The sequence below is a fragment of the Vanessa cardui genome, chromosome 30, assembly GCF_905220365.1.
Source record: "Vanessa cardui chromosome 30, ilVanCard2.1, whole genome shotgun sequence".
Classification (NCBI taxonomy): domain Eukaryota; kingdom Metazoa; phylum Arthropoda; class Insecta; order Lepidoptera; family Nymphalidae; genus Vanessa; species Vanessa cardui.
In genome coordinates this window covers 4,616,768-4,760,946 of record NC_061152.1, presented here as the reverse complement: position 1 = coordinate 4,760,946, position 144,179 = coordinate 4,616,768, and the positions used below count along the sequence as shown (strand labels likewise).

The following is a 144,179-nucleotide window of genomic DNA, read 5'->3' as shown; positions in this document are numbered from 1 at the left end:
GCAAAAACGTATAAAAATAAAATTGCTATTTTTTATTATTCAATATGTTTTAAATTGAATTATAATGAATAGAACACTACAAATTAAAGAAATCCTATAACACAATAGTTTTATTCGTGGAAAAATTAAATAATAAACTGATTCAGGCAATGGCGTCATAGTCAATAGAGTGATAATAAATCACAATGGCCAACATAGGGAAGGTTCTGGCCACTATTAAGGCTGTCATCACCCGTCTCGTGTTCGCGTGTCATGGGATCATTGCGATCTGGCAAGTGACCGTATTCAAAGACAGTTTGGAGTATTGGTATTTGGCTTCGCCGATTTTGCTTTTAATATTCGAAGGTGTCTTCACATTGACGATTAAAGAGAACCAGGAGTGGAAATGGTGAGTGTGAACTGACCCTTATGTGTTTTTTTTAAATAATAAGAAAAAATTAAATGTTAAATTTTGATTGGTTGCAAATTTTTCAATGTTAGAAGTATCATGTTTCTGATGCGTCTGAGTTTAAATGTTTGTCACGCCAATGCATGATTTTGTTTAAATATTTACATACCGCATTATTATTTATTTCATTACTTACGAATTAAAAACTAATAATGATAATAATTAAAATGCCTATTTTTTAACAATTTATTTTAACACCCAAAAACAAAATGTGCTTTTTTGGGGTGTTGAATATGAAACATTTGTATAAATTCAATTTAATAACAATTAAAAAGTGTATTAAGAATTTGAGTTAATCGTTTATTTTTTTACAGGTAGTATGTAAATAATACGAAACGCAAAATATTTTAATAATCCGTTACTGTAAGGTACACAGCACAAGATTTTTTAATATTTTTCATATGTATATAAAAAATAACATACGGAAAAATAAATAGTTTCAATATATTATGAAAGAAGACTGCATTTTCCCTTTTCCTGCTTAATATACTTTAATATTCATTAAAAAGTCAATAATTTATAAATTCGTAAATTATATTTGTCATTGTGATCACATAAAAAAGGACGCCATTTTTATTTCCCCCGAATGTGCCTTTATGTAAAAACCCGCCAAAATACATATCCTTTTTTCACAGAAAATAATAAAATATAAATAAAAACAATACAAGTTAATTTATAATTACTATGTCTAAAATATAATATTAATACGTATTTACATTTATAATTATCAAGAACTTATCAATTTAAACATAATATGACTTATTTTGAATGTGAACATTAAATGAACAATTATCACAATATATAGTCAACACTTAATAGTCTGATTTAAAGACAACAAAAAGAAAAACCGACTTCAAACAAAATACTATTTTAAAACAAATAAATATGCACTAACTAGTAATAAAGTAATAACGTATTCAACATATTTTTAGTCCTCCTAAGTAAAACGAAATGAAAAAAAATAGACTACTTAAAAGTCGATTTACGATTATATAATGTATAATAGTTATAATTATTGCTATATTTGGAGTCGGTGTCAGCCACGGGCATCATCATGGTACCATGTCAGGAGTATCTTCTTTCTAACTAAAAAAAAAATCATCAAAATCGGTTCATAAATGGCGAAGTAATTGGCGAACAAACATAGAAAAAATTATACGGTCAAATTGAGAACACTCCTTTTTTTGAAGTCGGTTAATAAAACTTTGAAGTGACGGTACTTTTTTAATAATTGCATACACTAAAACTTTCTTCGAAACGCGTTGCGTATACATTTATGTAGGTCGTATATTGGTTTAACAGATTATCTTTATTTTTTATTATAATAAGTGTGATTTTCTTCCAAGTTCTACGCTAACCTACATTCGGCGGGTCAGTAGTTTTTACAAGGAACGATTGTCATTCGACCCTTCACAACCATTCTAGGGCGTATCATAAACATATCATAAGGGATCCGTAAAAAAATATTATTTCAATACCGACGATTATAAAATATTTTCATTTTTTTTACATTACATTTAGTAAAATATTGTTTGATTTTCTGAGACAAAAATAGTTCTATATATTTTATTATTTTATGGTAAATACGTAAAAGTATCAATTGGTATATATTTGTGAGTATTATAACCGATTACACAGATTTTTATTTTAAAGTTTCGTTTTTCGATTAAATTTATTAGTGCTATTTTTGTAAAGTTTAAATATAGTATTTAAAATGGAGTTTTCTTATTTAAATAAAGCATTTACGTCTACATAGTTATTTCGTTATAAATTGAAAGATGATTTACCTAAAAAATATGATCATTGAACGAATTTATATTTCAAAGACAATTTAATAAAACCAATACGTTGTCTGTGGTATGTCTCATTAACAATAAGCATAAATATAAACTTTAAAATGAGTTTAATATTCAATCGGGTATGCCTTATTTATCACAACTTATCATAAAGTTTAAAATATCTGCGGAATATTGTTCTAGAAAAAAAAACCTCAGGAAAGATTTAAATTAATTTAAAATATGATTTATTTCAAAATGGCGACTTAAGTAATTTTCAACATGACAGTTAAAATAACTATCATTTTCAATTAATAAGATTTATGTATTTCATGAGATTTTTTAATAACTCAGCTAGATTTTGCACTAATATCAGTTCTTGATTAATATATCTTTACTTATAATACAACATTATTACACTTAACTATATACTTATATACCAATGATATTCTAATAAACAGATATGTTATATCCATACTAAACAACAGAAAAAAGTGTGCCGCGCCGGGGACCGTATATTTTAGTTTATTTTTAAATTTCGTTAAAAGTAAAAAGGATAGCTTGTTAAAAACAATAAGTAAAAGGGATAACTAGATGTTTTAATTACGCAAAACGTATTACTACGTAATTATGATGTATTATAACGTATGTAAAACAACTAAAGGCAAGCGTCCCAATTAGAACGTTTTCTAGTCTTCACTTTTTGCGCGTTAATGACATATCTGTTTACTACAACATCATTGTTATATACACTTTAATTTAACCTCCAAAGCTAGTGTAACGGCTTCTTTGACGTTCAAAAAGCCTATTATCGAAAATCCACAATGAATACCACAGATTAATATGAATAGTATGCAAAGTATGAATAGTAAGTAATATTTTAGGCCATACCAATATGTAAAGCCGATGATTTCGGGTTCAAACCCAGACAAGCACCACTATATGTGCTTATTTGTGTTTATAATTCATCTCGTGCTCGGCGGTGAAGGAAAACATCGTGAGGAAGCCTGCATGTGTCTAATTTCATCGAAATTCTGCCACATGTGCATTCCACCAGCATTGGAACATATGTTCCAAAACCCTCTGCTCAATAGGAGAGGAGGCCTTAGCCCAGCAGTGGGATATTTACGGGCTGTTTCTTTACTTTTTACTACATAAAGCATCCTACTCATTATCGTAGTATTGATAACATTTGCAGACTGCCTTTACGTGTGGAATTTAAAAAAAAAACAACTCAATCATCCCCTAATAATCCTTGTATCGCTAATGTTCGTCGGCGTTCTAATGGTTCTTCCGGCCGTCATGTAAACACACCCTTAATTAGGAATCATCCCTTAGAAAACGTTCTAGGGTGAGTCACACCTAACTACACTAATATATACATCGGCGGCAGCGATGGCTGAGCGGTAGAATTGTCCTTTTCTGTGTTCGGTGGTACGGGGTGCATCACGATGAATTAAAATAACACGCGGCATAGCGACAGAAGTTTTATTACGGATTTACAACTTGGTTCTTAAGTATCTAAACCGACAGCTTCGCCTTGGGGGTGTGGGCTGGTCAGTTACTCAAACGCAAGTGTCGTTATCCAGTCCCCTTACTCTCCAACACGACTCCATCCTCGTGACTTTAACATTCCGTGACGTCACCGCGTTCACCCACTACTGTAATAATCATATAAGCTTCTTTTAATGAAAATAGCTTTCAACGACATATATAGTCCATGCTTACAAGAGGAAAAAAGTTAAATAAACATTTGACAGCGATTTGACGCGATTTCATTGGTCGACAGTTTGATTAATCTGTGATATTCACTGCGGATTTGCGAGAAGTAACGCTTTGAAACGAACGAAACTGTCATCGGAATTTTGGTAAAATTAAAGTGCAAATAAGCGGATGATTTACCGCTTACAATTCAATGCATTATTATTCGATAGTTTATAATCTATGGAAGTTGGCGGACGAGCATATGGGCCACCCGATGGTAAGTGGTCTCCATCACCCATAGCCAATGACGCTGTAAGAAATATTAACTATTCCTTACATCGTCAATGCGCCACCAACCTTGGGAACTAAGATGTTACGTCCCTTGTGCCTGCAGTTACACTGGTTCACTCACTCTTCAAACCGGAACGCAACAGTACTGTTAGGCGGTAGAATAACCGATGAGTGGGTGGTACCTACCCAGACGGGCTTGCACATAGCCCTACCACCAAGTAAACTAAACGAAATATTATGAGCTATCGTATTTATATACGCTTCAATGTAAGTTGAACAAACGTCCATAATCTTCCGACAATTCACAATCTCGAGAGATAGATTATAATCTAACGATGTCTATAATTTTACAATGATTTAATTTGATTGATTAAATTTTCAATATATCTCTATTAATATTATATGTGTGAAAGTAACTCTGTCAGTCTGTCATACTTTCACAACCAAACCGCTGAACCGAATTTCATGAAATTTGTTATGAAGCAAACATGAACTCCACGATAGGACTTGGCCTTCTATTTGCCAAACAAATTACAACCAACACCCTAAAACTCGAGCAAACCAGCAGGCTACTACTAGTATTCTATAATTCATAAAGTAATCTTGAAAATTTCCCACCGCTGCTAAGATCTCTCCATTTTGCGGAGATTATTTCGAGCTTATTTTGCAAGCACATTGAAATTCATTGGTACCTGGCTTTGAAGCCGCAATCATTATACGCGATCACGTATAAATTACTGGTCGATCTCTACTTTTTACATCATTACATAGTATAAAGCAAAGTCGCTTACCGCCGCAATACTGTCCCTACATATGCATCTTTAAAATTACAGAACAGATTATCATGCGGTTTTTTTAATAGATAGATTGATTCAAGAGAAAGGTTGAATGTAAATAATACATGCACAATATAGTAGATACCGATTATTTTATAGGTTTCAAAAGTCATGTCGTAAATAAAAAAATTTTCGCATTTAAGTTGAAAAACAAAAGAAGATCAATGCGAATCCTGTGCGGGTTGCTAGTATATATACATGTACAACAACAACAGCCTGTAAATTTCCAATAGCTTGGCTATGGCCTCCTCTCCCTTGTGAGGAGAGGGTTTGGAACATAATTCACTATGCTGTTTCAATGCGTGTTGGTGGAATATACACATGTGTTAGAATATTTATGAAATTTTACACATGTAGGTTTCCTCATGATGTTTTACTTCACAGCCGAGAACGAAATGAATTATAAACACAAATTAAGCACACGAATATTCAGTGATGCTTGCCTGGGTTTGAATCTGAAATCATCGGTTAATTTGCACACGTTTTAACCATGTCGACTTTATATATATATAACATATATATCTTATCAACTTTTGTAAATGCCGTACGTTTCGTTGATAAAGATATACAGACATTTATTCCCCTTTAGTTTCGTAATAAAATCCGTGGTGTTAATGACCTCCAAACATTGGAGGTCGGCCAGGGTTGACATTTGTATCTTTTGTGAAAGCTCGCTCGACTAGAACGAGCCATGATAGCTTAGGGTTAAATTAAACTACACTGAGTACCTAAAGTACCTATTCGTTTTGTAAATAAAACGAAATAAATTGATTTTAATTAAAAAAATAAGGTTTTAATTTTCCTTTTTTTTAAATGTGGCAATCAATGATGTTCTAGTAAACAGATATGTCACTAACGCGCAAAAAGTGAAGACTAGAAAACGTCCTAATTGTGACGTTTGCCTTTAGTCGTTTTACGTAGTAATACGTTATAATACATCATAATTACGTAGTAATACGTTTTGCGTAATTAAAACATCTAGTTATCCCTTTTACTTATTGTTTTTATCAAGCTATCCTTTTTACTTGCAACGAAATATAAAATAAACGGTCCCCGGAGCGGCACACTTTTTTCTGTTGTTTAGTATGGGTATAACATATCTGTTTATTAGAATATCATTGGTGGCAATGATTGAAATTTAAATCTTATCGAAAAAAATCGTGAAAAAAGGCGTATGAGTAAGACATTTTCAACCGACTTCAAAAAGGAGGAGGTTATCAATTCGTCTGTTTTTTTTTTTTTATGTTTGTTACCTCATAACTTTTTACTGGGTGGACCGATTTTGATAATTTTTTTTTTGTTTGAAAGGTAGTGCTTCCCGTGGGGTCCCATTTTTTTTTTATTTTTTTCCGATGATGGTATCCGTATGAAAACGACATAAGTCTTAAATTTGCATTATGTATATGCGCGACAAATAGGTGAATAACTCAAAATCACGTTAACCAATTTTGATGATTCTTTTTTTATTATAAAGGATATACTTTAAGGGTAGTTTGGTCAGGTTCTGAGCACAGGATCAATGACAAATTAAGGGAACGGGAGGGAACGGAACAATTCCGAGGAGCACGTTAGCAATACTCGGTCGAATCTTTTATTTATGGGTTACTTGGATATTTGAATCACCTTCCGGAACGTGGTTATGTTCATATAATTGTCATAATCGAATATTATAATCAACTAGCGACCCGCCCCGACTTCTCACGGGTGCAATACTGATACTAAATGTACTAAAGAATTTGTTTATTTACGACATCACATTGCAAACTTCTAAAATTGTCAGTGATTCTTTACTATATTCTTCATTTATTATATACACAAACCTTCCCCTTGAATTACACTATCTATTAAAAAAACCGCATCAAAATCCGTTGCGTAGTTTTAAAGATATAGAGACAGAGAAAGCGACTTTGTTATATACTATGTATTGACGGAACTCCTAAACGGCTTACAGTTAGGGTGCGATTTGGGGCAAAATTTCTTTCTGTCTTTAATCAAATTTTATGTATATGATGTACGACATAGCATACGAATAGCTCTTTTGCAAAGTTTTTTTACTGAGGTCGATTACAGCTCATTCGAGGGTGGTACCTTGTAGTTTATGCCGCATGACGTATTAAAGCTGCATTTTCGAAAGTCTATTTTTGCTTTATTCGAAAGTTTCTTTTGAAATTGTCCCTGAAGTAGTTTCTGATTTATATAAACGGCACGCTTAATCTATCCATATTAAGAAAAAAATGTTAGTCTACATCAGCTTCACTTAAAATCAAAAAATAAATAATATTTTAACAAAAAGAAAAACCGACTTATAACAAAACAAATTAAAATGCACTAAAAAGTAATAAAAATAATTGCATATTTAACATATTTTTGAGAGTCCTCCTAGGTAAAATGAAATGAAAAATATTAGACTACTTAAAAGTCGATTTACGATTATATAATGTAGTTATAATTATTGCTATATTTGGAGTCGGTGTCAGCCAACCCTATACTATACCTATCAAAAAACAATACGAGAATACTTTAAGAAATGTTTCTTACAAATTACCTTTTATACGATATTATACTGGGTCAATCAAGAGGCTCGTATCGCTTCTTTCTTTTGATTGTTGAAGCGAGTGCCTGTGGCTGACACCGGCTCCAAATATAACAATAACTATAACTACGTTATATAATCGTAAATCGACTTTTAAGTAGTCTAATATTTTTCATTTCATTTTACCTAGGAGGACTCTCAAAAATATGTTAAATATGCAATTAATTTTATTACTTTTTAGTGCATTTTAATTTGTTTTAAAATACTGTTTTGTTTGAAGTCGGTTTTTCTTTTTGTTAAAATATTATTTATTAATTTTGCTGTTTGATAAATTCAAATCATTTGTAAAAAATACATCAGTAAAGAATGTGTGTTATTAAATACAAGATTATGCAGACGATAAGAAAGCGTGGAATTAATACTTCATGACTTCCAGGCAGGATATGTTACATGCATATATAATTGTGATTAACTAACATGGCTGTATTTTTAAATGTTCACAAAGAGTAACTGTTGAACCGACGGTAGCTTTACTTGATATAGTTGTTAAATGACTATTTATGATTGATTCCAAAGTGCATGTAAAGCCTACTTGAATAAAGTATATTTTGATTTTGATTGATTATAAAATTGTGGCGTTTATATTTGTTGATTATAATAAATAATAATTTAATTGTAAGCAAATTTTTATAAACAATATTTCTATACTATTATTTTAAATGCGAAATTAACCCTGTCTTTTGATAACTACGACAGAATTTTATAAAATTTGACCTGAAGCATGTTTAAACACCAAAAAATAAATCATTACCACCTAACAACAAGCGTAATATATCATAATTAGTAAAACAGATAATAAATTTAACTTTACATAACCCTTTGTATCTAATATCCACCATCATTAAAGAAACAATAAAACCTTTTTTTAATATAAAGGCCGAATACAGTAATACCTTGTTCAAAATTATCGAAATTATGATTTTCTATGTAATAAAAAAAAATTGTCCCCAGGTTTTGTCCGTCGGTATTTATCTATCTCGGATTGGTGGTGCCTGCGATATGGCTGCTGGAACTACACAAGGTCGACCTCCGTTTGCAGAAGAAGACGAATATTACCTACATAGAGGTAAGAATCAGGCGTTTGATGAATCCCATTAAAAACGTAACCGTAAAATGAGAGCCAAGTTCAATATTATAATATAGTCCTTGGTAGTTGACTTCAACGACAAAAGGGAGATCTAAATGGGTGCCAAGTTCATTGGTCAGTCCTGAAATTTATTTATAAATACATAGGTATAGTACGACACAACTTAGATGTAGCATTGGAAAATGCAATGGAATGAAAATAAGACCGATCACTGCCGATTTACACAACCAATAGAAACAGCTCCCTATCGCGCCATTCGACGCTATTCGTCGCTATAGATTCCCGCGTCAGTTCAACCCGAAACAGCGAGTGCTTGTAAATCGACGTGTCAAAATGACGAATATATTCGGTCATATGATATTACAAGTTGTTACGTTTGTGTAAAGATCATATTCACATGAGAAATAAATATTGATAATTTGGGATAGCGTACTCAATTCGGATGTGATCGGTTTTACGAATTTTGCCAATGTGACGTCTAAGTTGTGTCGTATACCTGCAGCCGGACACAAACCTACGGTAACCCTTTCACTGTAAAAACCGTCGAATTCTGGAATGCACTACCCAGTGATATACGGCAGTCTAAATCCTTGGCAATATTTAAGCGTTTCAGAACCTATTACCTATCCATATCGAAATAATGTATGCAAGTATGTTATAATTTCTAGTTTATAATTAGTGCATTTAAAATTGATTGGATTATGAGAGCCTCGAAATAGACTGGCACTTTGTGTATATGATACATATGTAGAACACCTACATATGTGTGCCCTATATATTTTTTTTTATGGTACATGTTGGTAGACGTCCATATGGGCCACCTGATAGTAAGTGGTCTCCATCACACATAGACAATGACGCTGTAAGAAATATTAACTATTCCTTACATCATCAATGTGCGACCAAGCTTGGGAACTAAGATGTTACGTCCCTTGTGCCTGTAGTTACACTGTCTCCCTCACCCTTCAAACCGGAACACAACAATACTGGGTACTGTTTTTGGCGGTAGAATAACTGATGAGTGAGTGGTACCAACCTAGACGGGCTTGCACAAAGCCCTACCACCAAGAGTAGTCATAATATGTCATGCCTTTTGTCATTATCACGAAGATTACTTTATTCTTTTTGTGTAAAAGTTTTTTATTAACATAAGAATTAACAACATTAAATGCTTAAGTATATACAAATATGAACTAAAACTAGTTCTAAATCTTGACCGCGTGGAATGGTGGCAAGAATGCTAGCAGCGTTTCCCCGTTGAATCGCAATTCCGATACTCTGGGCGAACGAACCAGAACTGTCGCCAGTGGAGGCAATGAGGCGAGGTGTTATACTTTTGATGATGCTTTTTGCACCACTACTCCAAGGGGCAAGCGTCCATTTGAGTCATTAAGTTGAATATTTTAGACGGAGATTCCCATCCCTGGCGCAACGAAGATCCCGACGGATATGTGGGTGACCTTGATAGAGCAGTTCCTGATGCTGACCCTCATCGTGGGCAGATGGTTACTACCCAAGGGTGACCTAACCAGAGACCAGCTTAGTCAGTTACTTCTGGTATATATTGGTAAGTTTTGATATATTAATATAGTATGCTAAAATATTTTGAGATACTTGCTGCGCTGCTGCTTAATACAGGTCGTTCAAGTTTTCTCCGTAGAAAATATCATCAAAATCGGTTAAGTGTTTCAATATTACAGTGTAGCAGATGAAAATTCTTTCGCATTTATATCATTATAGATATTACCTATGGCGACGGCCTCCTTGGTCGAGTGGTATGTACTTGCTTTCATGGGTATGCCACTCCGAAGTCCCGGGTTCGATTCCCGGCCGAGTCGATGAAGAAATTTTTTTTTCTAAGTTGTCTTGGGTCTGGGTTTTTGTGGTACCGTCGTTACATCTGATTTTCCTCAACACAAGTGCTTTAGCTACCTACATTGGGATCAGAGTAATGTTGTATATTTATTTATTATTTACTCTGTGGTCGTCTGTGCATATGTTTTGATATTGGAATGTTTAAATAGAATTTAATTACAGGTACGGCAGCAGATATAATCGAGTTCTTCGATTCGTTCAAAGACGAAAAAGTTGCCACGGAAAAGGTCCTAGTGTTGCTAACACTGGCGATCTGGTCGTGGTCTCTCGTGCAGTTCACGGTCGTCCTGACGGCCACGAAGTCCAGGAAGACCCGCGGGACAGCCAATAGGTCTGACATGTACGTATGTAGAGCACGCATGCAACATGCACGAAACACCGCATGCGGATGAAGGGGAGACATCTTTGTGGAATTGTTGATTTTTCGAATTAATGTCACTGTCATTTTGACATTTTCGTTTTTTTTTTCTTTGACGTTTTGTGATTAGAAGGAACATTGCATACAGCCTAAAAATGCATATTGATAAAATTTGTAATAAAATTGTTAATATATTGTTTTATAAATTAATCTATTAAAAAAATAAATAACAGATTATGTTCATTATTTTTTTTTTATTAAATTTGGTCACATAATTTCTTATCAACAATATAATGTCTCTGCTACAACCGGTTTCAAACATACATATATACATACCATTATATACGAATAAACATATAGATTTAAGTTGTACATATATTAAAGAAAGATTCGTGACAAAAGTGTATATGTAACTTGTTAGCATGGAATCAACATTTACAACTGATTTTAAGGCAGTTCCACACATCCGATTGTACTGAAATTTCACACAAATTGTTTTCTAATGATAATACAATCGCATAGCATTTTTTCTTCAATACAATGTTAATTAATGACACTCACACTACAATCGACAACAATACTAAGTATTGGTGTATGGATGAACCGGGACATTTACTCGGTGTACATTAATTTCATCTTCGGTTAAATTGTGATAACATTTCTGCTTCCAATATTCTATTATTTTCTTCAGAAATTAGGTACTAGATTTCCTCGGTAAAGTCTATAAAAATAAACAAATATAAATATACTATTATAAATATACTTTTCTTGGTTTGGGCTTTGTGTAAGCCCGCCTGGGTAGATACAACCATTATCATCATTAGATATTCTACCTCTAAACAACAGTACGCAGTATAGTTGTGTTCCGGTTTGAAGGGTGAGTGAACCGGTGTAACTACAGGCACAAGGGACATAGCATCTTAGTTCCCAAGGTTGGAGGCGCAGTGACGATGTAAGGAATAGTTAATATTTCTTACAGCGTCATTGTCTATTCAACCTATTCCATAGAAAAAAAAATACTAACTACCGTAGCATTGAACGAAATTGTTATTTCGAAAACACTTCATGAACGCACCCATAAATGTCAAACATGGCCGCCCGTTGAACTTATCATTGATTTTCATTATTTAATATTTAAATATCTCCATTATATGAATGTTACGGAGATATAGTATCGACTAAAATAGTATTATTTTTAACGATGAATAATCGTGGATAGGTTTCGATCGGGTCTATCTTAGATATATTTTTTTGTCACGGATCTTAACACATTCACCATCACATAAAAGCCACGCTTTCACAGCCTTAAATGTATGTTATATATTAATATTACATAGTACATATCTCACTTGATGTCTAACACTATTAACGAACTTTTTATAAATCTTAACTTACTAATATTATTATTAATAAATCGTATCGGTAGGTACCACCCACTCATCAGATATTCTACCGCCAAATAAAAGTGCTCAGTATAGTGTTCCGGTTTGAAGGGTGAGTGAGCCAGTGTATCTACAGGCACAAGGGACATAACAAATTAGTTCCCAAGGTTGGTGGCGCATTGACGATGTAAGAATTAGTTAATATTTCTTACAGCGTCATTGTCTATGGGTGATGGTGATAACTTACCATCAGGTGGCCCATATATTTGTCCGCCAAATTATACCATAAAAAAAAGAAAAGTCAACACGCCTATTCTTGTACATATTCAATATTTCTTTATTAACATAAGAATTAATATCATCAAGTGCTTAAATATGTACAAATAAAAAAAATGTTACTGTAGCTGATTGCCGAATGGAGCCCAGATATTATCCGATGGTTGCGGGTTCAAAACCTGGCAGGCACCACTGAATCTTCAAATACTTAATTTGTGTTTGTGATTCATCTTGTGATCGGCGGTGAAGGAAATCATCGTGAGTAAGCCTGCGTGTCTAATTTCAAAGAAATCCTTCCACGTGTGTATTCCACCAACCGCATTGGAACAGCGAACCTTCTACTTAAAAAGGGAGAGAAGGCCTTAGCCCAGCAATGGGAAATTAACAGACTGTTGTTGTTGTTGTTGTTGTTTGTTACTGTATAAATCTTGACCGCGTGGAATGGTGCAGCATTTCCCCGTTGAATCGCATCGTATTAAAATAGGCCATTTTTACTCAATTCATATGTATGTATACATGGTACATATACCAAAATAATTTTTTTTTAGAATTTTTGTCTGTCTGTCTGTTTGTCCCGGCTAAACTCTGGAACGGCAGGACCGATTTTGACGGGACTTTCACTGGCAGATAGCTGGTATAATAGGGAGTGACTTAGGCTACGATATTTTTTTTGTTATATTCAAAGGCGTACAAGGTTGCAGCACAGCTAGGGTATCAATAATTTCTAGACATGGGCTTTATTCTTTAATGATTACGTGTGTCCACAGGAACACAAGTAGGGCGTGCTGTTGCTCCATTGAAGTCTGCGCTATTATTATGAACATAGCTTTACAAGACGCGCCGTTCTTAGCTTTCCGCCTCCTCATCATCGCCCATTACAAGATCATCAACTACATGAACATATTCTTCACATGCAAGAATACGTTGGTGAGTATTTTGATGTTTTCGTGCATGTATGTCTCAATTCAGGGTACAGGAATCCAAGAACCAGGAAGCTGATTATGGTCATAGTGATGGTTCGATAACGTCTTATGGGAGGGAAGGCCGCTTTGTTACGTAACGCGTTACGGAAGGCTTACCTTTTGTTTTACGACATACATGCACCCGACCACAAAATAAATGATAAATAAATATGAGACAACAACACATACACTACTCTGATCCCAATGTGAGTAGCTAAAGCACTTGTGTTGTGGAAAATCAGACGTAACGACGGTACTAACACTCAGACCCAAGACAATATAGAGAACTAATGATAATCTACATCGACTCCGCCGGTAATAGAACCCGGGACCAAGTAGCGTATCCATGAAAACCGGTGTACACACAGCCACGAAATTCAGAGATCAGTTTTTTGGGTGTATGCACCCAGTTCTATTTACCCGACTGTATTTTTTTTTCATAAAAAAGTTAATTCCCCATTTCAGTTCAACATAACATATGACGATAGTAAATACCCAATATATATTTTTTAATATGTCGTATTTATATATCTGTATATCTTCAGGTGATATTGCTACAGATATACCGACTGTATGTCTTACATCTGGAGAGAGTCGATGAAGTGAACAGCGGATCCGTTTATAAAAAGAAACGGAAACATAAGTCTAACGATAGGAAAGAAAGAGATAAAAAACACAGGTGAGTGTGTTTTGTTTTTTCAAAAATATCTACAAATGTCATATATGTGCTTGACTAGCAGTCGCCCGTGGCTTTGCTCGCGTTTTAGGTTGTTGATTGTCATGTGTCAGGCTAAAACGTACCCTATGTCCTTCTTTGAAGTTCTAGTTTGCTTCACACGAGATTTCATCAAATTCGGTTCTTTGGTATGGTCGTGAATGAGCATCAGACAGACAGAGTTACTTTCACATTTATAATATTAATAAAGATTAGTTAAAGATAGTTACTGAATAAATATTGACCGCGTGCAATGGTAGCAAGAATGCTAGCAGGATTTCTCTGGGCGAAAAACGAACCAGCTCTAACACCAGTGGAGGCAATGAGGCGAGGTGTTATACTTTTGATGGAGCTTTTTGCACTACTACTCCAAGGGGCAAGCGTTTCGACAGCAAATGGAACAAGGCTAGGTTTCCCTTGCTTTATAGATGTTGCTCGATACTTGTAAAAGCTGAGCGTATGTCCTTCATTAGTTCCAGTTTTATTCAGAACAAATTTTATCAAATCTCTTCAGGAATTAGAGAGTAAATTCTTTAACACTTATAATATTGGTATAGATTCCAAATACAGGTTGAGTAGGACAATTAAATAACATTTGACCTTGAAACCACGAAATCTCATTGGTCGAGAGCTTGTATAATCTATGATATTCATTATGGATTCGCGAATAAATGGCGTCCTAATGTCAACGAAGCTGTTATCGAAACTTGAAGTAAAATCAAAGTGTATATAAGTAGTTAAGTGTTAGTGTTGTATTATAAATTACTAGCGATCCGCCCCGGCTTCTCACGAGTGCAATGCTGATACTAAATATACTACAGAATCTCTTACAACGTTCACAGCTTTTCAGTCGTTAGGCAATACAAACCGCTATGTCCTTAAATCTATAATATCTTCGAAAATATGAATTTAAAATTTTAACAAAAAGAAAAACCGACTTCAATCAAAACATTATTTAAAAAAATAGAATTTGCACTAAAAGTAATAAAAAGAATTGCATATTTAACATATTTTTTAAAGTAAAATGAAATGAAAAATATTAGACTACTTAAAAGTCGATTTACGATTATATAATGTAGCTATAGTTGTTGTTATATTTGGAGCCGTTGTCAAACAAAACAAATATCAAAATTGGTCCACCCAGTTAAAAGTTATGAGGTAACAAACATAAAAAAATACAGACGAATTGATAACCTCCTCCTTTTTGAAATCGGTTGAAAAGCCATTGTTTCTCGTAAAAAATAAAGGATAAAAATGGTTATTGTGTGTACAACATAAGGTGTACAATTCTGTAGTAAATTATTTTGATCTGTCTAGTAGGGTTCAGCGTTTCTAATGTAAGCGCGAAAAAAATTTACGACATCACATTAGAAACCTCTTAAATTTTATGTGCGTTTCTGTACTATATTGTTCATGTATTAAACACATAAACCTACCTCATGAATCAATCTATTTATTAAAACAAAACGCATTATAATCCGTTCCGTAATTTAAAAAATCTAAGCATAGGGACAGATAGCGGTAAGCGGCTTTGTTTTGTACTGTGTAGTGATGAAAACACAACGGCAATTCGAATGAGCGCTCTTAACATTATGACAACTTAGTAATTGACGCCTCGATAAAACCGCGTTCGGAAACCAGTATTATTATATGTATATATTCGTATAACTATATCGAGAGCTGAGATGGCCCAGTGGTTAGAACGCGTGCATCTTAACCGACGATTTCGGGTTCAAACCCAGGCAGGCACCACTATGTATAAGTGCCTAATTTGTGTTTATAATTTATCTCGTGCTCAGCGGTGAAGGAAAACATCGTGAGGAAACCTGCATTGTCTAATTTCAACAAAATTCTGCCACATGTGCATTCCACCAAACCGCACTGGAACAGCGTGGTGTATATGTTCCAATCCCTCTCCTTAATGGTAGAGGAGGCCTTAGCCTTAGCAGTGGGGAAATTGGCAGGCTGTCACTTACTTACTTTTATAACAATATCAATTTAGTAACTTTTTTCCAGAGATAACAAATCGAAGAAGAATAAAAGGAGGCACGAAGTTGGTGAAACATCGATTTCCGTGATAAGCGACCCGAGGAGACAAGATCGGGTTGAGAGCGGTCGTATTCGGTAAGTACTGTAACAATAACATATACTGACATATATATAACGGAGCAGCATGTCCGACATGACGTCAGCACTGCTGCCGTCACGAGTGTCAGGGTTTCGATCTTTACCCATCCTCGGAGGTTTGAAATTAAACTCAGGAAGTAATCCTCTCTGATTTATTCAAATATGAGACGGTCCGATCACTCCGACGGCTCGACCAAGTCTGTCGATACCGGCGGGCGCTTGATCTTTTATAACAAAAATAGGTGGGTAGACTTATTCACTCAACATAACAGCTGTTTAACTGACTAATTTAACATTTCAAAATTCACTAAAAATTATTAATTTAACAATCAAACAGTTTTAAATTATTATTATAATTATTAAAATAATCATTCCTGAACACGAGTTTTTCTTAAATTCGTGGTTTCGCGCCGACATACATATTATTAACAAAACAAAATTACTTTTATAACAAATTTATTGCAAGGATATAAAATAACAACCATTAACAACAAAATACTTTAATGAATTTCTGGTTTTCTAATATTATTACAAAAACAGTAAAACATGATACGCCGGACCGTATTTCGCGCCTCCCGCCAAAAAGAGGATGAATTTCAAAAGCCATCTGTCAGCTTGACACATTACGTTCGGAAAGTCACACTAATTCTCCTTATAATATAATATACTTTTAGAATTAGAAGTAGGAAGTAGGTTAACTTCTAAAACAATTATCTTTAATTTAAAATAACAATCAATCTACCACAATAGAAAAACATTTAGTCTACAACACAAATAACCATCAACAATCACATTACACCGTAATTATAATCGCGATCTCAATGTGTCAACCACGAATCTCCCGCCTTTTTTTTAAAGGGAAGTTATGTGACTTGACGCAGATGTTGCTTGTTTATTCCAACAGTACTATATTCCAAGTATGACAGGAGAAAAGCCAATTAAAACTTTGATAGCAAATTGACGCGATGTCATTGGTCAAGAGCTTGATTAGTCTGTGATATTCTCTATGGATTAATAAGAAAACGTTTTGAAACGGTTATCGTAACTTTGGAGGTTAAATTAAAGTGTATATAAATAGTTAAGTGTAATTGTGTTGTATTATAAATAAAGATATATTCATCACTAACTGTTTTTAGTATACAATATAGCTGAGTTATAACACTCGCATGAAATACGTAAATGTATAGTTTGTGTATAGTTTTTCCTACTTCCTAGGCTATACATATTACATATATATACGTATGTATAATAATTTGGAGTGTCTGTTTGTCTGTTTCTTCCGACTCACCTCTGGATCGGCTGCACCGATTTTTATTGGTCTTGCACTGGCAGATAATTGATGTAATAAGGAATAATGTTGGCTACAATTATATGGTTTTTGTTAAATTACAACGCGCACGAAAGCACAGTTAGTTATTATTAAAACTATGTCACCTCATCTTGTTGCCTCCATTGAGGACAAGGCTGGTTTATTATTCCCCAAGGGATAGGATGCTAGAATTCCACGTGTCATAATTGTTCAGTAATTACTTTTAATACTTAGCTGTGAATTTGAGGCCTTGATATTATTAATTTAAAAAAAAAGTTAAGATATTTCTGAAAAAAAAAAAACGAGTTTGCGTCTCGGTTTGTGCCTTACGGAAGTGGTAACTAAAACCAATATAAGTTGAACTATATATTGTTTAACTTGAGAAAAGCTTAGGTTATTATAGTACGACACAACTTAGATGTCACATCGACAAAATTCGTAAAACCGATCACATCCGAATTGAGTTCGCTGTCCCGGACTATCAATATTTATTTCTTATGTGTTCTTTACACAAACGTAATAACTTGTAATATCATATGTCCTAATATATTCGTCAATTCGAGCGTCGATTTACACGCACTCGCTGTCTCGGGTTGAACTGACGCGGGAATCTATAGCGACTAATAGCGTCGAATGGTGCGATAGGGAGCTGTTTCTGTTGGTTGTGTGAATCGGCAGTAATCGGTTTTATTGAATTTGCTGATGCTAAATCTAAGTTGCGTCGTACTTACTTAAGTTTTATGACTATCAATATGATAATGTAAGTAATAGTTATTTATTAGTAAAATACCGCTTCAAAATTCGTTGAGTAATTTTACATAGCGACAAGCGACTTTGTTGTATATGGAGCAGGTCGCTAGTATATTATAATAGACTAGCTGCCCCCGCGACTTTGTATATTTGTGTAGCCTAAGTTACTCCTTATTATATCAGGTATCTGCCAGTGAAAGTCCCGTCAAAATTGGTCCAGCCGTTCCAGAGATTAGCCGGAACAGACAGACAGACAAAAATTGTAAAAAATGCTATTTTGGTTTATTACCGTGTATACAAATGCAATGAGTATAAAAAGGCTATTTTAATATTACAAACAGACACTCCAATTTTATTATATGTATTGATACTGGTCCATTTACTAAAAAATATAACCAAAAATTGACCGAAGCTTGTTATTACGTTTTAGTTATGTACAATAAAAATATTATGATATTTATTAAGAACGCAACTGACAGTTCAATTTTTTTTGGAGACGCTCCTTTCTTTCACTTCATCACACCGGTGACGTCACTTCCTTGACTACGTCACTCAAATTTCGTCCAACGATAATATGTTTAAACTACTGAAGATTTTATACGATATTTACTACGAATTTATCACGTTATTTCCATAACTATAGGTCCATAAATATAAAGTCCTGTACAAAGCAAAATAATTGTATACAAAAATTAAATTCGACTTTACTTTTCATTTGTTATCTCCTAAATTTTGACTGGGTGAAGAGATTTTTAAATTTTTTTTCTTTATTTGAAAGCTAGTGCTTCCCGTTCGGTTTTACGTTTTACTAGATATTTTGCAAGGTATTTTTGGCTGACGACTGACGTTACATTATATTATCGTAAATCGACTTTATGTAGTCTAATATTTTCCATTACATTTTACATAGGAGGACTCTAAAAATGCTTTGAAAACGCTGTTATTTTTATTACTTTTTAGTGCATATTAATTTGTTTTGAAATATTATATTGTGTAATGTCAGTACTTTGGGATGCCTGAAATATTATTATACTTCAATCTCTCTATCCTTTGTTAGAATGCCACGCTATCGTCCAATTGTTTTCTATTGACAGCTCAATCATATTTAAAATAAGAAATAGTGTTACATGCCAGTATTCAATGCTATGCTATATAAAATAATAATAATTACAGTTTTACAAATTATTGATCAATTAATTACGATAATAATTGTTTATAATAAAGTAAATTCAACAGCCCCTGCTATATTCATAATATGCAATAATAATGTGACATAAATTATGATATAGAATCAAATGTCATAACACCATATTGAAGGCTAAGGTTACTCTCGTAACAATTGCTTGAGGTATTTTTGTTATTTTTTTCGTTTTTCGTATGCTTAATTTGTATTTATAATTCATCTCGTGTTCGGTGAAGGAAAAAACCGTGAGGCAACCTGGGAATCTTAGTGATCATTGGCAAATTTTGTTTAGATTTTGCAAAGTCTTTCAACGCGATTCTCTGCTTTCTATATAATGCAAGTTTGGGCCATTACTGTGTAGTCGTGTATAGCCGGGGCTATAACTCAGGTCACTCCGAGCTGTTAAAGTCGTTAGGCGCGCCCTTTGCTAGGGTTGGGTTAATGTCGACATATCGATACTATTTAAAGTTTATTAATTTATTCGTTTTAATAATTACTTGAATATTCATGTGCTTATTTTGTGTTTATAATTCATCTCGTGCTCGGCGGTGGAGGAAAACATCGTGAGGAAACCTGCATGTGATTAATTTCAATGAAATTTTTCCACATGTGTATTCAGTATTCCCCCATAAGACCCATAAGGGTGTGAAATAGGGGTTGAAAGTTTGTATGGAAGTCTATCATTTTTTAAGTTAGAAACATGAAACATTATTTTTGGGTTACTGAATAAAAAATACTCAACTGTATACTACTAGTACATATCAACTTTATGTATTTAAGCGTTTTTGGATATCCTTCGCCCAGAAATACACACCGATGTGTTTTATAAAGAGGCATTTATATTAAAAAAATATATATATACAAATATTGGACAACAACACATACATTACTCTGACCCCAATGTAAGTAGCCAAAGCACTTGTGTTATGGAAAATCAGAAGTAATGACTGTACAAACACCCAGACCCAATACAACAGAATTTCTTCGACATCGACTTGGCCGGGAATCAAAGGACCTCGGAAAGACGTACCCATGAAAACCAATGTACACACAACTCGACCACGGAGCTCGTCAAATTAACGTAATATTGAATTTGTTAATAACCAAAAGTATAACACCTCGCCTCATTGCCTCAACTGGTGACAGGAGGGCTGGTTCGTTCGCCCAGAGGATCGGAATTGCGATTCAACGGGGAAATGCTGATAGCATTTTTGCCACCATTCCACGCGGTCGATATACAGTTTTTAGTTCATATTTGTATATATTTAAGCATTTAATGTTGTCAATTCTTATGTTAATAAATGTTATCTATTTGTAGATATATTTTTACGCGGGCAACACTATATTTATTAGGGATTCGCGGTGTCAAGGTGACTCGGCCCGCCCGCTTGTATTGTAGGCAATTTATAAATAAAATTATTATACCGACCGGCTATAGCGACCCTCGCTTTCGAAATGAAGAAACGAATGCATTTCGATGTCTCTTTAAAAGTATTTCTAAATTCTTGGTGGTAGGGCTTTGGGCAAGCCCGTCTGGATAGGTACCACCCACTCATCAGTTATTGTACACACAGTACTCAGTATTGTTGTGTTCCGGTTTGAAGGGTTAGTGAACCAGTGTAACTACAGGCACAAGGGAAATAACATCTTAGGTTGGTGGCATATTGACGATGTAAGGAATAGTTAATAATTCTTACAGCGTCATTGTCTATGGGTTATGGTGATCACTTACCATCAGGTACAATAAAAAAAATGCTTACAAGTGTTTACACTTTCTTATTGATGGTCGAAAATCTACCACCGGTTTGGAATATAATACCTCAGACCTGAGAAGAACCGGCGAAAGAAACTCAGCGGGATCTGACTGACCTGTGACCAATTAATTATATTATTAATTTATAAATCTTTGCCGGACCTTAGCTACATGCATTTTGAGCATACATCGACTCGGCCGGGAATCGAACCCGGACCTATGGAATGGCGTACCTATAAAAACTGGTGTACACGCTACTCGATCACAGAAGTCATCTTTGTGACTAGATTATCAAAGTTGAGAACGCTTCGATAAAAAATGGCGCCCAAAAGTGGTCCAATCATAAACGCGCACTATTTAAATAGTATGACGTTTGACAAAGTTTAGTCACACAAATACACTCTGTAAATTTCCCACTGCTGGGTAAAGCTTCCTCTTACTTTGAGGAGAAGGTTAGGAACAATGCGTGCTGGTGGAATACACATGTGACACAATTTCTATGAAATAAGATAAATGCAACCTGCTTTCAAATATTTTTTATCAAAACTGGTTCATTCAATCAAAAGTTACAACAACAACAAAACATGCAGGTTTCCTCACGATGTTTCCCTTCACCGCCGAGCACGAGAATTATAAACACAAATTAAGCACATGAATATTCAGTGCTTGAACCCGCAATCATCGGTTGAAATGCTCGCGTTCTAACAACTGAGCCATCTCGGCTCGCAAATAATCAAAGGGGCTTTCAATTAAGCTGTTTGTACTGCGATATGTATATTAGATTACTATGAACAACACACATCGTTAAAGTGCTGACATCAGTTCTAATTAGTTTGTTTAAAATTCCACGTAAAAATGTTTTTTCTTTTTTTTTTAATTAAACGACAGTGTTTCTACTTAATTACAACATATCACTCTGTTAGATTAATTAAAACTTAATTAAAGCTTTGTTTTAAATACTACTAGCGACCCGACCTGGATTCTCACGGGTGTAATGCTGAAATATAGTAGAGACAGTGGCGGATTTACAAATTTGCAGCTAGTAGGCAAGTAGGCTATTCAATTTTTGCCGCCCCTACTGACTCTTGAAATTCAATACGTTAGTTTAGTTCACAATCATATTGATTACATTTATTCTGAAATTGAAACTCTATGATTTGTGTTCTATCCGTTTTTCCCGTTATTAGTATGACTATAAACTAGGTGATATTTCTGTCAGTTACTAGATTATTTTTCCAACCCGCTATGTAGTGACGAGTATACGGATCACGGATGTAATGTGTATACATATAATTATAAGCTTTTTTAAAATTTCTGTTAGACAAATTTGGGCTAAATTTGCCGTCCCTCTAAATCTGCCGTCCTAGGTTCCAGCCTAGTAGAGAATGACTAAGTTATCAGTGTTTCTTTACTATATTGTCGACCTTTCTTTGAAAACCTTCCTCTCGAATCACTCTATCTATTAAAAAAACGCATCAAAATCCGTTGCGTATCAAAGATCTAAGCATATATAGGGACAGACAGCGGTATGCGACTTTGTTTTATACCGTGTAAAGATGATGTCACAGAGTTTAGGAAATATAATAATAATATAACCTTAGCTGTTCTAAATTTATGGCAGATTGCGATTCTACTAAGTAAAGAAAAATGTAACGATATTGAGATTAACTTTAAGGCTGTTTTTAGAGTGCGTTAAACAAGTTTTTTGTAGTTTTTTTATGGTATAGGTTGGCGGACGAGCATATGGGCCACCTGGTGGGAAGTCGTCACCATCACCAATAGACAATGACTCTGTAAGAAACATTAACTATTCCTTACATCGTCAATGTGCCACCAACCTTGGGAACTAAGATGCTATGTCACTTGTGCCTGTAGTTACACTGGCTCACTCACCCTTCAAACCGGATCACAACAATACTGAGTACTGTTATTTGGCGGTATAATAAATGATGAGTGGGTGGTACCTAACCAGACGGGCTTGCACAAAGCCCCACCACCAAGTAAAGAAGTTATTAAACGTTGGTGTGATGATATAATGATTCCCGGCCGACACTTTTCTATGTTGTCTTGGGTCTGGGTGTTTGTGGTGCCGTCGTTACTTCTGATTTCCCACAACACAAGTGCCTTAGCTACTTACATTGGGATCAGAGTAATGTATGTGATGTCCAATATTTATTTATTATCATAATATATAGCAACATTATATAGTACAGGCGTCTCACGAGACAGCATAGAGTGAAGAAACGTGACAGTATAAGAGAGTGCCGTGACGTTTGCCGGCGTGACGCAAGAATCACTGTTCCAAATTCAAATTTTTTTTTTTCATTTCAGGGCCATAATCCTAACAAATACGGACGAAATAAAAGAACTAGAATTATCGAAATTCTTTAAAGATCAAGTTATTGTCGAAAATGAAAAGAAAAAGTGAGTATCTATTGAATGTTAAAGATTCTTATCCAACAATCACATCTCCCTGTTGAGATTAAGTGAATCTTCTTGGTTCTCAAGTATGGAATCGAAAAGGTAAGGAGAAGCATCTTTGTGTAAAAAAAGTGTCCCTAAAAATGTTTGACATTTAGATATGTTAGTTATGATTTTTTTTGGTTCTATATGTCATTCATTGCCTTAATTTATCATTGATATTTATATTATATTCTAATAAACAAAATTTGACAGTAAATTGACGCGTCATCTTTAGTCGAGAGCTTGATTAATCTATGATATTTATTCCGAATTTGCTAAATAAACGCGTTTTGAAACTGTTATCGGATTTTTGAAAATGTAAATAAATTGTAATAGTGTTGTATTATAAATAAAGATAAATTAATAATAGACTCTTAGTAGTGAAAAACATAGCTGAGTTATTATAGTTATTAGCAAATTGCATGAAAAAGGTGATTTTATGGTTTGTTTATCGTTTTTCCTACTTCCATTAGAATCGGTGAAAATGTCACAAAAAAGTTGTTATGAGGCAGAGTGATTAGAGATAAACATTAATTTACCTATATTATGTAAAATTATCAATTTGTCTATTTTATACATTTAGAATGCCAAATTAATGTTCGTTCACGTATCATGTTAATTGGAATTTGCGTGTATTAGCTAAAGTTATTTTTGTTAATTAATTTTTGAAAGATAACTCTTGATAGTAATTAATAACGTTCTTCTATATTAAGCAAATAATATATAAAGATATACAGTAACGAAACTTAAAGTTATCACAATGTTCCCGGGTCCAGAGTATTCTGTTGAGCGAGTTTTAAATTCCCGCCATTTTTTTTTTTTATTATAATGTTACCCACTTCAAAAACCGTAGCGACTACAAGTGTTTAAGTTTTATTACATTTAATCTGTTCGGAGCCATTATAACTTTCTTCTTTTTTTTAATTTTTTGTGCCAAGAGGCCAATGTTACGTACGACGGAGATTGAACAGAAATTACAGACTTAATTTAATTTTAAAGGTATAATGGTAATAGACTCTCTGTTTACCCATAACCTAAGACACAATAGTGTCAAATTAAGTAGAGTATAGATAATTAACATTTTTTTTATATTCTTCCAGACCAAAGAGAAAACAGAAGTCGGAGACATCGGAAGAATCGTTGAACAACATTCACCATACAACTGATGACTCGGGTATTTGACATCACCGGGTCCGGCGCGAGAGCCCCAAGCGGAGCCCTAAGCATCGAGACAAGAAAAGGGACAAAAAGAAAAAAAAACGGGACACAAGTGACAGTTCAGATTCGTCTAGTTGAAACGTTTAAAAATATATCGAGGGTTTTAATTAATTATTGACAAACCAAACGGGCCATATTTTGACACATTTCGTAATTGAATTTGTCAAAAGGTCAAAAAACTCATCTGTCAAGATGAAGCGTCTCTGTCATCGACTTAAGTGTTGCTATAAAACAATTGAATAATTAAAAATGCAATTGTTTTAAAAAAAATATCTTCTATAGTATAAATTAATTAATGTGCTTTTAATGTTAAGGAATTAAATATATTTATTGTATAAATAGATTAAGAAGAATACGAAATCTTATTAAATTGAATTCATAATTTATGGCAGTTAGTGTTACAGATAATTTATATCTTTGCTGTCATTTTGACATATAAAATTATTATAACAAAAAGTTTCTCATGATGAGATTTTGTATAAATATAAATTACTGTAAGGGATTGTGACATAGACACTACTCACACGTAGCCTTCTTACGAACTAATCGGGAAAGGAATGATGATAAACATACATAATAGCTGAGTTATATTGTACACTACAAACAGTTCTTGATTAATATGTCTCTATTTATAATACAACACTATTACACTTAACTACTTATATACACTTTAATTTTACTTCCAAAGATTCTATAGCAGTTTCGTCTGTATTAAAAACGCCATTAATTTGCGAATTGATAGTGAATATCATAGACTATTCAAGCTCTCGACCAATAATATCGCGTCAATGCGATGAGTCTATCTTTATTTATTTCACTTTTTTCCTCTTGTGGTTGGAATAGATTATAAATAGTAATAATGAACATAGACAATTACTTATTTTTAAACTAGTTAAAAAATTCCGAAAATTTTAAGGTTTTGTAATAAAAATAAATTGACGTTAAATATATTATTGGCTCTGATGATGTATATATAGCAACGCTTATATTAATTATCAATTGTTATTGTAGTACGTGTGGTAGTCAATGCAATTATTATGCTACTGCCTGACCTACGCGTTATTTAAAATCTGCTTAAATATCTTTGATATCGGTCCCAATCAAATCAACCCTTCAAATCAAAACTCGACAATACTGAGTATTGTTTTTTGGTGGTACATCTGATGGGTCGGTACTTACTCGGACGGTCAGTCAGCCCTACCACAAAATAGGATTTATTTATGAAGTTGAAATGTTTATTATAATTCGGAAATAGATGTAGATGTCAATTTTGTACGCTGTAGTCTTTGTTTAATGGATGTTCACGAGCTTAGACCAGCGATCGGTAACAAGCGCCAGGCGGCCCGTAAACGGTCCCGTATGGTCCATGAATGTTTTGTAAATATATTATATTCAATGTTGTGCCTACATAAGCAAGCTGTAAGCGAATTTAATTACAAGTGCCTTTAAAAATACGAAAAGAAGATATCTTTATATATAGTCATATTAAAAAAATATTTTCTGTAGAGAACTCCAGTCAATGATGTATCATTTTACTAGCATAAGGCTTCCTTATAGGCAGACTACTGCCCAATACTTGATATAAATAATAACTTGTTACACAAACTTGTGAAAAAAGATGAAAAGAAATACTTCTAAAACACATAAGAAGTTTATAAGGCATATTTTATTTTCCAAAACGGGCGTTCGGATAATCGTCTATAAAAATATTATTTTGACATTGGCGTTAAAAAATTATCGAAATCCGAAATCTAAAATGGCGTCAATTCTTGAAACAAACTGTCATTTTATTGCAATCGAATCTAAACGTCATTTTTTAGGAGTTTTTATATTCAGTTGCGATTATAGTCTGTTCGCGTTAAGAATGCAGTGAGTTGTCATTGTTTGACCAATCATATATTTTTAAAAGAAGGGTAAAGGTGTATGTACATTTGTGTTAAAATTCCAACAAATTATATTTGTTTTAAAGACTAAGTGTAATGAATTTAAAAAGTACACATTAACGTAAAAAATCGAAATTAAGTCATTAATATTTTAATCACTATTACTTACACTATTGCTGTCGTCGTTAGTGTTTATAATAAAATAATTTTCTTAATAATTTTATTATTTATATGACATTATCTAAATCCCACATAGCAATTTCTTCTTGTAAGACGTGGTCGCAGCATTTCTCGCACTTTTATTTTTACAAGGTGGTGTGGTATTAATTTTTTTTAATATCAGTTAATAATAAGAAAAATTTAATTTAAATTATAAAAATATCAGTTAATAATAAATTAAATCCACAACCATCACGTTCGAACTTATGTCTTTACCTGTTCAATGTGAACTTGACTTTGTAATTTGAAAAGATTTGATTGGTCAAAGGTGTCGGTGAACAATGACAACTCACTGCATTCTTAACGCGAACAGACTATAGTTAGAAGTTAGTTCGAAATACAACCTGTAATTGTAACGTTATAGTTATAAGTATAATTTGAGTTATTTGACAATATATCACGTCGATCGTCAGTACGATCGTCAGACATTATAGGGGCGTATTAATAGGGTTATCGAGCAAAGAGGAAACCGCGAATACAGGAACACGTTTATTCTACGTTTAAATTACTTAATACAATAATTCAGTATCTATTTAAAAAAATCACATTAAAATCCGTTATGTTAATTTAAGATCTGAGCATACATAGGGAAAAACATCGGTAAGCGACAAAAACTCAAAACTCAAAACTCAAATATCTTTATTCAATATAGAAGCATTACACTTTCTTATTGATGGTCAATTGAAACACTACCACCGGTTCGGAAAGAAAATACCCTGACCTGAGAAGAACCGGCGAAAGAAACTCAGCGGGTTTTTTTTTTTGTTTGTCTTATGTATTATATAAATAAACAATTTAATATGAGATGAAATAGCCAGGAGGCGATCGTATCATTCCCAAGGTGTGCTATCGATCATAAACTCATTAATTGTATAATAACCTTTTGCACACAAGCGTTCTTTTTTTTATACTATGTAATAAAAATAAATAATAAAAAGTCTTATTTAATAATAAATTGCACAGGTTAGTGTACGGTATAATAATTTTTGTCGCGTCTGTAAATATTGTTAGTGAATCTGTAACCTCTGAGCGACTTCGGATTACATTCACAAAACATTTTTTCGTTGAGACGATCGTTAGAAACTTATCGATGGCGCTGCAGTCGAATTAAAGGAAAAATCGTTACAGACGAAAAAGGTTTTTATTTACAGTATTATTATGTTAATATAGAGCTAATAAAGAATTTCCAAATATCCTTACTATAGAAAAATACTGTAATTCGTTTTTCTTTATTTTTGAACGCATTTTGTGAAAACTCGTGAAATAAAATGAATGCAATTAATGAAATTTGACATTTCTCCTATAAAAAAGTATAGTACAACAAAACTTACAGATTACTGCCGACTGCCGATTCACACAACCGAAAGAAACAGTTCGCATTCGACGCTATTCGTCGAATTCTTTTTCGAATTCGAATCGATTCTCGCGTCAGTTCAACCCGAGAAAGCGAGTGCATGTAAATCGACGCGTCAAATTGAATATTTTAGGTCATATGTTATTACAAGTTATTACGTTTGTGTAAAGATCATATTCACATAAGAAATAAACATTGATAATTCGGGATAGCGTACTCAATTCAGATGCGATCGGTTTCACGAATTTGGCCGATATGACATCTAAGTGGGGTCGTATTATAGTATTCACTTATTCATTATCAGTAATGGTACCATAGCAAATGTAAAACAAGTAGAGATTACAAAAAATAGCTTATGTATTTAGTTTTAAGATGGCGGGAGGTCAGTTTTGATACATTCATTTTACGAATTATCGATCATATAAATTAATCAGTTTGCAATAATTATAAATCGATTTAGACTGTAGTTATATAAATAAAAATGTTAAGAAAAGAAAAACCGACTTCAAACAAAACACTATTTTAAAACAAATGAATATGCACTAAAAAGTAATGAAAATAATTGCGTACTCAACATATTTTTAGAGTCCTCCTAAATAAAATGAAATGATAAATATTAGACTACTTAAAATTCGATTCACGATTATATAACGTAGTTATAGTTATTGTTATATTTGGAGCCGGGGTAAAAAAAATAATCAAAAAACAAAATACAGACGAATTGATAACCTCCTCCTTTTTGAAGTCAGTTGAAAATATATTATTTACGCCATGTGCATTCCAGTGCTTTATTAAATATTGTTGTTGTATTTTATAGTGAATTAAGTAATATAATACAGATTTGTATTTTAAATATGAACAAATGTTGATGTATCTAATTAAAAATTTTATGATAAGAAAATATGAATTGTTACATGTACTTATTGTATTATTATAATAAGTGTTTTATAATAATATAGATTTTTAATTAAATATTGTTGTATTTTTTTGGGAGGATTTTGTTCTTTTTTTAACACTTGAGATAATTTTAAATTGCAATTGGCTAATTTAATTCGATTTTCGATCGCCTCCTTGCGATCATTAAAGTTTTTTTAGGGTATTATCTTTTCCGAACTGGTGGTACTGTTTAATTTGACTAGTAAGTGTAACGCTTTTATCTTGATTAATGGAATTTAAGTTCGACTTTTTTTGTTCTTTTAAAAGGTATTGCAACATATGGCTCGATTGAAACATAATCATTAAAAATATCGTCTAACATCTCACAAGAGATACTCCCCAGAATCGTTTTAGTCTCGATAAAGAATATATTCAATAGCGCGAGAAAACTAAATAAGTGTCATAATAAAAAAAAAAACAATATTAATTAATACATGTTTATTTTTTTCAAAAACTTATATAAATCAGAACTAAAAACTTATTAATAAAAATAAATTATTTAAAACTAAACAATAATATCGACATATCATTATTTATCTTTGGGAATATCGGCGCCATATTTGTAATAGAAATGGCGCCAAAAGTACGCGCGCTCCGGTGTTAACGGCGCCACGTACTGAGGTTCTAAATTGATGGACAAATGGTAGTGTGGTAACCACTCACCGTTGCTGGGATCTGGTGTTGGTGAACTGTGAAAAAAAAGTTTTTAAAGCATGAATTCAACTGTATACAGCTTTACTTACAAGTAATGTAACCTATCATAAGTTTCTAACCCTATCATTCGTGACATGGGAAATTGTGAGCCCATGAATGTTATAAATTATATTAAAAAAAGAACGTTTCCTGTTAATCACGACGAGGGGCCTCCACGTTTTATTATTGACAAATAATATTATTTGTATATTTTTTTCTTACAATAGTTATCACACTAAGACAAATCTCGTAAACCGAGAATATTTAAAAAAAATACATAATTATCGTAAGAAATTTAGGTTCCTTCGTGAGCGCGCAAATCTATTATTTATAGATATAAAATGCCGTCTTTTTCTTTCGAATGTCACATCCATGATGATAGAGAGAGAGAGAGAGAGAGAGAGAGAGAGTGAGAGAGTTACTGTCAAGTAAGTAAGTGAAAAGTCGCTTAACACTATTTATAATTTTTTTTTATTTATTTATATAACACACTACAAATTTCTTTTACGGTGTTACAAAATCCCTGTCGGGTTTATCCGTACACCGGCATTCATGGAGAGTACTCGGAACTTTTAGTACATAAATATCCTGCCTATAACACTATAACTACATAAGATTTTGAGTAACTGATGTTTGTTTAATTATAGATAGAGTGATAGTGTTCAATTCCTATATCGTATCATAATGAATCAGCTAAGACCACGAGACTCCGTTTGAAGAGCTAACTATCACGTTGCTCCAACACAAATTTGGGGTACTAAACATGGCCCAGTGGTTAGAACGCGTGCATCTTAACCGATAATTGCGGGTTCAAAACCAGGCATGCATCACTCTATATATATCGCCGTCCCCGGGGAACAAAATGATAACTTCCATTATCATCGTTTTAGTGTTTTGTCATTTTTGAGATCTTTGGATACTAATACACCTGCTCAATTTTTTTCATAAATATTGTAGTGATACTTACGAAGTTACAAAATATTACACTACTATTCTACGATTATACTCATGCCTGATATTTCAAGAACAAAAATATATTGTACTATTATCTAAAAGTTTTTATATCTTACTGTAGGACAAATAACCTAACAATTATTTTCTCGTAAAAACTTCTCGAATAGCTTGTAATAAAAGCAGATATCATTTTTTTCTTGTGCAAAACAGTCTATGCGTTTCGTATAAAGTGTGTTTGTAATACTACTTTTGATGAAGTAGTTATAACTCATACCATGTTATATGTTAAAAAAGCCGAAAAGAAGGAATTTATTACGAGGAAAATGATATAGCTGAAGATATCTCGGCGGAAGAATCAGAGTATTAGTCGAGTCTACATAGAACATCAAAAATATTGCAACTCAATTGTCTGTCAAGTAATGGAGGCAATTCTGATTACATAGGAGCAGCAACTAAAAAATTGTAAACAATATCCAAAATTTCTTTTTTTTTTTAACACAAGAAATATCATAGCATCGCTATGAGTTATATACGAAGCTCATGAAATTTCAGATAATCCTAAAACAAAAACAGAATGTGTTCTTGACTTGATTCCAATTAATATTTATAAAAAAAAATTATCAAGGAATTTAAAAAAAATTTCAACGAGGTGCCAATGAATGGTTTCAAAATTAAAATGAACCATCAAAAGGAAGGATTGGAATTAATGAACATGGCATACGAGACCAACGAGATTTTGAATGTATTCATCATCAACAGCGCATGTTCGTCCACTGTCGGACATACCTAGCCCAATTGCACGCATTGTGATTGTTCTTCGGCTACTCACATCCAGTTCCTGCCAGCCGTCTTGCGTAAATCGTCACTCCACCGCGCCCGAGAACGTCCTACACTACGATTGCCGAAACGCGGTCTCTACTCTAGAACACTTTTTCCCCAACGGTTATCGGTTCTGTGATGATGTTTGTTCTGATGTGATTCCGCAGAGAAACGCTGAGCTGGTTTAAAGTCTTAAACTGGTGGACCAGCTTTGTCGTGAGTGACTACGTTTTGGCTCCGTATGTCATGACGGGTAGGAGGCACCGGTTGAAGACTTTCGTCGTCTAAGGCACTGTAGGATCGACGATGTAAAGATTCGACGTAACTTCCGAAACGCTGCCAAACCTAGCTGGATTCTTCTGTTCACCTGTCCACATATTTTGATATATATTTGACTCACAAAAGCTTGTATTTAATACAACGGACAGATGTTTTGAGATCGGCCACGACCAAAGTGTGAGAGATTCGATGCATTTCAATATTGAGGGATAACTGAAACATAGAATAGAATACACTCCCGATTAAATTTACTCAATTGTTAGGAACACATGTGTTAATGGCGACAGATATAACGTCAAGGAAATGGTGAAATCAGAGTTTTACAACCTAAGGGGCAGCCTAAAAACCTGGTAAGATGGTGAGAGAATATTGTGGACTCTAATTATGGAAGAGTGTTACCCATGCACAGAAATCAGTATTAAAATACAGATATGATTTAAACATAGAACCTGTGAAGAATCAGTATGTAACGAGATTCCCGACAGATAGTGAGTCCAAACCCCAACGATGTGGCGGAGTTGCCAGTGCTATACATACATATGTGTACTGAACATTTTCCAGTAAGCAAGGCTATATATGATGGTTTTATGTGCGTTTCCAAGTCAGGACATATCTCAAGCATTATCACGCTCTTAACAGGTTTCTAACTCATCAGGGTAACTCTGGAAGCAATTCTAATGACGAGGGAGAAGATCATCATTAATATTTCAGTTGTTGATTAAAACTGATTTATTTGATTAGGTAGTTGAGTATTGCAGTTGAGTATTAAGTTTTTTAATTAATAATATGGAACTATGGATTACTTATTTACTCGATTTAAAGAAGGATTAAAATAAAACAGATTAACAGATGAAAAATATTGGACGTTTTGTTGTATTTCCTAGTTTTAATTTTGTTTTATTAAAAAGGTATCACGAAAAAAGCAAAATAAAGGTGATAACCATATCAAAATTTTACAAGAAAAATCGATTACAGTCATTGAACATAAAATGGTAAATGAATATTTACGAGAACAAAATGATATTATTGTATTATCATTTGCATTTGGACTCTGAAATCCTAAGAATAAAATGATATAGCTGTTGTACAATATTTGACTTTGGATAGGAAATACTGTGAATAAAATGATAACGGGCGTTAGGCAACACAGGTGATGATTGATTTTGGCTAACTTCTTATTTTTTAAATATCTCCGTTTCAACATAGGTTACAGGTTCTTCTCGTTATTAACTTAAAGCTTTTAAAAATCTAATTTTCTAAAAACTTTAAATCACGCTTCTATGTCCAGTATTTAAAAAGTTATTGACGAAAACATGTTTTTTAATTCTCCTGAAAATTTACGTTTTGTTAGTTATCTTTTTATTCCCCGGGGACGGCGATATGTGCTAAATTTGTGTTTATAATTCATCTCGTGATCGGCGGTGAAGGAAAACATCGTTAGGAAACCTGCATGTGTCTAATTTCATCGAAATTCTGCCACATGTGCATTCCACCAAACCGCATTGGAACAGCGTGGTGGAATATGTTCCAAACCCTCTCCTTAATGGTGAGGAGGCCTTATCCCAGCAGTGGGAAATTTACAGGCTGTCGCTTTACTTTTATTTTAAACATGGAATTTTTTACGATGCATATAGATTTTATTTCATAGTAAATCGACTGAAGGTCATGAATGTAATGTAGTATAAAATATTTGACTATGTTGGCTTGTATACCTCATATTTTACTTTAAGTATAATCAATGTATAGTTTTATAACGCGATCGGCATAAAAAGAGAAGTAACAATATTATACAAATAGTAACACACTGTGGCGGATACACCGGGAAGTTTCTAAAGGATTCATTTCCGTCCCAAAAGCATTTCAAGGCAAGCATTTCGTGACAAATCTTAAGGTAGTGGATAATAATTAATCTAATTAAAATCTTGAGCAAGAATTACATTATTTAAAGGAAAAATAATGAGCGATTTTTGCTGATCTAATGCAGTCAATCTATGGATGAAGTATAAGTATATGTCACTTACCCAAACTTCGCGAAGTTCGTCCACATCATAGTCATGAACGTGACAATCCTCGCATCATTTTCGTCCATCGGTAACGGCATCCGTTCCAGCTCGAATATATAAAACAGTTCATCCCTATTAGCTGTTGCAGCCAAACTGCTGTTCGTCAACAATCTGCCCAGATTTCTGTTACCTATGTAACTGAATATGTATTGGTATACTGGCATGCCAGAACTATTGGTATACAGGTCAGAGAATAGTGATATCGGACCGACGTACGAGAAATCGGTGTTCAGATTTATAATACCCCCAACTAACGCTTCGTCTGATGTTGTGTTTGCGAAGAAGGTATCTTTGATGGTATTCCGGAATTCCTCTCTATCCTCAAAAGGTACGATCAAACTTCTCTGGTCAAGAGCTGAATAATCCTCGTTCTTTATCCTGTCCATTTGGCTCGTTATCGTGTAGTAATCCAGTGTACTCGTCAATCCTTCAACCGTGTTTATACCAATGATAATTGGCACGGGATTGAAGCACTTGTGCTTCTTGCCAGTCGCGAGGATATTGTACGGTGTATCAGTCAGGAATGCCTCCTCGTCGTCAAATATCTTCTCAACAGATGGTAGGAATACTGACTTAGCGTTCATTTGTTTCCCAATAGCTTCCTCGACTTCTGTGATTGGGGTGTCAGAGTATATTTTCAGGAGTTCCTTCGGATTTTTAGTCTTAAGTCCCAGTGATTTAGCGACTTGTCTCGCGGTCGCCAATGGTTGGGCGTCGAACGACTGAGGCGCGAAGGGCGTACCGCTCTCCGATATAATTCTGTGGAAGAGACCCTTTGTGGTGTCCGTCATGGTGAGGTATATAGCTGCCATACCTCCACTTCCTTGACCAAAAACTGTCACATTATCTGGGTCACCATTAAAGTTGGCGATATTCTCTTTGATCCACCTCAAAGCCGCTCGGATGTCCTTCAACCCAGCGTTGCCTGGTGCTTCTGGTAAGTCCAAGTTGAGGAACCCGTACGCATTCAACCTGTAGTTCAAGGTGACGACGATGACACTGTGGCTAACCAAATAGTCTACCCCGTAAAATGCGGCAGAACCAGAACCGACTCCGAAGTCTCCGCCGTGGATGAACACCATGACCGGGAAGGTTGCGTTGATAAATGATGGAGTGTAGATGTTCAAAACGAGGCAGTCCTCAGTGTCACTGGGAGCAGCTAGGGGATCGTGAGTTGGGAATTGGGGACAGATGACGTTAGGATTATTCGCTTTGTATATACCTGAGAATTTTGGTGGTGGGGAGGGGGCCTGAAAACAAAAGAAAATCACCATTACAAGTATAAGAACTTTTATCTATGTACGCTCAATAAGACTATTGTTTAATGCTTGATTACTCTTATTTATACACGTGAATTGAATAACTTACCAAAAAAACTCTAACCAATATCTCTATTCCATAATAATAAAAAAAAAATAAGAGGCTGCCTTAGCTAGAAACACTTCGTTTTGCGATTTAAAAACAAATATATAGTACTAAAAATAGGGTAAAGATTTATATTTTATTATTTAAAACAGACTAAAAGCGAACAAAACATATTTTTATTAAATAATTAAGAAAAATAAAAATAGTAATAATTTATATAGAAAAATGTCCCTCAAACTTAAGATATGCAACCTTATATTGAGTCAGATCAATATTGGAAAAAAATCTACTTACTCGAAACTTATTTGGGACGCCATATCTAATACCAAGATATTCATAATAGAATCCATTATCTGTTAAATATCCTTCAACTTTTCCTTCTTTTGTACTTACAACTTTTGTATTTTCGAACGAAAGGGTTACGCCGATAATGGCGGCAAAAGTAATAAATGTGCTTATTGTACCCATCCCTTGAGTATAACTTAAAAATATGAATGAATTAAAAATAAAGAACGCTTTTATAATGAAATGTAACCAATTTTTCAATTACAGTCGATAAAAAGTTTATGATTTTATTATCAACTTTATTGCTATGATTTTAAGAATTATACTTTTTTTCTTGCCATTGATTCGTTTTAAACCTATTATGTAAAGAAAGTACGTGATGTTTACCTTATCTGATGGCTAAAGATCTTTGATTATTTTTAAACAAAAGAATATTAAGTAATTGATTTATGCAATATATTAGTCAATTGTTAGTGATACAAATGGCTTGTTATTAATTATTTTATCATTTCCAATTAATTTTTACAAAATTTGCATTATATCGGAAGTTCGGAAATTTTACATTATTTTTTAAATATTAGATATTGTTTACAAATAATTAAATAAAATACACAGTTTTGTGAAAATACATACATTTTAATTAATAAATTTTATATTATTGTAATTAATAATCCTTTGTGTACTAGAAAACTAGAATAGTTCACCCAATATATTACGGAATAAATGCAAAAATACTCTTTGTGGAACAAGTATGTATACCGTACTTGTGATGACACTTTACGTATTTTTTAATAATTGTATTTATTTATATCATTATGTAAATACTAATAAACTTAGAACATTTGAAACAAAAGTGAAAGTAGACTAATTTCTGAACGCACTTTGCCAAACTTAAATTTTTTGACGTTTCTCAAATAATTTCTCTAAGTTGTTTTATTTTTAATAAGATATAATAACCACTTATGTTTTTTATTAACAATCGATATTAGAAAATAGAAACAACGATACATATGAATTACGAATTAAGTTTGTAAGTCGATTTATAACTTGCCTACGTGTTTACAATCAGCAACAATAAACACGAACGCATAAGGTTTTTAATATTACCATCAGAATAGTAAAAAGGCTCAGTGATGAATAAAAAACCAGTCAGAACCGGTCCGAGGATTCGGATAACGAGACCAGCTAATAGAAAGAAGGAAGAACCACAGAAACAGGACGATAGGAGTTTCATTTACAGCTGTCAATATTGTCGTTTAAGATTCACACAGAACAGTCACTTCTGTCGCCACATGACGTCCAATCACCAAGCTCAGCAGCGAGAGGCCACCTTCGAGTGTAACGACTGTCAGATCGTCTTCAACAGGAAGAGTAACTTGGATCTTCATTGCCAGATTCAGCACAAGCGAAAAAGTAAGTCAAAGTGCGAATCGTGCGCTATTACATTCAAGTCGCGCTACTGTTTACGTCGACACATGAAACTGAAGCAGATTTTAGCCGAGAACTCGTGTTTGAAGTGTCAAAAGAAGTATACGAGCAAGGATGATCTGTTAAAACACATAAGCAACAAGCACATGAATAAAAATGCAACATTCGAGTGTGATCACTGCTCTCTAAAGTTTAAAGCAAAACAGTCACTCTTGACTCATCTAAACCGCATACATAAGAGATTATGATTATTAAAGTAATTTTTTTTGCTATTTATGATTAGAATTTAATGTTTTATTTATACTTTAACACATTAGGGTATTTGTTCGTATTGTTTTATTTTCATTCATAATACCATTGTATGTATAACTCTTGTCCATTTAATATGAATTAAAAAAAAAAAAACAATAATCCAAAGAGTAAAAATGCATAGTAACTATCAAGAACTATAACTGTTATTAAAAACATCAATTAATTTGTATCGAGGGTCTCTTAGAGAATCTTCATAATTGGATATTTCATTCAAATTGTCATTCTTCAGGGTACAAACTCTAACAAAAGTTGCATATTATCGTTAAACTGCTAATTGTCCTTGCTTCACATGGGTACAATCAGAATCTATATACAACTATTAGATTGTAGAACAAACATAAAATGAAAAACTCTTGTTTTTCAATTTAAAAGGTGAAATTTTCACTATAATAGTATAATACTTTTTTTCACTATAAGAATAGTGAAAAAAAGTATGAACCATAGTATTATAGTGAAAATTTATTTATTTATTTATTTATTTATTAGTTGATAATTTAAAATATATTCTAGAATTTGTTAATCTATTCTGATATAACAATGATAATTAACAGAATCTTGTCATGCTACGAATTATAACCAAAATTTTTACTAAACTGGTTGGGTTTTCCATTTTGAATATTGACAAAATTGGTATCAAAATGAAGTAAAATCTAATTGTATGTAAGTAGTTATTATATATGAAATAGTGTTGTATTATAAATAAAGATTTAATAATCAGGAACTCAGAGTGGTGCACATAATAGCTGAGCTGTGTACATCGATCGGAATAAATAAAGTTTATTTATTTTCATTTCTTCAATCGGAATATACTACATGTTAAACTTGTAGTCCAACATGCAGTGTTTCATTTTATGATAAAACTAGCTTCAATCATAGTTTCCTTGCAATAAATTAATTCCAGTGTCACTGGAACGAGCTTAAAGTTTAGCTTTTTATAAGTTGGTCTATTGACGATGAGATGTAAATCAAAATATATAAAAATACAATTCAAATAGTATGGTAACAGATCTTTATACAAGCTGATGAATGTACCAGGGCATCAGAAATTTAGAGAAACTCTTTGGATATTGTTTTTTTTTTTTTAACTTATAAAACACTTTCTTGATCTGTTCTGAGATTGTAATACATGTCAAATACCCTTTGAAATTAATTTATAACTATGTGCTATGTGAAATATTCTCAAATTAACAATAACTTATTAATTACATAAGCAATGTCGAATAATATAGTTTTTCTATAAAATTATTGTTAGGGAAATATCAGTATTTAAAATTCTTTACTAAACGAAGTCAAATCATCACACAACTTATAATCACAATTATGTATAATGAGATTTCATTTTCTAGTGACACTCGCTTGATTACCGAGATTGGTGTCATCTGCATTCTGTGACACATTATTGCTTATGACATCCTGGTACTTGAAACATACTATATAAGATTTGTGTCAATTGCTTTTATAAGACCTTGCTGTTTATGAGCTCCTGGTATACTAATGTCTATCTATTTTATCTTTAAATTAATTTTCTTGGTATCCTAGTGGTCCTATATGACTGAAGCTTTTGTAGTTCTGGTTTCAAAGCCCAAGTCACAATAATAAAAATAAAAAAATTAGTGGCTTGTCTCAAAATAAGTACAGTCCATACTCCAGTGCTTCGTAAAACTGCTCCTGTAACTTAATTCTAAGTGTCTGACTCCCAACTGGTTATAAGAGAAATGAGGCAGACTCTGGTTAACTAAATAAAAGTAAAAAAAAAACTAAAACTAACTACCGCAGCTGAAATTGAGTAATAGAACATTTTCAATGCGCTAAATAATAAAATTATATTTATTTAAATATGATTAGCTATAAGTGCACCTTATGTAAGGCAAAATAAATATTGACATCCCTTTCTTGTGCATTGTGTGTTAAGTGATAGCAATAAGGAGAATTTCACTCATTACTGTTCGCTGTTTAAGTGTTAAAAGTTCAATTTAAAGACTGTTTTAAAACATTGAGATTATATTTAGTTCAGGGGGGTCAAGGCAGGAGGGCTAGAGTCTAATATGGATTAAATATGGGAGGTCAAATATTTATGGACATCTCTGGATGAAACTAACTCAACTGAAATCAACCAAGTTTTGGTGAGTTAACCAATAGACGAAATACATTAACGAAATTAATTCAATTTAATAAATTCATAGTTAATTTATTTTTGTATATTAGAGAAGGTTTTGAATTTGAATGACCATTTTTAAAATCGTTTGCATTTAGAACAAAAATGCAATTATAAAAATGGTTTCTGTCACATTGACTTTTATGTCAGGATTTCTTTGTTTGATTCATTTCTCTATAAAATTGGTTAACAAAGAGTCTACTTCTATTAAGCCTTCAAAATTAAATTAAGCCTTTAAACCGTTCAATCTCCATCATACGTAACATTCTCGATATAATCTGTGCCCTCTTAGCACAATTAAAAACTAAAAAAAATATCAAAAAGACAGGTGTCAAACTACAAAATGGCGGGCGATTAATTTTGAAGTAATTCAAATGTTTCAACGTATTTATTAACATTTTAACTTAATTAATGCTTAAATTTTACTTAATTTTAAAGTTGTACTTATTGTTAATTAAGCAATCCAATTTTTTCTCTAGACAAGGGACACTCGGTCACACGTAAGATGTAACGGTTGATGTATACCTGTCTCTTTCTGACAACAATGATTCTCTTAATGGAAGGTTTTCTCTTTCACGTCCGAGTCAACAGCGTCTAGAGAAGAAATGTGTGCCTTATCTACTTGTCGAAGTGAAACTTCTCCGACGTTACAATCTGTCGAAAGAAGTTTTGCTTCTTCAACAAGATTTTTTTATTACTTAATTAATTTAGTTTTTAATTGTGAATATTAGTATTATTTTGGTGTATCTCGAATGTATTCTAAAAGTAATAATTATGTTGAGTGAGCCAGTGTAATGTAGTGTGTATAGCACAGAAGAACATGGTGCTACTATATGTCGGGTACGCATTAAAAAATTTGATATCAAAAGTATCAGCCTGTGCTAATGAAGAATTGTAATTTGTATGTAATCGTAATCAGCAATAATTCCTTAACCAGATTATAGAACGAAAGCCGGCTGGAGTGCTCGGAACATGAGAGTGAGGCAAAAAAAGCGAATACAAAATAAAAAGCGAATTCCCGTGAGTGTGTGTATTAACTATTTGTAATTTGGTTATCCGTCATTACATAATAATTATAGTAACAGTATGTACAGCGTATTAATATAAAGGAACGCGGCGCTTCGTATTGATTTTTATTCGCTTTTGTTGCGACATTATAATGTTGTGAGCGCTGCATTTGGCTTTTATTTTATAATCAAAGTCGTAACCACTCGTAGTTCTTACTCACGAGTCACGGTGATAGTTTGTTTTGACTCCTGTATCCTTCATATATAATTATTATTATATTCAATTTAAAAAAGTTCTTATCTGACTGTATTTTCTGGTTTATAATTTAATATCAGGTAATGTAAAAACTATATTCATATGTAATAAATCGAAAAAGGAATAATTTTTTTTTAAATAAATTAATTTTAGAATTTTTCCAATTAAGAATTGTGTTAGTAACAGGATATCTTGTATGCGTTAAGCGTTGAGAAGTTATAGTAAGACACAAATTAGATGTAGCATCAAATAAAAAATAAAATCGATTACTGCCGATTTACTCAACCAATACAAACAGCTCCCTATCGCGCCGTTCGACGCTATTCGTCGCTATAGATTCCCGCGTCAGTTCGTGTCAAAATGACGAATATATTAAGTCATATGATATTATAAGTTATTACGTTTGTGTAAAGATCATATTATTCACAAAAGAAACAAATATTGATAATTTGGGATAGCGTACTCAATTCGGATGTGATAGGTTTTACTAATTTTGCCGATGTAACATCTAAGTTGTGTCGTACTATACTTGTTTGGAGAAAATATTGGATGTCGACACTAATTACATACGCTTACATTAAATAAAATGAATGATAAAGGGAAGTGCTTCTAATTGATTTACTTATAACAATAATTGCAAGTTGAAATAAACGTTTCTTTTAAAATAGCATTTCAAAAGTCGCTCTGTTTTTTTTCATATTTTTCGACTGCTGTGCCGTTTTCATCTTTATTTCAATATATGGAAATTTCGTATGGATATCGTATAGCTACATTTGTAAACTGTAGGCGTAATGACAAAACTGTTTTTATAGTTCGTGCGTATTGAAATAACATTTAAAAATCAATCATGGGATTTTACAAGAAGTTTTGAAAGCCACCACCGGTTCGAAAAGTAGATTCTAACGAGAAGGAACGGCAAGAAAATCAGTAGTTACTCTTTTTCAACATTTAAAAAATACAAAGTCATGTTAGTTAATACAATTATTTAAATTAATATATCCTGCGTGGAAGTCAACAGGTATTAATTCCACGTTTTTTTTATCATCTACAAAATCTTGTATCGAATAATACGCCTTTTCTAAAAATTTATTTTTTATAAACGATTTGAATTTACGAAATGGCAAAGTTAAAAATGTCTGCGGTGTTTTATTGTAACGGTGTAACAATCGAAAAAAAAAAACAGTGACTTGCAGGAGCAACGACAATTTGTGATTTTGACAACTTTAAGATCTGTCAAATCATTTTGACAGGATCAAGAAAAATATTATTGAGCTAAAACAAAAAGTCTGGTCTGTTAAAATAAAAATAAAATCAAAATATACTTTATTCAAGTAGGCTTTTACAAGCACACTTGAATTATTTAACAAACTTTTTTTACATTAAGTAAAGCTACCACCGTTTCGGAAAGTAGATTCTACCGAGAAGAACCGGCAAGAAACTCAGTCGACAAGTATAGTAAATGTAATTGTGAACGGCGACTCTTTAAGCGATAAATAATAATATTAAGTGATTATGAATTTAGTTTTATTTGTTATTTAATTAACTTAATTTATTTGTATATTTTCAAATAAAATTATTAGAAATGTGTTGATGTTTTATTTGCGATTTAGCTTGCCATGAAATTTGGGTGATTTTTCTACCATGTAGGTTTCTAGCTCAAAAAAAACAAACAAAAATAATCCATTGTTTAAATTACTGTATAATCACGGGATGGATATCTAATCTATAATAGATATACGAATAAGAAAGTAAGACTACCTGTTGCTCTTTCATGACCAAACCACTGAACCGATTTTAATGAAACTTACGATATAGGTGTATGCCCAGAGCCGAGATGGCCCAGTGGTTAGAAGGCGTGCATCTCAACCGATGACTGCGGGTTCAAACCCAGGCAAGCACCACTATATGTGCTTAATTTGTGTTTAAAATTTATCTCGTGCTCGGCGGTGAAGGAACACATCATGAGGAAACCTGCATGTGTATAATTTTATAGAATTTCTGCCACATGTGTATTTCACCAACCCGCGTTGAATCAGCGAGGTGGAATAATTATGTTCCGAACCTTCTCAATGGGAGAAAAAACCTTAGCCAGGCAGTGGGAAATTTACAGGCTGTTGTTGTTGGTGTATGCCTAACACCTGATGGCTAACTCCTCATACGGAGCAGAGGGGTCGATAACTCGTAATAAATAAATGATTATTTTTTCTAATATATTATTTTTTCTAAAATTCTATGTAAGGGGGCGCAAATTACATCTTAGCGCCCCAAGCCAACCTCACCTGCCCGTGGTGCATCCTGCCAACTAGCAAACGAGGCTCTGGCGACCGAGTGATGGCGGTATAACCATCAAAATAAACGTAGCTAAATACCACAGGCCGATGACGGGCAGCAGCGTCACCGGTGCGAGTAGCTACGTTCTGCGATCGCCAACACGCCTGCCCAGCGTGGCGATTATGGGCAATATCCTCTATATGCAGCACTCACACAAGCCACGGCCCCCAGTTCCCGGCAGCCCCGCTATTCCTCGTCATGGTGGCGATGATGGTAACGGCGGGACGGGGGGTGCTAAGAATCACCGGGCTACGGGAGGCCACCACAACCGACTGACCCTTGCGACGTACAACGGACGCACGCTACGGCTTGACTCGCATCTGGCGCAACTTGAGGTAGAACTTGGGAAAATTAGGTGGCACATATTAGGGTTATGTGAAGTCCGGAGAGAGGGAGAGGACACCGTAACCCTCGATTCGGGCCACCTAATGTACTTCCGAGAGGGAGACCAACAATCCCAAGGTGGCGTTGGGTTTCTGGTAAATAAGTCCCTAGCTGACAACGTTGTGGAAATCTCCAGTGTGTCGAACAGGGTTGCGTACCTCGTAATAAAGCTCACCGAGAGGTACAGCCTCAAGGTAGTGCAAGCGTACGCACCGACCTCGACACACTCTGACGATGAAGTGGAAGAATTGTTCGATGATATATCGAGGGCCCTCCACTTCACCACGAAAACCCACTACAACGTTGTCATGGGGGACTTTAACGCTAAAGTGGGAGTACAGAATTGCAGCGAATCGGTAGTAGGACCCCATGGATTTGGAAGTAGGAATCATAGGGGGCAAATGCTTGTCAACTTCCTCGAACGGGAGGGGCTCTTCTTGATGAACTCCTTCTTCAAGAAACAGCCCCAAAGGAAGTGGACGTGGCAAAGCCCCGACACTATGACCAAAAATGAGATAGACTTCATCATGACAGACAAGAGGCACATATTCAGAGACGTCTCTGTGATCAACAGGTTCAATACCGGTAGTGATCACCGACTTGTCCGAGGCTCTCTGAATATCGATTTTAGGGCCGAGCGCGTCCGTCTGATGAAGTCCACGCTCCGACCAAAGCTGCTCCAACCCATTGCGGGATCTGAAACGTTCCAGTCAAACCTGGAGAACCGATTCGCTGCCGTGAAAACCACAACAGACGTAAACCAGACCCTAGAAAATGTAGTTCGAATTCTCAGGGAAGAAGGTACAAGATTTTGTGGCATGCAGCGTAAGGGCAGGAAGTCCAAACTTTCAGAAGAGACCTTAGGGCTGATGAAGAAACGACGTGAAAACCCAGCTGTCACTTCGTCAGAGAAGCGGCAACTAAACCGAGAGATCAGCAAGCGCGTACGACACGACCTCCGGTGCTCCAATACTCTTACGATTGAAAGAGCAATCGAGCAGAATCGGGGGTCTAAGGTGTTCGTACAATCTCTTGGAAGGAGCCACCTAACGAAGTTGACCACATCAAGTGGAGAAGTCGTTTCTTCCAAGACGGCAATTCTTTCGGAAGTAGAGGACTTCTACGGCCAATTATACGCATCGCATGCACCTCGACCTGATCCCGAAAATGAGGATTCTAGAGCTACATTAACACGCCATTTCTCAGAAGACCTGCCTGAAGTCAGTGTTGGCGAAATCGAGATTGCTCTTAAACAGCTTAAAAATGGAAAAGCCCCTGGAGAGAACGGTATTACTATAGAGTTATTAAAAGCAGGAGGTAATCCGGTACTCAAGGAACTCCAAAAGCTTTTTAACTCTGTCCTCTTCGAAGGGAGAACTCCGGAGGCGTGGAGCAGGAGTGTGGTCGTCCTGTTCTTCAAAAAGGGAGACAAAACCCTGCTGAAGAACTATCGTCCCATATCCCTACTGAGTCACGTCTATAAGCTGTTTTCAAGAGTGATCACGAACCGTCTTGCGCGAAGATTCGACGAATTCCAACCCACAGAACAGGCTGGGTTTCGGACCGGATACGCCACCATAGACCACATCCACACAGTGCGGCAGATTATACAGAAGTCCCAAGAGTATAATCGGCCCCTGTGTCTTGCATTCGTGGACTATGAGAAGGCCTTTGACTCGGTTGAAATCTGGGCTGTTCTGGAGTCCCTGCAGCGTTGCCAAGTTGATTGGCGATATATCCAAGTGATGAGATGTCTCTACGAAGCCGCCACCATGTCCGTCCGAGTACAGAATCAGCAAACAAATCCCATACCATTGCATCGAGGAGTGAGACAAGGGGACGTTATTTCCCCCAAATTGTTCACTAATGCAATGGAGGATATGTTCAAGACGCTGAACTGGAAAGGACGTGGCATCAACATCAATGGCGAATACATCTCTCACTTGAGATTCGCGGACGACATCGTCATCGTGGCAGAAACGCTGCAGGACCTACAACAAATGCTGAACGATCTGGCTGATTCTTCTATGCGTATCGGCCTACGGATGAACTTGGATAAAACCAAGGTCATGTTCAATGAACATGTTCTACCGGAACCGATTGCGATACACGGTACCGTCCTCGAAGTTGTTCAAAAATATGTCTACCTTGGGCAGACTCTGCGATTTGGTAGAAACAACCTTGAGGACGAGGTGAATAGAAGAATTCAGCTAGGTTGGGCAGCGTTTGGAAAATTACGTCGAATCTTTACATCGTCGATCCCACAGTGCCTTAAGACGAAAGTCTTCAACCAGTGCGTCCTACCCGTCATGACATACGGAGCCGAAACGTGGACACTCACGGCAAGGCTGGTCCACCAGCTTAAAGTCGCTCAGCGTGCTATGGAAAGGGCTATGCTCGGCGTTTCTCTGCGGGATCGCATCAGAAATGAGGCGATCCGCCAGAGAACCAAAGTCATCGACATAGCCCACCGGATTAGTAAGCTGAAGTGGCAGTGGGCTGGCCATATTTGCCAATTATTAGTTGGGGGAAACGTGTTCTAGAGTGGAGACCGCGTCTCGGCAAACGTAGTGTAGGACGTCCTCGGGCACGGTGGAGTGACGACTTACGCAAGACGGCTGGAAGGAGCTGGATGCGAGTAGCCCAAGAACGATCTCAGTGGCGTGCAATTGGAGAGGCCTATGTCCAGCAGTGGACGGAAATGGGCTGATGGATTGGATTGGATTGGATATTTTTTCATAAATTTCATTCAAAGTAAATGAATTGTACATGAGAAGTGTGAACTTATATTAGGTTTCAAATAGTTCAATGAAAATGTCAAAAAAAATCGACTATAAATAACTGATTTTAAAGGAAGGTGACAAATGTAGGGCTTGGGCCTCCACAATAAGGTAAAAACATAAAAATATAAAGTACTATTTCTAGTCATTTTCTAATTTCTCATGGCGTAGGGAACTTTTTTCTTCATTGTTCGATCAAAATGTCTTTTGTTTATTTTTATATTGTAACAATAATAATTTAATATTGAATTAGGTAAGTGATAGAATACCATAAATTATTTTTAATCGAATAATTTTTAAGGAACGCACCGGCTCTTAACATTGTTTCTCGGATATGAGACGGGGCCAGCGTGTCAACGCATGTAGCGTCCTATACAAGGGTCCTTGTTCCCAGGGAACCAATGTCAGTCCGACAATCAGTCATACCTTACCTTACCATCATCATGACTAATTCCACAAGGATTTGTGATTTTGAGAGGAGATGGCCCAGTGGTTCGAACGCATGGATCTTAACCGATGATTGCGGGTTCAAACCCAGGCAGGCACCGCTGATTCATGTGCTTAATTTGTTTTTATAATTCATCTCGTGCTCAGCGGTGAAGGAAAACATCGTGAGGAAACCTGCATGTGTCTAATTTCATATAAATTCTGCCACATGTGTATTCCATCAACCCTTATTTGAATATATTCTTGCTCTGACTGTACATTAATTTTGGAATAAAAAGGCAATGCTTTAAAATAGATGCTATATGAGAATATAAAATGCGCCATATGTCGATATTGACTATTGACCGAAAATACTTTAATATTATAAAAACACGATAATAATTTGCAATAGGTACTTTATTTTCCACAATAATTTCAAAGGTGCTTGAATAAGATAATTATCTCATTTTTATTATACAATTATCATTACAATTATTATACAAATGTACATTATTTATTTTAATTACAATATTTACAGAAGCTAGCGAAAACTATACTTATAGGTCTAAAAGTATTGTGCGAATCAACATAATTTAAACATTTTTAGTTTTTCCACAGCTGATATTTGAAGCGGACGAAAGGCTTTTTATCCATTGCTTTTATTAACAAACACTCGATTTAGAAAAAAAAAGTGGTTCACAATTTGATCGATTTTTATTTGTTACAAATTTATAAGCCAGTTTGGAAAAATCTTTAAAAACTATTTTTATTTTTTTATCAAAACCCAGTTTGTATAGTGGGTTTAAGGTGGGTTTATTAGAGATTTTGATATTTACATACCATCATTTGATAATTTTTTTTTTTATTCTAACTTTGTTCTATAGACAAAGGCATTGTCATTAAAAACTTTTTCGATGATTTCTAATCAGGTTTATTCAGCCAATTAAACTGAAACTTTGCACACTGTTGGTGTAACACTCCCATATAAACTATACATCTTGCTTTCTGTCAATTTATTTATATTTATTATTTATCTTTAATAATAAATAACCGTTCGGATCATAGGCACTGCAAATCAAATTATACTCACATGATAAATAGTTACCAACATTTTTTTAATTACAATAATTTAATCAAAATGGAATATCGATTTTTTTAAATAAAATTGAGTATCATGGCATGTATATAATTGCCGGGCAAAGACTTCTATTTTGCCACACTGCCACACAGTGGCGGATTTACCAATAGGGGATTTACCAATAGGCTAAGTAGGCTGGAGCCTAGGGCGGCAGATTTAGAGGGGCGGCAAATTTAGCCCATTTTTTTAACTTACAGAAAGAAAAAATATATATAATTATATGTATACACAGTACTTCCGTAATCCGTATACTCGTCACTACATAGCGGGTTGCAAATAATCTATGAACTAACAGAAATATCACCTATACAGTTCATATTCATACTAGTAATGGGAAAAGGTCGATGTAATGAGAACCATAAAACACAAATCATAAAGTTGCAATTTCAGAATAAATGTAATTAATATGATTGTGAACTAAATTAACGTATTGAATTTAAAAAGTCAGGGGCAGAAAATATTTAATAGCCTAATAGTGGCAAATTGGTAAATCTGCCACTGGTGCCACGAATCGTTAAGGAATAAATTTAGAGAAATCAAGATATTGACTGTTGCTTCTCAATATATATTCTGCAATGTTATGTATGTACGAAAAAATATTAATGATTTCATGAGAAAATGTGATACTCATAGCATTGGTACAAGGAACAAACACAAACTTGTTACTCCTGTTACTCGACTACATAGAGTCAGTAACTCCTTTGTGGGGCAATGTATACGGTTTTACAACAGGATCCCAGAAAGCGTTCAAAATGCCTCTGTTGCCAAATTTAAGAAAATTATTAAGGAACGCTTGTGTGCAAAAGGTTACTATACAATTAATGAGTTTATGATCGATAGCACACCTTGGGAATGAAACGATCGCCTCCTGGCTATTTCATCTCATATTAAATTGTTTAAATAATATATGAGACAAATAAAAAAAAAAAAACCCGCTGAGTTTCTTTCGCCGGTTCTTCTCAGGTCAGGGTATTTTCTTTTCCGAACCGGTGGTAGTGTTTCAATTGACCATCAATAAGAAAGTGTAATGCTTCCATATTGAATAAAGTTATTTGAATTTGACATACAAAGATAATAACAATTACCAATTATTCCTCTTATCAATCTGCCACCAACCTTAGCGACTATGTTATGTCTATTCATCTTCCTGCTCCACTTTTATTCAGGTTTGGTGCAGCATGTCTTCTTCCATACTTCTCTGTCGCACTTTATCTCATAAGATCATAAAATTTAGATATTGTGCCTGATTTTTTTTAACTGAGAACAAAAACTTAAGTATTACTGTTTGAGGGAACAATATCCAATGAGTTGGAGGTTTGACAGTGGATTAATAGTTAGATGGGCTTGTACAAAGTTCTATCAACAATAAATATTCCATTGAAGATAAATGGTATTGTGCCAAATATATTAAATACATTGTCCTCTGAGAGCATCTTGCCCTTCATTATAAACAAATATTCAATTGTTTAGAATGTATAAAGATTTTTAATTATTTTATTAATCATAACTTGATTTTTCCAGTAAAATGAAATTCATACATTTTAAAGTTGGTACATAATTAATTTTGCCAAATTTATTAAATACTTTCTTGGTAAACAAATATTCAATTGTTGAAGGTTGTATAAAGATTTTCAATTATTTTTTTTAATCATAACTAGATTTTTGCAGCATAATGAAATTAATACATTTTAAAGTTGGTACATAATTATTATACAATTATACAATCTTGATATCACACAGAAATGTGTAAGACAATAAAAAATAATTAAAGCTAAGGAATAAATAGTGCAAAAAAGTTTTATACCAAATTGGAACTGTCAATATTTTAAGACTGAAATAAAAAAAAACTATATATATTTACGTCTATATAGTTTATTGCACAGTCCAATTAGGAAGGAACTCTGGACATAAAAGGCAAAATCGAATAGGTGGTGATGAGGTTCTAGCTTTTATTAAAAAATTAAAATAAACCTCATTTGTATTTTTACAATTATCAACAGTCATGATTTAATGTCTGTGTTGGATGAATGTATATTACCTTTTTTTACAGATTATATTAAAATAGAGAGACATCTTGTCAGACAATAAAAAAAACTAATATTTTTTTTACTGTAGTTTAACAATTTTCCCATTTTGAAATTCGATCCTGTGTTTTTCACGACAATGTCTAACGACATGGTCCTTTCTCTTGAACTGTTGACTGCATACCGGACAGACCGTGTACTGATTGAGATGCAGCGTTTTTATATGACGGAGCATGTGATCCCGTCGTTTGAACGGCTTCTTACAATACGAACATATGTGAGTCTCTTGCAAGAGATGAGCGCTGTCGTGAGATTCGAATTCCTCAATCGTTTCGCACTGGTACGAACATTCTCGACATTGAAAACACTTTTCATCTGAATGTTTTCTTTTAACGTGCTTAAATAAGGTATCACGTCGCTTAAAATCTTCTTCACATATGGGACATTTTAAACATTTGCTGCCTGTAGAATGTAAACTATTGATGTGCCTCTTCAAGTGATCTTGACGGCGAAAGCTGGATTCGCAGTAAACACACGGGTATTTCTTCAGCCCGTGTATTTCAGCGTTGTGTTGTTCGTATTCACTAGCGTCGTAGAAGTTTACGTGACACAGAGCACAGTATACGAGGTTGATTTTTTTCTTCTTCCGCGTTATCAACGGCTCCGATATTGATTCATCAGTATAATGTTCCACGGATGCCACAGGCACTAAAAGGGAATTATCGACCATGCTGGAGATAATGTAGCATGTACTTTTTTCACAATTGTTAAAGAAACATCGTTTATTATGAATATTGACTAGGGTGTAGCGTTTAGGCGAATTTTATTTGTTTTTGAACGTTTTTTGTATAGGATTAGGTTTGATTTGATTTAAAATTAGTAATGGTTTTTATTTTAAATTAGATTTCATTATTATATAAATATTCAAACCAATAAAAACATACAACGATTTCGAATTCAGCTACTTCGAAATTATCGGATTCGAAATGTCAATGTTATGTTAGCATTTTTAAATACTGTGTTGCCACAGTGTTTTTATAAAATATCTACTAAATTAAATAAAATCTATATAACATACATAAAATAACACTGATTATTAAGATATATAAATAGGATGATGTATAATAACATTATCTCAGTTTTTGTTAAATAGAGTTCACGGTGAAATTCAATCGACCTTCATAAAATATCGACATATAGGCGTTAATATATTGCTCCAACTACATATTATCTACTCATCCATTATTGATATATTTTATCAGATATTCACAATATGGGAGTTAAAAGTATATATCATCCATCCCTTTTTTATGTTTTATTTTTCTTGACAGCTTGAATGAAATTAAAACTTAGAACATTTAAAAAATCATCCTTCGTAATAACGAAAACAGATACGAAATATTTCCTACAGGGTCAGCATTACAAATATTATATTCACCGTCGATGTTAACTGGTATGGAGTTGAAGATGTTAACATCGCTGTTATGTATTGCGCCTACTGGAAGAAGCGACTGAACATCTGGAGTTAACTATTATCAGTAAGTGTGTCTGCGACATCGTGTGAGTTATAATTTAACAAAAAAAAATTGTTCAGTTTATAGCTTTTATATAACTTCTTAATTATGTATTAGGCAGCGTTTGTGATAATAAGTCCTTGGTAGTAAGCACCTAATGTGACGGCGCAGTGTTGCCATACGCGAGGGATGCGCGCGGTACTTGCCAGTATTTTGGCATCGCAGCGTGACTTTATTATCATTTTGTACATAATTCTAAAATATAAGCCCAAGTTACGTATTATTGTATCAGCTATATGCCAGTGAAAGTTCCGTCAAAATCGGTTCAGCCGTTCCAGAGATTAGCTGGAACAAACAGAGAGATAGACAGAAATTGTATGTAAATCTACTAGCGTACAGTGCTGCCAACTTGGATTGACCGTGATAGAGAAACTGAGAGTGTCTGATACTGACAATAGTACTGTTATCATAATATTATGTTGTGGAACTAATGCCAAGTAGTTACTGTTATATGAAGAAATAGATAAATAAAGGGGGTAGCCCCAGTGGCGTAGCTAGGTGAGGAAGGGCCCTGGTGCGGTGCATAGAAAAAGACTTTGGCCCTCTTCCCCACTTTCCCATCCCTCTTCAACTAATAATTACCCTTCAAAATTATAGATACCAAATAAGATTTTTTTTGCGCAGGGTCATGATTTTCTATCTTCATGACTAAGGTTTAGTTTAGAGGGCCCCCCGAACTCCAGGGCCCTGGTGCACTGCACCACCTAGCCCTATGATAGCTACGCCACTGGGTAGCCCCTGATCTAAATTACTAATTATTCTAAACCAAGCTTAGCGAGAAATTGTCAGTAGCATTAATTTCTTTGAGAATTAGCAAAAGGTAAAATTGGCAGTTGACGCCTCCCTTTCAATTGGCAGCTTTTTATGTATATATAAATATATACTCGTATATTTTTGTTTTCATTAATTTATCAAATAATAATTCGTCCAAACATCACAATATATATTATTCCCACTTTATATATGACACTTGCATGAGGTAGATTATAATCTAACGGTATTCATATTTTCACGGTGATATATTATATACCACACAGTATAGATCTTAGCTTAGATCTTTAAAACTACGCACGCTTTTGATGCGGTTTTTTTAAAAGATAGAGAAATACGAGAGGTTTTTATATATAATGCACGGAAATAATAAAATACAGTGAAGAAACGCTGACAACTTTAGAAGTTCTTAATGTGATGTCATTAATAAACAAATTCTGTAGTATATTTAGTATCATCATTGCACCCGTGCATAGCTGGGGCGGGTCGCTAGTATACTTTAAATGAACTAATATTTGTATCCTATAATATATTCTTTTATATTTTTTATAATAAATATAATTACTTATATAATAAATGGGTTATAAAATAAAACAAAGATATAAAGATTTAATATTGGACTAATATTTAGTAAAATACCATATTATAATAATAAAATTCATATAAAAATCCAAGTGTTTCAGTTTTAAATAATATCTACGGCTCGATGGAGATAAATTGATGAAATCGCCCGACTTGACAAATCTTACATTTAAAAAACACAAAGAAAATCAATTTATATCATTATGGAATTCAATTATTAGTATATTCGTAAATTTTTTCCTTACTTCTAGCTGTCATTACATGCATTATTCGTGATTTTAGTTCAAATCAATAAATAAAATGGCTCTAAAATTTAGTACCATGGATAGTTAAAAAAAAAAAATGTCAGCACAAGGCATATCACTCAAAGTCTCTCCATCCAGCCAATCATACATCTAAAATACTATTTAATCAAACAACAACGAAAAAAAAATAAAAAAAATACACTCTTAAGAAAAAAAAACAAACTACAGTGCTACTGCAATCATTTAAGATTCCACATAAATATAAATATATAAAAAACGGTATTGCATTCTCACTTTACATAGAAATTTTCAAATTATACAATAAATTTCAAGTAAAGCTCCGATAGAAATTCAAAATCTACGTTTCTTTAAATTTATTGACAAAAAACCTCGTTATTTTTACAATTTTCACTATTATATTACAATACATATGTTCCTTAAGCTGCGTCCCCACATTCGCAACATTGACAATTTCTGTGGTAGCAACACTTGTGACAAACATTCCTAGAATTGCCATAAAATTTGTGACCAACAACAATTGTTGGTAACAGTTGCAGCCAAAAAAATCGTCAACGATTTCGGTGGGAACGCACCATTTAACAGCCAATGTGCAATTTTATCGGCAAAAGCTTATACTAGTAGCGTTTTAAAAATACTTTATTAAAACTATGAAATACTGAAAAAAATATTAAGGCTAAATAACAACACTATACTATGCGACATATAATCGATTTTTATAAAAATTATACAAAAAAAAATATAGTAAAAAAGAAATAAATAGGTAAACGTCAAAAATACATCCAAACAAGCGGGAAAATCTACTTCTAAAAGCCATTTTCACCGGATATAGGAATTGCAGGGACCGACCCTGCTGTCTTTTTGGTAAAATCTTCTTTGGTCAAAGAAAAAAAAACACAAAGCAATTGGATGTACTCAAATAACAGTGACAACACAATGCTCATGGACGATTAACAAATTCATTTAATGATAACTAAATTTTGACTAAATTCCATCAAAGCAGTTTCGGGTGTTTTGAAGGTATCTCTCTCTGACAGTAATGATTTGTCATTTGATAGAAAAAGATAGCATTAACTAGTCACGCCATAGAGCCACGTTCTACATTTCATAGCCTGGACGTGTCTTTTTGCATTAGTAACAAACATTGTACTGATACCAATTTAAAATGATACAAAAAGTTCTATTTATTCGTAGTTCTGCCAATTGAACGCTATACACATCTACATCGTCTGAACATAGCCCGACATTGGAATTTAGTGAACATTTAGCCATTAAACCAAGTGTCACGTGACGCGTGTAAAGTAACAGTCGATTGCACTATCCCACAAAGCAAACTACAAGATGAAAACTCAGGAAGAAAGTTTCAAATTCATTTTAATATTTTCACAATAGTCTAAAATCAAATCGCATGTCAAACAAACGGGTCGTTCATTTACAAAAAGCTCAACTATCTCGCGTCAAAAATATCAAAGACAAAACAAAATAAACGTCATACAAACACGTGGAGATAAGAATGATAACGGGGAAACCGATCGGCCCTTTCATTTCGCGTTCCAAACTAAGCTTCGAAAAATAGTCAACAGCTGCAAAGTGAGAGGGCCGCGACCTCTTGAACAAAATTCATTAATCGTAGCAAAACAATTTTTCACCTAGACTGATACATTTTAAAATTATTTATCTAAGCTTCAACTGTGACTTTCCGTGCAACACACGAGATGATTTGCATTACGCAACGGTCACATCTCCGAACGTAACGACGGATGTGCGACCGTCGCGTAACTTCATAAAATTTTCTTCGAGGAAACGAGTTCATTTTCACTAATGGAGACGAAAAGCCACTCACAGCGTGACATCATCAACAAAATTGATTGTAGGTATATAACAATAGAAATAACGGTCTATAAAAATATATAAGTCTAATTTGAAATTATAGTGAGCCGACTCCCGATACAAAGCACTTTGAAACCTAACTACAGTAACGCTTCGATGTTACACGATACGCTGTGCCGACTTTCAGATTACTCATGTAGTAATGTCGGCCACACACAGGCGACGCAGCCCAAGTGGGTGCGCTGTAAGGCAACTCACTGGTCTGGGTACAACTTAATATTAACCAGTTGAAACTCATTCTCCATCGAAGCGAAGAATAATTATTGAAGTGAGTTGTGTAAAACCGCGGCGTCACTGTATACAATTTATTACATTCCACTAAAATTTTTAATATATTTATGAATATAAAATTAGGCTGAAAATTAGCATAAAATTTGTCTATGATTCACGTTTTAAGGAGTCGGTTTATTTATAAAAATTTATTAAAAAAATATCATTTTATGCACCATCCCGGCCTGTAATGAACATCTTGATAAAAACCGTGACTAAATACAAAAAATACATCGAGACGCAAACGGCGCGACAGTGCGGGTTGCGTCGTCGAGCGACGCCGGCCTGCAACGCGAAGGGAGTAGGTACTAAATCTGTCATTATAATATTAATCAACTAGAAGTTAATAATGAATTGCTCTACTGTAATTCATCTATCACACGATATTGTTTTATAATTTCACTAAAATATCTAATATTACGACGAAATTTACAAGGTACGTCCTCGGGCGTACGTTGACAAAAAAATTTACTAACCTCGGTCCGGTACCGACGGCATAAAACATCATTTATCATCAAGGGACATTGTCGACCGCGCCCGCCGTGACCACCGCCGTGACCACCGCCGTGACCACCGCCGCTCGGCTACGTCACACGGACGTCAACGTCAACGGGACGAGGGGGACGAAACGTCGATTTGTCAACAACAACAATTATACAAAGTTAGCTAAGATCTCAAAATAGTGTCAAAAATGTAAGACAAAACACCTCGATGCCCCCCGTACGGCGAACCTCATATGTGATATGCAATAAAATTACTATCTAAAAAACGGAAAAATTAGCATTCAAATAGCTACTATCAATAGAAAAACAGACAACATACAACAAGAACAAACGGCCCAATCGACCATAAACAAGAAATCAAGTTAAACAACCTACAAACTAACGAACTGAAAACTCTCTTAAAACTCAAAACGGCCCGCGCCATCAAACTACATATACTCCAAACTAAAACTAAGCAAATCCAAGTGTACAAATTAAACGACGATCAAAACGAGCGCGGGCCGATCCGCAAACAAAATAAAATTATATTCAAGCAAAAACCATCAACAATAAGTTCCATCGAAAAGTCTGGTAGAAATCGAAACTTCTTCCAACTGTCAAATCCTTCTAAAACCTTCTCTACACGCGATCTAAGCTACGTTCAGACGCCACGACTTTCTAGCGATCAATTAATATAAACGCACAACATCGGCCTCACAGCGCAAGCTCTGCTTCGAATCTCGCCGGCATCATAACGTAGAAAGGCCCTAAGATAATGGCGACTGCGCCATATTCGACAAGCTTTTAGGTATAGTGCAAAAAACAACCATTCGCAACAGACCACATATCCCAGACAACACAAAACCAATGGGTTTATTTTTTCTAACACCAATTATTTTAGCAACCAGGCACAGCCCACCGGCGCCCGGGTCGAGGCACCACACCCTCAGAGGTCACATAGGCCACCTGGTCAACTATCTACGTTGCGCGTAAAGTAAAAAACACTTTCGAATTTCACATTAATAGTCGTTTTTTATAAAAATACAAAAATACAAAATGGGACAGTGCGACCACACAACAACCACGCTTCCGTACCAATCTTCACTAAGGAGGGCTAGGGGGCACGTTTAAACAACTTTATACTTTTCATTAAAAAATATTGAGCAATCTCATACAAAAGGAACCAACCTAACAATCGAAAATGCACACACATCGAGCCAACGGCGAACCCAAACGAAAGTGTTGTCACGAAACAAACGAAACGGAAAACTGACAAAATGCAACCGGAACGGCTAATTGTAAGTATACAAGCATGAGAGGGATAGCAGATATCGAGTGCCGTGAGAGAGAGAGAGAGATAGAGATAGATAGATAGAGATAGTGAGAAGAAACATCTCGGGGCGTACATAGCGTGTATCAAAAATCACCTAATTCTTCTAAGTATATATTAAAGAGGAAACCGCGATACGCTATTCTGAAACTATTTTTATTTATTTATCATTACACTAAGAGCTTTCGCACGTGTGTGCATTTTTAAACTCTGAAAACGCATCGCGACACTCACCGGAACCCACTTTTCATATATATTATATATCACTAAGAAAAAATATATATATTATAATTCGTCTACGTAATAGTGTTATATAGTTGAATGTCATATTAATAATAATCATATGCAGTGGAACAAGTAGTGTCACGACGCTCGTCTATGGCAAATAATTTCCACTAAAATGCTCTATTAATTACAATTCGTCTACTTAATTACAAAGTTCAGACCGTCCGTCGTAACGGGCGAACGGCGAAGCGGTTTAAAAAATATACTTCGATTAATCGGGGACATTGAAAACGCACACGATACCAAAACTATAACGAATCAAAAACAAACCGAGTCAAGGATCGGTCGAAAATATATTATACGATCGATCGATCCATCGTTCGATCGAAAATACGATCGCAATTATAATTAAGCTATCAAATCAAGCACGGGAGGGGTACGTTCAACCATGCGCCGCACGAAGGCACTTCGCCTCAACATCTACCGAAAAATACACGACACGAAAAAACGTCTACAAAAATCATGAATAAACTCATCAAAAAATTCGCGCTAGTCTTTTAGCTACAGTCTCAGAGTCCGTGGTCGGTCGGGATACGACGTCTGTATCCGAAGGAAAAATTAAGTACACACCCAAGCCTCGTCGTTATGTCTCTCCGAACATCGAATGACTCAGCGTCGAATCTTACGCAACTTCAACCATTCCAAAACCGATCAAACTTTGACACAATCGGGTCCGGTACATACGATACTAATCGAGACGACAATCTGATGTTACATCATAAATTGGAACAATTATTTACACTAGACTTTTGGTTATATATAATCTTATAGGTAACTACTCTAACAACTATTGCACTACCCCGGCGGATCCAAAAAATATATATATTATATTTTTAATACTAAAAAAATATAAGAATCAACTCGCGAGGAGCCTACAGCCAAGATTGGTAACGTATTTTTTTTTTTCAACTTTGTACTAAAAAACCCAGTCTATACCGCCTCCCGGGAAAGTCGTCACTAGTGCAGGAACAAAACCATCTTCAAATTAATCTGCAACAAAGCTACAATAAAATCCTCTCCAAACTCGCTCAACACGATTCGAACGATTCAATAATCGATATCCAACGATCGTTGCATAATCGTTCGAAAACAAAATCGATAATCGAACGATCGATGACTCTAAATCAGTAATAAACGACGTGATAAATCAATCGAATATTCTATATATCGCAACAATATCCAAGTTAAATAATAAAAAACAAAAAAGGGGGGAAAACGGGAAATTCACTCTAGCTACACAGGTACAATTATGGTTTTTTTTTTTTTCGAAAAAATGTGAATCCACTTAAGTCTTACATTAATATCTTACGATAAATGAGCGTCCGCGCCCGCGACAAAACCGCGCGACAGCGACGCGACATTTTTGTCGGGACGCGCCACCAAGACGTTACAGAGCTTATCCACAAACGACAAACTGACAACTAGCTAAGTTATTTTTTTTTTTTTCGAATACACATTTTACTTAAATCGAAGTCCTTATCAAATTTCTCATCACACGAAACCTACCATTATGGTAGATTTTCAGAAACTGCCAACACAGTTACAAATTTCAACGCGTCCAACAAGAAATCCAACAAGCAAATTGTACTTGAATTCTATATATTTCGCTTAACATTAATTGGATAATGTTGCCTTTTATTATTATTATTATTTATTATTATTTTTTTATTTATTCATTTTCCAACAATCGATATTATTACGTCACATCCGGAGGCGATACAGCGACGGCGACATTTCGCGACACTTTCACGCAGGTACTAAAAGCCGTGGATTTTTATTTTTATTATTCTAGAAAGTGAACTGTCAAAATACCGATTTAAAAAAGACAAAAACGCCGCAAAACGCCGCGCGCCGTCAACATAGACGCACCAAGTATTGTATTCCAAGTGTCTCGACGAGAACGCTAACATTTTTCCTACATCTCGCATCCAAAGCCAGTGTTGCTAGATCCGAATCGAATTTTCCTCAAAAATTCAATTCTTCTTTTAGGGGAGATGGTCTATTTCTTCTATCGAGTTTCGCGTCCAGTGCCGGGGGGTATCCGTTCCAAGTATCCTCGCCGCCGCTCCCCATCCCCTAACTTAAGCTGTGATGTATAATTTCCTACTCACCAACAAACACTACCCACTATTTCTATTCAATTCAAACTAATTCCTATTTAATTCCCAATATTGCTTAATTCTTCACATCAATATCGAAAAACATCTTGGAGCCGCATCGCAAGTCTTCCTTTAAATCGTTTCAGATCATTCCTCGCCCTCCCCCGGCACTCCCCGCCCCCCCACCTCCCCTCTACCTCGCGAGCTAACACCAGCGGAAGGGCACGGCCCGCGGGCGGTCAGCTCCCTCCTTCACCAGAGGCTTGTGGAACTCACGGCCCGGCCTGGAGTGTATGGTGGCCCAGCAGTGCTCGCAGTAGTACTGGAAAATAAGCAATAGATACATTAACAAAACAAATCACTTAAACATTTAAGACAATTCTAAAGCAAATGAACCACTTTAGAGGTAGAAGTTAGTAGTCTCGGTCAAATTGACGGTTTTCCGATTTTGTCCCATACTTGTGTTATTGCCTCTTGTCAAACATAATTCTAGGTCAACGGGAAATATTTTGTAGGTTTGATTCCATTTGAAAACGAGAAAGAGAGATGCGATAGAATAGTCTAGGTATTTGGTATTCATTTCAACTTTATACCACGAATAAGGCTCTTGACAAACCGACAGAAGGTAAATGAAGCGATCTTATATGGAACCCTAAGAGAGCAATTATTTTTGATATTTTCTTCGCCATCATTTTTTCTTCTCGTTATAATATTATAAATAAATAAATAAATATGAGACAACATCACATACATCACTCTAATCCCAATGTAAGTAGCTAACACTTGTGTTATGGAAAATCAGAAGTAACGACGGTACCACAAACACCCAGACCCGGGACAACATAGAAAACTAATGGTAATCTACATCGACTCGGCCGGACGAACCCGGGACCTCAGATTGGCGTACCCATGAAAACCGGTGTACCACTTGAGCATGGAGGTCGTCAATATTGGGACGAAGGTTTCTTTTGGATTTTTCCATATTCCTCTCCTGCACGAGGTCGGCTAACCCTGTGTACGAGGTGTACTGTGTGTGGCACTCACCTGCAGGCAGGTGACGTTGGCGCAGAAGAAGGGCGCGAACTTGGAGCCGCAGCGCGCGCCCGCGCACTCGTCGCACATCTGGTCGTCCAGCACGTACGGCTTCACCTGCACACACAAGCCTACGTTACTCTCGCTCCGCTAAATATAAAGGTATTACCTACGGAACACACAAAGCCAACATTACTCTCGCTCAGCTAAATATACAAGTAAAGGTATTAACTACGGGACATTTACCATGTTCTTTATTTTTATCCGTTTTCGACTCCGATCAAGACTCCGTTGCGTATTATGCCAAAAAAATCACCATATTTAAAATTTTGGCTTGTGTAGATACGTTTTCATAATAATTAATTATTTAAAGAAGAAAAAGTATTGAAATAAAACAAGCTATAACGGATTTAAATCGCGTGTATTAATTATTTTTAACATCCCGACGTTTCGAGCACTTTACAGCGTTGAGTCCTTGTATCGAATCAGTAGGTGTTTGCTTTAATTGATCGAGTAGTTGAGTTTTGTGTTTCAATAATGCTATGAATATCGAGCCATTGTGTCGGAATTAGCAAGTATTTGCTGTAATTGTTTGAGCAGACGAGCTCGATATTTCGACATTATCTACGAATGTCTTGTTCACGTTCAAGTTAGCGGGTAGATGTCGATAAAGTTAGAAGTGTCCATATCGGACTACCTCCTTTCTCGTACGTTTGCTGTCAACACCAGTTACCACTACTATTGTCACTATTATTTTTATTTATATTTATTTTATGTACACTCGACACTCGATCCCGTGTAAAAACATGGTAAATATCCCAAAATTAACTTTAGTAATAAAAACACCCATGTTGATTTAAAATCTTATATAAATATACAACATTTGACAGAAAATTGACGCGCTACTATTGGTCGAGAACGTGAGTAATCTGTGATCAAAATCAAAATATACTTTATTCATGTAGACTTTTACAGGCACTTTTGAATCGTCATTTAACAACTACAATAAGTGAAGCTACCGTCATTTCGAATGTAGATTCTACCGATAAGAACCGGAAACTCAGTAGTCACTCTTTTACAGCATTTAAAAAAATCAAAATCATATATGTATGCAGTAAATCCAATTGAATGGAATAAAATGCCTTCTTTTCCGCGGCATTTATAAAAATAATTGATTTTATGAAACGGCAAAGTTAAAATGTCTGATATTCATTATGGCTTTTGGAAAGACTCCAACTAGAAGAAACGGAAGAAACTCGCTTAATTGCTCTTTAAAATTATATTTAATTAATCATATTATATTTACACTTATTGTATAATCAGTCCTATGATGTAACCCAATCCAACCCCGAACCCAAATTCAGGACGGTTTCCAAAAAGTAATCTTCTAATTCATAAGATGTGTGTGTGTGTGTGTGTGTGTGTTTTGCACAGTATCTCCAAAGCCAAACCCTCACCTCGACCCGCTTGTCGATGTCCCCGTGCTGCAGCTGGACGAAGCGAGCAGAGATGGCCGCTATGTACGACTGCTGGTTGGAGAACGCCACGCGACCCGCCCCCTGGAATCGACGGCAAACTTTTGTCTTTGACGGCATTTTTTGTGGACAATGTATACATTACAGAGAATATTTGGTGGTCGGATTCTATTAAATTCTGAGACGGTACCACACACTTCAGATATATTCTACCACCAAACAGCAATATTTAGTATTGTTGTGTTCTAGTTTGACTAGTGAGGGAGCGTAACTACAGGCACAATAATATAATAATGGGATAACTTTCCCATCCACCCCTACCCACCTATATCATTAAAAAGAAATAACTGCATATTGGAGTAAAGCTGAAGATAGAAAGCGGTCTTTAAGACCTCGTATGAAAACTACTATAATATCAGTACGGGGCTTATTACGTAACGTTTATGAAACTGAAACTTGATTTTTTTGTGACTACCATTCGGTCGAATTTTATATCTTCAGTGCGGCACGTGGTCAAAGAGACCCCTTAATAAGTAGGTACAGCATAGCACTCTGTTTTCAATAAGCATCATATAAATATATTTATCACTTTCCTACAATACATCAAACAGACGTTACGGCCTCTACACGATAGAAAACTTAACCCTTAACCCACAAGGACGACGAGGTGTATCAGACCTCGCTCCGTATTGAATGTGTTAACAGATGTAGCGCATAAAGTGGCGACCTCACCTTCGGATACTTCAGCTCAGGATCTGTATCGATGCCGGCATAGCACACGCCGCCGTACAGCCGGTCCATGATCATAGCGAGCTCCACTGAAATGATCAAAATTATCTCTGAAGTCAGCACCAAAACAACCAAATCTATAGGCATGTTATATCTGTAAAGGTAATTGATGATTCCTTGGAGATATTTTGGACTTTTAACTACTATTCGCCTAAAATTCCGTCCATATTTTAAAGGCGGTATAGATGTAAGGTATTAAAAGGTCCAGGGGTATTCTTTAGGTTAAATTCGATCAAATTCAGTGCATCGAATTATTTTTTTATCCATGAAACTTTACGGTCAGACTATGTTACTTCCTCATTTATAATATTATTATAGAAGAGTAAATATTTCTTATTCAGATACACAACAGGTCAACAGCTGTTACTGACACTATGCGGGAAACCATACTATACAAAGCCATAACGGGTATGTAGTCTCAATGAAAAGTTTTCAATTAATTTGTATAAGATTATATAAAGCAATCTTCACAGTTTAGAACACAGATTCTGACGAGGAAAACCGGTAACAGACTCAGTAACTACTCCTTTGTTCATAAAATAACAGCCTGTAAATGTCTCACAGCTTAGCTAGGGCCTCCTTCAAGATTCTACCAAGGTGCTCCAAAGAGGGTTATTGGGTGAAAATATGGTAGAATTTAGTTTTTAATTTAGACATGACCTACACGTTTCTGTGTTAAATTCTTCCTCATAGTGTTTTTCTTTACCACCTAGCACATTATAAACACATTAAGAACATTGATTTTAGTGTTGTCTGGGGTTAGAACATGCATCGTCAGCTGAGGCGTATTGAGTTCTATACCACTGGGCCAGTGCGTTTTTTTTGTACCTGTGTAAATAATGGTAATTTCAAAAGAGTTGGATGTATCAAACTCACCAGCCTTCAACGGACGAGGAACACCACCGACGAAGACGGTCTTCCTCGGGTCCAGGGGCATGCTCGCGTCCAGTACGAAGTCAGCGTCGGCCAGCCTCCAGGGCCTGATCTGCACCGGCTTGTCCCGGATCGTTGGCGACGACACGCACAGGTACAGCTTGTCGTCGTCTGTGATGCAGGCCTCCATGAGCGCCGCTACTGAACTCTCGTCCTGAAAGCACATACGTACACATTCAAAATTTATACGACTATCTGCTATTTTTTATATGTAGAGTAAGAAGTTCTATATACATCTTTAAATAGTTTTTGTCGAGAAAAAAAGGACACTATTGCAATGCCCAAGTGAAATAAATTCTAAACCATTATACGTAAAACTTATACTTAAATTATGCAGCGCGATTCAGAGATGATCATGTGATGTACCTTTTAATTTAACCTTTTATTAATTACGTGTACATCAGTCTTTTTCAGTCAAAGAAGGAATAAACCTTCCATTTACGAATTCCAAACCGCTTGATAATAGCTCAGCTATATTGTGGACTACTAACAGTTCTTGACTTATATTACCATATTCCAGTTTAATATTCATTCACATAACAATGGATATAACAATCGTCGTACAATACATACGTCATTTATTTTGCAAATCCATTTTGAATATCAGCTTATTCGAACTATCAACGTCTTCCTATTGGCTTTTGGCCTTTTGCGGTTGGAGTAGACTAGAGGCAGTTGACTTAAATCTTATAACTAAACAAATGGAAAAATGAAAGCAAAGTCAACGTTCAAACAATTGGCACTCACTTGGAACAGCAGAAACGCGTATCCCTTGGGCGGAAAATAACTCTTGCTCTCGGCTTTGTGGGGCCAGTCGACGACCAGCGGCCCGAAACGTCGGAACGATGACGTGATTTCATCTGGAAAGAAAATAAGACACAATTAGAACGGAAAGGCATCGAAGCAGCTTAGACGACGTTCATCCGACGCAATGGCACAGAAACCCGTCTCAGAGATCTTCTACACTACAAGTATATTTACTGCTGTTTGGTGCAGCACCTTATCCTAAGCACTACGAGCGCCCGGGTGCGAGCAGTGTTCTGTTGATTTTCCCTTCTCCGAAAAAAGGTGTTTAAGACACTTTCTGGGGCGGCTCACAGATGGTCCACGACCATTACCGCTGAGCCGCCCCTAGTGCACCATTGCTCAGGTATTTTTCACCCTCTGCAGCCTGGATTAAGGCGGGCTGGCGTTGCGACTTTCTCTGTTGGTAGGGGTGTCACAAAGTATTAGTTCAGTGTAAATTTCTCTTTTACATTTACTATTTGTTCAAACTACAAATAAATTACTCGACCGACTAGTGATTCAAGCAACAGAGCGTTCTGATTCAATTCCTCGAAATCGACTCGACATAGAAAAACTCCATAAAAGTACTAAATTACAAAATCAATCTTCGTGCAAGCCGGCGTCCACTTCCTCGCCATTTATTTCTGAACATTAGCGCATATTGTTGTGTCGTTATTCACACAATGGTCTAAAACAACTGTTCTGGCAATTATCATGAAATGAATTTTTAATAGTTGGTGATTTTAATGTTCCTAGTGCTATTTGGTCTCCTTCGTCCACATCCGCTGAGCTCTGTGAGAATATTGGAAACTCAATGGTCAATGCAATGTCTTCCTTCATGTCCTTAAATAACTTTTCCCAATATAACTCAGTCTCAAACATCAATAATCGCCAATTAGACCTTGTCTTCAGTAACTCAAATTGTAGGGTTATGCGCTGTGAAACACCTTTAGTAAAGGAAGATGTACACCATCCCACGTTGGATATTATGTTAATGGATATTAACATTAGTAGCTTTCCTAGCCCTCCTCGTATTGTTAAACTTTTTCATAAAGCTGATTATAAAATAATTAATGAATTATTGGCTGATATTGATTGGTCGGTTATTTTTGATTACTATGATATTGACACATCCGTTGAGAAATTCTATTACATAATCAATGATATAATTATAAAGAATATTCCTTCTAAAGTGGTTGTTGATCTTAGTAAGTATCCAGCGTGGTATTCTCCTGCACTTATTAAAATTATTAAAGAAAAACTAAAATATCACAAAAAATGGAAAATGTATGATAATTACAGTGATTACAGTACTTTTAAATTACTTCGTGATAGACAAAAAAGGGTTGAAAAGACATGCTATGATAACTATCTTGATTTTGCGGAAAATAATATTTTGAGAAACTCTAAGTGTTTTTGGACATTTGTCAAGACCAAACAGTACACAAATGACATACCCGAGCGGCTATATTATAACGATATCTCAACAAGTGACGGTCGGCAAATAAGCAATCTATTTAATGAATATTTCTATACATCCTTTGAACATAGTACACATCTTAACAATTTTTCCTGTAACAGTCAAAATAATAGTGGATATGCTAATACAATTAATTTGTCATCTGTCGATATTTCACTTGCTGATGTTCGTAAGTATTTGAAAACCTTAAATATTAAAAAAGGTAGCGGACCCGACGGTATACCACCTCTTTTTCTAAGTAAATGCTATATGACTATATCTGTTCCTTTACATTTATTGTTTTGTATTTCCCTTCATACATGTACTATGCCTTCAATTTGGAAACAGTCTTATATTGTGCCTATTTTTAAAAATGGAGATAGACATGATATCAAAAATTATAGACCTATTTCGAAATTAAGTTCAATTCCAAAACTTTTTGAACGTATAATTTATGACAAAATTTTTCCAAGCATACGTCCCATAATTATCGACCAGCAGCATGGATTTATTAACAAGAAATCAACTGAAACTAATTTGTGTGAATTCACTGACTATGTTTTGACTGCAATGGACAAAGGATATCAGGTGGACGTTGTGTACACCGATTACTCCAAAGCGTTTGACAAAATCTCTCATTCTATCTTAATAGCAAAAATGGAGTTCATCGGTGTACATGGTGACCTCCTTAGATGGATCAAGTCATATTTATTGAATAGAAGTCAAGCCGTGACTGTGAAAGGGTATTGCTCATCTTTTCTACCCGTTCCATCTGGAGTCCCTCAAGGCTCACATCTTGGACCACTGTTTTTTAATATATATATAAATGATGTTGTTTCGGTATTTGCATCATCTAAATTTCTGTTATATGCTGATGATACAAAAATTTATAAAATTATTAAGAGTGCTGATGATTGTATTAGTCTGCAAAAAGATTTGAACTTACTTAGCGATTATTGTACTACCAATTCGCTGTTTTTGAATATAAAGAAATGTAATTGTATAACATATACCAGAAAAAGAAAAGTGATCATTTACAACTACCGATTAAAGGAAGATGATATAAAACGTGTATCAGTGGTCAAAGATCTTGGAATAACACTCGATTCTAAACTTCTTTTCGTTGAACACATAAATTCCATAACTTCTAAAGCGTTTCGTATGCTAGGATTTGTGCTGAGGATTTCCAGAGAGTTTAAGCGTGTTTCAACTTTTGCTCTTTTATATAAATCATTTGTGAGACCTATTCTAGAATACGCTTGCACTGTCTGGAATCCACAGTATAGTAAATATATAGAATTAATCGAAAATATTCAGGAAAAGTTTTTAAAATATTTAAAATTTTCGTCTATAAATAATTTGAATCAAATAGAAAAGATACCGACAACTGAACAGAGACGACTTGAACGTGATATGGTGTTTTTATATAAATTGATCCACAACATATTTGATTCCCCTTATCTCCTTTCTAAAATAAATATCAAGTGTCCTCGCCCTGGCAGTCGGAACAAATCTATTTTTGATTTTCCATTGACAAAAACTAAATATGCAGCAAATGCATTTGTTAATAGATCATCTAAACAGTATAATAAAACATTTACTGAATGTGATATTTTTCATCTCTCCCTTAAAAAATTCAAACTACAAGTAAAAGAAATATTATACTCTGAAGAGCCTTAATTTACTCATGCTTTTTTAATTAATTAATTATAATTTGATTATTTATTATTAAAATATGTTTTCTTGATTTAAAAATTAAATTTTATATTAAATTAAATTATGTAAATGAATTATATAATTTCATGCACCTATTAAATATAAAAAATGTCTTGTTTTGTACTTACTTATGATTAATTTATAAATGGAAACTGTTTTGGTTTAAGAATTGTCTTATATTTTCTTTATTCTATTGTAATTATTTCACTGTTTGTTTCCTGTACACTAAATAAATAAATAAATGAAAAGTTGTATCAGTTGATATGGTATAAAACAAAGTCGCTTACCGCTCCCTATGTACCTGCTTAGATCTTTAAAGCTACGCAACGGATTTCGATGAGGGTTTTTAATAGATAGACTCACTCGAAAGGAAGGTTTTTTCAATATAATTACATGGACAATATAGTAAAGAAACACTATACGAAGAAGTTGCTAATAAACAAATTCCGTAGTATATTTCATATCAGTATTTTACCTGTGCGAAGACAGGGCGGGTCGCTAGTTAGTTCATAAACAAGGATAATCTTCTAATAGATATTAGCTTTACTATCCGTAAGTACTAGGACAATTTTGACTATTCGATTATAATTCTAATATTAATTCTATTGAAACCATGCCTTTGATGTCGGACGGCACAATTTGATAACATCGGCCTGGGAAATGTCTAATGATTGGAATATATTATATATTAATACCAGTGACCCCGCCAAGGTTCCGCTCGGGTGCAATGTTGATACTAAATATACTATAGAATTTATTGTATATAATGTTCACAGCGTTTTTGTCATTAGACAATACGAACCGCTATGTCCCTGCGTTAAACCTGTAATATCTTCGAAAACATTCATTTAAAACTATAGGTAACCATATTGATCTATATTAAATTCACAATGTATTTAAGGTACCTAATTGGATAAGTATTAATGCTGTATTGCTTAAAATCGTTTCGAAAATGAGCCATTATTTATCGTAAAAACTAAAGGATATAAATGGACATTGTGGGTTATCCCAAAGACACACCGTTTGGGACTTTTTTGTATGTCTCTTCAAGCTGTACAATACTGTATTTAGTATACTGTACATTACTTTGATCTATCTCGTAGAGATCAACCAGCGTTTGCAAAGTAAGCCTGCAAAAATTCATATCACTTTGTAAATCTGTAAAACTATCAGTGTTTCTCTACTATACGCATAGTCTATATTACGCATGTGTATTACATATAAACCTGTTAAATAACAACTTCTAAGCACACAGAGGAGATATAAATAGTGTGAAGACCTTGTTTTTAACTATATAGTGATTATAAATGCGAAAGTAACTATCTTATCTCTTCACGCTCAAAACGATTTACGCGTCATAAGGTATGCAGATCGTTCAGAGTCCCGAAGGACATAGGCCACTTACACGTATATAAAGATACAGCCGCAGTATATTATATTTTACAATGAACAATATAATAAACGATATTATTATTCAAAGTCGTAAGACAATTCCTAGAGACAATCAAAGCTCGCTCGGAGCGTAACTGGGGCGCCTCATTGTGCTCGGTAATATATCTGCGAGTCTGTATTATGTATTGTTGCTCGACCTAGAATCGTCGCTGAAGGCTGGACGGAGGTTTGCGTATAAAACGTGTTGTTTAATCGTTATGGAGGAATCTCTATTACTTATCTGTGCTAATTACTAACCTTCTATGGGTTCTACTTGAAAATAATATAATTTGATTTCAAATGTGGTCGCCGGTAAACTAACGATCCAATTGTAAAAATTCTTTTTGATATTGAATATTCGTAAATAATCACAAATTGACAAAAAAATCCGCTGAGATTCTTTAGCCTGGTCTTCTCGGGAAGGATTATATTCTCTTACGAACCGGAGGCAGTGTTTAATTTGTAAATTTGTAAGTGTAATTGGTTTGGTAGAAAGCTACTTTATTTCTGAGTGCTACAGGGTACAAATTTTGTGTATATCATATCCATTTATTCGGCTTCGTACGGGTGCAATGTTATTACATCACATTAGAAACTTCTAAAATGACCAGTGTTTCTTTACTAAGTTGTCCATGTATTATATACAAAACATTCTATATATTAAAAAAACCTCATCAAAATCCGTTGCGAAATTTTAAAGATCTAATCATAGGGACAGACAGCAGTAAGCGACTTTGTTTTATACTATGTAATAATGTAAATAAATAATGTAATTGTATTATATTAATTGAAGCACATTTAAATCATAATTTTACCAAGACAAAGGATTATATAAACAGCAAATACTGATTCGCAATAGAGATTCTACTTGAGTTAGTTCTCCCTTCTCACCTCGCGAGCACTTAGTTTAAATTCCCTTGACATTCAATTTACAAGATTAAATAAAAAAAAAACCACCACTACGTACAGTCTGTCGTAACTTCTTCATCTTCGTCGTATGCTATTTATTTATCGTCAGAAATAATGTCAGGGCCTTTATATGCGAAGATCGTTTGGTAATATATAGACTCGTCTATTAAATGCAAACATACATCCAGATCAAGACAAACAATCGTTTATAGTACGACACAACTTAGATGTAGCTTCGGCAAAATTTGTAAAAGCGATCATCGCCGAATTAAGAATTTTTATTTCTTATGAGAATGTGATCTTTACACAAACGTAACTTGCAATATCACATGACCAAATATATTAGTCAATTCGACGCGTCGCTTTACACGCACTCGCTGTCTCGGGTTGAACTGTCGCGGGAATCTATAGCGACGAATAGCGTTGAACGGCGCGATAGGGAAGCTATTTCTATTGGTTGAGTAAATCGGCAGTGATCGGTTTTATTGAATTTGCCGATGCTACATCTAAGTTGTGTCGTACTATACGTTTATCTCTGCACGGTATAAGACAAAGTCGCTTCTCGTGGTTTGTACGCTTGGATCTTTCAAAGTACTCGACGCATTTTAATGCGGTTTGCATCAAAATACATTGCATATTACAATAGAGAAATGTCAAGAATTTCATCTTTCCTTGCCGGAAAATCTATTTATGTTTGTTTTTCAATATAAAAGTTGTATAAGAGCGCGTGAAGCCGGGTCGGGTAGCTAGTAAGTCTATATATAATGATAGCCGTGACCACTAAGGCTTCGTGTACATGACGCAGCTACACCGACGCACGACCGACAATATTGATCGTATACGTCAAAAACCATTCCCCATCAGTGGATGCGTTTTTTACATAGCCGCACCGTTTTGTCGAAGCCCATTTGGGTACACCCACTAATAATATATTCTAGCGATAAGCATCAATACGTAGCATTGTTATGTTATAATATGAAGGGTGAGTTAGGCAGTGTAGTCCATGTTTTTGGCGTATTGGGATAATTTCTTATAGCTGATAAACCGGTGGTGATAACCTTAACAAATGACCACTGACGGATTTACAAATTTGCCGCTAGTAGGCTAGTAGGCTATTCAATTTCTGCCGCCCCTACTATTTTTTTACAACATTTATCATCTGCGTTCTATCGTCCTCATTACATCGGCTTTTTCCCGTTATTAGTATGATTAAAAACTAGGTGATATTTCTGTCAGTTGCTAGATTATATTTCCAACTCGCTATGTAGTGACGAGTATACGGATTACAGACGTAATGTGTATGACATATAATTATAAGTTCTTTTTTCTAATTTGGGCTAAATTTGCCGCCCCTCCAAATCTGCCGCCCTAGGCTCCAGCCTACTTAGCCTATTGGTAAATCTGCCACTGCAAATGACATTGCAAGCATCTAGTTATCGAGCGATACATTCATTCATTTGTTTCGGTATCTTGTTTTAAACTGAAGCCGGCTACACAACGACGTACAATGAAATATGTTGCAAAGCGTGACGCAAGCGACACTCGTACGGCCTTGCGCCGAGTTTTCATTATTACAATACAAAGCCTCAAACGAGTCTACTTTAACGTCTTTGCCGACGAAGCTACTTTTCTGTATAGAAACCAGTCTTACATTTCTGTATAGAAATCAGTTTTATCCCAGAAAGCGTTCAAAATGCCTCCTTTGCCAAATTAAAAAAATATATATTAAGGAACACTTGTGTGCAAAAGGTTATTACACTATTAATGAGTTTATGATCGATAGCACACCTTGGGAATGAAACGATCGCCCCCTGGCTATTTCTTTTCATATTAAATTGTGTACATAATATAGGACACAAAAAAAAGAAAAAAACCTGCTGAGTTTCTGTCGCCCATTCTTCTCAGGTCAGGGCGTTTTCTTTTCCGAACCAGTTGCACTCTATCATTTGACCATCAATAAGAAAAGTGTAATTGCTTCTACATTGAATAAAGTAATTTGAGATAGAGTCTCCACAAACGAAGTCAGTTTTGTGAACAATGCCTAATTAATCTTCAAAGCCCTCAACGCCGGCTCCCGATCAAGCTGACTCAAAAACCTTGATAACTACGACTAGACTCACCCTCGTCAATGTCGGGCGGGAGACCACCGACAAACACCTTCCGGCTGAACCTCTCCCCGTGCTCGGAGCCAGCAGACACTGGAGACGAGCGCGCCGGCGAGCCGAGCGCGCTGACACACATTGATAATCCTGGAAACAATCACCAAACATTATATCACCAAACAATTCAAATATACGAGCACGTGCAAAAATTACACGTGGTTGATTTACCGAGTGTATGCAAGTGTAATGAGGAGGAGACCTGCCTATTTGTGACATTACCAGACTTTTTTCAATAATCTCAAACTGACCAAAATCTACTATATAATTTATATTAAAGAATAATTATTCGTAACGTGGTAAATGAGCAACAGCCTCATTGTATTTATACCTTATGTTATTCACTAAGACGCGCCCTACACGTAAACTACATATAAAACGTAAAAATTAAGGTAATCATATTTGTTAAACGTGCATAAGTCACTCATACTAACGCACGCCTTCGTGACGTAAGTACAACGTTAAATAAAATAATATTGGACAACATTACATACGTTACTCTGATCCCAATGTAAGTAGCACTTTTGTTATGGACTAAATAAATTTTTAAAAAAGATTACCGAATTCAAACAAAACAATATGCACTAAAAAGTAATAAAAATAATTGCGTATTCAATATATTTTTTAGAGTCCTCCTACGTAAAATGAAATGAAAAACATTAGACTACTTAAAAGTCGATTTACGATTATATAACGTAGTTATAGTTATTGTTATATTTGAATCCGGCGTCAGCAACGGGCACGCGCCTCAACAATCAAGAGAAAGAAGAGATACGAGTCCCTTGATTGACACAGTATACTATCGTATATAACCAAGTCCGTCAAGAGCTGAAAGATGCATCGCGCACGTGTCCAAGTAAGCACGTACACCTATATAGCTCTTGTCACATGTATCCCTTTCCGGGTGCGTCATATTGCCTTCCTTTCTATAGTAATATTAGTAAGCTAAAAGTTCGTTTGTCTTGTTAAAACCATATTTCACTGTTAGATAGCATTCTATCGAGAAAGGCTATTGGCTTTTTACCACACTACGACCAATACAAGCATAAGCATGTATCTGCAATAGAGTCGAGCATAGTCAGGACGTGCAACTAATTAAATTATAACAGAGAATACTTATACACTATATAACGATGATTGCGGGTTCAAACCCAGGCAAGCACCGCTGATTCAAGTGCTTAATTTGTCTTTATAATTCATCTCGTTCTCAGCGGTGAAGGAAAACATCGCGAGGAAACCTGCATGTGACAAATTTCATCGAAATTCTGCCACATGTGTATTCCACCAACCCGCATTGGAACAGCGTGGTGGAATATGTTCCAAACCTTCTCCTCTAAGGGAGAGGAGGCCATTAGCCCAGCAGTGGGAATTTACAGGCTGTTGTTGTATACAACGTGATTGCCTAGTCTTATATAAGTAAGGCCGCTCTGGCTAAATTCCATCTGGACAAGGAATACACTCTCAGCTTGATCTTATGGTGATATGAAACTTACCCGCAGCACTGAGCCTCGACACCACGTCCTGGGTCTGGTCCGCGGGTCCAGAGGGCGATCCAGCGCCGGCCCCGCTCGCAACACCACCTTCTTCCACCCCGGGGAAGAAAGGAGACTTGACTGCAAAGACGGAAACAAAAATAAGCAAAAACATTTTTTTAATAAATTTATTAAACTGAGTGAAATTTAATATACACGTAGATTGGGGTACAGTATAGGTTACCCAACAACGGGGCACATGTTCAAAATTATAGATCAATAAGGTACTACTCGATAAAACATTGTATAAATGAAGTGTAGAGGTTATAATAAATTGATCTTTGTACAGAATAAATATTATGAGTGATCTCACAATTGCTAATTGGGATACATCCTATACAACATAGATAATATTATACTATAACATATATATATTTTAAATGTTATTGTTTAACGTGCTGTAACATCGAATTGGGATAACGTCCAGTAATTAATATGTATAATATGTATACAGTTTTGCATTATAAATAAATAAAATTACATTTAAATTCCGCAGACATTTTTAACTTTGCCGTTTCGTAAATTCAAATCGTTTGTAAAAAATACATCGGTAAAAAAAGCATATTATTCGATACAAGGTTTTGTAGATGATAAAAAAGCGTGGAGTTAATACCTGTTGACTTCCAAGCAAGATATATTAAATTAAATAATTGTATTTAACTAACATGACTTTGTATTTTTTAAATGTTGAAAAAGAGTAGCTACTGACTACTAAGTTAAACTACTGAGTTTCTTGCCGGTTCTTCTCGGTAGAATCTATTTTCCGAACCGGTGGTAGCATCACCTAATTGTAAAATGACGATTCAAAAGTGCTTGTAAAAGCCTACTTGAATAAAGTTGATTTTGATTTTGGACTATTAATTAAACTATAAACGCAAATCGGTGAAATAGAACCTACTTAGTTTCTCATCGGTTTCTCTAGATAGAATCCACTCAGAACCGGTGATAGCATCATATTTAATTCACAACCTATGCCTGTATATTTTCATACCAATATTAAAATATTGGAAAAGATTAACAACACATTCTCCGGACCTGTTCTAGCCTCACGTTTAATACAGTTGCACAAACGATTCAAAAGAAAAGCCCAATCATTCGCCTAGGATTTTCAGCCTCTTGTACAGATATCACGAATTATCACAGATTCGTGTTAAGAGGTCGTGTGTGTAACAATTATCGTGGAAGCCAAAAGTCAACGACATCCCGTCTTGGAAGTGAGCCAACCAGCAGAGATGTACCAAATGAGACGCTCCCACAAACGCGTATTCTCTCGATTCGGAATTAGATAATTCGGTATAATATTTATAAATAACTATTATAATACTTGTTTAGTTTAATCTATATTTAAAGGGACCAAAATGGATGCATACTGCAAAATAGAATATTTTGAGATTAGAATTTAGCTCGTTTGGGTAGGTACCACCCACTCATCAGTTTTTCTACCGCCACCGTTGGCGGACGTGCATATGGGCCACCTGATGAAAAGTGGTCATCCTCACTCATAGACAATGACTCTGTAAGAAATATTAACTATTCCTTACATCGTCAATGCGCCACCAACCTTAGGGAACTAAGATGTTATGTCCCTTGTGCCTGTAGTTACACTGGCTCACTCTTCAAACCGGAACACAACAATATAGTTCTGTTGTTTGTTGGTAGAATATCTGATGAGTGGGTGGTACCTGCTCAGACGAGCTTGCACAAAGCCCTACCACCAAGTAAATAATAATCTCAAAGTGACCAAAATCTACGCTATATAATTTATATTAGAGTAATCCTTACACTCATTGGTAGTAGTAGTACTACCCCCCCCCCTCCACCACAATACCTACCAAATAAATTCCGCCCAAGCTGTAAAATCTGAATTCCAATCTAGCTCAAGTCTAACGAACCCCAGTCAGAGGTTAGACGAGTTCACGGGTGAACAAAATTATTACACTCGAAACGTGTATTCATTTTAAAACGCTTGCTTTATTATTTCAACAGCGAATCGGCGACGCGGCTACCGTGCACGGGGTTCGATGCCCGATCGTGACAAATATTAGTTTAGGTTATGCTAATCGACACCAACTCGATTGCAATGTATAAATTAAATACATTATTTATTTAATCCATCCATCCAACTAAGCGACATTATTTTACAGCATATGACATAGAAAGACTTAAAATGGCCGACTTATTAAGTGATCATTACATTTGTACATTTACATTAACAGCCTCTAAATTTCCCACTGCTGGGCTAAGGCTTCCTTTGAGAATAAGGTTTGGATCATATTCCAACACGCCGCTCCAATCCGGGTCAATGGATACACATGGGGCAGAATTTCGTTGAAATTAGACACATGCGAGTTTCCTCACGATGTTTTCCTTCACCGCTGACCACGAGATGAATTATAAACACAAATAAAGCACATGAACATTCAGTGGTGGTTGCTTAGGTCTGTACCCGTAATCATCGGTTAAGATGCACGCGTTCTAACCACTGGGCCGCCTCGGCTCTTCTATATAACATATATATTATAATTCAAATATTGTCGAATGATACTTCATTATAATTTAAATAATATAGATATAATATTTTCGTTTAATTATATTCAAAGTGCACTCTCTCCGTGACCAACTCGACTCGGTTCAACGACCCTCGTCCTTTCTACTGTTAAAAGCAAAACTTTAAAATAAAAACATACTTCACTAAACATTTACATACCATATGTATCATTTTATTATAGAGAATTCAAATGAAAGAAAACGTAGGCTTTTTTCTATCATTTAATTTAGAGCTAGCTATTCGCCCCAGCTTCGCACGGCTGCAGTTTATCATTTAAGAAAATCTAATGATATATAAATATATGTTTAATACCACTATAGTATCCAGGAAAATGTAGCTTTCTGATTGTGATTTATTTAGAATTATATAAATAATTTCAGAGATTAATGCCTACATATATACAAATTTAAAATATTAGTATAAATATATAGACTAGGTAGAAAACGCTCGGGTAAAAAAAGGTTCTACATATAACTGTTATAAAATGTTTATACAAATATTGGACAATATCACATACTGATTCCAATCTAAGTAGCTAAAGCATGTGTTATGGAAAATCAGAAGTAACGACAGTACTATAAACACCCAGACCCAAGACAGCATAGAAAACTAAACAACCTTTTACATCGACTCGGTCGTAAATCGAACCCGGGACCTCTGAGTATCGTCGTACCCATGAAAACCAATGCACACACTGCTACTTAAAAATATTTATTACGAATAAAATATTTACATTTTCCCATCCAAAAAAAATCCCGAATAAAAAATACAAAATAGCTAAATATTAAAATTAAAAATTAAATACGAATATTGAAGCACCGCTCGTTCGGCGAGTTAATTTTCAGTTAAAACCGTTTCAAATTAACGTTTTGCGTCTAGCTGGACATAACTGGGTCAAAAATCAAAGAATATATTTAACAAATTAATAAATACGCGACCTTAGCCAGCCCAGTGGTTCAAATACGAAAGCCTTAACCGGATTTCATGGAATTTTCACGTGCTAAGTTGTTTAAGTCGCCTCGTTCGTCAATCTTCGTGAAACTTCGTGAAAAGTTGGATGAAAGGAGACTACTCGTTTTATCATTAAACTAGCAGTGCCCGCTATCTTGTACGCGTTTGAATTTTACAAAAAAAAAAAATGATTGATGAATTTAACAAAATAAATTGATTGTGAAAGTCCCTTCAAAATCGGCTCAGCCGTTATAGAGATTAGCCAGAACAAACATACAGACAGACAAAAATCGTAAAAAATATTATTCTGGTATATGTACCGTATGCATTAGGTAAGTAAAAAGGGCTATTTTAATATTACAATCAGACGCTCCAATTTTATTATAATTATGTATAGATGAAGCGATAGTTAATAAAAAGATGCACGTTTAAATAAAATACTAATATTCCTATTCACCCCTTTAAGCTTTAAGCTCGTGCTAGGAGTGGGGATGACAATAGCTAAAAGGATCAGGATCGAATCTGCGACTTCACATCGCTAGGCGTAAACTACTGCGCTATAGAAGCTTTGTTTTAAGATCATTGCTTCATTTTCGACATATTTCATAATGACTGGCTGACCCACAGACGTTCTTCCATTTGACTAAATTATTAGAAAACCAATGCAAACTAATAGGGCATAAAGTTTTTTGAAAATAGTCAAATTCATACGCTGTCGTTTTCAATTTTTCTACATAATACAGAGTGTTAAAAAAACAGGAATTAACACTGCTAAGTCATTTTCAATTTATGTCGTGACCAAAAGTAATTGGCAATGTAATTTAACGAAACATGGAACTAACTTATTAATACAAATGTAGAATACACTACATAAAACGAAAAGCAAAATGCCGCCGATCGCGATTTTCGTATAGCAAGGAATATTTATGAAAACCTTCCCACAAAATGTACGAAAGCTAGAGGGAGAAAGAAAAGCTGAATTAGAAAGAGCTAGAGAACATTAAAGTGACGTCATTTCCAAATTTCGTTTATAAAACCCAATTAGAAACCATAAACGTTGATATCAAGGGTTAAGCGACATTCGTTCACTTTATGAAATCCTAGTACAATTTCATCGACGCTTTCTTGCATTAAGAGCCTTAAAATCGCAGGGTCCATGATTATTAGTAATCAATGTTTAATCTGTGTCCGAATTACGATTATGGTCACACGGTTAGTGAACTACGGATATCCGTCAATCTATTTAAACAGCGCTCCTCTGATGTTATGGGATCCTGGTACCGGTTTCGATTCCTTACCTAATATTTATGGACTATATACGTAAGAATAGTTATCAGTAATATCTAGTATTTTTTTATATTTATATTGAAAATATTTTTCGTTGTAATCTGTTTTTCTTTTTTAAATATAATCATCAGAAAATATACCGCAACTTTTCATTTTAAATTATAAATAAAAAAACTTATTTTACAATTGAAATCTCATTTAAATTATTATTATAAATTATTACTTTTTTATAACAAATAGCAAATTGTACTCACTCTTTCTGTACGGATACTTCGGGCCTCTGATGAAGGGTGTTATCAAGGGTATAGTATGAACAGACATTTTAGTAAAACAATACACAAATTTTTCGTAACTATTAAATAATTATATTTTATCCACACACGCGAGCGCTCTACGCTTCACGGACACCGCGATTGAAAAAAATGACTAGCGCATTCGATTTACGATTTTTTTTTTTCGAAATCTAAACACGACCAGCCCTTAATAACGAATAAAGTCCGTTATTTTTTAATATTATTTATCGTTATTTTAAATAACGTTATTAGGAAAAATAAAATAGAATTATTTATTTTTTTATGAAATTATTTTTAAATTCAATGAAAGTTTTGAAACACTGTAATATTGTCAACGCAACGCGTCTGAAACTAGTGAAAAGCTGAACTTGTTTACGAAAATAACGATTGTCTTCTATTTAAAAACACATGGATAGTTTTATTTATGTCTTTCAAAGTATTTTTTTTTACCTTTGTCAGTCCAGTCTTTCAACGACGGGGTAGTCATCAACGCGTGATGGGATTTTAATCGTTGTAAATAACGAAAGAGATTGTAATCTTTTTTTTAATAACTGTTTCGTGTAAATTATAGTAACGAAAATTTTATTGAAATAAAAGTATTATTTTGAAATTATTAAATTAGTTTTTTTTTAATTTTAGAATATTAGTTGTTATGCATTGGCATTTTATTTATCACAATCGGCTTATGTTGATTTCATAATTTAAATTAAATGTAGTATCATATATTAAAAATCATTAATATAAATTCTTTTGACCAAATAATATGACATATTAAAAAAATTGATGTATTGATATGTAGATAAAAAACAAACTATAAAAACGTAAATGTTTAGTTCAGAATTCATTAAGCAGTGTTAGTACGAGTCATTAATGTCAATTTTATTGATATAATCTGTGTATTTTTAATGTCTATCTGTATGAATAAATAAGACTTTTTCTTCGTAATACATATTAAAAATCGACCAACTAATATACGTAAAACTTATACCAGAAAAACGTTTCGGAGAAATTTTAGTATATAATATTATTAATTAAGTAGCTGCACTTTGCAGTTTCATCCTCTTAGAAAATATTGTTACGAGGGCGAATTCCTCATTGTTGTATTTATATAACTAATTATAGAACGCGACTATGCTTGCAATTAAGGGTTCAAGTAATACTAAATGTCATGACATTCGATTCACTGTTCCGACCGTGAAATAAAACAGACACATATGTACATAATTACTCACATTTGATGGCACAGATTATAAATAATAATTGTTCAAATCATGGCCGCGATGATTATGACATAAATAAAAGTATTTCCCCGTTGAATATACTCCAATTGTAATAAACTGTACAGTACCGTCTTTACACTACAGCTGATGGTAGGTCATCTATAACGAGCCACTTCCTCTCTGAACCCGCTCGCGTTAAACCTAGTGCAGTATCTAGGCACTGAGATAAACATGAAAGAGTTTTTATGCAAAGAGTATCTATATATAAATATTATATTATTCAGCATTGTCATAATAACTCAGTACCTTTGCCTCTGTTTATCAACTACTAACTTGAGTTATCTGTTAAAAAAGTTACCTGTCATATTGGGCGGGAAATCTAATACGAATTTGTCAATTGCATGAAAATAATTATTTACAATAAAACAATAATAATGCAAAAAAATAAATATTGTTTATTTGGTTTTTTCTTACTGTTATGATTGGAATAGAATATGCAGCATACAAAACCTATGACCTTCTCTGGGACTTAAATTATATAAACAAATTTCATCAAAATCGATTCAATGGTTTAAACTTGAATGAGTAACAGACAGCTTCATTTGCATCTTCTATATACATATAATAAAATTGGAGTGTCTGTTTGTAAAATAGCCCTTTTCACTCAATGCATATGTATGTATACGCGGTGCATATATCAAAATAACATTTTTTACGATTTTTGTCTGTTTGTTCCGGCTAATCTGTAAATTTCCGACTGCTGGGCTAATTGGCCTCCTCTTCCATTAAGGAGAGGGCTTGAAACATATTCCACCACGCTGTTCCAATGCGGTTTGGTGGAATGCACATGTTGCAGAATTTCAACGAAATTAGACACATGCAGGTTTCCTCACGATGTTTTCCTTCACCGCCGAGCACGAGATGAATTATAAACACAAATTAAGCACATATATATAGTGGTGCTTGCCTGGGTTTGAACCCGAAATCATCGGTTAAGATACACGTGTTCGGACCACTGGGCCATCTCGACCCACTCAATAAAACAACATGAAAATCTGAACATTTCGCGAATTACTTCAATTTGAAACCAAGATCAGCATCTTGCTCTCGATATTTTTCAAACGCTAAACCCTAATATTCAGGCAATATAGACGTCTTCACGACCTGCGAATCTTAGGGACATCATACGTCTATTCCTATACGATGCATCGTTTATAGTGTACAGAAGTTGATTTTTAAACGATTTTTTTTTCAGCAAAGAGTTTTTATATGTTCCAAAAAAAAAGAGTTTTCATATGTTCTGTTCTTAGAGGGATAGAATTTTTGGGTTTGGTGTCAAGTTTTAGATTTATAAATACAAATTTTAACAAAAAGGTAACCGACTTCAAACAAAACTATTTAAAAACAAATTAATATGCACTAAAAAGTAATAAAAATAATTGCGTATTCAACATATTTTTTAGAGTCCTCCTAAGTAAAATGAAGTGAAAAATATTAGACTACTTAAAAGTCGATTTACGATTATATAACGTAGTTATAGTTATTGTTATATTTGCAGGAAAGGGACGTGAAGTACTACCTTTCAAACAAAAAAAAAATATCAAAATCGGTCCACCCAGTAAAAAGTTATGAGGTAACAAACATAAAAAAAAATGAAAATAAAATACAGACGAATTGATAACCTCCTCCTTTTTGAAGTCGGTTGAAAACATAGATTATATGCTCCCTTGATACCAAGCTCGCTTGATAATAAATTTCATCAAAATCGATCCAGTAATTTAGTAGTGAAAGACCCACAGACAGTTACTTACTAGTACTAATAGTATATATGTATTAGCTGTCTTCACGCCCTCGTTTACATTTAGTAAAAAGCAGTTATTTTAATATTAGTAACAGACACTCCAATTTTATTATGTATATAGATGTTTGTGCATAAAATAAACCTTTTTTGTAGAACCTTCTACTCGTGCGAAGCCGGGTTTAATAGCCAGTTTGTAATATAATGTGTTAATCTCGTACCGTTATTAATTTGAAATTAATTAAACATTCAAAATCATGTACAAGTTAATTTATTGACCTAAATTATACACTTTTATTAGTACTAGCGACACGCCCCGACTTCGCACGGTTGCAATGATACTAAATACACTACAGAATTTGTTTATTCACCACATCACATTGCCAACTTCTAAAATTATCAGTGTTTCTTTACTATATTGTCCATGTTTTATATACAAAAACCTTCCTCTTGATTCACACTTTTATTTGCTCTCCATCTATTAAAAAAGACCGCATCAAAATCCATTGCGTATTGAAGATCTAAGCATACATAGGGACAGCGGTAAGCGACTTTGTTTTATACTATGTAATAATTAACCCGATCCGGCTTCGCACAGTTACAAGGCTGATATTTAAAATGCCTTTATTTATGACATTACTTTAAAACCTCTAAAATGATCAGTGTACCTTTACTATTGTGCATATATTATACACAAGAACTTTCCTTTAGAATAAACTCTATTTATTAAAAGATATTTATTATACGGAGGACGACCTCCGTGGTCGAGTAATGTGTACACTGGTTTTCATGGGTACGCCAATCCGAGGTCCCGGGTTCGATTCTAGGCCGAGTCGATGTGGAATACCATTTTTTTTTATGTTGTCTTGGGTCTGGAAGTTTGTGGTACCGTCGTTACTTTTGATTTTCAATAACACAAGTGCTTTAGCTACTTACATTGGGATCAGAGTAATGTATGGCATGTTGTCTTATATTTATATTTATTATACTCTATATATACTATATTTATTATTATCTTGTTGAGTTCAGCTAGCATTTGCAAAGTAAGCACAAAATATAACTTTATTTACATCACACTAGAAACCTTTAAAATTGTTAGCGTTTCTCTACTATGCTGTGCATGTATAATACATATAAATCTTCCTCTAGAATCAATCTTTCTATTGAAAAAAAACCTCATCAAAATCCGTTCTGTAATGTTAAAGATCTAAGCCAATTATATTCTAATAAACATATATGTTATATCCATAATGATACTAAACAACAGAAAAAAGTGTGCCGCGCCGGGGACCGTTTATTTTACATTTCGTTACAAGTAAAAAGGATAGCTTGATAAAAACAATAAGTAAAAGGGATAACTAGATGTTTTAATTACGCAAAACGTATTACTACGTAATTATGATGTATTATAACGTATTACTACATAAAACGACTAAAGGCAAACGTCATAATTAGGACGTTTTCTAGTCTTCACTTTTTGCGCGTTAATAACATATCTGTTTACTAGAACATCAGTTAAGCGACTTTTTATACAATGTTATAAAAATTTCGTTAACAATTATTAAGAACGGGGGAAACAAATTACTTTCGTACGATAAATGTCCCAGTTTCGTCTATCCCGTGACAAAATATGACAAGGTCGTTGACCCCCCTCGTGAGTTAGTTACGCATGCGCGATGGCTCCCTGTGCTGTGTGTTCTGTTAACGTTTTAATGAGATAACACAAAAAATATCACCTTTTTAGTATGAAATTAGATATAATTAAGCTTTTAGATATTTTTTAATATTCACGTTACGCGTGGATGATATTTATTAACAATTATCTACCCCGGTTTTGCACGGGTGCAATGATACTAAATACATTACTGAATTTATTTAGTTACGACATCACATTGGAATCTTCTAAAATTATCAGTGTTTCTTTACTATATTGTCCATGTATTATACACAAAAACCTTCCTCTGAAATCACTCTATCTACTAAAAAAACCGTATCAAAATCCGTTGCGTATTTTTAAAGATTTAAGCATACATAGGGACAGAGAAAGCGGCTTTGTTTTATACTATGTAGTGACTAACGACCCGGCTTCGCGCGTGTGCAATGCTGATACTAAATATACTACAGAATGTCTTACAACGTTCACAGCTTTTCGTCATTAGACAATACAAACCCCTACGTTCCTGCGTTTTTAATCTGTAATATCTTCGAAAATATTCGTTTAAATTACACGCTGTAAATGATCATATTGATCTACATAAAATGCACAATGTATTTAAGGTACTTAATTAAATAAGGATTAATGGCGTATTGCTTAAAATAGCTTCGAAATTAAGCCATTATTTCTCTTAAAAGTAAATGATAAATATTGTTATTGTGGGTTATCCCTAAGAGATAGACATATAGTATTGCGGACTTTTTTGAAGATCGTTTTAAGCTCTACAATACTGTAGGACATTATTTTGATCTATCTCGTATGGTTCAGCCAGCGTTTGCAATGTAAGCGCAAGAAATGTGTTTATTTACGACATCACTTCACTAACCTATAAAATAATCACTGTTTCTGTTATATATTGTTCATGTATTATGTATTTAAACCTTCCTTTTGAATCAATCTATCTATTGAAACAAACCGCATAAAAATCCGTAGTATAATTTTAAAGATCTAAGCATATATAGGGACAGATAGCGGTAAGCGACGTTGTTTTATACTGTGTAGTGATGATGTCTAGTATTCGCCGTGCGCTTATGTTTTTCATTAAAGCTTGAATCATATAAAATTTCATCATAAACAGACAGAGCAACTATCGTATTTATTAGTATAGTAAGACACAACTTAGATGTAGCATCGGCAAAATCGATAAAACCGATTACTGCCGATTCACACAACCAATAGAAACAGCTCCCTATCGCGCCGTTCGACGCTATTCTTCGCTATAGATTCCCGAGCCAGCGAGTGCGCGTAAATCGACGCGTCAAATTGACGAATATATTAGGTCATATGATATTACAAGTTTTACGTTTGTGTAAGGATACACATGAGAAATTAATACTGATAATTTGGATTAGCGTACTCAATTCGGATGTGATCGGTTTTACGAATGTTGCCGATGCGACGTCTAAGTTGGGTCGTACTGTACAGGCGTCACGTTTATACCTATGACGTATTTGCGATCTAGAAAGAATGTCAGGACGCACTCCAAGATTTCAAACGGAATTGGAGGTTTAGGTTGATGGTGATGGAATAGGTTGGCGGACGAGCATATGGGCCACCTGATGGTAAGTGGTCACCATCACCCATAGACAATGACGCTGTAAGAAATATTAACTATTCCTTACATCGTCAATGCGCCACCAACCTTGGGAACTAAGATGCTATGTCCCTTGTGCCTGTAGTTACACCGGCTCATTCACCCTTCAAACCGGAACACAACAATACTACGTACTGTTGTTTAGCGGTAGAATATCTGATGAGTGGGTGGTACCTACCCAGGCGGGCTTGAACAAAGCCCGCCAACACTATGAATGAATATAACCGCCAACCTATACCATAAAAAAACTAATAAATATACATGAAATAAATTGAATATAAAGGGGTCTATCGATAAAATATATATATAATATTAAATTTGTAATTATTTTATTACAAATGAGAAATGAGTCTGTTCATTTCTTACGATATCACATCGTAACTCACCCAATCAAAATGAAAATGTAATGATATTGTCTTTAGTACAGAAAACGGTATAGACTACCTAATATATTTTCCCGCTAGAAAAGTCGCGGGCGGAAAATAGTTAAAGACATATCTAGACCACATAACGAGACTAAGCGCAATCTGAAACAGAAAATACTAGAAAGAGAAAGCGCTATTATAGTATTAGCATTAATTCGATAATGCTCCGTTACCGTTCTTACATTTTATGAACCTCTGGTACGATCATATTGTAATTGTTTGTTTTTGTTCATAATTTTCATCTCATCGGTGAAGTAAAACATCGTGAGCAAACCTGCCTGTGTCTAACAAATGTCAATGAAATTCAGTCACATGTGTATCCTATATTGTCCATGTATTATATACAAAAACCTTTCTCTCGAATCACTCTACCTAATAAAAAAACCATATCAAAATCCTACATGTAATAAAACTGGAGTGTCTGTTTGTAAAATCAAAATAGCCCCTTTTTACTCAATGCATATGTACATATGTATACACGGTACATATACCGAAATAACATGTTTTTACAATTTTTGTCTGTCTGTTTGTTCCGGCTAAACTCTGGAACGGCTGGACCGATTTTGACGGGACTATCACTGACAAATAACTGATATAATAGGGAGTAACTTAGGCTACAATAATATTTTTTGTTGTTATATTCAAACGCGTAAAAGGTCGCGGGCACAGCTAGTTATAAATATCTAAGCATACATAGAGACAGACAGCGGTAAGCGACTTTGTTTGATATTGTTAATTAATTACGTCCAATAAATATTAGTAAGATCATCTAATTTTGAAGTGATAACATCTTATGGGAGAGACAGTTCCGTTACGTAACGCGTTACGGGACCAATCTGGCTTCTCTTTCTCTCACGCATACGCAGCGGTAGGCGGGCTTCTTCTCTCTCACTCTAACATTGCTAGTATTTCGGGCAGCATTAGTTAAGGCATATCCCAAATTCCTAGGTTCAAGACCAACAGGATAAAATATTTATAAATTATATACACGGAAATGACTAACGAATTTAAACATGATTTTATGTAGTCACAATAAACAGTGACTCTCACCCCTGGCCATCCCCGTTGAACTGGTTTTGGGGGTAATTAATCATTTATATAAAGGGGCACTGGGTTAAATTCCCCGATGAATGATATTTTAATCTAAGTGTGAATTAAATAGCAAAGTTGTCATTAAAATTAATGACAAGATAATTTAGGAGTACTAATTACATTGTACATAATATATTATTAACACTAATTACCTAGTAGTTTTCGTGGATAAAATATAGCAGATCATGAGGTCACAGGTTCCAATAAGGCAGATCAAAATGCCTAACATTTATTCACCTATAGTACGACACAACTTAGATGAAACCGATCACATCTGAAATAAGTACGCTATCCTAAATTATCAATATTTACTTCTTATGTGAATATGATCTTTACACAAACGTAATAACTTGTAATATCATATGACCTAATATATTCGTCAATTTGACGCGTCGATTTACACGCACTCGCTGTCTCGGGTCGAACTGACGCGGGAATCTATAGCGACGAATAGCGTCGAACGGCGCGATAGGGAGCTGTTTCTATTGGTTGTGTGAATCGGCAGTGATCGTTTTTATTGAATTTGCCGATGCTATATGTAAGGTGTGTCGTACTATATATTAATAATTAAATTCTATAGATGGACGACTGCGAACGACGTCTGATACACGGCCGAGTCGATATATTTGTGTCGTACTCTACTTTATTAGAAGGTTTGGAAATTATTCCACCACGCTGTTCCAATGCGGTTTGGTGGAATACACATGTGGCAGAATTTCTATGAAATTTTGTCACATGCAGGTTTCCTCACGATGTTTTCCTTCACCGCTGAGCACGAGATGAATTATAAAGACAAATTAAGCACATGAATCAGCGGTGCCATTAAGATGCACGCGTTCTAACTACTGGGCCATCTCCTCAAACGGAGAGGAGGCCTTTAGCCCAGCAGTGGGAATTTACAGGCTGTTGTTGTTGCTACTTTATTAACTTGATGCATTTGCTTCATCAGAGATACGAAACTCAATAACGATTGAGGTCAGTTGACAGCTGATTCGATTCCCGGTTGGTCGGACGGTAATGGTACCACATACAACGGTAATTGTGGCAGGAAACGAATGTTCCTAGTTCCCCTTTCGAACGATCACGCATTTTCCGGTGGCCGACGTTAACTGTTCTTCAGGTGGTGGAAATTCGACATTTATTATTGTTTGAAAAACATGTTTCGACCATTTCTTACCCAACTTTTATAAAAAGGAGGTTATCAGTTATACCTGTACACTTTCAGGCAGGATAAATTACATACATATATAACTGTATTTAACTAACACGACTGTATTTTTAAATGGTGAAACTACTGAGTTTCTTGCCTGTTCTTCTCGGTAGAATCTACTTTCCGAACCGATGGTAGCTTCACTTAATATCGTTGTTAAATGACGATTCAAAAGTGCTTGTAAAAGCCTACTTGAATAAAGTATTTATAGATTTTGACATATATGTATGCAACATAAGAATTAATAACATTAAATGCAATAATTTTGTAGAAATTAAAGATAAAAAATGTTAATTGTGGTTATCCCTAAGAGATAGACATATACCATCGGGAACTATTTTGAAGATCGTTTTAAGCTGTACAATACTGTAGGACATTATTTTGATCTATCTCGTAGGGTTCAGCCAGCGTTTGAAATATAAGCGCAAGAAATGTGTTTATTTACGATATCACTTCAGTAACATATAAAATTATCAATATTTACTATATTGTGCATGTAACATACATATAAACCTTCCTTTGAATCAATTTATTTATTGAAAAAAAACCGCATCAAAATCCGTTGCGTAATTTCAAACACTAAGCATGGTAGCTAAGAAAGATTATCTGGATATGTCAACTTTATGGCATAATTAAGAGGTTAATTTAATATGAATTTTAATCTATATTTATTACACGATCGCACATATTATATATTAGATTGTTATCATTCCTTATCACCACGCCTTAAGTGAGTCTGGCGCACGCATGCGCGTTGCCATGGCGACAGCAATATGGCTGCCGTAGCCATGACAACCGTATAACTAGGTCAAATCCACCCCCAGATGACCTATATATAGCACGGGGCTATTTTTAGTTGGAAAAAAACTCTTGCTTTGAGCGAAATTTCATATTGTAATACTTCTTTTCATAATTGCTAGATAATGCGGTATGCGCTTTTTTTAATCTGTGGTCTATCTCAAACACAAGAGGAAAAAAGGCACATAAACAACATTTGACATCAAACTCCAATGTAGATAAATAAATAAATTAAAAAAATATTAGACAACATCCAATGATGTTGTAGTAAACAGATATGTTATTAACGCGCAAAAAGTGAAGACTAGAAAACGTCCTAATTGGGACGTTTGCCTTTAGTCGTTTTACGTAATAATACGTTATAATACATCATAATTACGTAGTACCTAATACGTTTTGCGTAATTAAAACATCTGGTTATCCCTTTTACTTATTGTTTTTATCAAGCTATCCTTTTTACTTTTAACGAAATGTAAAAATAAACTAAAATAAACGGTCCCCGGCGCGGCACACTTTTTTCGGTTGTTTAGTATGGATATAACATATCTGTTTATTAGAATATCATTGACAACATCACATACTTTACTCTGATCCTAATGTAAGTAGCTATAGCACTTGTGTTGTTGAAAATCAGAAGTAACAACCACAAACACCCAGACTTAAGACAACGTAGAAAACTAATGAACTTTTCCTACATCGACTGGGCCGGGAATCTATTACCTCGGAGTCTTACCGTCAAAACCGGTGTACACACTTTTTTACTATGGAGTTCTTCAAATTCTTGTACCTATCTGTTTTATTCAATCAAATAATATGACGTTTTTAGCGTCAATGAAGTTGACATCGGAACTTTGGAAATAAAATTAAAGTATATGTAGTTACACGTAAAAGTGTATCCTATCCTAGTAACATTATAAATGTGAAAGTAGCTCGGTGTGTCTGTCTGCCTGTCGTTCTTTCACTACCAAACAGCTGAAGCGAATTTGATGAAATTTGGTATGAAGCAAACTTGAACTCGAAGGAAGGACATAGACTACTTTTTTGCCTAAAACATGACAACCAACAAACCCTTTTTTCTCGCTGGAAAAACGCATTACGCGCTTCCCCCACGTGATGCAAAGTGGGGGGGGGGGACTCCCCGGAGCCTTGGACGTCAAGTACGCCCAAGTACGCCGGGTTTACCCACTAAAAAAACCAGCAGTACCCTCTCCGTCTTTTGGCGGGCGCCACGGGATCGTTTACGCATGCTACCGTGATGCAACCAATACCCCTAACACGAGCGATACCACGGGCAATGACTAGTATGTGATAATGCAGCCTGCCAATGAGCAGGCTTTATCTTGACAAACCGTCATATTTAATTTTAAAAACACATGTTGTGTTTCTGATGCAGCTGTATCAACAAAACACATACAAATTCTTTTACGTTGTTTAGACAATGTTACGGAACCTCTCGTGCGCGAACCCAACTCGCACTTGACTGATTTTTATTCATGCCTTAAATTTTACTGAGATGGCCCAGTAGTTAGAACGCGTGCATCTTAACCGATGATTTCAGGTTCAAACCCAGGCAAGCACCACTATATATATATGTGCTCAATTTGTCTCTATAATTCATCTCATGCTCGCCGTTTAAGGAAAACACTGTGAGGAAACCTGCATGTGTCTAATTTCATCGAAATTCTGCCACATGTGCATTCCACCAACCCGCATTGGAACAGCGTGGAATATGTTACAAACCCTCTCCTTAATGGCAGAGGAAGCCTTAGCTCAGCAGTGGGAAATTTACGGGCTGTTACTTTACTTTTTTTACTTAAACATTAGTATATGGCACGTGGCCTTGTGCATCGCTGCGATTCTCGCGCGTGACAAATATTTTATCATTGGTGTTTCACTAGTACGGCTTCGAAGACCTTGCTCGACTCGCGGTCGAGTCTCTTCAGCGTCTAACGTGTGATTTACAACATAACATCATTATGATTACGTCGTATAAAACACAAACAATATTTCATCATCATCATCATCATCATCATGTCAGCCGTAAGACGTCCACTGCTGAACATAGGTCTCTCCCAATAACTTCCACCTTGACCGGTGAGTAGCGGCCTGCATCCAGCAATACCCCGCGCACTTGACCAGATCCTCAGTCCTACGCTGCGCTTGCCGGTACGTAGCAATATTTAGCAGCATTTATTTAGAAAGTTTCCAAAACTCCTACCTTAATGGGTGTCAATAAAAAAATCCAACTCACCAATTTCTAGGTCCTTTAATAGTTTACGCTGGGCGATGATGAGTCAGTCAATCAGGACTTGCTATTTTATAAGTACCCATCATCATCACTACATAATATAAAATGAAGTCGCTTACCACTGTCTGCTATATGTATGCTCAGATCTTTAATACGCAACGGATTTGGGTGGTTTTTCAAATAGATTGAGTGATTCGAGAGGAAGGTTTTTGTATATAACACATGGACAATACAGTAAAGAAACACTGATAAATTTAGAAGTTTCAAATGTGATGTCGCAAATAAACAAATTCTGTAGTATATTTAGTATTAGTATTGCACCCGTGCGATATCGGGGCGAATGTCTAGTACATACTATATGAGATAACAATGGCTTCAGCAAACGTTAACAGCAAATCACCAAGTTCTGGTACGAAAGAGTGCAGGCTCCTAGTATTTCTGTTGTGAGAGTTCGTCAATAATTTATTCATACACTAGCGACCTGCCCCTTCTCGAATCACTCTATCTATTAAAAAACAACCGTATCAAAATCCATTGCGTAATTTTAAAGATCTAAGCACAGGGACAGACAGCGGAAAGCTACTTTGTTTTATACTATGTAAAGATGGGCTTTTGTTAAATCACCAGAATTGTTTTTCTTAATAGTGGGGGACGTCTTTTTAGAGGATCAGTTGCCCCGGATCCCTTAAAGCCGGCTCGCTAAATTACTTTGAAATACGAGTACAAGGCACAAGGGACATAACTTAGCTTCCATGGTTGTAAGGAATGATTTGCCTGTCCTTAACCCAAACTCTCCAGGGTTGGTTAGAGTTAGGGCCATCTTAAACCTATTGGAGATACTGGGCATATTAATATGGCATCTATGACTTTGACATAACACAATTTTAGAATATACAAAAGAAACTTTCATCGTATTTCAGTTGCTGATTTATTACCATTTTGTAGGTCCTTACAACAACAACAGCCTGTAAATTCCCACTGCTGGGCTAAAGGCCTTCACTCCCTTTGAGGAGAAGGTTTGGAACATATTCCACCACGCTGTTCCAATGCGGGTTGGTAGAATACACATGTGGCAGAATTTCTATGGAATTTGTCACATACAGGTTTCCTCACGGTGTTTTCCTTCACCGCTGAGCACGAGATGAATTATAAAGACAAATTAAGCACATGAATCAGCGGTGCTTGCCTGGGTTTGAACCCGCAACTATCGGTTAAGATGCACGCGTTCTAACCACTGGGCCATCTCGACTCCATTGTAGGTCTTTGATGTATCGGAAAAGTCAAGAGATTTATTTTAAAAATATTCGATTGTTTTCATTTGATCTGAAGAAGGCCAATACTGATGGCATCATCCTGGGCTAAGGAAAAAGGGGCGTGGTTACAATCGTCAATTTTCCAACAACCTCAGCACGTAAACTCATCACTAGAAATTGTCAGACCTTTCGGCTAATCTTAATACTTTATAATCAGCACTAAACGGTATCATTTCCTACCCAGATGGTTCCGTTCCATTGTGCCCTCCTCTCCAATATTCCTCATTTAAATGAAACCTCATTTGGATACCCCAGAGCTGGTAATTCAACACAGTCCTAACGGATTCTTTGTGATATCGAATTACGAAACCCTAAAAAAGGTATTTAATTACAACTATTTGGTAAGCCGTGGTGATATACTTGTGTATTTATCCAAATCAAATTCGAATACGGATTCACTTCATGGAAGGGTAAAGGATTTCTTATGACATAGATAGACAAGAGAATTGGCCTCTTGATGGTAAGTGGTCACCACCACTCATGACGCTGTTAAAAATATTAACCAATCCTTACATCGCAAATGTACCTTGGGAACCAAGATTTTATGTCCCTTGTGCCTGTAGTTACACTGGCTTCTTCAAATCGGAACACAGCAATACTGGATTGTTAGGTGGTAGAATATTTGATGAGTGGGTGGTACCTACCCAGACGGGCCTAACTACCGTCTGGGTACTGAGTAGCACTTACCAGATATTCTATCCCCAAAATGCGTCAGTGTTCCGGGTTTGAAGGGTGAGTGAACCAGAGTAAACTCCACAGAGGACATAATATCTTAGCTCCCTGGCCGATGACCACAGTAGTGATGGTAATCAAGGGTCATTTCCCTTCCAGTTACATAATTAAGAATCTAAATTATGCACAGATATTTTCGGACTTAAGTACAAAGACCTTTGCGTTGGAAAATATTAAAAAGTAAAAAAAAAAACTTACCATAGTACGTCATCGCGACCAATTGCTCGTTCATCATTTTGTTACAATATTAAACTGACATTTCACATGAAACAACTGTAACGATTTTGATTGGATTGCAATTAAAAAAAGTGGGAAAAAAATAGGAATTGTTTGAGAACAATATTGTTAAGATTTATTATATTCTTATGTGCAGGTTGGATGTGATCGGTTTTACGAATTTTGCCATCTAAGTTGTGTTGTACTATACTTCGGTTATCGTTATATTATAATAATTTTTCCCTTTGAAAGGGTAAAATGGTGGTAACATTTTTTATGTCATACATACAACATACTATGATAATCGACAGATGATATCAGATCTTTTGTAATGATAATTTCTCAGACGGAACGGCGTTTTTTTTTAATCTGTATCGTAATGATATATTAATCATTTTCTTAGAAATGTCGTGATTATAATGTATCATTAAACACGTTTGGTGTAACAGAATATGATTATTACATAAAACGTTGGTAATAAAGACTTTTATTCAAATTAATTTTAACCAACTTCAAAAGGAGGAGGTTATCGGTTTGTTATGTATATTTAACATTGTTAGAATTGAATTATATTTGTGTATGATGATCCATTTAGGCCTCCAAGCACGTGTGCTTAATTTCTTAGATATGTGTATGTCCATAGGTAATTAAAGTGTTATGTTTACGAATGAGCTGAGATGGCCCATTGGTTAGAACGCTTGCATCTTAATCGATGATTTCGTGTTCAAAGCCAGGCAAGCACCACTATATATATGTGCTTAATTTGTGTTTATAATTCATCTCGTGCTCGGCGGTGAAGGAAAACATCGCGAGGATGCATGTGTCTAATTTCATCGAAATTCTTCCACATGTGCATTTCACCATTTCATAATTGGAAAAGCGTTGTGGAATATGTTCCAAACCCTCTCCTTAATGGAAGGGGCCTTATCCCAGCAGTGGGAAATTTACAGGCTGTCAATTCACAAGCAAGCAAAGCCACGTGTGCAAACTTTACGTATATATGTTTAAGGACGGAATATAAACCAAACAGAGAATATTATTTCAAAGTAATTTAATGAAATAGACAACGTTGAACGGCAGTTAGACATGAATGACATGCATTTTCCGATAGCTGTAGTGATGTTCACGTACGATTTAAAATTTTATCGATAACTTTATTTTTTTAATATTGATTCTTTTAATTAATTGAGAGTAGGATTTCAAAAAGGAAGTTTTTGGTTCGTTTCGAAAGATATCTATGTATATATAAAATTTCGTCAAAAACTAATAGTATTATTATCATTACACAGTATAAAACAAAGCCGCGTACCGCTGTCTGTTCCTATGTATGCTTAGATTTATGCTATTAAATGCTTTAAAATTACGAAATGGATTTTATGCGTTTTTTTAATAGATAGAGTGATTCGAGAGGAAGGTTTTTGTATATAACACATGGACAATATAGTAAAGAAACACTGATAATTTTAGAAGTTTCTAATGTGATGTCGTAAATAAACAAATTCTGTAGTATATTTAGTATCAGCATTGCACTAAAAAATAATATTAATAAAAATACAGTCATGTTGTTTAAATAAAATTATATATGTATGTAATATATACTGCGTGGAAGTCAACAAGTATTAATTTTTTTATATGGCCACCTGATGGTAAGTGGTCACCATCACCCATATACAATTACGCTGTAACAAATATTAACTATTCCTTACATCGTTAATGCGCCACCAACCTTGGGAACTAAGGTGTTATGTCCCTTGTGCCCGTAGTTACACTGGCTCACTCACCCTTCAGACCGGAACACAACAATACTGAGTACTGTTATTTGGCTGTAGAATAAGTGGATGGCACCTACCCTGACGGCCTTGCACGAAGCCCTACCACCAAAAATTCCACGCTTTTTTATCGTCTGTATAATATAAATCGAAACAGTGTACATTATTATTACGTGATCTAATTTAAAAGTATGTATCCTATGGCGATTTTGGTTCAAACTGTCCGTTATTTAATTTAACCCCCTTATAACATTCTTAGTTGATATACAAAACGCACGTACGGACGAATACGTTTTATATATACGCAGCACGTTATGTTTCGTCATAGCGACATCGCTCGCCTTGACATGAACTGTTTAATTATTAACCGATTGTGAAAAATATCGTAATGCGTTTAACATAGATGTAACAAACCCATACAGTGTGGAATTGTTTTTTTTTTTAATAATTTAAAAGAACGGATACATTTTAACCGGTAAATACGGGTTCAAACCCTCATGTGTTTTATTTGTGTTTATCACCTCGAGCTAGGTGGTGTAGGAAAACATCGTGAGGAAACTGGCATGTGTCTAATTTCAACGAAATTCTGCCTTGTATGAATTCACCGAACCGCATTGGAGCAGCTTGGTGAAATATGCTCTTAACCTTCTCCTCAAAGGATGAGGAGGCCTTTGGCAGAGGTAAATTTAAAAATCAAAACTGAAGAAAATCAAAATGTACTTTATTCAAGGTTCGGAATGTAGATTCTACCAAGAAGTAACAGCAACAAACTCAGTTACACAGAAAACGCAAAAGGTACTAGTAGATATCTTGTCTGCCTCTCTGTGTTTGTCTTGGAATCTAGTCACTAGGGCGACGCATCATTCAAATTTATATACAATATAGCGCAATTAACGAAATTTTGCAACATATAACAAAAATAATACCGAATTATTTCGACATTCGAAAAAATTCAAGCAATGAAACTAAACTTAGCATCCTGAATTTCATCATTGAATATATTAATACAAGGTTGCGAGCGACCGATATTATATTCCGAAAGTAAAATATTTTATATATAGACTGGCTATCCGCCCCGGCTTCGCACGGCTACAATATACAATACAACGGTGAATTAAGAACAAAATTAAAAAGAAATAAATAAAAAAAAGAACAACCGACTTCAAATAAATACTATTTCAAAATAATATAGTATGCACTAAAAAGTAAAAAGAAATCATAGCGTATTCAATTCGTTTTTTAAGTGAGCCAGTGTAACTACAGGCACGAGGGACACAACATCTTAGTTCCCAAGGTTGGTGGCGCATTGACGATGTAAGGAATAGTTAATATTTCTTACAGCGTCATTGTCTATGGGTGATGATGACCACTTTCCATCAGGTAGCCCATATGCTCGTCCACCAACCTATACTAAAAAAAAATATCAAAATATTTTTAGAGTCCTAAGTAAAATGAAATGACAAATATTAGACTACTTAAAAGTCGATTTACGATTATATAACGTTGTTACAATTATTGTTATGTTCGACTGATGTTCTTTACTATATTTTCCATGTATTATATATAATAACATGCCCCTGGAATAACTCTATCTAATAAAAATAAACCGCTTCAATATCCGTTCTGAAATTGTATTACGTATTAAAGATATGCATACATAAGGACAGCGGTAAGCGACTTTGTTTTAAACTGTGTAATGATAATAATTTCAATTAATTAATGGTCAAAGCCTCTGCAAGGAAACCCAGCTGTGATGCTTACATAACTTCATCGTGGTTCTCATTTGACCTATTTGCCAGGCTCATGTCAAAGAGGTCGTGACACAACCTGTGACCTCTTTCCTATGGAGCTTGCATAACTGGGTCATGTGACTTCGTTCTACATAACTGCGTGTAGGAATTGTATCAGCTACGCAGTAACCCTACTGATGTTATAAACGCTAAAGTTTGTGAGGATGTATGTATGTTTCTCTTTCAATAAAAACCTACTGGATGGTATGGTTCGCTGCTGTATCAGCTAAGTTTAGTGTCACTGTTGCAGAGAGTCTGAGTGTTATTGCAGTCGAGATGGCCGCGTGGTAAGAACTCGTGCATCTTAACCGATGATTGCGAATTCAAACCCCACAAGCACCACTGAATGCTCATGTTCTTAATTGGTGTTTATAATTCATCTCGTGCTCGGAGGTGAAGGAAAATATCGTGAGGAAACCTGCATGTATCTAATTGCATCGATATTCTGCAACAGGTGTGGAATACCAACCCGCATTGGTACAGTTTAGTAGGAAGAGGAGGCATTAGCCCAGCAGTGGGAAATTTACAGGCTGTTACTGTCCTACTACTTATTGTGTCAAAAGCGATGTAACATAAACACTATTGGACGTATCCTTACCGTATTCATTGTCAACACATTATAGTTTGAATAAATATATATTTGACAACATCACATACAATACTCTGATCTCAATCAATCAGCTGAAGTACTTGTGTTATGGAAAATCAGAAGTAACGACGTTACCACAAACACCCAGATCCAAGACAACATAGAAAACTAATGATAATTTACATTGACGATGCCGGGAATCATTGGGAACATGTAATCGTTGGCTTATATTAAATTTTTCTAACCACTGGGCCAACGAAGCTCTTGGCATTTATTTATCACAAGCCTTGATATTTAATATTTTAAATAAACAAATAAAATTTAATAGAAGGTTAGTTTGTGTAAATAGATTTCATTTATACCAGACTAGTTGTCACGCGCGGCTTTGCTTGCGTTTTATGGGAATGGTTGTCAATTGTTAGACAAAAAACGTAGCCCATGTCCTTCCATGAAGTTCAAGTTTGCTTCACACCAAATGTCATCAAATTCGGTTGATTAGTTTGGTCGTGAAAGACCGACAGACAGACAAAGTTACTTTCACATTTACAATCTACACTAATATTATAAAGAGGAAAACTTTGTTTGTTTGGTTGTAATGAATAGGCTCAAAACTACTGGACCGATTTTAAAAATTCTTTCACCATTCGAAAACTAAATTAATCCCGCATAACATAGGCTAAATTTTATTTTGAAAAAAAAAATAGGGTTCCGTAAGATATTTTGGGTTTTTCGGACAAAAAAGGAAAAAATCTACCAACAAAGTTGATTTTTTGCGTATGATGCCTAAACTATAAAATGTTCTAACTCCGGTCCTTAGAGGGCATAATGGCCTCCGACCCTAAGAACCTCATCAGATTCGTGGCTGATGTTGGTCTGGCTGAGGTGTTGTGATCACGAATTTGAGGTTTATCACAATAGATCCAAGCGCCGGTTGCAGTAGTTCTTCAAATGTGACCGTGCCTCAGCAGTAGGGATATTAGAAGACTGATTATGAACCGTTATCTACGCGGGCGAAGCCGCGGGCGACTGCTAGTATTAATATATGTAGATTACTTGATGGTAAGTGGTCACTGTAACAAATATTAGCCATCAGTTGCGTCACCAATGCGCCAACCTTGGGAACTAAGATATGTCCCTAGTGCCTGTAGTTACACTGGCTCACTCTTCAAATACAACAATACTATTGCTGAATATGTGATAGATAGATTGGAACCAAAAGGGCTTAATAAGAAGTAATATCAAGATTATTAACATGATAGAGGTGCCTGATGATCTTTTGAAGGTATTGATGGAATGTGCTCAAAAATAATCTGTTAGAACTAGATTTAATTTAGATATAAAGTCTGTTGGACATTTCAATGTCATTCGGGCAGATCCGACGTCAAATCACGCAAAAATGTTGTTGTTTGTGTCCAAATTAAGTCTTAGACCTGTGATTAATTAAGGTAGTTTTAAGTTTAATATATATTTTTTGTATCCTTCAAGAATTCTCAAACAGGGCGGCATGTTCGCTTATGCGAAAAAGTCATATTTTTTAGAATAATTGATATAAGTAGAGAGCCTCCCCCCCACGACATTAATAAACGACGTCACTTCTAAGATAATTATCCCTCTATGAAAACTAATTTGTATAATTATTAATATAAAAAAGTAGTAAAGTTTATTGAGAACAATTTACGAAATGACTTAGACAAAATAGATTAAGCTGAAACCTTATCTCATTAACCTATAAACGCAAAGGTCAAAACGCTCTTCGAATATATTATAATATTTATTGCGACAAGGTCCTTAAAAATTATATTGATCGTTAATTTTCTCTTTGTGGTTAGGTGTTGATCTTTGTTTGTATGAAAATGTGTGTATGGCTCAGTAGATGGGAATATTAAAGGTAGCTGTTCAAATCCGGAATAGGACCACTTCGGTTCTCAGCAAATAAGGGCCCTGTACGATTTCATATATTTTTATAGTTATCAATTAGCCCATAAATAATTCTCGATGTAAAGAAATAAACACAAAGACAATTTGTAAACTGAATATATTATTCTTATTACAATCCTTTCCTCGATCGAAATACGTTCGGCATTCATTGATATCAAAAGATTGATTATTTAAATAAGGCTTAAATGAACGATACCTTGTTGTTAAAATAAATTTAAAAAAAACTGTCAAACTATAACTAAAAATATAATATTCTGAGTCAATTGTTGATAGATTCATAAATCTGTAATACGATTACTTTTCACAAAAATACTGACATTGTTTTAGATTCATAATAGAAAATATTTTTGTATATTTCATTTTATCGATAACTTTTAATATCGATAAGTGCACATCACTGTTACGACAGCGATTTGTAACACAAGGTCATGTTAGCACGACAAAACATTAAAACAGTGGTATTAATTTTTGTTACAAACAGTTTTATATGAACAGTTTGGTTCCAATTTGTATTTGTATTTAATATTTAATGTGACATACACTGGCTCACTTGGACTCCTTTCAATAGCTAATAAGTTGGTGGTATAGTACGACACAACTTAGATGTCACATCGGCTAAATTCGTAAAACCGATCACATCCGAATTGAGTACGCTATCCCGACTTATCAATATTTATTTCTTATGTGAATATCATCTTTACACAAACGTAATAACTTGTAATTTCATGTCACCTAATATATTCGTCACTCCGACGCGTCGCTTTACACGCACTCGCTGTCTCGGGTCGAACTGACGCGGGAATCTATAGCGACGAATAGCGTCGAACGGCGCGATAGGGAGCTGTTTCTTTTGGTTGTGTGAATTTACCGATGCTACACCTAAGTTGTGTCGAACCTACCCAAAAGGAATTACACAAATCCCTACTACCAAACAGAATGATATGAATTTAGTTGCAATAAAAACATTATTGTTTTAAGGATGAATGAAAAAAGAATCATGTTTTTTTATTTATGACAAGAAGATTAATAGGCAAATGTCCATCGTATATATATTGCTTTGCAAAGTTAAAAATATTTGCGTAATTCTAATATTGATACGAATAACTAGCCCGGGAAGGATTCGTCGGTATTACTATTTATAACTATTATAGTGTTTTTTGGCAGAATAGTTCATGCTCTTCGTCTATCTATGTTGATTTTAAATGCATTCGTTTTGTAAACAAACAATATTACATATTAAAGTAGCTCTTGTCTGTCTATGAACTCGTTCTTTTCATGAAATTCTGCTATTAGGTAAACTTCAATCACAAGAAAGGACTAATTTGACTTCCAGCCCTCAAAAGTATTATTATTCCTTCGTAACTTTTCAGTGCCAGAACGGATCTAGTTGCATTTTATATCGTTAGAATTTTTACATCATCCCGAGTGACATTGGCCATATTTTTTTTTTTAGTTTAATGTGTCAGTGATTTGCCTCCATTTTAAATATTGGCGGGAAAGTCGTGTTCTTTTTTTACATTAATTTTATTTAATTCTTTAACAATCTTCAAGCTTATAATTTATTTGATTAAAGACAAGAAATAATTGTTCTTAGTAGAATAAAGAGAAAGCGACGTCATATTATTTATTGATTTCCAGGTAGGTTTTACAAAAATTTATTATTTCATTGTACTTTACATACTCTGTAATTAAAATAGTGGAAATGGTAACTACTGAATTTAAAGTTGGTTCTTCTCGTCAGAATCTTCTTCCAGATCCGGTACTAGCTTTACATTTAATTAACACCTCCTTTCAAACGTGCTTGAAAAAATAATATTTTGATTTTGCTACTGGCAACACTGACATAAATACAATAATTATAGATGTATCCGAATTTTAATTTAACAACAATACAAATAATAATTTAGTTTAGTTAACATAAAAACAATAAGTAAATATATATTTTAAACGCAGTCGAATAAAAAATAACCTTAATTTTTTTAAAGTTAGTAAAAATGACATGACTAACCTAACAATAAAACGGGCGTGACCTTGACACAGAAACGCAAGGCTCGCCAAAGGTTGAGGAAAAACTAATTGTAAACAAAAACGAAGATTTTTATGAACTTTTTTCTTTTATTAATCCATACTAATATTATAAATGCGAAAGGAACTCTGTCTGTCCATCTGTCTTTCGCGCCAAAGCCACTGGATCGATTTAAATGAAATTTGTTACGCAAATAGTCTATAGTATGAGAAAGGACATAGGCTACTTTTTAAGTAAAAAAAAGTGTAATATTATGTTTTCTACGCGTGCAAAGCCGAGGGTAACAAGTCTATACATATAATAAAATTGGAGTGTCTGTTTATAATATTAAAATAGCCCTTTTTTACTCAATGCATATGTGTATACTCGGTACATATACCAAAATAACATTTTTTACGAACTTTGTCCATCTGTTTGTCTGTTAGTTCCGGCTAATCTCTGGAACGGCTGGACCGATTTTGACGGGACTTTCACTGATATAATAACTTAGGATACAACAGTAATTCTTTTTGTTAAATTCAACGCGTACACGGTCGCGGGCACAGATTGCATATCATAAATTGTTTAGGACATAATGATATCCCAATGGATTTACACGGCAGCCATTTTAAAGATAAACTAGTCAAATACGCAGGATACTATGTAGTGCACTTATTATGCAGGGTCACTACAAGTTAGTTATCCAACGTTTACTGAGTTCGCTTGACTTATGGACGCATGCTTTGACATGGTTTCTTCATATTTCATTCATAATTTAATAGGAAAAGCTATTGTTTTATAAGTTACTCCTTATTACATCAGCTATCTGCAAACAGTCCCGTCGAAATCGGTCCAGCCGTTCTGGAGATTAGTCAGAATAAACACATATAAAAATGTAAAAATGATATTTTGGTATATGTGCCATGTATAGGTATGAATTTAGTAAAAGCGATTATTTTAATATTACAAACAGACACTGTGATTTTATTGTATGTATAGATACAGAGACGTATTACTGTGTAGTTATTGTTACCTATATATGATAATAGCTAATTAAATAGCGCCACACCTAATGTCAATTTCATAGTGTCAAAAAGCAAAATTTGGTCTGAAGGATATGACATATATTATATTTTTCGTATAGCATTTAATAGCTTACTTGGTGACATATTGATACCGAGTTATCCTAGCTAGCAACACTCATTTGTTTTTTCTTTATTCGTGACGAAGGAAAACGTCTTGAGGTTTACTGAACCGAATGATATTTTGTCTCGTTACTTCTCACATTGAAACACACTTCAAGCTTACTTAAAAGAAGAAAAGAGGTTTTGCTGTACAATGACAAGTGGGTATATGTATTTGACAATTTAACAATTTTTCCGCGTAATGTTACAATGACAGTATTTTTTTTTAATTAATGTTAAAGGCAGTAAAAATCTGAGCCATTAATCAATTCAATTAATAATTATATTTATAAAATACGAGGTTTTTTAAAGATATTTTTCTTGATTATTAAATAAAATTTTAATGCAAATGTGGTAGAATAATATAATTGTCTTATGTGATTGTTTATCCTATACCTTTCCTGAGGCATTTATTTCTGTGATAAAGTCATGCAGATATAAATAATAAGTCCATTCCTTTTTATTCCTTTACAAGATTGATAAAAATATTTACCTAATTAAACAGATTTTTTATTGAATATTCAAAGGAAATGATTGCGTTTTTTATTTTGAACACAAAATAAATTATAGAAAAAAAAACATTTGTTTTTTATCGAGTAATTTATGTAGAGGTGCGAAGGTGAATTATAAGAATTTTAAAGTATCTAATTATTTTTGTTGTACAGATTATATTATATTAAGTGTTCTTTAAAGTTTACATAAATCATTTTCATTACCTGTGTAAAATATTTTAATGTTATAATAAATATTTGGCGTTAATATATATTTTATGCATATATGTATATATACTTATATTATATATAGCTTCCTTCAATGTTACATAATCATCTGTTCTAAAATAACATAAACGACTTAACATTCAGCCTATAGAAGAAAAGGATAAATATTCTTAAATATAACCTTATTTTATTTTATCTATTTCTATTATAAAATAGTACCAATAAATATATACCAATACAATAATCCTATTTTTTTCCACTTTTCATAGCATTAAACACAGTTCACTGCACTTCTGAACGAACGCACTATTTTTTTTTATAAATAGACCGAGCGCGTCTTCGTTTCTAAATTTGTTTGATTTTAAAAAATTAGAGCACGCATGCGCTCTACCCGCGCGCCGATTTGTACTGACAGCTCAGTCAGACCGCCATTACGTCGACGGCAACGCGACCAAATTCAAAAGGCACACCTCAATGTTCACGAACCAGCTGTTACCTATCCACCTAATTTGTGTCGTTATCATATAGATATAACCCTAGTAAATTAAAAAGTTATTTTATCGTTACGAAACACGTGCAATCTGGGATTGTTTTGAGATGGTAGTGTTGTTTCTATTATATTCCTAAGTCACGAGGTAGGATGCCGCTTACTCTATGCTGTGGTTATATCTATTTTAAATGGCTACGCGTGCTGTAGCCAAACTGAAAATGTCAAAAGTTGATGCGTTGTTTTGCGTTTAATGTTGTATGTTTGTTTTGTTATTCGTATTTTAGGCGGAAGCATGTTTATGTGGGCGTTCGTGATACATTACGAGGTATTTCGTCATTATTATATACCTATTAGTAGTGGTCGTCTGCTCCGTTTGCGTTTCAGGATTTGATTTTCAGGTATACTACTATTATAAAGAGGAAAAATGTCTATGTTTGTAATGTATAAACTCGAAAACTACTGCGTCGATTACAAAAATTCTTTCACTATTGGAAAGCCACATTTACCATAATTAACATAGGCTATATTTATTGCTAGAAATTATTAGGGATCCTTACTTAAAATTAAAAAAACGAAACCCAAGGTATAAAGGTCTATACTTTCGTGAAAAAATATTAAAGAAAATCTTATAGCCAACTATGGGCAGCTGGGACGAGCTAGTTGGGTATAAAAAAAGTAGACTATGTATTCCAAATGCAGTACAATGGTTAGACCTTGAAATATCATCTACTACTAGTTACTAATTACTAATATATACTGCTCTACTAATATTATAAATTCTAAAGGAACTTTTGTCTATCTGTCTTTTGCTCTTTCACGTAGGAATTTCAGCAAATAAGGCATTTATTATGCCTAGCTATGTAACCATTCCTTAAAACAAGCGAAGACGCAGGCGATTACTATGTAATACCTGACAGCATCTTTCTTTCAGCGTTTCAACTGCATCTCTAGAGTTTAGTTTGAAGGGTGAGTGAGTCAGTGTAACTACAGGCACAAGGGACATAGCATAGTTCCCAAGGTGGGTGGCGCATTGACGATGTAAGGAATAGTTAATATTTCTTACAGCGTCATTGTCTATGGGTGATGGTGACCGCTTACCATTAGGTGGCCCATATGCTCGTCCGCCAACCTATTCCATTTAGAAATTAAATAAAGAAATGTTTCTAAACAAGAAACTCAATCTAAGATACCTTCCTATTTACGTCTATCACCTATCATTACATAGTATAAAACAAAGTCGCTTACCGCTGTCTGTGTCTATGTATACTTAGATCTTTAATACGCAGCGGGTTTTGATGCGGTCGTTTTAATAGATAGAGCGATTCGAGTGGAAGGTTTTGGTATTTAATACACGAACAATATAGTAAAACACAGATGATTTTAGATGTATCTAATGTGATGTCGTAAATAAACAAAGTAAAGTAAAGTAACAGCCTGTAAATTACCCACTGCTGGGCTAAGGCCTCCTCTTCCATTAATATATTCCTCATCCATTGCGGGTTGGTGGAATACACATGGCAGAATTTCGATTAAATTAATAGACACATACAGGTTTCCCCACGATGTTTTCCTTCACCGCCGAGCTCGAATGAATTATGAACACAAATTAAGCACATGTATATAGTGGTGCTTGCCTGGCTTTGAACCCGAAATCATCGATGGGCCATCTCAGCTCTCGTATATAAATAAACAAATTCTGTAGTATATTTAGTATCAGTATTGCACCCGTGCGAAGCCGGGTCGTTAGTACATACCATACAATCCAAGCTCTGAATTTCCCTACCTAAGTTATCACGCACATATTACTTGTAGGCGTGTATGTGATTTATTTCGTAGACGATTTAATTTGACCCCGATTTGAAATACCTTTACTGGGTGTTACCTTGCGTAGGTAACTCGCATTCTTTACCTTTAGTAGTACCAAACAGCAATATACCTTGTGTTTTAAGCTTCAAGCCAAATTTCATAGATATTTTCTCAATGCTTTAGCAAAATCAACAGCAGTCGGTAAATTTCCCACAGCTGAGTTAAGGCCTCCTCTCCTTTAGAGAAGGTTCGGAACATATTACTGAACGCTGTTCCAATGCGGGTTGGTGGAATACATATGTGGTAGAATTTCTATGAATTTAGACACATGTAGGTTTCCGGAAGAATTTCTATGAAATTAGACACACCACCGAACTCGATATGAATTATAAAAGCAGATTAAGCACATGAATATTCAGTGGCGCTTGCCTGAACCCACAATCATCGGTTAAGATGCACGCGTTCTAACCACTGGGCCATCGAAATAAATATTGATAATTTGGGATTGCGTACTTAATTCGGATGTGATCGGTTTTACGAATGTTGCCGATGCGACATCTGAGTTGTGTCGTACTGTATAACCCTGTTTTTAACAAAACAACAAGGTCGTCGCACAAAGCGCTGCGTAATAACGAATATAGAGATTCAATAGATGTGATTTGCAAAGAGCGCAGTTGGTTCAAGTGTCTGAGCGTATTTGTAAGATTTAGTTTGGTCTGTTTTGATTTTTTTCTGTATGTTTTGTTATGGAAGTAAATCGTTGAGAATTAAGACGTTTTCTTGTTACTCTGAATTGTTTAATTCAAACCTTAACCCAAAATATGTAAAGTAAAATGAAGTAAAGTAACAGTCTGTAAATCCACTGCTTGGATAAGGCCTCTTCTTATTTAATTAAATATTAACTATTCCTTACATCGTCAATGTGGCACAAACCTTGGGAACTAAGATGTTATGTCCCTTGTACCTGTAGTTACACTGCCTCATTCACCCTTCAAACCGGAACACAACAATACTGAGTACTGTTATTTGGCGGTAGAATAACTGATGAGTGGGTGGTACCTAGACATCTAACAGATGTCCATGGGCGGTGGTAGTAACTTTTGCGGAGAAAAGAGGAGCATATTGTGAGGAAGGCCTTGAGCATGGATGTGGATGGATATAGAGGTAGAGGGTGACCAAGGAAACGATGGATGGATTGTGTGAACGACGATATAATTAGGAGTAATGTTACTTGTGAGATGATGTCTGACAGAGAAGTATGGATGGAGAAGACATGCTGCGCCGACCCCGAATAGAATTGGGATAAGGGCAGGAGGATAATGATGATGAGTCAATTGTCAGTTTGTAATTATTATAATGAAATTATATGTCCTTTCCAGTGTAACTCTATATCAACATTTTCCGGCCTTTTGTAAGAGAAATACGAGGTACAGTCAACAAATAAATTAACAACACAATGTGTTTAAATGCAACTAGATCCATGACCTGACTTTACATATAATCTTATGGTGGTAGGTTATATAAAAATGCAATTAAATATACTATGGTAAAACATTGGTACTGTTTTGCTAACCATCCCTAATATACTCTGTTCTTAGGGAAGTAGGTAATATGTATCACAATTACTACACAATATAAAACAAAGTCACTTACCGCTGTCTGTCCCTATGTATGCTTAGATCTTTAAAATTTCGCAACGGATTTTGATGCGGTTTTCTTTAATAGATAGAATGATTCAAGAGGAAGGTTTATATGTATAATACATGTACAATAGAGTAGAGAAATTCATTATTTTTGAGGTTTCTAAAGTGATGTAATTAATGACATTTTTTAGTCTTTCATTGCAAACGCTGGTTGAACCTTACGAGATAGATCAAAATAATGTACTACAGTATTGTGGAGCTTAAAAAGATCTACCAAAAAGTCCATAAGGGTATATGTCTATCTCTTAGGGATAACCAACAATATACATTTTTTATCTTTCACTTCTTATGAGAAACAATAGTTTATTTACGAAGCAGTAAGCAATACAGCATTAATCCTTATCCAATTACCTTAAATACATTTTGAATTTAATATAGAACAATATGGCCTTATAGCATCTAATTTAAATAAATATTTTCGAAGATATTACAGATTTATAACGAAGGGACAAAAAAGCTTAGAACGTTATAAGACATTCTGTAGTATATTTAGTATTAGCTAGTTAAATATAAATTAAGTAATTTTTCATATATATAATAGTATTAATGTAAAAAAATAAACATTATTTAAATAGATTCTAATACTATACATGTAGCTACATATTTGTTTGTATATTGTCATCGTAGAATTGGGGTTTAAGGGAGTTTGAACCGTATTATAGAGATTATATAAAGTTGAATTTCAAATAAATTTCCGTGCACAACATTCAATGTGACTTTACAAATTTTTGGATTTTGAGCCGTATTTCAGATACAATTAGAGATCATTTTGATTTGTTTTTAAAGTAAATTAGCATAGGATATGATAATTTAGCGTGATGTAGTATTTAGCAGTGAACCGGCTACAGGACGCGAGTTCGAATCTATTACGTCTATTTTGACAGTTAACACAGATAAAAAACTCTTTAAATTTAAATTTAGAATAATAATTTAAAAAAATAGTATGCGTCTATTGCTTATTTAATTAAAAAAAAGAAACAAATCGAGAACCGTTTTGGGAAAATTCGTGCGGGTAATTTGTCATTCCTTGCCAATGCGGTTTTTTCTTATGCCTGTAGCTACACTGGCTCACTCATCAAATCGGAACGCAATAGTACAGATTATTACTTTTTAGCAGTGGAATATGTAGTGTGTGGGTGGTACCTACCTATATTACACAAGCACCACCTATAACACTTTTTTAAAACATTCTAGTACCCTATTGTGTCATCACCTACCGTGTGTCTTAATCTGTTTTAGATTATTTACTTATACACGCACAAAATTTCATCAAAATCGGTCCAGTCGTTTTGGTGACATACATACAGAAGATTTTTTTATTAATAATTACTATTTTCGAATAATATTTTCAATATTCATGTACTAGGCGCTCATTAATCGTGAGGAGTCACACTGAAGGCCTTTGACACTGATCTTGATTACGGAGTTTCAAATTTGGAATCTCTAAATATTATAACAAAGTCGCTTTCCGCTTGTACGCTAAGATATTTCAAATTACATAACGATTTTAATGAGGTTTTCATCAATTATTAGAACCAATCAAGAGAAAGGATTATGTCATTATCGTTACATAGTATAAAACAAAGTCCCTATGTATGTGTAGACCTTTAAAATTGCAACGGATTTTGATGCGGTTTTTTAAATAGATAGAGTGATTCGAGAGGAAGGTTTTTGTATATAATACATGGACAATATAGTAAAGAAACACTGATAATTTTAGAAGTTTCTAATCTGATATCGTAAATAAACAAATTCTGTAGTATATTTAGTATCAGTATTGTGTACCCGTGCGAAGCCGGGGCGGGTTGATAGTGTAGGTCTTTCCTGAGCCAGAAAAAACAAGAATATATCTTTTATGTTTGTTTCATAATCTATAAGTTGTATAAAGAGCCTTATCAGTCCGTGTAGAGCCGGGCGGATGGCTTGTTAAAATTATAACGAATCAAAAACCTAAAATTTAAAAATAAGTCACTCAATATACCAGCACGAAAGATAATATATTAAATAATAATATTAATATATAATGTACCTAGATATAATTAATAATAGTATTAACAATAACAATTACAATATTCGTGTACTAGGCGACTATAAATAAAAAGAAGGTCGCACAAATTTTGGTTATGTAGCGTTTCAAATTTGGAATAATAAAAACTTACCTTTCAAATGGTCAGAGGTATCTGCCCTCATAATATCCGTTAGATAATGCTCTAGTGATCTCATATTGTCTAGTCCACTTCGATCCTGAAACAAAATTAATATTTAATTAAATATCTTATTATATTATTCTCAACTAAAATTTAAATTTGAGGTTAGTTTTATTAATTTTCATTCGATATTTGAATTTAATGTTCTTGTCCTTCAAAATATACATGAAATACTTTTTTAAAAGATCATAATTTTATATAACATCAATAATTTGGTCCAAGATCTTAAATAATGAGTCATTTATCGTATCGTGTTAGAAAAAAAAAAAAATCTTATTATTCACGAATAAATGTCTCGTATCTGGCAACCATTAATAAATTTAAAAAGCAAATAAAATACACGTTTTTTTATTTATTTAAAAAGAACTCCACCGAACTGAGTCATTGCCTAGTTTTAATATCAATATTTATAAAACAAAAAATAACCTTAACCCATTCGTTTATAAATACGTATTAAGTGAAAACATAGCGTATTCAAATTTAAATATCGAACAGTCATTTAAAAATAAACAATAGAATTAAATTATTCAAAAGCAATAAAAGAAAACAATCAAAAAATCTTCGTCGGAAAACGTCAAAAGAAACAAACTACACAATCGATTTTATTAAATGGAACAGTTGTCTATAAAGAATTAAAATAATGAGCGGGCGTCCATTTTAAGAAAAACTCTCAAATCCACACGTGTATATAAACTCTGGGGTCAAGTTAACTTGGTTACCCACTGACCTATTTCAACTTACGCAGTGTGACGTCACTACGGCATTGCGCTATCACGCCCTACAGAGCAAAATGCGCCTTATTTTAATGATATAAAGTTCAGAATTAATTGCAAATGTTAATGGTGCTACAGTGAAAAATAAATCTTGACACGAAGTTTTTAAGTCGAAATTTGAATGAAGGTAATTGTTTTCAAGAAATGTATTACACGAAATAGAGCGTTATGCTTTGGTGAATAAGGTTGAATTCGCTTTGATATTCAGCGCATGCAAGTAAAAGGTCACGAGGTCAAGCTGCATTGCGAAACTGTAGGCGATAGAGGTCGCTTGACCTTCCGCTTCCTCCAGTCTAATTAATAAAGTGTATCATGTTGCCATATGCAAAAATATTATCTGTCAATGTCAAGAATTAACTGTCAAAGTTTTTGTGAGTGTGTTTTTTAATCTGTTGTTTAAAAAATTTGATTGAATTATTAGAGAAGGAAATTTGAATTTCCGTTTAATAAAGCAAGCGTTTGCGTTACGAGGGGAGATTGCATTAGTATATGTAAATTGGTACATACAACATATAATCATACAATACTATGTCTAGTTATTTATGTGTTACTTGGTAAGGCTTCTTGCAAGTCTTTAGGTAGCCAATCATAACATTCTACTGCCAAACAGGAATACTTTTGTATCGTGCTCCGGTTTGAAGAGTGAGCCAGTGTAACTACAGGCACAAGGGACATAACATCTCAATCCCCAAGATTAGGGCATTGATACATATTGTAAATTTCCAGTGCTAGGCTAAGGCAACCTCTCGTTTTAAGAAGGTTTGGAGCATATTCCACAAAGCTGTTCCAATGCGTGGTGGTAAATACACATGTGACAGAATTTCGTTGAAATTAGACACATGCAGCTTCAACGCAGAGCACGAGATGAATTATAAACACAAATTAAGCACATGATTATTCATTGGTGATTGCCTGTGAACCCGCAATTGGTTAAGATGCACGCGTTCTAACCACGCGGCCATCTCAGCGCATTGATAAGGGTAATTAATATTTCTAACAACATAAACTAAGAGTTGAAATAGTATGAAAGTCCGTCATTTTTAAAATTAGAAACATAAAACAATTATCGCGATGTTGATTAGAAACGAGTATATATATATATATATATATATATATATATATATATATATATATATTGTATTTAATTTTCTACCCCTAGGCCTTTATTTAACGTAACATTTTAAATGATTCCTTAACGCAATCAAACTCCACGCGAGCAAAACAGCGGGCAAAAGCTAGTTCAATACGTAATCATTATCATTACATATTATAAAACAAAGTCGCTTACCGCTGTCTCTATGTATGCTTAGATCTTTAATACGCAACGGATTTTGATGCTGTTTTATTGGATGGTTTTTGTATATAATACATGGACAATACAGTAACGAAACAATTATCTGCATTGCACACCATTCGCCAGTATATATTTCGATATATACTGGCGAATGGTGCAACTTCATTTCAACTTAGTGTACAACATATATTATTGTATTAATCACTATTCTGATTGAGTTGAGATAGCCCAGTGGTTAGAACGACGGTTAACCGATGATTGCGGGTTCAAACCCAGGCAAGGACCAATATATATATATATATATGTGCTTAATTTGTGTCTATAATTAATCTCGTGCTCAGCGGTGAAGGAAAACATCGTGAGGAAACCTGCTTGTGTCTAATTTCATCGAAATTCTGCCACATGCATTACACCAAACCGCATTGGAACAGCGTGGTGGAATATGTTCCAAACCCTCTCCTTAATGGAAGAGGAGGCCTTATCTCAGCAGTGAGAAATTTACAGGCTGCTACTTTACTATTCTGATTATTACTAGTAGTAGTTTATTGATACTGGTCCCCTTAACGCCAAGCCATATGAATATAACCCAGCTAAATGACAACGCCCCCTCAGGGTGACGTTCCACAGATTAAAAAATCAATAATAAGCAGACCTTGACGAGTTGTATAATATGTACATAATTTAACAAGGATATTACATGTAATTATCATTAGTTTACAATTAATAATTAATCTATACCAATACTAGTAGTTTCCCACGCCTTCGTTTGCCTTTTTGGGTGTTTGCTAGCCCTATGTCCTTTTGTAGTTCAAGTTTGCTTCATACCAAATTTCCTCAAAATCGGTTTAGCGGTTGGGTCGTGAAATAGCGACAGATAGACCGACAGAGTCACTTTCACATTTATAATATTAATTTAGATTATAATAACAAAAGTTACTCTATTACCTCTCTTACCGCTTAATCGATTTTGATGAAAATTGCTAAAGAAACAGTTTACCTGCAAGGAAAGGACAGCTATTTTTTTAATTCACCCTCGAAGGTATACAATTGGACTGACAGTTAGATAACTAGCTGCTGATAATTGATAAATGATTTCAAGAAAAATTAGGCTCAGTCGAACGATACGTTCGCATTATTACAATTAAAAAAAAACAAACGAACGTCAAAATCGATATTGTATTAGCTTGACATAACATATGTCATGGGCGGTATTACGTTGCATGTTTTTATTCTATTTAATCTGTGTTAGAAAAGTTAAATCTGTCAGGTTTCCGCCAAATCGTGGAACCGAATTTGATGAATTTTGTTTTAATGATAGAATGCGTTTAGTTATCATTACTAGTTACCCGTTCAGGCTTTACACTGGTAAAACTATATAATAATATATACTAACATATACAAATAATTTTGTCATAGCTATGAGTATAGTTTGAAATAGTTTTCGCAAATTCGCAGTAATTATTCGTATATATATTTATATCATGAAGAGCAAGTTTAATATGTTAAATATAATTCTGGTACCGTCGTTACTTCTGATTTTCCATTACACAAGTGCTCAACTTACATTGGGATCAGTATAATGTATGTGATGTTGCCACATTACAATTATTTTTTTTTTTAAATATGACCTATCGTCTCGAGCCTTTTTATAAATATGTTAGTTACTTCAAATAAATATGGCTGTTTTGAAAATATACATCGCAATCAATGGGAGCACAAACGTTTGTAAGAAATTGTTGGTTCTTTGGGGCTCTTTCAGGATACCATACCATCAGGATTCTATTCTTAGCAAGTGCCCAGTTCTGGGCATATCGTGGTAAAGATGGTAATGGCTTATTAATCACTCTGTTCTTAGATGAAAACCGCATTAAAATCCGTTGCGTTGTTTTAAAGATCGAAGCTTATAGGTAGGAAGCGACTATGTTTTATACTATACAGAGGAAAGTGTAATTAAACTAAAAAATTAATAAAACAATCAAAATGTTGGTTAAACACTAACTAAAACGGCTGAACGTATCTCGATTAAATTATGCACAGAGATAGACAATAATTTGGAAGAGGAGATCATTTATTTCACAATTTCAGCTTGACATTAAAAAAATCATACTGTCTTTATTCAAAACTTAACAATAAAGCGCTGAAAGTAACCAGCATCGCTTTAAATAATCACCAATCATCATCGTCTAACCATTGTGATAATTTAAAGCAGCTTTCGAATTTCAGGAGTGTCTATTACATAGATATTCGTCTATATGAGCGTGTTAGTTATTGGGGTTAACAATTCGTTTTCCATAACGCAACGGAACTACGAACGAGTGATTAAGAGTTGTTCCGTGTTCAAGATAAGGCTTTAGGTTTGTAATTTAAATATTTGAATAGTTCATAGTACGACACAACTGTCACATCGGCAAAATTCGTAAAACCGATCACATCCGAACTGAGTACGCTATCCCGAATTATCAACATTTATTTCGTATGTGAATATGATCTTTACACAAATAACTTTAACTTGTAATATTATATGACCTAATATATTCGTCAATCTGACGCGTCGCTTTACACGCACTCTCTGTCTCGGGTCGAACTGACGCGGGAATCTATAGCGACGAATAGCGTCGAACGGCGCGATAGGGAGCTGTTTCTATTGGTTGTGTGAATCGGCAGTGATCGGTTTTATTGAATTTGCCGATGCTACGTCTAAGTTGTGTCGTACTATATGAAATTCATTGTGGAATACTTATGCGAGGAGGCATAGAGTACAGATCCATGTCACGCCCTTCTGCATCAAACTAATTAGTCTTTACTTATATTATAAATTAGCGAACCGATCCGGCTTCACACGTGTAATGCCGATACTAAATATACTACAGAATGTAGTACAACGTTCACAGATTTTTTGTCATTAGACAATACAAAACGATGCGTCTTACGACGTCACTTTAGAAACCAAAATTATCAATGATTCTCGACTATATTGTCCATGTATTACATACAAAAACCTTCCTCTCGAATCACTCTATCTAATAAAAAAAATCGCATCCAAATCCGTTGCGTATTAAAGATCTAAGCATACAGGGGGACAGCGGTAAGCGACTTCGTTTTATACCGTGTAATGATAATGATGAGTAAGTTTGACGATTAAAAAATAAACAATTCCGATTATAATCGAGATAAATAATTTAACAATCGCAGCAAAAATATTATAAGTGCGTAAGGCACGTAATGAGGAGAATTCGCTGACGCCATCACGCTTACGGGAAAATGTTGCAAGGTAAATATTTTACCCGGAATTTAGGGAAACAAAACCTGCTAATTAATTTTTATATAATACGTAAGCGAATAATGTTGCCATAAACAGATATTTACCATAAAATATGTGTCTTATTGTTTAATTTTTTTATTTATTATTTAATTTACCAACTTTGGTAGCAGTTGAACTAGCGTGAAACGGATATCAAATCAAATCAAAATATACTTTATTTAAGTAGACTTTTACAAGCACTATTGAATCGGAATTTAACAATTAAGTGAGGCTACCACCGCACCGGTTCCAAAAGAAGATTCTTCCGAGAAGAACCGGCAAGAAACTCAGTAGTTACTCTTTTTCAACATTTAAAATTACAGTCATGTTAGTTAATTACAATTATATAAATTTGTAATATATCCTGGAAGTCAACAAGTATTAATTCCACGCTTTTTGATCGTCTGCATAATCTTGTACTGAATAAAATGCCTTCTTTACTTCTTAAAATTATAAAACAAAAAACTTTATATTACCTATTTTACCTGTCAAATTCCAGTTTGACAGATGAGCCATTGTAACTATAGTTACAGCAAATTATGACTCCAAAATGACAATTATATTTAGTCGTATAATATGAACAGATAAACATAACATTATATTCCTGTGAATATAGTTGACACTGTAAAGTTTATAATTGAAAAGACATTACTTTTCTTAATAAACTGTTAAATGTATGATAAACCCACATTTTATACACGATTTTTAAAGGTAATTTTATTTCATATCATTTAAAGTAAAAAGTAAAGTAACAGCCTGTAAATTTCCCACTGCTGGGCTAAGGCCTCCTCTTCCATTAAGGAAAGGGTTTGGAACATATTCAACCACGCTGATCCAATGCGGATTAGTGGAATGCACGTGTGGCAGAATTTCAATGAAATTGGACACATGCAGGTTTCCTCACGATGTTTTCTTTCACCGCCGAGCACGAGCAATTATAAACACAAATTAAGCACATATATACAGTGGTGCTTGCCTGGATTTGAACCCGAAATCATCGGTTATGATATAATATATGCTCCAAACCCTCTCCTTAATGGAAGATGCCTTATCCCAGCTGTGGGAAATTTACAGGCTGTTACTTTACTTTCTCTCAAGTCTCACTGAACCAAGATTCAATATAATACGTTTTTTCAAAGTATAATCTTGGTGTATAATGTTTTTGAGGTCACATGTGTCGATACAAACACACTAACAGGTGCGCTATCTTATCTCTTATATGTTGACAGATCGCTGACAGATCTTTTAAATATTTATCTTTACATTTGGACAAATAAGGTGATATATTATTTGTTGACGATTTAGTGTCGATGTTTTCGTTAAAATTTTGCAAATTTTATGTTAAACCAGCTGTGTCCGCGACCTTATATGCGTTTGAATTTAACAAAAAAAAATATTGTAGCATAAGTTACTATATACATAGTTTGACGACCTCCATGGTCGAGTGGTGAGTACACCGGTTTTCATGGGTACGCCACTCTGAGTTCGATTCCTGGCCGAGTCGATGTAGATTACCATTAGTTTTCTATGTCGTCTTGGGTCTGAGTATAACACAAGTGCTTCAGCTACTTACATTGGGATCAGAGTAATGTATGTGATGTTGTCTCATATTTATTATTTATTATTTATAAGTTACTCCTTATTATATCAGTTATGTGCCAGTGAAAATCCCGTCAAAATCGATCTAGGCGTTCCAGAGACTAACCGGAACAATCAGACAGACCGACAAAAATTGTAGAAAATGTTATTTTGGTATATGTACCGTGTAAAAAAGGGCTATTTTAATATTACAAACAGACACTCCAATGTTATTATATGTATAGATAATAAATAAATGCGTTACTTTGGTAGGATCACGCCATATTGTGGCTGATTTTTTTATTAGTTCTTTATGGCTATCAAACATCGTATTCAGCCATGTCATGATGGCATTTAATTTATTTGAACATACAAAAGATATATGGACCAACATTACTTAGTTAAATAAGGTATTAAGTAGCATAGTTTGGAATTAAAAATGGGAATTAAATTAAATTTAAGAGATTGATGGATTATTTAATCTTACATAATAATGTTATATTTATTCATTATTTGAACTATTTTAACTTGGTAGTAGGGGCAGCCGCATTGGAACAGCGTGGTGGAATATGTTCCAAACCTTCTCCTTAAAGGGAGAGTAGGCCTTTAGCCCAGCAAATGGGAATTTACAGGCTGTTGTTGTTGTTGTTGTTGTTATAGGGCGCTGTGCAAACCCACCTGGATAGGTTGTAAGCCCTATCATATATTCTACCGCCTAAATTACCGGAATTAAGGATAAGTGAACCAGTGTAACTTTATTACGCGCATTAGTTATGTAATGTTGATAGGCAGTGGCGACAATATGACCCATCTCAAGCTGTACTGGGGCCCTCGGGTGCCCACTAATTAAGGGCCCTTTTGATAGATACTACCATGTAATATAGCCTTAAGTATAGTTTCAAAGAAAAATTCTTAGGAATCTCTTTGGTTGTACAATCTTATACATATTATATGTCTTTCTATCACAAAGAGCACGTCTAGCTTTCTATATTTAATACCGATTATCGTCACTAGCCTTTTGATATATATTATTAGTTAGTTATTTCTCACAAATATGACAATTTCGAAGATATACAAAGCAATCAATGTAAGCACGAACGTATAAAAATAACAGATTCTTTGAGGCCCCCTCAGGATGGGGGGCCTGGGTACCTGTCACGTGTCACCATTAATATTTTACACCATGAAAATTCGTATTATTTTCAACACAGATAATATAAAAATAGGACAAAATTAATATTCAAAGTTACCAAACTTCACCTCTCTACGCTAAGTAGGTTATCTGCGCTAACACAGCGATGTTATCTGTGCACCAATCTTAGTCTGACAATCCACTGTTGAATGCTATAGTACGCTTTATAAAGCTAATATACTTAAACTTATATCAGCTAATGTTCTAGCGAGGTCAAAATATATTTAATTCGAGGTTTTTACGAATATATCATCATCAACCCGCACTGGAACAGCATGGTTGAATATGTTCCAAATTTGTGTGTTTATAGTTCATTTTAAGGAAAACATCGCAAGTAAACCTGCATGTGTCTTATTTCATCAAAATTCTGCCACATGTGTATTCCAGCGGGGTGCAATATGGTGCAAAACCTTCCTCAAAGGGAGAACAGGCCTTAGCCCAATGGCATATTTACAGGCTGTTGTTGTTGTTTGTTGTATGCTTACTTGCTCTATCTCTTCGTTTGTGTTGCATTGTTGAACCACAAGTATATGCGAGTTCATTTCTTCTCTACAAACTAATTAAAATATATCAGTTTAGCCGCCGTGAAGGGTTAAGACTTTGTCAGTTCAGTGTAATCTATACTAATATTATCAAATAGCTGCGCTTGTGACCTAGTACACGTTTAAATTCAACAAAAAAGCTATTGTTGTAGCCTAAGTTACTCCTTATTACGTCAGCTACCTGCCAGTGACAGTCTTATCAAAATCGGTCCAGCCGTTTCAGAGATTAGTCGGAACAAAAAGACAAACACAAAACAGATACTCCAATTTTCTGTAGTTACACTGGCTCACTCACCCTTCAAACCGGAACACAACAATACTGCGTACTGTTGTTTGGCGGAAGTTTAGCTTTACTATTATAAAAATAACAGCTTTGCTATATAAAGATTTTGATTCTAGTTTTCGTGCGCAGAATCCTTATTCGTGACACATTCGAAAATAGAATACTTGAAACAAACATTCGCGAAATACCTTAACGGAAACTTTTGTAAGAAACAAGATGGCTGAATAATTTTTTAATGAACAGTCTAAGATCTCAACGCATTCAGAGCAAATCATTACATGAAGTAAGTAAGTAAAGTAAAATAACAGCTTGTCAATTTCCCACTGCTGGGATAAGGCCTCCTCTTCAATTAAGGAGAGGGTTTGGAACATATTCCACCACGCTGTTCCAATGCGGGTTGGTGGAATGCACATGTGGCAGAATTTCGATAACATTAGACACAAGCAGGTTTCCTCGCGATGTTTTCCTTCAACGCCGAGCACGAGATGAATTATAAACACAAATAACAATAATAAAATATATATATACATATACATATAGTGGTGCTTGCCTGGGTTTGAACCCGCAATCATCGGTTAGTTAGATGACTCAGTGTATAAGTCACGTGCATGTTCATCACTGAATATTCATCATACATCTACAAATTAGTCGAAATCGACTAAGTTGTAGAGTTTTGAAGTTGCCTTGTAGAGTTAGATGCATGGTTCTATCTAGATCTGATAACTTTTTTTGATAAACGATATTAAGATTTACATATCCCATTAGTTCTGATAATAGGTGCGCTATATGCAAAGAGTATAACATCATCAAAAGTATAACATCGCCTCATTGTCTCCACTGATGAGAGCTGGTTCGTTTTTAAAGGATTGGAATTGCGATTCGACGGAGAAATGCTGCTAGCATTCTTGCCACCATACCACGCGGTCAATACAGTTACTATTTCTAATTCATATTTGTACCATCATCATCATCATCAGCTCGTTTCCATCCACTGCTGGACATAGGCCTCTCCCAGTGCACGCCACTGTGGTCTTTCTTCGGCTACTCGCATTCAGCTCCTGCCTGCCGCCTTGCGTATATCGTCACACCACCGTGCCTGAGGACGTCCTACACTACGTTTGCCGAGACGCGGTCTCCACTCTAGAACACGTTTTCCCCAACGGTTGTCGGTTCTACGACAAATATGACCAGCCCACTGCCACTTCAGCTTACTAATCTGGTGGGCTATGTATATATGTATTTGTATACATTTAAGAAATTTATAAAAAAAATATTTGAATTTTTGACTCATATCATGTCGGCACAGTAATTTCACACTACCACAATAAGATTCAAACTCAAATTAAGTTATTCAATATGGAAGCATTACACTTTTGACGTGCTCCGTGGTCGAGTGGTGTGTACACCGGTTTTCATGGGTATGCCATTCCGAGGTCTCGGGTTCGATTCCCGGCCTAGTCGATGTAGATTGTCATTAGTTTTCTATGTTGTCTTGGTTCTGGGTGTTTTGTGTTACCGTCGTTACTTCTTATTTTCCATAACGCGAGTGCTTTAGCTACTTACATTGGGATCAGAGTAATGTATGTGATGTTGTTTCATATTTATTTATATACTACTTACTTATTAATTGTCAAATTAAACACTACCACCGGTTCGGATAAAAAGATCTGGAATTGAGAAGAACCGGCAAAATAAACTCAGAGGGTCTTTTTTTGAAAAAAATATTATTTACATAAAATAAATATGAAAATAAACAGCCAGGAGGCGATCGTTTCATTCCCAACATGTGCTATAAACTCACTAATAGTATAATAACCTTTCGCACAAAAGCGTTCCTTAATTTTTTTTTTAAATGTGCATTGTCGTTAATAACTGTTTGTTATTGATTTTAAAGCTTAGAATATAAATATGTCAATATCATCTTGATAATACATGCAACTGTCATATTGCAATCTAATTTTTTTGTTTATATTCTGAATACTTCATTAAGGTATTACTTTGTACAGCCGAATATTATTGTTAATTTATTAATTTAATGTAATTAATAATTATTTACACGTAAAAAAAAAACTATTTTTATTTTATGTAGTTACAAAACGCGTTAAATAACTGAAATCTAAAAGTTAAAATTTTCAGTATAATTCAGGTTTGCGTTATCAGTACGTTTCAAGGTTGACGCCATTTTGATTCGTGATTATATCCATTTCGCCGTAATTCATACGTGAGAGCGAGAAAGATGTTTTGCACGTTGCAAAGCATTCGGTATTATTGATTTTATGCATTTCTAAAGAAATTTTTAACTTTTATTTTCTTATGATTATTTTCTAATGTATTATTAATTTCTCGTCGAAGATATTATTTTTAAAGTATTAATTTTAGATATTCAAACTCATTTTCATAAAAAAACATAATTTATTTAACTAATAAGCGTTGTATTTTGGCTCCTAAATCACTACTTAAAAATATTGTTCTGAACAACATTAAACGAGAGTTACTGTTGAGTTTCCGTAGAGAAACTCTGTAATTACTCAGTACTTTTATTTCGAATCGGTATCATAATAATTCTTTATTAAATAAAGATTCAACAATGAAAAAGCCTATTTGAATAATTGCGTTTTAATTACAATATGTACACAACTGTAAAAGAAATAAACCAAAACCTTATTAAGGTTATTATAATATTATAATATATAACTTATTTAAAATTCAAAAAAATCGGCAAAAGTAAAGTCTTAAGGTATTATACGAAAATAATAAAATTAAAAAAATAAACGACAATATCAGCCTAAAAAAATAACTTAAAACAATATTATAAAAACAAAATGGCGTCGATACAGTGCTGTCATTCAGAACCCGTGCTGAAAGAAAGATTACGCCCGCGCACAACGGTGGCTAAACTCCGGTTATATTCAAGAAACGCTACGTTTTGCTTACAAATGGATAAATAATAATCATATTACTAAAACGTCAAAATTTAAGGACTTATTACCAGATGTGTGGTAGTTAAGAAAGATTTAAATTGTTTATTTGAAAGAAAATCCATAAACAAAAAGATAGTTTTGTTTTTTAATTAATTAATGTGTCTTATTTGTGTAATAATCTTTATTAATATTTAAAATGTGATAGTAACTCTGTCTGTCTGCACGACCAAACTGCTGACACGATTCTGATGATAACTGGTAGGAAGCCAGTGTAACTACAGGCATAAGGGACATAACATCTTAGTTCCAGTTGGTGGCGCATAGACGATGTAAGGAATAGTTAATATTCCTTACAGCGTCATTGTCTATGGGTGATGGTGACCACTTACCATCAGGTGGCTCAATACTCGACTCCAAGAAAGGACATAGGTTACATTTCATCATTTTTTCAACTAGAAATATGAAACATTATTTTTGGTTTATCAATTTAAAATGTACGTAGATACTGAAGCGTTTCTTCTTTCAACCTAAGATGACTAACAGACCAATGTCTACAATTCGCGAGGAAAGTCGTAGGAAACAGCCAGTGCACAATATAGCAAAGATATTAGAAAAGCGCGTGGAATACGTAATCTTAGTTTTATTTATATTTATCCCTTTGATTGGAACAAACTATGGTTCAGTTTCACGAGTACTTAGAAAAGTTACGTGCCCTTATATACGCGCGTCGAATCCTTACTGCTACGGCGTAATTAAATAGTTTGAACTAAATAACATCCAGAGCAATAGCCTGTAAATTTCCCACTGCTGGGCTAAGACCTCTCCCATTAAGGACAGCGTTTGGAGCATATTGCACCACTCTGTACCATAATTGGTGGAATACACGAGTGGCAGAATTTCGATGAAATTAGACACATATAGGTTTCCTTGCGATGTTTTCCTTCGCATATACAAGATATGAATTATAAACACAAATTAAGCACATGAATAATCAGCGGTGCTTTCGTGGGTTTGAACCCGCAATCATCGGTTAAGATGTACGCGTTCTAACCACTGGACACAATGAAAAAATATTTTCTTCAAATTTGAACGCTTCATAGGCGCAGTAGCGTCTACAGCTAATACATATAATAAAATTGGAATGTCTGTTTGTAATAATATAATAACCGCTTTATACTAAATTCATATATACACACGATACATACATCATTCTTTTTTGGAACTGCTGGACCGATTTTGATGGAACCTTCTCTGTCAAAAATATGTTATAAGGATTAACTTAGGCTACAATATTTTTTTTTAATTCAAGCGCGTAAAGTTGAGGACTTAACTAGTATTATATATGATTTTTTTTTAATATAATATAAATTCGGGTTTCCAATCAAAACAAACAACTCTTTATCGGCCACAAATTATATTTTATCAGGAAATCAGTTTTGTTTTGATAATTTAAAAACGTTATAGATTCAATTATTTTTAAGGCTAACGAACGCTTATCAGTTAAACGTACGATAACAGCCGCTATTCGAATTTCGAATTCCATTTTTAACTTGAACCTCTTAGTTAACAGATTATACAGAAAAAATAGGCAAAGGTATTACTTGAGAATTCCCATTGTTCTATATTTTTTCTCTGTATGAGAATACTAGAAGTTATCCTGACTTCGCACGGGTAGACGTAAGTTTTTTATTCTAATTTTTACCTCTTTCCCGACATGTTTAACAATTGTCGTTCTGTTTCAACTTATTTACACAAAAACTTAATAAATTATACACCGAAATATTCCTTATGTATCTCTCTGTCTATTAAGAAAGAAAGAAAGAAATTTTTATTAAGACACGAGACACAATAATAAGAATGAAAAGTTAAAAAAAGAAATAACAAAAGTAAAAAACATATAAATTAATTACAACTACTGACTTACTTTATTTAAAAATACAACAACAAAACAATGATTATTAATGTGTACTAAAAAGTGTACCATTCAGCTTCCAAGTTGGGTTCTAAGAAACCAACGCTGATTTTCAATGGTACCCTGTGTGGTTGTGAATGGCTGTGACAATATATAGTAGTATTTAATAAGCACTACAATATGAATATACAACAATAAACATATAATAACAATATGTCATTTTGAAATATATAAATACATATAGTTTATAAAGCCACTAGCTAATGATTAGTGAACCTCATGAAAATCTTAATCAGTAGTTTTCGAGTTTATCGGGAACATACAGACAGAAAGAGAGCAGGAGTAGCTGTTTTATAATATGTAGTGATCTGTCAAAATTACATACATTTAATTATTTCTGGATTTTTATATTTTAATATCGATTAGATGGATAATATATTAGATAATATCGATGCTGAGAGGAAGAAACTTTTATGAGTAGGTACTTATGTTACCCTAATTACAAAATGCGTCCTTTACTCTAAAATATTTTTGCTTAAAAAGCAATGGCTGTATACACATCGCCCTTCGCCCTATTTACCCATGACGGAAGAAAAAAATTACCGAAACAAGGGAAAAATAATTTAATAATATACACATTATTGTATTTTACGATGGTAAATGATCTTACAGGAATCAGTATTATTAGTATAAAGAAAATTTTTTTTTTTAATGTACAGTCAGAGTAAGAAAGCCTTCGTCAGTTTTCAAATCAATTCCTTTATCAAGTCTTAAGCTCTTAGTACCTTTTGTAACTAAACATGAAATCATTGCGACGCAACATGTCACTCTCGATCGGTAAAGCAGATTATCGCTCTTACTGAGCACACGAAAATAGATCTTAAGGACGAACCTTTTCTTACCCCGACTGTACATGTAGGCAATGTACCACCTTATGAGAAGTTGGTAAATTACAATGGCGGATTTACCAATAGGCTAAGTAGGCTGGAGCCTAGGGCGGCAGATTTAGAGGGGCGGCAAATTTAGCCCAAATTTGTTATTATCTTATAGACTTGAAAAACACTTATAATCCGTATACTCGTTACTATATAGCGGGTTGGAAAAATAATCTAGTAACTGACAGAAATATCACCTAGTTTATAATCATACTAATAACGGGAATAAGCCGATGTAATGAGGACGATAGAACACAAATCATAAATGTTGCAAAAAAAAGTAGGGGCGGCAGAAATTGAATAGCCTACTAGCCTACTAGCGGCAGATTTGTAAATCCGCCCCTGGTAACATGTAATGTAATTTTAAACCAGAACACAATAGTACTAAGAATTGCTGGTCGTAAATAGGGGGTTCCTACTTAGCCCTTTAACCAAGTAAATAGACTTTTTATCTTCATTCCACTCCGTCAGTTATGAGATCTGATTAGATTCTTATGAACTTATATAATTAAGTTAAAATATTCTTAATTAATATAAATTAAAAAATGGAACAAATCTAGATAAATCATTCACATTATCAACAACAGCCTGCAAATTCCCACTGCTGGGCTAAAGGCCTCCTCTCCCTTTGAGGAGAAGGTTTGGAACATATTCCACCACGCTGTTCCAATGCGGGTTGGTGGAATACACAAGTGGCAGAATTTTTTTGAAATTTGTCACATGCAGGTTTCCTCACGATGTTTTCTTTCACCGCTGAGCACGAGATGAATTATAAAGACATATAAAGCACATGAATCAGCGGTGCTCGCCAGGGTTTGAACTCGCAATCATCGGTTAAGATGCACGCGTTCTAACCACTGGGCCATCTCGATTCACATTATCATCGTATCACAAATGTCAGCTATAAAACAATATCTCGATGCCTCAAAACGAAATCTCATGCTTTATACAGAAATTCAAAAATGTCTTTTAATTTGTAATGTTAAAATAAATAAATTCCACGAAAAACATAATTCACGTTAATTTTAGTTTTATTAATTAAAAAAGCCCAATCAAAATTTCGGGTTCAAACCCAGGCAAGCACCACTATATATGTATATGTGCTTAATTCGTGTTTATAATTCATCTCGTGCCCAGCGGTGAAGGAAAACATCGTGAGGAAACCTGCATGTGCCTAATTTCATCGAAATTCTGCCATATGTGCAATCCACAATACAGTTCCAACCCGCATTGGAACAGCGCGGTGGAAAATGTTCCAAACCCTCTCCTTAATGGGAGAGGTGGCCTTAGTCCAGTGGGTAATTTACAGGCTTTTACTTTTTTAATTAAAAAGTGCTTGTTAAAACATTATCGACTAATTTGACGAATGCTGTATACAATAATATAGGTACATATTTAATATTTATGTATTATTATTGAGGTCGTATAATTGTGAAAAAATCCTCATGATTAAATAAGTAGGCTTAAAAATCTATAATACTGAAGCGACATCATGCCTTAGATCAAAGTAGTATAAGTAGTAGATCAATATATTTATCGCAGCTACGTAATCTTGAATTCGGTATAAAGTGTCCCCACAACACTTCCTTACACTAATTCAAATTTCAAAACGATTTAAAATAAATTAAGGCTCTATAATTTAACATTACAGCCTTTAAAATTAAAAAAAAAACACAAATTATATCATAAAACAACACCGTAAAAACATTTAGTCTGATTCCAAACCACAAATGTGGCATTAGTTTCAAAAGTAACAGATTCAAATAAAAATATAAAAAAAAAAACAAAAAGCCATCCTGACAATGGCAGCCCGGCCAATCGGGGCGTCGCAGTGCGCCCGCATCGAGCGGGAAAACTAGGTCACGTGGCTGCGGACGATGCGGCTGTCTTGAGCCCCGCTTGGAGGGAAAACGATTGATACAGATTATAACGTCACAGATTATAGCATAATACGTCAATTATACAGCCAAATTATATTTATATTATGCTAGTTTTTTTTAATCTATTTCGAAACTTTAATATTATTTATTTACAATTTTAATGTGATAAAATAAATATATTTTTTAGTTAATTTTATTATATGATTCCATGCGTGTTTGTGTAATTTTAATCTGTGCCAAACCAACAGGCCTATGTATGTGAACAGTGACGTAAATTACAGTGACAATGGTTTTTGCCCTACTTTCAGCTCATTTCATTCGGAATGAATGAATTAATGCTTGAAACGCAACCAAACTCTAGCGATATATTTTTCATGGTTCTTATTTTATCATAAGGTAACTTGAACTGAGCTAACATTCATTCAAAGTTGTTCTTTTTAATACTCTATATTAATAAAAAAATGTTTTGTGATTTTATTAGATAAGGTTTTAACCGTCAATGTTTACATAAAAAATTTAAGACATTTTGTTTTTGACAATTCGGAATTTTATTTAGTGTTTTTTTTTTAATTCCGCTTAGGCAAACGAGTCAATTAGAAATCTTAATTCAGTGCCCCAAATACAGGATCCAGAAAATCCCTTATGTTAAATTTCAACGAATTTATCCCTTAAACGAGAACAGATCAGTAAACTTGCCATTGGCGAAATTGTCTCGTATTAAATTAAATATATATGTTAATACCATGGTTTATGTATAAACCTAGGTATCCAGTTGGCATAAATTACATCACCAACAATACTTAGAATTTTAATCGATAGATACTCAGAATTGGGTTCCTGTTTTAATGGCGAATCAAAATCAAAATATACTGTATCCAAGTAGGCTTTTACAAGTCGTATTGAATGGTCATTTAACAACTATATTAAGTGAAGCTACCATCGGTTCGGAAAGTAGATTCTACCAAGAAGAACCGACAGTAAACTCAGTAGTTGCTCTTTTAATAATCCATTGTAATTTTGGACACAAGGGTGATAACACATTAGAATACTGTATGAATGAATCAATGAATGAATTATACTTTATAGCACACCACAAACAAAACAAGTATATTAAAAGTGTTGTAACGGGCGGACTCATGTCTTACAAGCCATCTCTTCCAGACAAACCAATCAGAGGGAGATTTTAAAACGATCGGCGTAGGCGGTGCAGTCAATGTATGGTGATATGAGGTATAGTTAATATCCATTAATGGTCAGCACTATTAGGCGGCAGATTTAAAAGGCCACATATTTATACATTTGTAAAAATCAGACGTAATCAAAATAGTGAGCCCTACTCACTCAAATACTCACTCAAAGAACTATAAACTCGATCGTGGTGACAACGATTCTGATAATTATCATTACACAGTATAAAACAAAGTCGCTTACCGCTGTCCCCATGTATGCTTAGATCTTTTATACGCAACGGATTTTGATGCGGTCTTTTTTAATAGATAGATTGATTCAAAAGGAAAGTTTATATGCATAGTACATACATACACAATATAGAAAAGAAACAGTGATTATTTTAGGGGTAACTAAAGTGAAGTCGTAAATAAACACATTTCTTGCGCTTACATTGCAAACGCTGGCTGAACCATACGAGATAGATCAAAATAATGTACTACAGTATTGTAGAGCTTAAAACGATCTTCAAAAAGTTCACGATGGTATATGTCTATCTCTTAGGTATAACCCACAATGACAATTTTTAATCCTTTACTTTTAAGACAAATAATGGCTTAATTTCGAAGCTATTTTAAGCAATACGGCATTAATCCTTATTTAATTAAGTAACTTAAATACATTGTGCATTTAATGTAAATCAACATGATCATTTACAGCGTGTAATTTAAATGAATATTTTCGAAGATATTACAGATTTAAAACGCAACGACATAGCGGTTTGTATTGTCTAATGACGAAAAGCTGTGAACGTTGTAAGACATTCTGTAGTATATTTATGCGATGGTTACTTATGAAGGATACATATATTGGTCGTGAATGAATCGATTTTGAACACGTCATAATTAAGATAGGAGATTAAGTTTCAAGGTAAGTGCAACGTTACTTTTGAACAAACTTTTTTTGTTTTAATGAAATAGGTTGGCGGACGAGCATATGGGCCACCTGATGGTAAGTGCCATCACCCATAGACAATGACGCTGTAAGAAATATTAACTATTCCTTACATCGTCAATGCGCCACTAAGATGTTATGTCCCTTGTGCCTGTAGTTACACTGGCTCACTCACCCTTCAAACCGGAACACAATAATACTGAGTACTGTTATTTGACGGTAGAACATCTGATGAGTGGGTGGTACCTACTCAGGTAGGCTTGCACAAAGCCCTACCAAGTAAAGTTTTGCATAAACATCACAAAAATTCGTTAAAACCTCTTTTCAGGTTAAAACGAGATGTTTCAACCAAAACGCAAAGAATTAGATACTTGATAGATAAATGATAAGATAAGATGTTTCCGAGGCAAATATCAAGATTGATCGACAAGATATCGTAGTGAGATGGCGAAGAGTTACATTATTTTGTCCCGATTCTTTGTGTATTGCGGTTAATTGCGTATGTTACAACCCAGTGACGATAGATGGCGCTCTTTAAATATTTTACGTTTCTGAATCGCGCTGGCTAGATGTGTATTGGATAATATATATGTATATGATATGATATGATATTGAGATCGTATTCTGGGCCCTTCAGTGGACTACCATCACTAGGTTTGAGCATTTAGCTCGCCTACCCCACCCGGTGACGCTGTAAAGGCCAATAGAGACAACAGCAATACACATTTTGAAAAAAAAAAAAATGATTTTGAGCCATTAAGAAAACCCGCTGAGTTTCTTTCGCCATTTCTTTTCCAAACCGGTGGTAGTGTTTCAATTGACCATCTATACGAAAGTGTAACGCTTTTATATTGAATAAAGTTATTTGACTCTATAGACAATCAATCCTGTGTAGCGAGCTACTGTCCATTTGATTAAAAAGTCGGTTCGATTCGGTTTTTTACTGTTTAAAGTATCAAGATTAACCAGTCTTTGCTTCCATTGTCGATTAAGTCAATACTTAAAGGGGCTGGTCGATTTAATAAATAAAATTATAAGAAAGGGAAAAGTCGACTGGCATAATATAACGCTATTTCACTTAAAAGTAAAATAACTACGCTCCAAAAATAAATTTAAATCGTTTTTCAAATAACAGTGTACTAAAGTAAGAAAAAAAACTTAATTATGAACATCCTTCTTCTTCTTCTAAGTCCGTTAAAAATAACATAAATCAATTTAGAAAATTTCACAAATGACATCATCTATCTCTTTCTAATTTACTTTTAACTCATAAATTACATAACTCTCACATTACAAGATCTTTACGATAGGAACAATTTATAGATGTTTCAAGGCGTCACTGATTGGTAGATGAAAATTGCTAGTTACCGCTGATTGGCTGGTCAAAATTTCTTTACTATATATTAATGGTTTATTTTTTTATAATAGTTGACTACGACTCGTAAATCGAAGAGCATGATGCTCTATTATGCCGCCATTTCGTTTTGCCTAATCCTTTTCTGTCCTAAATTGTATTTATAATTTATATATTTATTTATAGTTTATCTTTAATTGAGAGCTGAGATGGCCGAGTGGTTAGAACGCGTGCATCTTAACCGATGATTGCGGGTTCAAACCCAGGCAAGCACAACTATATATATGTGCTTAATTTGTGTTTATAATTCATCTCGTGCTCGGCGGTGAAGGAAAACATCGTGAGGAAACCTGCATGTGTCTAATTTCATCGAAATTCTGCCACATGTGCATTCCACCAACCCGCATTGGAACAGCGTGGTGGAATATGTTCCAAACCCTCTCGTTAATGGAAGAGGAGGCCTTATCTCAGCAGTGGGAAATGTAAAGGCTGTTACTTTACTTTTACTTTTTATCTTTAATTGTAAATTCTTTCAGTTCATTGACCGATGACAGTTAAATTTTTTATATTATTTTTTCGGCAAAGACATTATTATATACAGCCTAAAAATAATCTTTTGTTAAAAGATGCTCGACCTTTTTGCATAATGGAATCGTTTAAAAAATTAATCGATACATATTCGTCAAAGTCCTAATTGTAAACGTGAAATTGTATGTCTCTCCAAACAATCGCAAACGTAACGTGGATATTAAACAATGTGTGTTTGTTCACATTCTTCGATCAATGTTATATAATTTCTTTACATTCGTGTGTTCGTATTGAAAATTCATTGAATTGTTTTTTTTTTTAAGTTACAAGTGACTGTTATAGGTCCGATATTGGTAATCCCAGTTTTGACAATTATTTATTTAGTTACAAAGTTTTATTGACTGTTTAGTTTAGTTCTATTGACTGTTTTCATAATTATATAAACGATTAATTTTATGTAAAACTACCTATAAAAAATATTTTACCAAACAATAACATTTTAATGTTTTTATCAAATGTTAAAAGTAACTGTCAATATTATTGTCAAAAAAGTCTCGACGATTTGAAAGATCGGCGCCAGTTTTCAAAAGAAAATTATACATGCCAATGACCTTAAAATAAATTTGCAAGAAAATTTTGGAAAAAAGGTTTCATATATTTCATAGTATATTATTACTTTTGTACAATTTTTTATCAACTTGTAGTGTAAACACAAATCACTACTAAAGATATTATTAATTATAATTATACTTGTCACATAGAAGTACTAAACCGATTTTGGTTCAATTTCAAATGAACATAGTTTGGTGCGTTGAGTCAGTCAGAACAAATATTTTTTGATAAGGAAGATTTACCATGGAATTAAAGGCACTTATAAATTAGTCGATGTTTCCTTGTAGGTAGATGGTAAGCTGTCACCACCTACAGACAATGGGACTGTTAGATACACCAATGCTCAACATGGAGAACTAACTTCCACCAGCTCACCAACACAACAGTACTGCCGCCGTAGAAAATCTGATTGGAAGTGGTACCCAGACGTCAGCACAAAGCCCTACCACCAAGAAGTCGTTAGTAGCGTTAACGATAACAGAAAAAGCTGTGAACCTCATGACCTAGATACGACGATCGATATCCAAACGCCACGAAGAAACGAGAAACAGTCATCAAAATATATCATTATAGCATTACACAGTATAAAACAAAGTCGCTTACCGCTGTCCCTATGTATGCTTAGATCTTTAATACGCAACGGATTTTGATGCGGTTATTTTTAATAGGTAGAGTGATTCCAAAGAAAGTTTTTTGTATGTAATACATAGATAATATAGTAAGGAAATACTGATAATTTTAGAAGTTTCTAATGTCAGTACTCAGTATTTTTGTGTTCCGATTTGAAGGGTGAGTGAGCCAGTGTAACTACAGGCACAAGGGACATAGCATCTTAGTTCCCAAGGTTGGTGGCGCATTGACGATGTAAGGAATAGTTAATATTTCTTACAGCGTCATTGTCTATGGGTGATGGTGGCCACTTACCATCAGGTGGCCCATATGCTCGTCCGCCAACCTATACCAAAGAAAAAAAATGTCGTAAATACACAAATTCTGTAGTATATTTAGTATCCGTGCGAAGCCGGGGCGCGTCTCTAACTCTCTAGTTATGTAATACTAGCTGTGCCCGCGACCTTTTACGCCTTAGATATAACAAAAAAAAATTGTATCCTAAGTTACTCCCTATTGTATCAGTTATCTGCTAGTGAAAGTCCCGTCAAAATCGGTCCAACCGTTGACGGAATTAGTCGGGACAGACAGACGGAAATGGTAAAAAATGTTATTTTGGTATATGTACCGTGTATACATATGCATTGAGTATAAAAGGGCTATTTTAATATTACAAACAGACACTCCAATTTTATTATATGTATAGATAACGAGATGTCATCATCCGCGTGTCACGGTTTCAATTATAACCTATACATAAGTAGTTGTACAAACTATTTGACCAGTAATAATATGTCATGAGGTCACATACTAATTTCTGAATCGATTTTGATAAAATTTCTTAAGAGCAAGCTTGAAATTTAAGGCTTTTTGTGCCTAATATCTGAATGATGAGTAAAACCGCGGGCGGTAAATGGTTGATAATATATATCTGTTAACATATTCAACAGGAGCTAGGTCTAATACGCCCCGTATGTCCTCGTCAGCTAACTTCTAAAATTATCAGTGTATCTTTACTGTATTATCCATGTTTTTATATACAAAAATCTTCCTCTCGAATCACTCTATCTATTAAAAATAACCGCATCAAAATCCGTTATGTAATTCTAAAGATCTAAGCATATATAGGGACAGACAGCGGTAAGCGACTTTGTTTTATACTGTGTAATTATTTTTCAAATTGACTTATGAATGTTATATTATTGTAACATTAAGATATTTTTCATAGTGATAAATTACATCTAAGTATATTTCAATTTATTTGAAGCATTCGATCGTGTGGATCACGAAACGCTTCTACATGAAAACTTGTACATTGTACCTATACCATTGATAAATAATAATATTGAAGCTTCATACTTGAGTCAAGATAGCATCAAATTTTCACATCCGTTAATGGAGTAACGTCCCAGAAGACAGCGTAAAAACAGGTGTTTCACAAGGATCAATTTTTGGTCTATTTATCTTTCTGTTATATATAAATGACTTAAAGTTTTATGGATTATTTATTTGGAATTGAAAAATAAAGTTATTACATTAATGAATTAATGGATATATCACAGATACAATGTTGATTGTAAATGAAATAGTAGCAATCTCCAATCTTGAAAGTTGAAACTTCAGAATATATTCTAAGTTGGAATTCGTACAGTGGTTTTCAGTATATTTACAGCAGTGTCTCGGACAGGCTGTTAAGCCATTAGACTTGCGCCTGCGCACGTTGAATTATAGAAGAGATAGTGCACCAGCGTGTACGCACACAATTGTGCTCTACAATATTCTGGAATCAATATGGATAATATATAATATGGATTTTTAAGAAACTTACTTCATCCCAAATTTCAACTTTAGGGTTATCTGTGGAACTAATCAATGGAACCAACTTTCGCTGGTGGTTTTTCCGAACCGACACAATGTTTTCTCTTACCGAGCACGAGATGCATAAACAGAAACATCAGTGGTGCCAACCTTGGAAGCTATAATGTTATCTGTCTTATTATGTGTACTAACTACTGCTTTTGGGGGACGAGCATAAGAGCCTCCTGATGGTAAGTGGTCACCATGCCCCACCTACCTCGGGAACTAAGGAGTTATGTCCCTTGTGTAATAACACTGGCTCACTGACCCTTAAAAATGGAACACAACAATACTAAGTATAGTTTGGCGGTAGAATACTTTATGATTGGGTGGTAGCCAGGTATGCTCAAAGCCCTACCACCAAGATACTAGATGGCGGAATATGTCGTAAATGGTACCAACCCAATCGATTTTTAAAAGATTGTTTTAAATACATAAATAAATATTCAAGTAACTAGCGACGTGAAAACGTGAACAAATGTGAGTGATCGATTTTAACCTACTTTTTTAATTTAATATGTAGGCGTGCTACTAAATGGGCCACCTGATGTTAAATGAATCGATTAATCGAGCTGAAAATTTTACTTGTAGCAACACTAAATACTTAATTAAATTAATAAGCCATGAATAAAAGTATAGTTAACTATTGTAATGTAAGTATCATTATCGTTACATAGTATAAAACAAAGTCGCTTACCGCTGTCTGTCCCTATGTATGCTTAGATCTTTAATACGCAACGGATTTTGATGCGGTATTTTTTAATAGATGGAGTGATTCGAGAGGAAGGTTTTTGTATATAATTAATGGACAATATAGTAAAATAAAAAGGGAAAATCTGTAGTATATTTAGTATCAGCTTTGTACCCGTGCGAAGCCAGTAAGGGTTGTTAGTTGTAGATATAAATACAATTCAAACTTTACTTTTATTTTTAATTTAATTATAGTTTATTGATATAGTCTGTAAACAAAATGGTGGACACGAACTATCGAGATTCAGCCGTCGTTCTTCTGCTTTCCGAAGCGATGCTTTTACATTTTAATTAATTTGTAACATGTCAATTTCGAAGTGCTTTTCATATTTAATGGAGCATGTTTATAATTTTGGAACAAAGTGTCAGAGTCATAAAAAAATACAGATTAAAAATAATAAAGCTTAATCTATATTTATATTATAAATGTGAAAGTAACTGTTTGTTTTGACGACCTCCATGGTCGAGTGGTGTGTACACCGGTTTTCATGGGTACGCTACTCTGAGGTCTCGGGTTCGATTCCCGGCCGAGTCTTGAGTCTGGGTGTTTGTGGTACCGTCGTTAATTTTGATTTCCATAACACAAGTGCTTTAGCTACTTACATTGGGATCAGAGTAATGTATGTGATGTTGTCTCATATTTATAAAAAAAAACTGTGACTGCCGCTCTTTCACTACCAAACCAATGAAGAATGATGAAGAATTTGATGATATATGCTATGAAACTAGAACTCTAAGAAATGACATGGCTACTTTTTTGCATAACACATGACAACCAACAATAGTATGATATTTGTTTAGAAATATTCTGAATAACACGCAAATTATCAAATGCTTTATAATGAAGTAAAAAGTAACAGCCTGTAAATTTCCCACTACTGGGTTAGGGCCTCCTCTTCCATTAACGAGAAGGTTTGGATTTCATATTTGACCACGCTGTTCCAATGCGGGTAGGTGGAATGCACATGTGGCAGAATTTTGATGAAATTAGACACATGCAGGTTTCCTAACGATGTTTGTTTTCACCGCCGATCACGAAATGAATTATAAACACAAATGCCTGGGTAGGAACCCGTAATCATCGGTAAAGATGCACTCAACTAACCACTGGGCCTACTCAGCTCTCCACCAAATCATCCATCAAACGCTTAGTCCACTAAAAACAATTACATAGTAGTTAATTTACTTTTTTTTATTCTGTAGTTACAGCTTTGGATGGTGGTCATTTTGGTCACTGGTGCTGTGAGAAACTAACCATTCCTTACGACAACACGTCACTAATTATGGGAAGTAAGATGTTATGTCTTGTAGCAACACTGACTCTCGAAACCTGATCATAACAATAAGGATTGCTTTGGCAGAAAACAATACAAAAAAAGACTCTCTGATTCTTTCGCCGGTTCTTCTCGGGTATAGATAATAAACTAATTGCCCAGCGTGACTTTGCTCGAGTTTTAAGGGTAAGATTTTTGAGTTCAAACTTCTTCAATTCGATTAATATCGGTAAAATTCGTAAAACCGATCACATCCGAATTAAATACGCTCTCCAGAATTATCAATATTAATTTCTTTTGTGAATATGATCTTTACACAAACGTAATAACTTGTAATATCATGTGATCTAATATATTCGTCAATTTGACGCCTCGATTTACATGCACTCGCTGTCTCGGGTTGAACTGTTGCGGGAATCTATAGCGACGAATAGCGTCGAATGGTGCGACAGGCAGCTTTTTCTTTTCTCAGCTGTTGGTTGTGTGAATCGGCGGTGATCGGTTTTATTGAATTTGCCGATGCTACATCAAGTTGTGTCGTACTATACCTACAGCTGATCAGGTACAAGTTGCAAATGCCAATACAAAAGACTGAAATTTGTGTTTAATCAAAAAGCCGCTATATATAAGATATATATTGTGCATATAATACACTGGCTCACTCACATCAAACTTGAGTACCATATAACTGGGTATAAACACTTCCCCGAAAATCACCAATTAATTTTGTAAGAATGCAAGCAATATACTGTACTAGAGAATGTATACGTGTTTTCTTCGTAACGCCCAACTGAAATATTTACTAAACGAAAATACACAAAACTTCTACCAGAAGATGATGTGAGTTATGGAGAAGGTTTTAGTATATACCTAATATAACTAGCGACCCGCCCCGACTTTGCACGGGTGCAATACTGATACTAAATATACTACAGAATTTGTTTAATTACGACATCACATTAGAAACCTCTAAAATCATCAGTGTTTATTTGCTACATTGTCCATGTATTATATACAAAAATATTCCTCTCGAATCAATCTATCTATTAAAGTAAACCGCATTAAAATCCGTTGCGTATTAAAGTTCTAAGCATACATAGAGAAAGACAACGTTAAGCGACTTTGTTTTATACTGTGACTGCAAGAATGCAAATACTGTACTAATAAATGTATTATTTGTAACGCCATACTGACAAATCTACTAAGCTAATATACATAAAACTTCTACCAGAAGACGCAGTTACCAGAGTTCAGGAAAAGGTTTCAGTATATAATATTATTATATAAATATATAAGCTTCGCAGTTGCACAAGCATAAAAATTGATTTGACGAAAGTGGATTTTTAATTTGTGATTTTTTTACTATTGAAAAATAAATAAATTTATCTTATTCAACGTCTGTCTAAAGCTATTTTCTTATAAAAAAAAAAAAAAAAAAACAAAATTATTCTTTATTCAAATTTTAAAATCGAGTCGTCATTTGATAATAATTATTAATTATAATGCTATCCTAGGTACTACAATTCTGTCGATAGAAAATCTGCCGGCACTCCTTTCAATTTTATTCCGGAAATTGTGTTTTAATCGTTTGGTACTTGATGGTAGGGTTCTGTACTCCTGCCAAGGTACCACCTAATCATTACATACTGTTTCGGCACAGCAAAAGTAATTGTTTTGTATAAAGAGGTCAGTGTAACAGGCAAACATCCTAATTCCCAAGGTTGGTGGCGCATTGACGACGTAACGAATGGTTAATATTTTTTTCAGTGGCCACATTCTTGGACAGTTTTGAACCATCAAATCACATTTTAGAAGCTTATTTATCAATATTTAATAAAAAAAAAAAAAAATTAAACTGTCTTTCAATAAGTCTTTACTTATTTCATCAATAAAATTACAAGTTTAAATTATTAGAAAAGACTATTTCAGGAACCAAATCTACCATTAACATCTTCGTAAATATATTTATAGAATGAAGGTATAAAGCATTATAAAACTCTTACGAAATTAATGAATAAAATAAAATTCAATCAATATGAATTATTTTCAAGTAATTTGTAAGTGTCAATTTTAATACACATTTAAATTTCAGAATGACAGAACATTTTAAATTAATTTAATTTCAGTATAATCGTAAATACGGATTAATAATACCGTCAAATACTTTTTTAAGCCATTGAATCCTGAAATGTCAATTTTTTTTTTTCGTACCACGTAATTACAAACGAATGCATGTATTCAGTCTTACTAACATTATGCATATAAAACCTTCTGGAGTATTTTTTATAGAATTTTAATGGTTAAATCATTTTAACTGAGCACGGAATACAATTACTTATCCGGCTTATCGTTTTAACTCTACTAAGCATGTAGAGATTAACTTTTACGTAAATATAACACATTTTACATAGAAAAACGTTTGCTTAACGCGATTTGACGGCTTAAATTCAACGATAATAGTATTTAATGATCTAAAGTATGAAAAAAGTAATTATTTCCATGATAGTGAATGAATTTATTGCGAATTTAGCTCGGAAAACTAAATTATTCAGCTGTGTTGGGTTAAAAATGTTATATCAACCACGTCAACAAAACGTATGACACTTGTTTTTTTTTTTAATATTAATCACAATAGCTAACCTGGTAGGGCTCATCTGGTTTGCCTGGGTATGATGCACTGCGTCTGTAATCTGGGGGCCTCGGGGGCGCTGGGGCCCTCCTCCATGGCGCGAACGCTGACGGCTGAGGTGGCTGGGGCGCCGGCCATCTGTATTGTGGGGCCCGTCTGAATGGTGCCCGGTACTGCCTCTCATCATCAACGACGCTTGGTGCGCCGGGGTACTGTAGTTCACCCATCCACGCATACGTCCGGTCGGCGTGACGATCGGACCACGACTGACGATAACTGATAACGGGTCGATGTTGGATGCGCGCGCAGCTCATACGGCTATTGTTTTTCAAATGTGGAACGTTTTTGAAATGGCAACCCTGCCACCTGCATTGAGGTTTTTTTGACCGACTTTGTTTTAAGGAGTATTCGGTTATTATATAGGTTAAGAGTTGCTCGAATGAGTTCAATTGACTTCCTTTTTAATACGATTTACTATAAACAGGTAATAGTTTTAAAAATAATACGACACATACACAAATAAGAAAATTATGATTCATATAACGTAATACCTAAATTGTAATTATTAATTATATTATCATTAATTATTACGCCATATTTGATATTTAAATCATAATCATAATAAAAGTAAGACTTTTTTTAATGACCATATGTTTGATACCGCATTGTACTAATTTATTCTGCCTAATTTAAATGTCATAATTATTTTTAAAAACGTTACTTACACATACTTTTTGCTTCTAATTGTATTTTTATTAGTTAATGTTAAAACTTATACACATTTAATAATATGATTACTAAATTAAAAAAATAATACAAATAAGGATTTTTGTATAAAAATAAGAAATATATTGACTAATGATTTGAATGGAAAATAAAGTAAGCTTTTCTCAATAAGATCATTTTTAGATTACTTTGATAATCGTTTATATATTTTTTTGTGAACAATTCTTATGGTTTTTAATATGTACTAATATATGGCTTTTGATTAATATATTTAATTTATGTTATTAGCAATTAACTGTATTTGTTAGTAATTTCAATTTAAATAAAACATATATTATTTATAAATAATTTATTTTATACATCCTCAACTACTTATTCTGAAGAACTAGAAAATTCAGAATTTGATTTTTAAAATTGAAATTGATACTTATAATTTTTTTTTTATTTATTTAATATTTGTTTAAAGAGCTATTAATTTATGAAAAACTCTACATGTTCTTGAAATGTGTTATAAAAATGTATTAATAAAATACAGCGACATAATAAAAAGAAATTCATATATTATTTGAAAAAATAAAAAACCTTGTTTAATATATATTCAATAATTCTATTATATCCATTACAGATTTTAACAATTAAAACAATTAATTAGTTATCTGAAACTAGTTAAAAATTTATTTAAATTTACAAAGTAATTTTAATGACGTTTCGATTTTTTAAAACGTGCATTAAAACCTTCTTTCACAAATTATGCAGCTGCACATTTTTTTTTTGTTTTATCTGTTTTTTACACTAAAGTATCTTAGCAACGCGAAACCCGCATTGGGGTAAAATCGCTACAGTCAAACAGTATGCAGTAAGTTATCTAACTGCGAATCTATATTTCCTATACGACATATAATATGTTTATATATATACGAATATATAATTATTATTTTAACAATAATTAATATTATTAAACGTTAAATATTATAAGATTTATTTGAAACGTCATTTTTAATAAAGACAGCTGTATTTTTTTATTTTGTAATTATGATATTTGAATTTAAAAAAATAATAGGATTTTATTTTGATATTACCGTTACGTAATATATCTATTAATTGCATTCATTATACTTGCACTTAACCTGTGTTTTTATTTACTGTAATGTAGAATCTATAGATTTTATTAATAAATTTGTATCTAATATAGTGTGTTTTTATTTAAGTACTAAAATATGTAAATATATTTTTTAAAGTCGTCGACGAAATGTCTTTTGATTTGAAATGAGAAATAAGAAGTTTTTTTTTTAAATAAATTAAATTCAAGACGTAAATATATTTTCGGATAATACTATAAAACAATCTTCAATACATTTGTTTGATACAGCAGTTCTGAGTAACGATTTTATTTAATTTAATTATAATTATATAATGTATTTACTCATTTACAGGTAATAACTAATAATTTAATAATATTATTAATTTAATTACTAATAATCTTAGTTTTGTTTTTATAAAAAAATCAGCTAGATGGAATAAATTAGCGCCATCTAGTGATGATAATTTGCATCAATTTCGTTTAAAAATGTTACATAGATGGCGCTCTGCAAAGAATTTAGCTTTAAATATGCTGTTATAATATTTATTTCCAACTTATTTGTCTAATCATGGAAGGAACATTATAATGATTACAATTAAATATTTAAAGAACTTATAACGGTTTTAAATTTTATTTTTTTAATTTTCACTAGCTATCAAGTATAATGTATTCAAAGTTAATTTTGTTTCAAAGTAGTGGTGCCATCTGCTATTTTACAAGTAAGACTTTCAATTAGAGCGTCAGCTTACAAATATTAAAAATGCAATCTGCGTATAAAGTGGGTGTATAATTTGCGTCAACAAATTAAAGACGATAAAAACAATTTTTTATAGATTTTTGCGCATAGCTGTAACTCTGTATAAGTCTGTTTGGCTAGGTACACATATTATACCGCAAAAGTACAATATTTGGTACTGATGCGTTCCGCTTTAAAAGGTAAGTGAGCCAGTGTACAAACGGGTGCAAGGGACATAACGTCCTATGTCTCAAGGTTTGAAAATTGATGGTGTATTGGCGATTTAAGAAATCTATATCCTATATTAATATTAAAAATGTGAAAGTAACTCTGTCTTTTCAAGACCAAACCGAACCGAATTTGATGAAATTTGGTATGAAGCAAACTTTAACTCCAAAAAAGGACATAGGCTACCTTTTTTGCCTGACATATACCTAACCAACACCCTAAACGCGAGGGAAACTGCGTTCGACTACTAGTTGTTATATGTATATTTCTTACAACACCAGTAACTATCTACCATCGAGTTATAACCGGTAGACCTATTTTAAAATAAAAATGTAAGGGGCAAGGATATATCCCACAGAAAATTCGGTATAGGAAAAAATACTAACAAACAAATAAAGGCTACAGTTATCTATTAAATTATATTTAAGTTTGAACCACTAGGACAATGATATTCTTATAAAACTTACTAACTTTACTAAAATATCATTGCACTAGGAACATTTCATTATATAAGGAGGAAGATATCATGCAGGAGAATGAGAAAGGTAGTCAATAAGAAAGTTACCAAGTAGAGAAAATTAGTCATTGATTGATAAATTAAAATAAAAAAAAAAACATTTACCTGCATAAATTTGAATTTAAACTTTTTAAATTTATTCTGTTTCTTTTCCAGTAAGTTTTGACATCGATTGCTGTAGCATTTAATAATCTGTGCTGAATTTTCATTACGTCGTAGTACTTCTAAAACAAACTAGATGGCGCTCTTACATATTAACTGCCGAATTATTTTTCAATTTTTCATCATATTGTAACTCAAAAAGCCGTCTAATGTAAGAGAGCGGTGAAGACGGAGAAGAGTCATTTATTAGTCAGTCCAATAAACTAAAAATAAGGCTCAGCCTAGTAATAAAATATAACAATCACTACTGATACAAAAACAAGTACCTCCGCCGCGTCCATATGTCTGAACTCGATAAATTCTAACAGAAATTACAGAACGGATACAGTTTTTATATAATTTATATAATATAACATATATAATATAACATTTATATAATTCATAAAGTTTTGTGTAAGTTGGATGAAATGGTTATAAAGGTTGTTGAAGATGTTGGAAATATTCCTGAAAACTTAGAATTAGGATCAATAGATTTATTGTGTACATGTCACTGTAAGATTACAAAATTCGTTAGATTACAATCTATTTCGTGATATGATTGCATCGATGGGAAGCGGTCAAATTGTGAACTGGCGTAGAACGGAATGCATCGCACGCGCTGATTGGTTAAACATATTATTTCACCGTAAAATAGCAAATACCGTTAGACTATAATCTATTTCACTCGATTGTAAGCTGTCGATAGATTGTCAACATTTATTCAATTTGTAATAAAATATAAACAATCTCGATAGTTCATAATGTTAGAGTTTTTATAATTCAACTGAAATTGACTTCGATAGATTGCAAACTACCGAATAATAATGCGTTAAATTGCAAACATATTTCACAGTTCACAATATTACGACTGTTTACAATCTGACGAGATAGATTGTGATCTAACAAATTTTGTCGAGTCGCCCAGTGGTTAGAACGCGTGCGTCTTAACCGATGATTTCGGGTTCAAACCCAGGCAAGCACCGCTGATTCATGTGCTTAATTTGTCTTTATAATTCATCTCGTGCTCAGCGGTGAAGGAAAACATCGTGAGAAAACCTGCATGTGACAAATTTCATAGAAATTCTGCCAGATGTGTATTCCACCAACCCGCATTGGAACAGCGTGGTGGAATATGTTCCAAACCTTCTCCTCAAAGGGAGAGGAGGCCTTTAGCCCAGCAGTGGGAATTTACAGGCTGTTGTTGTTGTTGTTTGTTGTAACGAATTTTGTAATGTTACGGTGACATTTACATAATGAGGAATATTCGTTTACGTAAATGTAAGGTCTGTATTTCGCTATTAATTGGTTAAGACCGTTATTTTGACACTATAGAAGTATTATACAGTCTCATTAAACTTCGCACCTGACTGTGCTCAAAGTCCCAAAATTTAATTTTTCGTAAATATGCGATTTATTTCCAAACTTATTATTTTAAATATTATCGTTATACAATTATACAATATCTACATTATAAAATTTGACAGAAATGAAGTAATAATATATTTTAATTGCTCACAATTCACTTTAATAATAAAATGTCATAGACTAAATGAAAACAGACGATATTAATAAAAAGATATAAAAGCTACTTTAAGAAAATAATTTCTTACAAGAGTAACCTTAGCCTTCAAAACGGTGTTGTGACATTTGATTCATTATCACAATTTATATCACATTACTATTGCATATTATGAATATAGCAGGGGCTATTGAAGTTACTTTATTATATACAACTATTATCGTAATTAATTGATCAATAATTTGTAAAACTGTAACTAATATTATTTTATACGGCATAGCATTTAATACTGGCATGTAACACTATTTCTTATTTTAAATATGACTGACCTGTCAATAGAAAACGATTGGACGATAGCGGGGGATTGTAACAAAGGGTAGAGATTGGAGCATCATTGTAAAACGATAATGTTATTTTGGCCATCCCGAACTACTGAAATTACAAATTATTAATACCTAATAGAAAACATCTTAACTATAAGCCTCTTTCTAGGTACTGATTGTAGTGCTTAAATGTAACAACTTTTTGTATGAGGAAAATATTAATATCTCAAAAAATATAGTATTTTTTTGTTAGTGAGTGTTCGAAAAGATTTGAAAGTAAATAGAAGCGATATCATTGGTCGAGCGCTTAATTAATCTAATCTAAAAAAATGGCGGTTTGAACGTCAACGAAACTGTTATCGGAATATAATGTTGTCTTAAATTTTCGCGATTATTACACATTGAAATAAAACTAGATTTATCGGATTTGAATCGCGTATATTAATTATTTTTAACATCCCGATGTATCCCGGTATGTGTTATATGTGTGGTTCGCTGTAAAGTGCTCGAAACGTCGGGATATTAAAAATAATTAATATACGCGTTCGATCCGTTGTAACTAGTTTTATTTCAATGTGTAATAATCGCTAAAATTTAAGACAACATTATATTCTGACTAGTTTTATATCAATCTGTTATCGGAATTTTGGAAGTGTACTTAAAGTGGAAATAAGTGTTGTATTATAAATAAATATATATTAATCATAAACTCTTAGTTATGCACAGCATAACAGAGTTATTAGCAAATCGCATGAAATACGTAAATATTTATTTATTAGATGTCACATCGGCAAAATTCGTAAAACCGATCACATCCGAATTAAGTACGCTATCGCAAACTATCAATATTTATTTCTTATGTGAATATGATCTTTACACAAACGTAATAACTTGTAATATCATGTGACCTAATATATTCGTTAATTTGACGCGTCGATTTACACGCACTCGCAGTCTCGGG

The 144,179-nt window shown here is 34.2% G+C and overlaps 4 protein-coding genes across 4 annotated transcripts; 2 read left to right on the top strand and 2 right to left on the bottom strand.

The window, feature by feature from the left end:
- Positions 1–185: 185 nt before the first annotated feature.
- On the top strand, positions 186–16,430 carry LOC124542134 (transmembrane protein 26). Its single transcript, XM_047120069.1, has 7 exons — positions 186–388; positions 8,599–8,713; positions 10,142–10,301; positions 10,772–10,940; positions 13,354–13,552; positions 14,133–14,266; positions 16,319–16,430. The coding sequence occupies exons 1-7, from the start codon at positions 186–188 to the stop codon at positions 16,428–16,430; spliced, it is 1,092 nt and encodes a 363-aa protein (XP_046976025.1).
- Positions 16,431–30,012: 13,582 nt separating this feature from the next.
- Positions 30,013–36,353, bottom strand: LOC124542232 (juvenile hormone esterase-like). Its single transcript, XM_047120179.1, has 3 exons — positions 35,965–36,353; positions 34,264–35,555; positions 30,013–30,186 (listed from the first exon to the last, which is right to left on the bottom strand). The coding sequence occupies exons 1-3, from the start codon at positions 36,136–36,138 to the stop codon at positions 30,027–30,029; spliced, it is 1,626 nt and encodes a 541-aa protein (XP_046976135.1). The 5' UTR covers positions 36,139–36,353; the 3' UTR covers positions 30,013–30,026.
- A 469-nt stretch (positions 36,354–36,822) lies between these two features.
- On the top strand, positions 36,823–38,081 carry LOC124542194 (PR domain zinc finger protein 5-like). The gene has a single exon (XM_047120138.1). The coding sequence runs from the start codon at positions 37,089–37,091 to the stop codon at positions 37,629–37,631; it is 543 nt and encodes a 180-aa protein (XP_046976094.1). The 5' UTR covers positions 36,823–37,088; the 3' UTR covers positions 37,632–38,081.
- A 15,062-nt stretch (positions 38,082–53,143) lies between these two features.
- LOC124542350 (cytoplasmic polyadenylation element-binding protein 2) lies at positions 53,144–138,276 on the bottom strand. Its single transcript, XM_047120319.1, has 10 exons — positions 137,959–138,276; positions 109,555–109,639; positions 73,925–74,044; positions 72,393–72,521; positions 64,719–64,831; positions 63,915–64,125; positions 62,982–63,067; positions 62,232–62,333; positions 60,787–60,891; positions 53,144–60,064 (listed from the first exon to the last, which is right to left on the bottom strand). The coding sequence occupies exons 1-10, from the start codon at positions 138,259–138,261 to the stop codon at positions 59,948–59,950; spliced, it is 1,371 nt and encodes a 456-aa protein (XP_046976275.1). The 5' UTR covers positions 138,262–138,276; the 3' UTR covers positions 53,144–59,947.
- Between the last annotated feature and the right edge of the window lie 5,903 nt (positions 138,277–144,179).

Coding starts and splice junctions, on each gene's coding strand:
- LOC124542134 (XM_047120069.1), top strand. CDS start 186: ATGGCCAACATAGGGAAGGTTCTGGCCACTATTAAGGCTGTCATCACC. Junction 389..8,598: donor GAGAACCAGGAGTGGAAATG/GTGAGTGTGAAC, acceptor AATTGTCCCCAG/GTTTTGTCCGTCGGTATTTA. Junction 14,267..16,318: donor GAAAGAGATAAAAAACACAG/GTGAGTGTGTTT, acceptor ACTTTTTTCCAG/AGATAACAAATCGAAGAAGA.
- LOC124542194 (XM_047120138.1), top strand. CDS start 37,089: ATGAATAAAAAACCAGTCAGAACCGGTCCGAGGATTCGGATAACGAGA.
- LOC124542232 (XM_047120179.1), bottom strand. CDS start 36,138: ATGGGTACAATAAGCACATTTATTACTTTTGCCGCCATTATCGGCGTA. Junction 35,556..35,964: donor GCGTCCCAAATAAGTTTCGA/GTAAGTAGATTT, acceptor TTTTGTTTTCAG/GCCCCCTCCCCACCACCAAA. Junction 30,187..34,263: donor ACGAACTTCGCGAAGTTTGG/GTAAGTGACATA, acceptor TTTTTTTCACAG/TTCACCAACACCAGATCCCA.
- LOC124542350 (XM_047120319.1), bottom strand. CDS start 138,261: ATGAGCTGCGCGCGCATCCAACATCGACCCGTTATCAGTTATCGTCAG. Junction 64,832..72,392: donor CCCGCCCGACATTGACGAGG/GTGAGTCTAGTC, acceptor TTTTCTTTCCAG/ATGAAATCACGTCATCGTTC. Junction 64,126..64,718: donor ACGCGTTTCTGCTGTTCCAA/GTGAGTGCCAAT, acceptor ATGTGCTTTCAG/GACGAGAGTTCAGTAGCGGC.